Source organism: Centruroides vittatus, unplaced genomic scaffold (genome assembly GCF_030686945.1).
Source record: "Centruroides vittatus isolate TY-2023 unplaced genomic scaffold, ASM3068694v2 contig_2, whole genome shotgun sequence".
In the NCBI taxonomy this organism is placed as follows: domain Eukaryota; kingdom Metazoa; phylum Arthropoda; class Arachnida; order Scorpiones; family Buthidae; genus Centruroides; species Centruroides vittatus.
The window spans coordinates 3,806-147,984 of NW_027121233.1; the positions used below are offsets into that span (position 1 = coordinate 3,806).

Below are 144,179 nucleotides of genomic sequence, written 5' to 3' on the forward strand. Positions count from 1 at the left end.
GACCAAATCCGTAATTTCAATTCCAACTTTCTCCAGTACTGAGTTTGATGAGATTATGACTAGCTTACTTCAACTGTTGTCAGGAGGAAAACGATAAACAAAAGCAAGATAGTACTACTATGCAGACTAGATGTCGAAAACTAACGGGACCAGATTATGTATATAAAACTTTCAGTGTGAACCAAAAGTCACGTGATTTTTTAAAATTAAAAGATGATTAAAATTTCCAGCCCTGCTTTGTGACCATGTCACGATAACTAATTTGCTCGTTAAAAAAAAATTATACAAGTTTTTTTTCTTAAATTTATTTTAAATATTTTATTTATTATTAAAGGTAATACTATTTGGCTAAATCGAATATTTTACTCTGATAAATGGCTATAAAATTTGTATAAATTATTTTTTCTTAAAGAATGAAGAATTCACTAAAGAATATCACTCTTGGAATTCTCCCTTTTGAGGTATATTATTGATATATTACACGAATTAAGTTTGTCTTTTCGTTTAACAATACAAATAAATTTAAAACTTTATTCATTAATTTTAAAAATAATGAATTTCTGATATATATAACAAATATAAACCGGTAAATATTATGTGTTGTAATAAAGAACCCTGTGTTAACCACATCGCTCGCGAGAATTCTCATATTTACACACGGGTAGCTAATAATAGTAAAAATAGAATGTTGTGAAAAACATATTTATTATTTATCTATACTACTTCATAGTAAATTTTTTTTGTTTTATTGTAAAGTTTCAGGGATCTGTTCAGTTAGATGAATCTAAACAGAAGTTTGTAAATGAAGGATTTATATCAAGACTATTTCTCCTTCTTGTCGAATATCTCGGATTCAAGTAAGATATTTTATGTAAATTCTAGAGAAATAAAATACTTATCATTTAAAATATTAATAATTTTATAGCCTCTTTAGTACTTAATTTATAATAAATATTTTCATTATAGTTATAAAATTAAAAAGGGAAGATGGAGAGATATTGAATACCTTTTCAAAAATAAAGTATGATATATAGTTTATTCATGATAGTATCATTGTATTTTAAATTTCTCACACTATCTTTTTGCATTATCGTTTAGTCAATTGACATTTTGGTGGCGTGTGTTCAAACATTTGAAAAGTTGGAATACATGGATTTTTCTAATATTATCAATGTAGACCCAATGAAATTTGTTGTTGGTAAACCAGCAGAACTAACAAAATTAACAGCAGTCATTTGTCCATTTTCTTTTCAGGTAATTATAGTATTTTGTATTCTAGAAAAAGTAATTATGTAATATAGAATATAATTTTAACAAATATTTTGATATCCTAATATAGAATATAAATGATTCTAAATAAAATTCTGCTCGAAGAAATGACAGATAATATTTCTTGAAATACATTAAAATGTTGTGATAAACTTTCATAATTTTACAAATCTTTTGTATGTAATAATAATTTTAAAACATCGATATGTTTTAAGCTGTAAAATGAAATAATCTAAATAATTTCTGGACTTTTTAGGGATATTACATATATCATAAAACTTTATTATTTTGGGATATAGGCCTAGTGTGAAATCTGGAAGTTATACGGATTTTTTTTCTTCTGATTAATTTCCCTTTTCCTAACGAACAGGGAACGATATTGCTAAGAAATGTTAACCTCCTTTTCTAATAATGTAAACATTCGCCTATCTCGACACTTTTTCCCACACAACAAGACTTAAAGTTGATAGTTACCATCCGATTTCGTCACTTTATTTAGATCCTAAGGACAACTACTACCTTAACCTACACACACACCTTTACCTTCCAGATCATTAATCACGTGACAATTTTACCACCGCGAAATTATAAAAGCCGCTTTTCTCCCCCCTCAGAGGAGACGATCATCGGACGATCATCGAGTCATTGTGGATATCAAATTTGACTTTTGTGCCTTGCCTGGTGCCCACGGATTTTATAAAAATTTATACGGATTATCAAAGAGGTATGGAACCAACCTTTCTGAACTCTCTCTTTCTCTCCCGTCGCGTATTAGGGATTAATAAATCCCCTCAATGTTAGATTTTGTGTAACGTTTCATTAGTTATCCAATAAACCGTTGTTTCCTTGTTAATTGGTGTCTATTGGCCCGAATATCGTCTGTCGCCTTACCGACGACCCCACCTCTCTCCTTCCACTCGACCTGACGTAAATCAGTCCCGTCCCCTCGGGACCTCAATCGTAAACTTAGCCATCTTGACAAGTGAGTAGGTCAACGACCTGTTGCCGGAAAGAGAGGGGACGACTTCCACCTTCTCCCGGCGGTTCACTATAGCAGGGGTGGCCAACAAGTCGATCGCGATCGACCGGTCGATCGCCAAGCCAATTTTGGTCGATCGCTAGCGATGTCTTGACTTAATGTATTATATTTGTAACCGAACGCAACTGTATGCATGCAGTTATGACTCGACTCATAAGCAGTGAGTGCACTTCGTACTGAAACACAGTGTATAAACATAGTATGTATTTCACACTCCCCCTCCCCACTTAGACTATGCCTATGACAACAAGTCGATCGCGACACATTTTTACGATAAAAAGTAGATCTTATGTGCACAAAAGTTGGCCACCCCTGCACTATAGTATTGTTATCAGAACAAAGTATTTGTTTTCTTTTTCTAGAAATTCTAATTGTTATTTAATAACTGAGATTCCGATGCTGTTCATACACTGTCTTATTAAATTATACAGTCACATTATTAACTCTCTAGTATTATTATTTCGAAAATATTTTAAAACATTAAAAATATTATTCTGTAAGCGATGATTTAAATAAATATATGCAGGCTTATACTGTTTTTAAATAATTTTTAGTATAATTGCTTTCTTTTAATTTCCTTAGCATATTATTTAAATCATTATTTGTAATTTTAACTAAGGTTTTTTGAATCAAATTGCGTAATATTCTTCCAAATTATTTTAAATGTATAAGCCAGTTTTCTCTAATTATAAGTCATTTATTACATTCGGGATCTCTCAGCAACCAAAACACGCTCGGGCCCATAAGCTTTTCAGGTACCCATTACAAAAAATTCAAATCAGACTAAAAACTTTTATTTTTTTAGTTATAAAATTTGAACAAAAAAGTCTTTTCTGAACATACAAGAAGTGCAAAGGAATGAATAATTTTTAAGAAATGTTTTTGAGGCACCAGCCAAACAGTTTTCCTTGTCACTTTGGCCATTAAGCATGTTTAAAATATTTGATTGGGCTACAAATATGAAAATGTAGACATATAAATTCCCACTGTAGTCTGTCAGTTGTCCCACTTTCCTTCCTTAATCTCGAGAACAGATGAATTGAAAGACGAGACCACAAATGGAATGCTATGGGGCAGGAGGCTCCGATGAACTTCCGATGGAAATCGGAACTCATCGGAATATTTTAATTGAAATATTTTTGCCTGAAAGGAGTTAGTCTTGAGAACAAAGCTAGACAGATGAAAAAGAACAAATTATAAAGATAATGGGCTACAGGCCCGATTAACTATATACGGATTAACTATATTAAGTCTGAATCAAAAGTCACGTAAATTCGATTTAAATTTTCTCCAGCACTAGATAAGGAAAGATTATGGGTCTAAACCAGAATTTACGTGATTCTTTAAAATTAAAAAGGGATTAGAAATTTTATCCCGGCATTGTGATGACGTCACAGTAAATAATCGCTTGTTTATATTAAATTAACCAGGAATCTTACAGGCCTGCATCCTGTAGTTTATTAAAATTTATTCTAACGCATTAAAAACGTTAATTTAACTTTTATGATAAAATAATAGCGAGGTTGAGGCCGAAGCTTTCAACGCGAAAACGTGTACTGCGGACGTTCAACGCCGCTTTCCTGTAAGCCCAGAAGTTTGGTAATAGCCTTTGGAGTGTCGAGAATAATTCCATTGAATTTCCAAACGCCATTGTCAAACTTCTATGCTTACAGGAAAGCGGCGCTGAACGTCCGCACGTACACGTTTTCGCGTTGAAAACTTCGGCCTCAACCTCGCTAATTTAATAAAAATTATACTTGAAAAACTTTAACGTTTTGTTAGCATGTTTCAAAACTAAAACAAAGAAACAAAAAAAACCTATTTAATATTTTAAATACATATATATAACAGGTCTGTATTTATTAAAAAAATAATGAATATTTTTTTTTTTGTTGACTACGAACACAATATAGTGCTTTCGCCGATCACTTGGCTTTTCTTCTCCCTATTATTTAGTTTAAAACCTTCAATTACCGTCGAATGCACTATATTGTGTTCGTAGTCAACAAGAATCAAGCGCAACACGGTTTCACATCATTAATCGAATATTTTTTTTATTTCTTTACAGATGTGGTTAACAACACTTTTTGTATTTATTATTTCTGTGTTTGTATTCACAATAATATTTCGAAAAAATGAAAAATTGCGAAATAGAAGGCATTCGAAAGCATACCATATTGCATGGGCGTTATTTGGATCATTTTCTAATCAAGGTAAAAAAGTTAATATTAATATCGATTCAGATAAATATTATGTAATAATTATGATGTATTATTAATCGCAGGAAATGAGTTATTTTCACCTTCTGGCCACAGCTGCAGACTGATTGTCTCGGGATGGATTTTAGCAATATTTATTATTACCGCTAGTTATAGCGGTGCATTAATGTCTTTCATCACTTTCCCTGGTCGAGAAAATGTGCCCCGAACGTTTTCTGAATTAGTGAAGGCTGCGGAAAAAGGAGAATATACTATAAGTACTCATAAATTTGTTCAGAAAGTCATTCTTGTAAGTATAATATGCATATTTTCAATTTGAAACACAAAATAACACTTCTATAATTTGAAGTTAGAATAGGTAATATGAGGCATTGTTATTCTGATTTATGTTCCATGTACATAAAAATTTTTAAATCATTTGATTTAAAAATAATGGTCACTTCGAAAAGTTTTGCTACTGTTTATTAATTAAATTTTGATTTACTCTACATAACGCCACATAGCGTTTACTTTTGAAGCTAATTTTTCCTGTTAACAAACCACTCACGCTGACAATACTGCCACGCAAACGGCATTTCTTTCCGATAATTATTCCATTTTTAAAAGAATGTTTAAAGTTTTACGGTCTTTTATCCACCCTGTAAAATAGTTTGAAATCATACTTGTATCAGAATTTTAACCAAGTAACAGATCAATTAACCATGTTTCATTCCAAATAAGTTTACTTTGTGTTTAAGAAATCGACAATTACAATGATTAAATTACCCATATTCAGTGTTTTACAGATAGATACTTAGCATTTAGTATGCATTCAAATATAGTCCAGAAACATTTCAGGACACGCTATGCCTTTAATAAAAAATTCGAATTATTATCAGATTCGAAACTCTCTAACAACTCGCGTGCTTTATTTGTTTGATTTCACCACTAAAATATTTTTTTACGGCTACCAGAAGTCTATGGTAAAAATCGGACTGTATAAGTCACTTGTCAAGGTTGATGCGAAAAAAACTGAATTTTTAAATTTTGTTTATGAGATGAGATATTCGACGTTAAAATTTGCTACATAAAATCTTTAATACAATCGATGGTTAAATGCTGGTCGCGCACATGTCAATGAAGTTTACGATAGTTGTCAATTCCCATTAATCACGACAAATTTTAATTTGTTCTTTACGACAAACATTTAAACTGCTTTACATAGAACGTTAGAAGCGTATCACACATTTGTGTTTACGTGTCAGCAGAAACAGTAAAACGCCCGTTACTGAGCTCAGTTTCCTTTTTCCAGAAAATACCTAATATTAAATTTTGTCACTTTATTACTTGTATTAATTTAATGTGCAAAATTTCCTTTCATAAGTGATTACTTTGCAAAACTTCAGCAATTTATCAATTTGAGTCACTGCCAAAAAAGTTTGCTCAATTCGCTTGTTGGGTTTCAATCAATTTTTGATAATTAACTTATTAAAGTAGATTATATTTGACTGATTAAGATGTGTGCTGTTTTTTATGTACTTGAAATGAAATGGATACCTTCGAATTATCTTCGAAAGACTTTCGAAGATAATTCTTTATATCCATATCATAATTCTGATCATAAATTTTAGTAGAACTTTATATAAAAAAATTTGCGAAAAAATAATTCAGATACACAATAGTGATGTTTTAAAGAAATCACAGTGAAATATTTTTAAAAAGGAAAAGGTTCGATTTGGATTCGGAGTCACACATTTCAAATTTACCAGAATGGGAATGTATCATTTGTTAATCGACACCCATCGCTAGTAAAACATGAAAAATCTAGACATCATAAACCCGGAAACTGCCATAATGTAATTAATATTAATCAGTTCAATGGTAATATTGTTGTTGATGTTGATTTTAGGATTACCTGTTTATATTGCTGACTTTCTAAATAAAAAATTTCATGAAATTTATCGTATACCTTTGTGAGAGACCGAACTAAACAAAAATTTTAAATTTTTGTTATTTCATTTATTATTTTTCTTTGTTCTCTATACAAATTTCGACATTGGAAAGAAAAAAGTCAACATTTTTTCTACCGGAAAATGACTGTATTTCCTTTTCCAAAGTTTGTTTCCTCTCCCCGCGGAACTCGAATTTGAGTCAGGGGGGAACTACGGACAAAATTCGCTAATTGGCGAGAAATGTAACGTAACAAGATGAGATAAAAAGAGGGAGCGCGAGGATAGAGGGGTCGTTCGTTGTTCCAGCTTTACGCCAAACCCGAAATCCTCCGAATCCTAAACACGTCCCGCATCCGCCGATAACCCTGTCCTCGATGCTGTCAGCCACCCTCTTTAGGGACCCACTGACGATCATTTCAAAGAGGTATGACGACCAAATTTATGTAAACTGTCTCTCCAGTTAGTAACCCCTTTCATTAGTACGTAGGGCCAATATATTCCTATCGATGTTAGCATTTTTTAAAACTCTTTCCACGCTACGAGCTTCTTTAAGAAGGCCCATTATGGATTCGGCAAGGCCCACAATGGGGCGACCGGGTGGTGAGGATGGGGCCCGACTATATCCGAACGGACCACCCCCCGAAAAATTCCTGGGGATTATTCGACCCGTTCGGATTTGATCCCGGGTCCCCCAGAGCGGTAGGCTGCCACCTTGACCGCTCGGCCATCCGGCCACAAAAAATGTTTGCTTTTGTAACCGTTCTCTTTTGTTTATTAATAAATTCTGTTTGTTGTTTAACTGGTATCATTTATTCGAATATCGCCTCTGTCTTATCGACGAACCGATTCTCCTCCTCCACTCGACCCAACAAACAATTAAGCCCGACATATCGGGACAATTAAACTCCATACCGGAAACTGCAATCCTTGACGTGGGTAGGTCTCACCGACCTGTTAGCCGAGAAAAAGGAGGAACGACTCCATCGACCTCCCAGTACCCACACCTTTATCTTATTATAATAATCATTTTCGCTATTATCCAATGTTTTTATTAATAATTTGTTATTTTATTATATAAAATAATGCTAACTACTAAAATTATTTACAGAATTCTCCAGAATTCGGCATGGGCTTGAAAAAATTAATCAAATCAAATAAATTGGAGAATGAGAGATTCAACGATCGTTTTGCTAATAGAATGATGACAGAAAAAATTGCTTATATAACTTTTGAAATTGTCATAAAGTTGCAACTCATTCCTTTAGGAATTGAAAATTTTCTGATATCTACAGATCAGCTATATGATAATAATTATGCATTTGGTATAGCCAAGAAATTTCCATACAAAAAGGGGATCGACAAAGTGTAAGTTGCCGAAATATTTTACATCTTGCTTCAAGTTTATTTTTAAGCTATATCTTTAATCTCAATTTTAGAATTTTGCGCTTATTTGAAGCTGGAATTATAAGAAAGTTCGAAAATGACGAACTAAAAAAACTCAAAACAGATCGACATTCAAATTCAGAAAACTCCAGAAATAAACATGTTTTAAGTATGAATGATTTAGCTGGACCGTTTTCAATTCTAGTGGTTGGATTTATTTTATCGCTCGTCACATTTTTTATTGAATATTTCACAGTTAAAGTATATCGATATTTTTTTTAATTATTCAAATATTTCTGGTACTCTATGGTAAAGCGCGGAAGATAACACAAATTTTAGAAAATCGTTCTATTTTTAATAATATGAAACGAAGAATGAATTATAGTAGAGCATTCCATTATTGTTAGTCTTTTTAGAAAAAGTGTTATTTTTAAAATTTTAATAACAGAAAAATTAATTATAACAAATATATACTGTATAAGTTACCCTTTTTAGTTATTATTTCTACTAGGGTTGATAACATAACGCATCATGAGTGGGAGATTTGTCGTACGGAAAGATCAATGTTAGTAATATATAAGATGTGTTAAAAGAAACTTTTTTCTATTTATATATACATTTTTTCCATTAATTTTCTTTCTTTCATTTCTATCACACAAAACACAAATGTTTATGTAGAGCAAGCTGTTTTCGTAGAATCGTTTTTGTACATTTTGAACATTTAAACTATTCTGATTTGGACCGAGTGTAAGATAAAAGTTCAACACATTCCGCGTATTCACCTTTATCATTTTTCTCAAAGTGACTATGAGATGGAATAACTATCTCTTATCCTTCGTCTGATAATGATAATTATATTTCCAATCGTCTTTTATATTTTTGCTGTTTATTGGCTTTGTTAGGCTATATTCTATACCTATAGATTATAGAATTGGAATAGTATTGGACTATATACTCTATATATTAAAATATATATGAAATCAACGTCAATTTCTCATACATTTATGCAATTCATCTCTCTTGAATAGAGAGGAGAGATATTGCGCATTGTCTTTTCAGCACAAACGTTGAGAAACAATACAAAACTTTCCATATATGATTAGAAGTTTAACTGTTATTCACCATTTAATATTACTTAGTTTTGTAAATACGCTTATTAAAAATGTCATAATGACTGCATAAAAGTTCAGAGAATTTAAAAACGTCAGCCATCTAAATAACTTTTGTCTAAAATTTCGAAAAGTGTAGATTTCTTATAGAATTAGCAATCTGTTTGGTTTTTAGTTTTCATTGTCTACTAAGACAAATAGTGCCACCTCTTTTAATATTTGCAAAATAAAAATTTATGGTCTATTTCCTAGAACTTTTTACAACAATTTTGTCGATAGTCCTGTTTCAATTGCTGCTTGCTGCTTTTGCTGAATGATCTTGTTTATTATTTTCTTAAGTGTTAATGTAAAATAACCAAATACAGTAATTATTATTTCTTGATGTAGAAAGTTTTTAATATCCCTACCAGCTGAGATATTTAACTTTCTGCTTGTTAATCAACGTATTGACAGTTTTATTATAAACTGCATATATGAATCGATTTATACGTGATGTTCTCCTCGTTGTAAGCAATTGCTACTCGAATAATGCAGAGTTTTGCTGAATAAATTGCACATGAACTTGCTAATTTGTATTTTTCTAACAAATGCAACTCAAACATTGCGCATTAGACACATTATTCTGTCTGAACGATCGTACATTGCAAATACAGTAAATTGGCTTAAATTGTAGACGATAATTATCGTTTATCAGATAAATTTATTGCACTCAAAATTATTATTGAGACTGATTAATTTAGCATGAAATTATTTTACTTGAAAATATTGTAAAAATCATATAAAGATTAATTAATTTATTGAAATTATCATATTAAAAAAGATGTCGACAATAAAAGATTGTTCATATTTCCCTCCTGTTGCAACATGACATTCTATGAAAAAGCAGCATTTTAAAAAAGATTATGTTTACTTATATTACAGATATTTTTGTTATGTATAAATCACGATATACAGATTTTTAAGGGGAACTACTTTAGCCAATTTTAATCATAACAATTAGTTTGATTCAATAAACGGTGTTTTATATATACGTATAGTATTACAGCTTCTGTGAGTTTAAAACCATATAAGAATCTCTTCTATCAGTATTATTAAGGGGCTTAAATCAGTAAATGAATGCGAATATTTTACCATTTTAAAAAATGTTCAAGAGCTTTTCGAACACCTCTTATAACTCATTGAGAAACATTTTTATCTCTCTTTGAATTGGATATTGATAATTAAACTGTAAAAAATCATGCTGTGTTATGAATAATCCAATCAACACTAAGTCGGTATTCCAATCACTTCACTAATCTGTATTATGTAAAATGCAAGTAACAAACGCGATGACTATGTTGACATCAACTTGAGTTAAGAAATTAATGATATTGCAAACTTCGAACGATTTTATTTTGCAAGTTGTACTTTTTAGAATGGAATTCAATATATCTTTACTGATCTATACTAAACTTTCTGATGTCAGTAATATCCTCTTTTGAATTTTTCCTGATATTAATATTTATTATATATATGTTTTTCTCTCTGTATATTAATATATAGTGTTTTTGAAATTTATATAAATAGAAACCGTAATTTATATACTATATGATTTTGTATAAATAATTACTCTTACGTAAAGATATCATTTGTAATTATTTTATTGTATGTACGAGTTTGTTAATTTTATAATTATTTTATGGTACTTGTTACAAATAATAATATAAAAGTATTTTTATAAATATCTGTGTTTCACAATAAAGTAATGATTTAAGGCTTCGACTGTTGATACACTTTATTCAGTACCGTATACTGTATACATCGTTATTTTTATTCTAAAGTATTCAATTAAAAGTAGGTCTATTAGGTATCTTATTTTAATACCTTATACTTAATATAATGTAGTTTACTTTTATTGAATAATACTAAATGAATTATATAAAATTCACTTTTTTTCTATTAAAGATATTACATAGCGATTCGGAGAAGACGGTTATACTTTGTTTACATACGATTAACTACCTCAGATTTATATTTTAAAAACCATGACCACGCACATAAGATACGTTCGACAGGGGTGCCTTAAAGTTAAACATTGTTTTCATCTATTACGTTAATTTACTGGAAGAAAATTATTCAAATACAGGTACGTGAATTACCATCTTTAACCATATGTTGGGGGAAGATGATCAAAGAAAAACTCAATGGGTAAACATGATTATACATATCTTTATAATATAAACTACATTAAGTTACAAATATGTAGCTCATTTATATTAAAAATATAAACAAACAAATTAACTAATTATTCTCAAACTCGGAAGACTCATCTGGATTCCCTGTATTTGTTGTTCAGTCATCAGCAGATTCAATCTCATCGCACTTGAGGCAGAAGTTTGCGGACAGTGTAGGTGTCATGCATCCACCTTACGTATTCTGTACAATCGCAGGACTCGCCACATTTAGCATAGTAATAGCTGCGACAGACGCAACAGTAATCAGCATTATTGAAAAAGGCTGATGTATCTTTTTTCGACTTCCTTTGAGGAGTTCGTTTCTTTGTTCACTTCCGAGAAGATTTATTGAACTAACTTTCCTTTTCTTAATCCCGATTTTTTTTGTGTTCGTTTTCGTTTTCTAAACTCCGGCAAAGCTAACTCTTTTGCACATTGTTTTTCTTGCAAGTGGTTCGCTTCCAGTGCTTATGCGTGGTATTGGGCGCAATTGTTCGAAACTTGCCGAAGTTAAGTTCTTGATAAATTTGCTAATGTTCCTAGTGTAATGGGAGAAAGAAAATGGGATTCAAGTTGTAATGGTCCAGGTGACTGCTCGGTGTAGGAAGACACGATATTCTGAATATCTCGGTTCATCGACAGACAGCAAAGATGGGATATTAGAATCGGTCAATAGGCAGTCATCTTTAATGCATAAGTACGCATTTCTCGAACCCATTTACAGCATTGCTGACTTTGAATCAAATGTTCCAGGTTTCTCCTAGCAGTTCTCTGTGTTAAGTCATTGTGGAAATATTATTTTCGACACCAGAAAGATAATTCGTTACACTGTCTATAGTAATACAGATGCACAATTTTTATATCAAATTTATTTCACGGCAAAACCAGACTCACTGAATAACACGCACATGAGTGAGATGAGAAAATATTATGAGAACTATCTTTCTTCATATTTTGGGATAAGACGACTAACACTATCTTCTCTCATCCTATAGGATAAAACGGTTTTTCACCTGATTCACAATTGAGCGTAGCTGCCTTGTTGTTTCACGAACACACACTTAACATGTGCTCTATTTTCATTATTGCGAGAGAAAATACCGATGGTTTTAGGTTTACGCCGATAAATAGCATTCAAGAATAAACATGAAATAATGTTGTAGATGCTTTTTTCTAGCCTATAAATTTTTCAATTGTTATAAACTGAAAAGTACTTATAGAAAAATGCTAAAAGTTAAAATGCAGAAGGCTTTGATCAGAGTTTTGAATGTCGTGGTAATAAAAACATGTCGAAAAACTCATAAACTTTGATGTCATAAGCAACCTACCCCGAGTTACCTTATAGTATTGTTTACCGAAAACTAGATGAATGAAACGGTTTAAAATTCACATTCGAACAAAAACATTTGAGATGTAAAAACATTTCTGCAAGTAAAAACTTGGCAATTTAAATGACAGTCAAAATTTTTCTTAGCAGTTCTTTTTTCATTGGAACAGACAAACTTGGAGCTTAAAGGCAAAATATACGGTAAAAACTGTATTTACCTTAAAAACTTGTAGGCACCACTTCCAAGCGCCAAACTTATCTTCACCGAAGAAAATCTGCTAAGAAAAATTTTGATTGTTGTCCAAATTAACATAAATTTTTTTCTTGGCGAAATTGTTTTTATATCTTAAATGTTTTTGCTTGGATATAAATTGTTTTTTTTTGTTTAATAATTGTGTTATTACGTTAAAACATAAGATCGCTGCCATTGCTGCGCCGCGTTGCTGCGCCAAACGCTTTCATATTCATTTTAGTTTGTGCTGATCAAACACGTCCCCGCCGCTAGTCGAACGCTCTGCCGACCGATGATTTTGATACGCCGTTTATAAAAATCTTTATGGAAAGTTTTATTTGCATTAATTGAAGCTTTTGTAATTTTGAATAGCATTTTTAATAAAATTCATTTGTTACTATGCAATTTAATCTTTATATGCATCAAATTAAGCCGTAAAACTGAATTAGATCTATGGGGAAACCCCGTGAACTTTGACTTATTGACCCAGAAGTTTCGCCGGAACCTTACTAATAACGGAAAAGGCTTAACATTAAAATTTCAGCTATATACACCCATTAGTTTCTTCTCTAGCAGCGTCTGCACTGCCGGATGAAGAAGAAAAGAAAGAAACAGCTTTTTTTGGAATTTTGCACTTACAAATTGCTTAGGTTTATATTTCGGCAACCTCATTACAAAAAATCTTCGAATTTTGCAGACTACTTAAAAAACAATTTTCTTTCCAACGAGGTATTTCGAATTAATTCTGATGTTTGGGAGAGGAAAAATCGACCTCCAATAATCGGCAACTCTGATTCCCATACTGTATATATATACAGTCAGTGACATTTCACTAGGTGTGAGGTCACTGCCGTGACTTCTGATTAAGATTTTATACATATTATTATTTAGTGTTTCTGTATATTATTGATTTATAATTTTTAATATCCATCACTAATATGTGTTTAGTTTTATCAGTTTTAATTAATTATAATTTAATATCATTTAAATATTGTATTCACTTTCATTTTATGTTTATATACTTTAATTTTATTTCGTTTATTTAATTTATTTCTTAATATTATATTTTGAAGTTTTATTTTGATGTATTTAACAATTTAAAAGCATTATCTCGGTGTCTGACTAGTCCTAAATTTATCAGCAAAATGAGAGAAGAACTAAACTTTGCCATTGACTAAAAATGGAGACATCATTTGATCCCCTATATCTGGTATTTCAGAGCAAGTTTTAGTATTCGGTTTTGTTGCTACATGCCATATTAATTCATTATTGTGGTAAATTTGTTTCAAATATGCCAAGTATATCTTCGCGAACTTTCAGCTATTTATTTGTCGCTGACAAGAAATCTTTCTCGCTTCAATGAATCTGGAAGTGTTATTCAGATTTGTTACCGAATGTTATCAGAATGAGTCAGAATTTTTCAAAAAATCTTTTAAATATTACATGGGCAATTCTTAATCTTTTCTTTTCGTGTGACCAAAATGATACTTATTCTCTTTCTGGGCCTACTTTCAAATGTTTAGTTGTAGAATATTAAAATATTTCTTTTGTCGTATGCCGAAAGTTCAGAAGTAAGGAGCAGTAAGGTTTAAGTGAAGTGGCTGCAGGATGTGGCGAAGAAGGTATAGTTAATGACGGAACTATGTTTAAATGTAATTTCTGTGATGTGAACATCGAAGTTAACGAAAAGCACATTCAAAATCAGTATAAATCATATTTTATCGGAAAATACGAAAGCGGAAAGGAAATAAAAAGGAAAGAAAAAGCGAACTGTTATTTCAAAATTATTGGCAGAAAATGGTAAAAGAGCTACTTAGAAAACGAATTTTTACCGCTACAGCATTCTAAAATTTCTCTTAGTAAAGTCTGCCATCCAAATTTGAAAAATGTTTAGAGAGATGAACTAGCAAAATCTTTCCTAACGAAAGTAACTCATACTTAAGAAATTGTTGAGTTACTGGCATATGGAAAAACATTCAGTAACATTTAATATATTATTGTAGAATCCGTATTGAAGAAACAAAACAACGGATGACAAGACACTGTTAGTTTCGATTATATTAGTGTCAGCAGGCATTACGCTGATATAGTGCTCTTAAATATAAGCTATTGAAGCTCCAAATGTGTAATGATGCCCATGAAATACAGGCATTTAATGATGTCTGCATGTAGCTGTTCCCGAATGGCATGAAATACTAAAACTTCTGACTGTCCTAACACACCAAGAAACATACATACTCTTAGCTTTCAGGAATTTAATCCCAATGTTTTTTTTAACTTGAATCACATTTCATGCATAGTACATGCTTTTAATTTGGTGTGTGAAGCAGTACGCGTTAAATATCCTAAAAAAGCATGTTTATCTCAGACACGAGAAAAGTTATAAAGAAAACTCCTGGAATAGTCGATCTTTGCATAAAGGATCGATTATTGTATACCACACTTTGTGATGAACAAATCAGGTGGCATCTTTTCGTGCCACCTGTTTCGGTCATCACAAAGTGGAGAACACAGAACAGGCTGGTATTTTCTATTACCGAAGTTTTGACAAAATTAATGAATTTGCTCTGCATGTTGAGTGTTCTGGATATGCTGCAGTTGGCCATGTTACAAAAACTTAGTTTCGGATGCAAGATATCAATAAGAACCGTCTGCTGAACTGTATCTATTGTTGATGCAATCACCGAATTTGAAAGGAAGCATCGTAAAATGAAAAGCATGACAACTGTTTTTCTCAATAAGAGATAAGTTTGATGTATCAGCAAACCAAAAACCTAGGTAGAATCTAGGTAGAAAAATCCAGACATAAAAATTGTGAAATGCAGTGATTTAGAATTTCGAGTCAAGACCAAGATGTGAACCAGCCGTTAACGTCTGTAGATGTTGAATGATCTTTATGCACATACGAAGATATTTTTCTATGTTATCGCAGGAACTTACATTTGAAAATTCAGAAAATATTATCATTATCTCAATTAATTTATTCGTTTTAAAAAATAACTGTTTCAAGCGACAGTAGTGTGAAAGTATAGTGTAAAAATGAATGAAATGAAAGTAATATGTAAAAATGAGATGTGAAAAATATACTGTACCCTGCAATTTATTTAGTGATACTTAATTATAAGTATCACTAAATAAAAAGTACTTTGAGAAAGATTAGGAATACTTATAAGCAGTATATTTGCTATCATTATACCAAATAGCTATATTAAACTGCTATAAAGATAGAAAGATAAATAGTTTAGTGAGGACTGTACTGTAATGAAACTTTAATGACTGTAAAATAAACAATGTCTTATTGAAAAATGACCTGTAATAATTATAACTATAACTGTAATAACCATATCAATAATTGTGATTTATACTTTATAAATATATAATAAATTACGTACAAGATAATTCGTATTAACTTCTTTTAAAAATTAATACGAGTTTTTTAGAATATAATTTTGTTACATTTAAATTAATAATTATAATGGGACTTCTTTTATACATTTACGAATGATATTTTTTGTATAATATTAGTATTGTCGTTAAAAACTATAGAAATGCTATTAATTAAATTAAAAATCACACATGGTATTATTTTCATTTTGTAATTTATCTAATGCAGTGTACGAAAGTGAACATCAGGAAGGTATAAAAAATATAAAATTATAAACAACTATTTGTATAAACTTCGATATAAATACTTTTTTTAAATCAAATTATATAAATAGTTATCTCTTCGTGACAACGTTTGACGATGATGGATTCAAATAAATAAAGCATAAAAATAAAATTATTTCAAATGTTTAATTTTCTTAATTGTATCGCTGTAATTATTAAATATTGTTCCAAAATTTCACGAGAAATTTATTTTCAGTCTATAGATCTTTTAATTACACAAGGATAATAAACTTTTTTGTAAATTGATTCGAATACTTGAATTTTTTCATAGGTACTGTGCATAAATCATTCTCTGATAAAATAAGTAGAAACGGTTACCTAAATTGTAATGATCAATGCAAAGCATATTCTTTTTTGAATTTTACATATACTACACACTTAATTTAAATTAATTTAGGCATTTAAAAATATTTCTTCAACATATTTTTATAAAATGAACTATGAAACAGATACATGGAAAATCCTTAATATTATTTCTTTTGTTCTTATTAGTTAATATAATTTCGGTAATATTTTTATTTTCTACGTCCTACTAAATTATCGGGGTACATAAAGGTTAAATTAATAACTAGATACGATATAATTGACGCTTTTAAATTTTTATGGTATAAGTTTGATGAATTGGGAAATAGACGGAGTCGCATGTTATATCTGGAATGGGGTTGAACTTAATATCACTTACAATTTTTATAAGACTCGTTCTTTTCTTCAAAATTAAACATTTTGCCCTTTTATGATAATTGATTAAATAAAACAGTTTTTTAAATAAAATATCATAACAGATGGCGCAGTATTAAATGTTTTTGCTAGGAAGTTAAGCAATTCGTTGGTGGATTTTTTTAATTAATGTGATCGTGCTAGAGGAGTTGTTTCGTTACGTTACAAGAAACAAAAATATATTATATAGTATATTACCTCTACTTATAAATTAAATATTTACAAATGTTAATAGAATGGAAACTGAAAATTGAAATAATTGTCGAGAACAGAATGATTAACGTAAACAGTATTATACACTAAAATTTCTGAATTCTAGTTTATCGTTATTTTAATTAACAATTCTATATTCCACAAAATTAATTTTTTATTTACTGTCGACCGCTGAATGGGTAATCTAACACCATTTTTTACTATTTTTTACTAATGGGCGTATAAAATGTAAAATATCAAAGATCTTGCACTTTACCTATGTTCAGTGTTATAATTTGGCTGAATAGTTCAATCATTACTGTTTTACGTGTGCGTATATAATAATTCCTATTTTCTGAAAAAAAGTAAAACAGTAAAACATTTATCAAGATTGTCTCTGAATAGTTAATTCTGACAATTACAAATCTGATAATTACAATAAATATCGTGATGGAACTACGGATATATTTAAAAACAAAATAATATAAATCGAGTTTTACGGGAAATGGAGAAGACACTAGAGACAATCTTACACTATGATAAAAAAATTTTCCCTATTACATTTTTTCTAACAAAACAAATATACTAGTAGTGAGATAAACTACTCGACTTTTCACAAATTACTTACACGATTATAATTGGTAATAGTCGAATGAAAATGGCAATAAAAACCGACAAAATTTACGAAAGAATTGATTAATTATTAATACATGTGGAATAGCAACAGTTCCAGAAAATACAGAATAACTACAGTCGGAATATGCAATGTATCGCATGATCTTAAGCTAAGATATTCATCCGCAAATTTCATTTTTATTTTCTCACGAGCAAGCAAAATTATTTATACATAGAAATTTCTTAACCATAATATGTTGATTATGTGCGATATTGACCCTGGTAAGATTGAAAATAGCACTACTGGAAAAAAAACAAACGAATCAAGTAATGGATAGAGATAATTCTAAAGCCTCACGGTGAAAAAGTGCAATATCGAGCATTGCTAAGTTAAGAATTTATTGATGACATTTTTTATATGAAAAGGATTCATTATGAATTTTTTTCTGACTGTCGAACAATCAATCGATATATTTAACTTTGCATTTTACGCGAGTAAGCAAAGTAATTTTTCTAAAACAGTTTCGGATAAACAAGTCGATAAATACCGTATTTTACGGACTGTAAGACGCAACGGACTATAAGACGCATCTAAATTTTGGTAACAATTTTTCGAAGAAAAAAGTGCATCTTATAGTCCGTAAAATACGGTATTCTTTTTAACAGAAAAACAAGTTGTGAGTGAAAAAAGTATTTATGAATTTTTTTCCTTTAACACTTCTTAAAGACTTTTTATTGCTTTTCGTTAAAGTATTATTAATAAAATAACCTTTACAATGTAAGTAATTTATGGTGTGAAATACAAATTAATTTAATATCAAAGGTTGGGTGTATTTTACCTAATATCATAAATTTAATTAAATGTGTTTGCCGAATGTTTCTAAACAAAATCATTGTTATTAACCAAATTACATTACAATATAAGCTTGTTGTTTTTCGCAATCAATTATCAATAGTTGCTACGTTAAGATAACATTTACATTTCTTTATTTACGTTTTCGTGAGAATTGATAGATATTTGTCGTTTCGTGTGCACGATCATCCTAGGGATGACTCGCAAATTTGCTTTTGTTCCAAAAGCTGAATAATTTAAGAAACTAAAGGGTTTCAATAATTTTAAATTTAAATTTAGAATTCTTGATTATGTTATATAAAATTTAAAACTATACTAAATTGATGTTTGTGTTGTATTAACGTTTATAAAACCACCAAAACTTTTTATCGATTTGATAAAGCTTACGTTTGCTGAATATATTTTTTCTTAAAGTACATTACATTTCCATTAATAAAATTTATATTTCAACCTACAGCGCACAGTTTGCATGATGACTACTTTTTAATTTTACAGATCAAAAATATCTTCGTAAAATGGTTGCAGTTAAAAGATTGCAGTCATATTAAAAACAGGTATTTTGCTTGAATAATTAAGGTGTAATAATTATTACTTTATTTCAATTTAGTACTTATTATTTAATAATACTTTAAATTTTAAAAATAAAATTTTAATTACTTTTATTTTATGAAAATTAATTTATTTATTTATATCGTCATGTTTTGCGGCCTAGTTGAGAATAAACTTGTTGATATGTAAATATTTTTATCCTTTTAAACTATTCCTTTATTAAAATATAAAGAAATTATTTATTTAATGTGAAACGAAAATTAACATTTGTATGACAGTAATGAATAATTATGTTTAATATTTATAATGATTTTATTCAAAGTATGAAATGATATTCTTATTGTCGATTGGGTTGCAATTTCAAAAATTGTAGATCTATAAATTCTTATTGTTGTTCGTCCGTCGTTCCTTAATCACTAGAAAACAGGAGGAAACATAAAAGATGGAACTACGGATGAAAACAACATCGTTAAGAGGACCCGATTAAGTATATATAAACTTCTAATGCCAACAGAAAGTCGTATTATTTTAATTTAGAACATTTAACCTGAAAGATGTTAGATAGATGACAGGTACAACTTTATTGTTAAAGGAAAAGTATGATGTACCGGGGTAAGCCACTACTAATTTGAAGTGGAGAGCATATATTTTAAATTAAATTAATTAAAAATATGATTAAAAATTGCATCCTGGCATTGTGATAATGTCACGATAAATAAATAATTGCTCGTCAAAATTATGTTTGTAATTAAATCGATAATGATTAGTCAGAAATTTTTGTAGGAGTCAACATTTTTAGAGTTTACATCTCATAACTTTTCTCGATCCTAAAAATTTTTTATAAAAGTAACTGATTAATCGTTTAATAGCATTATTTAAGGCAAGACGAATTTAAGCAATATATTTTTGATTTTTAAATAATACTTCTATAAGGATAAGAAGTATATATTTCTGCTTAATGCTCAACGTTTAACTTTGATCAGAGTATAAATTTCATGTGAAATTGATTAACGATTTAATTTATTAAATTAATTTTACCCATCATTCTAGTAGCTTTATAAATTAAGATAAAAATTTTTAAATATTTTCGTATCAAATTGCATTAAAACTAGATTTCCATTTATTAATATTATAAAATATTTTATTTTTTAAATATTCACCATATGCGTTCTTCACTTATACATTTGCATTAAGAATTTTACTGCATTGCTTAATACTATAACGAAAGATAATAATAATAACAATAATAACAATAGTGAAGATAGCTCATTTCTTTATGGTAAAGATAAAATAACAATTAATTATAAAAGAAGTAATAAATTTCCGGGAAAGTTACATAAAGTAAACATTGTACAGTAAATCATACTTTTTCTTTTACAATAGACTTGTGCTGTTCATCTATTTAACACCATCTAGGGCAAAATATTCGAAATTAAATGACATATCTTCTCGCTTGCGTGGCAACTTTTTAAATAGTTGGAATAGTTAACTAGTGGGCGACAGTGAAAATTTATACGTCTACAATTTTTTCAAATGGCAGTTTAATGAAATTAATTCTTAACAGGTTTGTGAGATTAACATTTAGAACTTTTTTTCAAGAATCAACCAAATAACAAGTGTGAATCGAAAAATAAACAAAAAGAGCTCTGTAATTAGTGGTTACTAAAGGAAGAAACAATACTACATTATTTATAATAAGGATAACTTATTTAAATAATGAAGCATGAAAAAATTTAACGATAATAAACAAATAAAGATATTAAATGTCGAAAAATAATTTGCTTGACAGTTTTTACAAATTGCTAGGAAAATTTCACTTTTTTAGTCATGTTAAAAAAGTTAAATTCGTTTTAAATTTTAAGAACGTATTAAAAAATTTTTTCTTTAGCTTAATTTTAGAGCCTTTTAAAACTTTTTCTTCAGATTGAAAATGCTATCCACAAATTTGACGAAATATTCAATTAATTTAATAAGCAAAAGTTCATTTATACCCTAAAATATGAAATTAACACTCAGTAACATATGATAACTCTATATTTTATAGATTTTTATATTCCAGTCAAAGTTAATTAATTGATTTTGATAAAGCATTAAACATTTGGTCTTGGTAAATACATTTTGAGTATATCATTTATCATTAATAATTTTTCGCTAAAACTTTGTTTAATCTAATAAATGTTTATAAAAATTTATATAAATTATTGTTTTTGAAGAATGAAGAATTCCTTAAAGAACATTACTTTATCGATTTTCACTTTTGAGGTAATGATGTATTACTTAAATTCAGATTTTTTAATTTAACGACAAAATTAATTTAAAATTTTTATAAATTTATTCGTCAATTTTTAAAAATAATGAATTTCTGACATGAATTATTAATATAAGTTAAATTATACGAGTTTTTCTAATTTTATCTGTGTTAATCCCATTGTCGCTCTCTAGAATTCTTATATACGAGTAGGCAGATATAAAATTAATAAATAATGAGTATTTTTACTAAGACATGTTTTTGTTTTATTGAACAGTATTTTGGAGTTGTTTACTTAGATGAAACTAAAAAGAAGTTTGTAAATGAAGGATTTATGTCAAAGATCTTTCTCGTTCTTGTCGAATATCTCGGATTCAAGTATGATAGTCCATGCGAATTGCACATAAGAAAATATCTTTTATCTAAAATATAAATAATTTCATTAATTTGTAAATGTTTTTATTACAGTTATGATATTAAAACGGAAGATATAAACAATATTGAACATTTCTTCAAAAATAAAGTATGTTACATATAGTTTATTTGATGTTTTGCGTTTATACTTTAAATTTACATTTTATTCATACTGAATTTATTTTTCTTTAGTCAGTTCAAATGTTTCTGCCAATTTCTCAAACTCTCAGTGGTTATAAATACATGGATTTTTCTGCTATTACTAATGTAGATGCGATGAGATTCGTTGTTGGAAAACCAGCAGAACTATCAAAATTAACCGCCATAATTCGTCCATTTTGTCTTCAGGTAATTCTAATATTATTTATTCCAGAAAAATTATTTTAATAATATTGAATATAATTTCAATTAATATTTTGGAATTAGAATACAGAATACAATTGATTTAAAATAAAATACTTCTCAACACAAATGATGAATAAAATTTCTTGAAATACACATTGTTTTTGAGAAGATATTATAGTTTGATAAATTGAACACATTTTAAACTGTAAAATGAAAAAATCTACATAATTTCTTAATATAATTTCAACTATGTTTAAAATTTATAATATTGTTTTATCATAACAACGAACTTTTTCTCTTTTTCTAGAAAATCGAAATGTACTGTCATTTTTTGTTATCATTTTTCTAATTTAATTATGACATAAATGTTTTAAAACATTTGGAAAAATTTTGTTCTTCAAACAGATATTTGAATAAACTCATGTAGCTTCTCTCTCTTTACTTTTAAAATGTGGAGAGAGAAGGGAATGATAATTTCTTTTATTATTGCTATATGAAATTACTTAACATATTAAATCATCATATAAAATTTCAGTCTATCGATTTTGATACAAATTGAGTGATTTACTTTTAAATAATTGTTAAGTTTATAAAATGTTTTAGTAACAAGAGTAACAAAACACTGTTTTGTTCTTTGTGATTGTACAGTAGAGTACCTGACGGAGAAGTGTAGATGTCTTGTTTTTTCCAAGTATTTATTCATTAACAGTGTGACAGAATTCAAAATTAATTTGAAAATTATTTGTAACAATTGAGAACTTTCGTGGAGGATGGCAGTGAGAAATTTTATATGGTTTGAGACACACTCTGTATTCTCTTTCATTACATTATTTATTTCCATAGGTATTATGAAATGTTATCATTAAATATTTAGGCGATTAAACCAGTTAGCTGTGATTTATATTATATATCATCCTGAAACAGGTAGCAAATCTGCAGACAATGTACGTTATTAAAATTAATTCTAATGCATGAAAATCAGTAATATAATTTATGTGAAGAAATATTCCAAAAACAATATGCCCAAAGAACTACTATAATGTGACAGCTTACTTCAAAGCTAAAAGAACGAAAACAATAAAAACTTTGAACATAAAATTAATATATTTAAATAACTGAATTCGTATTTCTGTAATAATTACGAACTTTTTTGTTATTTATTTACAGATGTGGTTAATAATAGTTTTTATATTTATCATCTGTGTGATTTTATTTACAATAATATTTCGAAAAAATGAAGAATTACAAAACAGAAAACATTCAAAAGCATACGATATTGCTTGGGCGTTATTTGGATCGTTTTTCAATCAAGGTTGTATAAAAATATATTTATTAATGATTCAGTTAAACGAATAAAACCTAATATTAATGTATTATTAATAACAGGAAATGAAATATTTTCACGTTCTGGCCACAGCTGCAGACTGATTGTCTCGGGATGGATTTTTGCACTATTTATTATTACTGCTAGCTACAGCAGTGCCTTAATGTCTTTCATCACATTTCCTGGTCATGAAAATGCGCCCAGAACGTTTACTGAATTAGTGAAAGCTACTGAAAATGCAGAATATACTATTGAAACTTATTCAAAAGTGAAAAACGACATTACTGTAAGTATTTTATGCATATACTGCATTTAATTTGAAAGAAAACTAAATAATTTTATAACTCGAATTGAAGAGAAACACGTTGTTGCACCGTTATTTTAGTTCATCAGCTATGTACAGGTACTACACAATTTTCATGTCATTTAATGTTTCAGTTCATTCTATAATTTTTACCACTACTTATTAATTAATCAATCTTTTACTCTGGTTTTTTTACGCGAAGAATGTTATGAGTAGAAATTTTAACTGCAGCGCAGAAAACGAAACGAGTAAGTTTCCTTGGCAGCAATTCAAATGGAAAAATCACTGAACGACGTTTTGCAAAGTAATGAATCGTCCGATTTAAAAGAAAATTTTGAAAAAAATAGGACAAGTGAAACGGTTGTCGTGACAAAGACCAAATTCTAACATTGTCTTTCAACAGAAAATATCGGGGTAAAATGTCATTCTTATGATAAGTTAATGGGAAAGGTTTGTTCTTCTGTAATCTTACTGTCTTCATTAAATATTTAGAACTTGTCATAAACTAATGATAAGGATTTGAAATTGTTAGTTATTAAAATTAAACTTCAAGAAACAAATTAAATAAACAAAATAGAATTAAAATATATAAATAGAAAAGCAGTATAAAACCAGAAAATAAGGTTCTGAATGATAACGTATTACAATTAGTTAAAGGGGATAAAACTAGACAAACAAATAATAACGAATATTGAAATTTTTAATTCGATAGTAGACAGGGGTGACGAAACTACGGCACGCGAACTCAAGGTGGCACGTACGGAGAAATCATCCGGCATTTAATATAAACGATTTTCATTTTATTAACTGTTTTTCAATCATCTTTTTGTTTTATCACCCGATTATCCTTTTTCAATCAGCTTTCTTACATTTATTCTAATTAAAGCATATTTGTTTAATTTATTTAAATATCGTTAAGTCTAAAACTTTGGCACGCATAAACATCTTTAATGCTAAGCATGTTTACCATATGGCATGAAGGCGCAAAAAGGCTTAAATATATTTTGCCAAAAATTTATCATTTTGAAGAAAATAACACCCTGATAGTTGACGACGTTAAATAATAATATACACGAAAAACTTAATTTTAAAAATTATAAAAAAAACATCGATCACTAGATTATCATTAATATAATATTCAATGGATGTCGTTAATTCAATGCTCAAAAGATATATTATAGTCATTTGTAGGTATACGCAAATACCACAGTGTAGGGGATCGTGATACTTGCTTTATGATATTGCTGGAATATTCATAAAGTTTCTGATGTATACACGTATTAAATTATGTTATAATTTTAAAATCGTTGGGCTGAAATTTCAAAAACTTTAGACCTATAAATTTCCACTGTCGTCCCTCTGCCTATCTGTTTATTGTCTATCCTTCCTTTCGAAGACGGTTTTAGATAGATGAAAGTAGAGAAAAAATAGAAATCTTAGCGGAAGGAGACCCAATTAACCATATACCAGGTTGTTTTACATCAAAGATGTGAATTCGCTGTTTATGAAGAGTTAAATTTAGCATCTCATAATAATCTAACGCATGTAAACATTATATTACATGCGACACATCATTTTTTCGAATTTGAATATTATCCAGATCTGTAATAATCGAATACTTCGAACACGTAGTTACATGGGACTATTGTATAATTCTTGTGGGTTTTAATATTTTCTACTTACAGTGCTAAGTCTATTACTGAAAAATTTCGTAGAATTTATATTGTGCATGTTAATTTTATTATAATCACGTACCAATATTCACCGTTTTTATGTATTATTTAATGGCGTATTATAACAATTAATACTAACTTGTATAAATAATTACAGAATTCGTTTGAAAGTACAGGCATAGCTTTGAAAAAATTAATCGAATCAAATAAATTGACACAAGGGCGTTTCGACGGACGATTTGCTATTAGAATGATGAAAGAAAAAGTTGCTTTTATAACATATGAAGTTCTCATGAAATTATTTCTTCCGCCTTTCGGAACTGAAAATTTTCTAATATCTACAGATCAACTATATACTACAAATTATGGAATTGGTATAGCCAAAGAGTTTCCACACAAGGAAAAAATAGACGAAATGTAAGTTTCATTAACATACTATATACTGTTTAGCTTCAAGTTTATTTTTAACGTATTTATTCTTTTAAATCAATTTTAGAATTATGTACTTATTTGAAAGTGGAATTATAAGCAAGTTTGAGAGTGATGAATTCAGAAAATTAAGCAAAAATCGTCCGTCAAGTTCACAAAACGAAAGTAAAGATGTTTTGAATATGAATGATTTAGCTGGACCGTTTTTAATTCTAGTGGTTGGATACATTTTATCATTCGTCGCTTTCTTTATTGAATACTTCACAGTTAAAATACATCAATATTTTTCTAAATTATTCTAATATTACTCGTATAGTAGTTTCAAAATTTTGTGTGTTTGCAATGCAGATATGTAAGCAAAATTTAAAATTAATACTGAAATATGCAAAGTTAGATAACTTTTTGGCCGAATTTATTATTTAAGACAACGCATTTTTTTGAAATTATGTTACACTAAATTGCTAAATATAACATAAATATTCACGCTTTACAAATTTCGGCAAAACGAAAAAAAAATTAAAATTAAGAGTGTAAAATGCGAATTTTAATTACAGAATATGTAAAGAAGTGGATCAGTGCTCTTAACAGTTAGGTACCTCATTTTGCCGAACGTTTTTCCAACTAAATCTTTGTTTTAGTTAACGTTGTTTACAAAGATTTCCACTTTTCTCTACACTCGTTTAATATTTACTCTCACCGAAGTTGATAAAGTTAACTAGAAACACACAGTTTTAAGAAAATTATTTCAGTGAATTAATTATTTATTGTTCATTAATTGATCTGGTCAAGTATAGTTTATCTCCCCAGAGACAAATTTTTAGAGTACTTGTTCCCTATGATAAGTAACTTTTTTCATTTATTGATCCGAATAAGAATAAATCAATATAAATCGAAACGAACAACCAGTGAATAACATCATACCGCATAACATCAAATAATACAATTTTAAAAACTTCACCGTAATTTACCATATTTACAGCATATAAGGACACTTACAATTTCAGCATACAATATTTCCAGAAAAGTATTTAACAGTTACAACATTTATTGTACAAGGAAAGTACAACTGTTATATACGATAGATGAAACTTTTTCGATTGCAAATTAAGCAGCATAGATTTGTTACTCTAACACGAAAGAAATGTTTTCAGAATCGAAAAGGAAGCAGAAATTTTTGATCCTCAACTCAAATCTTCCAGAAAATTTTCATTAAATTCATTAAAAATGCTCTACATATCGAATTTTAACTCATCTTGAATGTAATGTATAATACATCAGATTCAAAATAATAATATCGAAATTCCTAGCTTTCCTAATTATTATAAAAGTGATCAAAGCAAATACGATCGTACTGTAGCTGAAGGGTACTGAACTTTTGCTGGAATTTGACAACCTGTGACGCAGCAGTGTGTGTAACTAAATTTAAAACCAAAGCTGGCTGGGCTATTGAATGAAATGTAATTACCCGATTTCATTTTGACCTTACTGAAAGAATATTTGCCAAAGCTACTTAAAACGAGGCGAACTTAACTGATTAAATACAATTGAAATAAGCTTTGAGATATGATTTCATTGGATTACAACTATATCTGGTATTCGAATTCGACTATGTTGTGTTATCTATCCAATGAAGCTTTGAGTAGAAAAGTTCTGTAGACATCGAGCGGCTGTGAGAGTAATGTGGGCTTAGCGGGGCAGTATTTAATTCGAACAGACTCGGGTGATGCATCTCATAACGCTACACCTACAATTTCTTCCCTGAATGTCTAAAAAGTATTTTTATTCATTAAACCACTCTTGGTTGCATCGATGACTATGTTGGGTGGCTTGAAAAGCGATGTTGATACACGGGGACCAATCTTACCACTTTGCTCTTGCAAAGTAGGCCTAAGTTTCTCTCCACTGACATTAAAGAAGAAGTCGTGTACTGTGTTTAAATGCTTGTTTTGATTCAACTGTTGTTTTAAGAATTTTTTGTTGCCAAACAGTTTCAAGAGATCTATTATCATGCAACTTATATTAAAATCCACATTGATGTGCTTTGATGCTAAATCAAGTACAGGTACGCCTCCTACAACGCGGTAGATACGTTCCTTGAAAATACCGCGTTGTGGGAAATCGCATTATAGGAAACACTAACTTAATGCAAAAACTAGGATTCAGTTCTAAAAAAAGATAAACTGCCTTATATGGTGTAACATTTTCATCATTTTTTAAATTTATGTACAGTACATAAAAAGCTTAAATAAAATTCAATATCATATAAAAACTAAAAAGATTATGATTTCAAGTCAAAATTAAAAAGAAACATAATGTTATGCTCAAATTCACTCCTCATCGTCACTTTCTATAGTTGTTCGAGAATGTTTGACTGGCTTTATTTCAAGATCTGAGCTTGTTCTATCAAGTTCCACTGCACTTATGTGATCCGTTGCGATTTTTCTGTTATGTACAAGATAATACGTTTTTAAATACCCTAAACCGCGTTGCAAAAGTACCGCGTTGTAAGAAAATTTCTGCATTTTTTTAACCGCGTTGGAGCGAAAACGCGTTGTGAAGGTACCGCGTTGTAGGAGGCCTACCTGTATATATATGAGGTAGTCTACATAATTTCTGATTTTTCCACAAAATTTATCTGCTAGTGACTGATGCTGGTTGGTACCATCATATGCCGTAAACTTCTTATTATTTTCCCTTTTAAAACTTTATACTCATTGGTGTGAATAAGAAAATTTAAATTGTGAAACCAAATTGAGAAAAGTTTTACATGCCCATATCTGTATCACCATAAATAGTAAAACCAGCAGCTTCGGTTTCTTTAAAATCAGCTATTATCATTTCATCATTTCATTTACTTTTTCATCATGGCCCCCGCAATTTCCTACTGTGTTCATGTTGTGTCGATATTTTACAAAGCCATTAAAATCATATTGCTTTGTTCTTATTTCTTTGTTCTCCACGTAAAGTCAACCACTATAGGTAAGTTTTTGTCAGCAACTTTCTGTTTGTTAAAAAAACATGTTCACTTTATACAATACACTTCTGCTTGATAAACTACACATTGTCATGCTAACTTAGATTTATCTAACAAATGACATATCTAATAAATAACATTCTGCATTTAAAACATTATGCAGTCAATGTGATCATACATGGAAAATAATTTTTTTTTAATTATAGATATTACAGATTTCTAGATTAATAAATTACCCATTTATTGTATGCCAGATTATAACTGGGATTAAATAATTTACCTTGAAAATGGTTTATCTAAATATACAATATTATAAAAATTTAAAGATTAGTAAGAATGTTCAATATTACAAAGAAAATTAACCAATATTCCGATCATAAATATAATTGATACTAATTTAATGTCGAATAATGATTTTAAACTAAAACGCAGTATTTAAAAGGTTCGTCTTTACTTATATTTCAAATTACAGGTATTTTTGTTACTTGGAAAACTGGGTAAACAAAATAGTTTTACCAAAAACTGGTTTATATAGAGTATATGATATTGCTTAGTTTGTTTGTGTAAAAGCTCTTTCATAGATATATAAGCTCTATTTCTATGCGTACTGAGTGTTTCATTACTAATATTTTCAGTATCAACGAATAATGCATTCCCCATTTATTGTATTCCAGAGTATTACTTGAGTTGAATAATTTAGCTTGAAAATGATATACCTGAAAATAAAATATTAGAAAAATTTAAAAATTAGTAAGAATGTAAAACGGTCCTTAACGGTCCAAATTTGGCTAATTTACTGGAAAACTCTAGAGGTGAGTTTAGTTAATAACGTACTAGATTCCCTGCTATCATTATCATTAAAAAGTTTATTCTAGAAAATGGACGAGCGTATCTTGCCATTTTACACTATTCAGAAACGGTTTAGAATGACTCATATCGGATTTAAAAAACACTTTAAAACTTTAAATTTCTATTTACTGTACACTTAAACTTCAAAGCCTTCATGTAATATGAATAATCCAATATACACTAATTCTCTATTTTATTTACTTCAATACCAATCAGTGTAACTTAAAATCCAATCAACTCATGTTTTGCTACGTTGAAATCAACTTGAATTAGAAAATTAATACATTTGTAACTTTGAATTATTTTATATGTTAAGAAATACGATTTCCGAATAAAATTTAGTATATCTTTAATATGTTTCACTAAACGGTCTTTAACAGTGTTAGTAACAATTTCTAATGAATTTTCACAGATATTCATATTTGTTGCATATTGTATTTTTATTTATTAAATAATAAAAAACATTTTTTGAAATTTACATTAATACAAATTGTGATTTTTATACTTTACGACTTTGTGTAAATAACTACTATGTTAATTTGAAGATGGGGTTTTAATAATTTATATTTTATATATGAATTTGTTGATTTTATGATGATTTGTTGAATATAATACGAGAAAATTGTTTGGTGCTTTTGTAAATTAATGTTATTTTTGTTTGAAGATACAATAGGCATACTAATAAATGTGTAATTTTTATATTTATTAATTAATATTAAATAAAAATTATAAAAATCATTTTCACTATTAGACGCATTTGATAATATTTAAAACAGTTGATATGTACTGTACAGTATATTGTGTATGTAAATTTCCGGGGCTCCAGTTGCCACCCGCCGCACGGATTTGACGGCAGTTTTTTATTTTAAAGATTAGATGAATCTTTCAAAGTCAGGATTCCTGACACTACCAAGTCCATTACACGGACTGGAACGCGAATGGGATTTTTAAAACTGATTTTCAGAATTTATTGGACGGTACGCATGTGAATGACAATAAAATTGGGCCAAAAATTTATCAAACATACTCGTTATCTGAATAAGATTAAAAGTTATTAACACAGAGAAGATCTCCGTGAAGATCTAGTGATGTTGTTTCCCAAACTCCGTCTCGTTGAGATGGGTTCCGTATGTGTCACGATCCGATAGTTTATTCAGGTTCGATGAAAGTACACCTCCACACTCAATTCAGTGATTATTTACAGTTTATTTACAAAAGAAAGTATTTCAGAATATACAAGATTAACAACATTACATACAGAGGACAACAAAGTGTGGTGTCTCACGTAACAGCTTTAACTTCGAGAACTACAGTATTATACTCTGGGGAAGCTTCGGTCAGTTTGTGGAGTTCGCTCAACTATACGGTCTGTCCAGTCTCCACACTTGCCTGTCCCTGAGATCGTTATCAGAGGAGAACACACTCTCTACACTCAGCGGGCAGCCCAAGTGCCCGAGACTACCGTATTATCAGTCTCTTGCCCTTGTCACCTTCCCCCTCGTCCCTGTTACTATTTAAAGAGCTTCTGGACAACAACTTCCGACCAATCAGGATTCTTTCTTTCATCGGAAGCTTTCCAAAACGTCGGCTTTTCTCCTGACAAAACGGCTTACCATAGCATCTGTCACTTGTTTTCACCTCGGGGTGTCTGGTGGGGTCTCAGAGGCCCGATTTATTTTTAAAAGTTCACAACTATTTCAATATTCGCGTTAGCGACTTAAGGTTATTAGTAGCTTCGGTTCTCTTCATGCGCTAGCGATTTCCACCAAATTTTTAGCGAATCGCGCGATTTCGTGCGAACAAGATGTGTTTGCGTGAGCGCCGGGCCTCACAGACCCCACCAGGCTCGCTGCGTTCCAAAATTGTAAGTAATACTTTTTGTGTAAAATTCGTATTTTTTGTGTTTGTATGATTTTGTACACATTTATGGCATCAGTAGATAAATGTTTAGGAAGCTGCTAGGTGTCTGTAAATTCAGATTCATTTGTATAGAACATGCGAAATTACTATGTGAAAAATGCCTTAATTCTCGATTTCAAATTTCAACTGAAGATTAATTTTTATGCCTTAAAAAATATTTATATTATGTCCCATTAAAATGAATTCAAAATACTTAGGTTATGATAAGATTACATCATGATTTCCAAAGAAAAATGTTTTTATTTTTGTTAAAACAGAAAAAGTTAATGTTTTTATTGTGTAGTCGTGTGAATAAGTATTTCACGTAAATCAATGATTGTTTTATTTTAAATACTTTTTAATAAACCTATTATATATATATACTGACATAATACTCAAATTTTCTTTACAGGCCATATAATGTAGGTGTTTTATTTCGGGACCGTTGGGACCCTACCAAGCTCCCGGCGCAATTTTCTTCACCAGGCACCCCGAGGGTTACATTTTTTTCTGGTAAGCTAACATGTGGCAAACACATTGGCAGCCCACATACAAGTCCCACAAACAAAGACGATATTCCCTTTGTTTCCCCCACTGGTTTTACAAATATAACACCAGGTGAGACCAATTAACAAGGTCGTTTCGCTTTTGTCCCTAGTCTGTTAAAAGCGATCCTTTACAAACACTAAACAAAAATTTACAAACCGAGATGGACATTAATGCTAATGAACAAACTATAAATCGAAATCACTGACAATAAAACTAAGTTTAGTGTATTTGAGAAGGACTAAGACTGAAACATATCCTTGAACGTAATTTTTAACTAATAAGAAAGAGTTTACAATATTAAAATTCATACCTCTTATATTTCTTTAAACGTTCTTTCTATTGGCAATGTTTCTTATCTTTTTTGAGCCTCTAAAGTTGACGTTAGACTGCGGGAAACAACTAGGAAAAAAAAGTGTTTATACTCCAGCTACTTCAACTGGGTTTTCGCGCGTTTTCTATCTTGATGGGTCCTATCTATTTCACTTTAATTGTCAAATCACCGAGAACAATTCAGGTCATCTGAAAAGGAAAACAACAAGGATATTTCATGTTAAATTCATATCAAAGTCAACATCTCTCCTCAGAAATGACAAGAAATTCCTTCAAAAACGAATGGACGTTCTGCCTTGATTAACAAGTGGTACCAGCACTAATACTTTTATATGTAAAATTAATAAAAATAATGTTAAAATTTTATACAAAGATAAAAATTTGTTAAAAAGAAGAATTATTGAACATTACTGTACAAAAGGTTATGCAAATGTAATTAATTTAAATACAAGCATGATCGTAGATGCATGCTGGGACGATATAGTAGATTATAAAGGAATAACACTTGCAAATGACTATCACAAACCGCTTTGCTTAATAATGTCTGTAACTTCCCAAATTTCTAAGAATTGCAGGTGGAATTCTTGCACTGAAAATTCGATGGTTCGAATTATCACTTCTAAAGCCAAGTTGTATCTATATATTTTTATCAATTCTTCAAAGGATTGTTGTTTCTGGTATAAGATGTGAATTTGTTGTCGATTGTTTTTGCTTATGTGCAGAGTATCATTCAGAAGAGTGGCTTGAGAACGAAGTAGATGAATAGTTTTTTCATTGATTTGTCACGGGGTGCATTTGTATCCCAGCCATTTCTAAATGCGTGAATTTTTTAATCTATTAAGAATGTCAGTCAACATGTTTACTTTTTTGAATTATCAAGTATATTACATGGACTTACTTCGTTTTATTTATTTTATATTTTATTTGTTAATATAATCGGTTTACTATTTGCACTTTTTGTTACATTATAGGTAAATGTATTAGCCTATACAGTATATTAATTCTATTTATAAAAAATAAAAATCCAGTAGCCAATTGCTCAACTTTCCTGGCAACATTTGGTGGCGTTATCTGTTGTCATATTTTATTTAAAATTTTTTATACTTTTAACTAGTATAAAATGGCAAAAAGTGAATTTTGAGGGTGGGTTTTATAAAACGTTGTATATGCAAATAACGAGTAAAATCGTCATTAAGTTTTACTGTACTGTAGATACACACAACCCTATTTTACCTCTCCTCCCACATACACTAACATTCGTACATACTGAAAACTACTACTCAATGTTTGTTGCATTTCTTTTGGGTTTCAAGGTATCCTAAAAGTCTTGGGTAGAATTAACAAATAAATTTTTTAAATCAATCGCCGTTCTTTTCTCCTGTTATATATTAATTACAACAGTCAGAAAAGTGAGATAAATATTACAAAAGTTGACAGAATGATAACTGAAAATTGAAATAGTATAAAAACTCTTCAGAATAGAATTATTAAATATATATATAAACTAGCGAATGGGCCCGGCGTTGCTCGGACAAAAGTAACAATACCGAAGATTAAGATTATTACCTTACTCGTTTTCACAGTATGCTAGAATTAGGTCCCCCTGTTTCCAGACTAATTAGAGAATTTTTAGATGAGCCTAAAAATATGTTTGATTTCCTGCAAAAACGAAAAAACTGCATCTGCGTCTTGCACGTCGCTTTCTCTTAACAATCCCGTTGTTGAAAATTCCATTGTTACTTAGCACTTTCATTGTTACGAAACACTTCCATCGTTGATGGAAGTGTTAAGACTTAATCCTGTCCCTCTCCCCCGTGCGGAGGAAATTCGAAAAATCTCTTCTTAGTGTGCGTTCTCGTGACGTACCATAACTGAGTACCAAATTTCAACTATCAACTCCTAACCGTTTGGGCTTTGCGCTAATTATTTATTATTATTATTATTCAACTCGTCTCGATCATATATAGATGTGAAGACCCGAATATAAGAATAACGAGATTCGATTTAAATCTTTTATTATTAAAATTTTTTGTGAATTCGTCCGGGAGGACGAATTCACAAAATACAAACAGCAATGGTAGGCACAGAGAATTTAAACCGCGAGTAGGAGTAAGGAATAGTGGCCAAAAACTTTGGACCTAGCTTATGTTGTTCAATCAATGACTACCCGGCTCGACTGGCCATAGACACAGGTCCCACGGTAACCCTTTTATCTCGATCCTTCGCTCAACGAGCGACTAAACTCAAATTCGAACAGAGGGAAAGAAAGGTACTATTTCAAAGCGTCACAGGACACGGAATCAGAACATGTGGAGCTATGGAGTTCCGCTTCTTAATAGGACCCTTACATTTTTCGTACTCATGTTACGTAGTAGAAGATCAAATACCTTATGCGTTCGATGGCCTGTTGGGACGAGACATAATCAAAGCTCGAGGCCTCATTATAGATTTGGCACGGGAAAAAATACTATTTCGAGGAGGAGAGGAAATCGATTTCCGGAAGGCAGGCGTAGAATAACGCCAAACCGGAAAAGCGAAAAACGAAATCACAGAGGTAAACCAATCCAAGTTGTTTCTAAACCACCCACACAAAATGAGAAAACAACACCTCCCGTTTTAACGAACCCCATCAAAGAGGGACTAATCTGACAAATATTATTAGTGACAGATCGTAATATTCCTCCCAGATCAGAGATTTTCGTTACAGCAAGGATTTCCGGAATAAAACGGAAGGTTGAGATAAGAATTATAGAAGCAGAAATAAATAATCGAGAATATGTAGTAGGAGTAGATTCTGTAGTTAAAATGACAAGGGACGGTCGAGCCCCAGTTCGAATAGCAAACTTATTTACTCAACCTAAAAAATTATCTAAAGGCGACTGCATTGGAACTTTTCATGAAGCAGTAGAAGAAACAGAACCTCCGAACATCAACCAATCACTAACGCCCAACTCTCAACTACAATTCTAAACAAACAAGAATTTGGACAGTTATTCGATTGGTCCAACATAGGAAAGGACAAAAAGAAACCTTTATTAGACTTATTATATAAATATAAACATGTATTTGCCGTCAACGACTATGACTTGGGATACTGCCCGATCGTGGAACACGAAATACGCACTGGAGACGCTACACCAATATATCAGCCACCTTATCGAATTCCTTATGCTCAACGGGAACAAATGAATAAGATCATCGACGGACTTTTAGACCAAGGTATAATTGAACATTCGAAATAACCTTGATCAGCTCCCGCTCTTTTAGTGAAAAACCGTGATCAAACATGGCGTCTCGTTGTAGACTATAGGAAATTAAATAAAATAACAAAGACAGATCCCTATCCCTTTCCACTCGTGCAAGAAGCACTTAGCCTAATCGGGCAAGCGAAATACTTTTCCACCATGGATACCCTGTCAGGTTTCTGGCAGTTGGGGTTACGAGACAGAAAAATTCGCCTTCTCAACACCGGATGGTCATTACCAATGGAATCGTATGGCAATGGGACTTTCCGGAACCCCCGCGTCTTGGCAACGGGCTGCCGATTTTATACTACACGGTCTGAAAGGGTAAATTTTTTTGGTTTATATGGATGACATTCTGACCTTCAGTCCAGATTTCCAAACTCACTTGATTCGTCTAGAACAAATTTTCCAGAGACTCGCAGATGCAGGACTAAAACTAAAACCGAAAAAGTATCACTTCCTTCAGCGACAAATAAAATTCCTCGGACACGATGTCTCGGAGGAAGGGATCAGACCAGATCTAGATAAAATCAAATGCGTTTTACAATATTCCCGTCCAACAAATGAACACGACATTAAGTCTTTCCTAGGATAAACGGGATATTATAGACGACATATCGATTCATACGCTAAAATAGCAAAACCACTGACTGATCTACTAAAGAAGGATACCAAGTTTCAATGGGGAGAAGAACAGGAACGTAGTTTCGAAAGACTAAAGGAAATAGTCACTTCAGCTCCGCTTTTAAAATCGCCTGATTTTGCGACTCCATTCATACTTTCGATAGATGCTTCGAACGAAGCGATAGGGGCAGTTTTATCCCAGGAGGATGAAAATGGAGAAAAACCTATAGCCTATATTAGTAGGATACTTCGGAAACCAGAAAAGAATTACAGCACGACTGAGAAAGAGTGCTTAACTGCAGTTTGGGCTACAAAATACTTCAAACCATACCTATATGGGAGAAAGTTTACAATAGTTACAGATCATCGACCATTGAGATGGTTAATTAGCAACAAGGACTCTTCAACAAACTCGCGAGCAGCCCGAAGGATCATTTTCTTACAAGAATTTAATTTCGATATTAAACATAAGGCAGGAAGTTGTCATAAAAACGCAGACGCGTTAAGCAGAATCCCCGTCCGACATATTTCTACAGTCAACGATGTTGACCCCATTTATTCAAAATCACAAATCGGGGAATTCCAAAGACGAGAGGAGAAATGGAAATTTATTATCCAACGTCTAGAAGACAGAGATGATGCAAAAGACATAGAACGCTATTTCCTCGACGAAGAAGAAGTGTTACATCATGAATTTCCTTCCCCACAAGGAAGATTCGTAAATCAATTAGTCATCCCATCTATACTGATCCCTTACATTCTACATATCCATCACTATACACCTATAGGAGGTCATTTAGGATCTCAGAAGATGCAACAAAAACTCCAGTCATTGTTTTACTGGCCTACTATGAAACAAGATATCAAAAATTATTGTCAAAGTTGTCAACGTTGCGCTATACAAAAAAGAAAGGACAAGCGACAAGAGGCAGGAATTACAATTATTTCCTCCTTTAACACGATTATTTGAACGAACTGCTATGGATATCATAGGTCCTTTATCTATTACTACCATAGGTAACAAATATACACTCGTTTTTATAGACCATTTTAGCCGTTATGCCAAAGCTATACCTTTAGCAGATACCTGAAGCCAGACTATAGCCAAGGCTTTCGTTACACATATCGTCTTAAGACACTCAACTTCCGTTCAACTACTTACTGATCGAGCACCTAATTTGATCTCTAAAATGTTTAAAGAGGTGTGCGAATTGTTACAAATCAAACGACTTCTCACTACAGCATATCACCCTGCATGCAATGGAGCAGTAGAAATATTCAATAAGACCTTAATCGACATCCTCGCCCATTATGTCGCTAAGGATCAGAGAAACTGGGATGAATGGATCCCCTATGCCCTTTTTGCCTATAACACAACCGTACATGCTTTTACGAACGACAGTCCTTTTTTTATTATATGGGAGAGATCCAACCTATCCCTTTGATCTTGTAACCAGCCCCACTCGAACGAAATATGACGTCACAGACAACTACGCATCAGAACTTAGATGCCGAATGGCTGAAGCTCATCAGGTAGCACAGAAACATGCCGAGCAAGCTGCTCAAGAAAGACAAATACACTATCGACAAACTCACAAAATACCCACATATCATGTGGGCGACCGAGTATTTCTCAACGAGGTTACCATACCTATTGGATTAAAACGTAAATTAGCACCTAGGTGGTCAGGACCATTTCGAATTGTGACTGAATTGAGTCCTGTCAATTTTATCATTACCAGAGAGAAAGAGTAATTAACAACGAATTGTCAACAACGTTATCGCGACGTGTCAATAACTTCCGACATAACAGGAAATAATACTGTAACGCGGTACAACAAAAAATATATATATAGAGCCGGAACAACTTCGTTAACTCATCCGTTTCATAAAAATCCAGCTTGCTCGTCAAGAGTAAGCTTGATTTTAGAAAGTCTGCGGTGATGTGAAGACCCGAATATAAGAATACCGAGATTCGATTTTCGATTTTTTATTTTATTTGCCAACCGATTTTCGAAAGTTAGGGTTAAATCAAACACAGAAACAAAACACTGAAAAACACCCGACAAATTTTCTCGTAAAAATTAATTATAAACCTTCATTCCCACGTTAATACTTCCTTGTAGAAGATGAGTTAACTGTTGAAAAATAATTATATCATGTAATTCATCATTGGTCAAAAGGAACTTACACCCTTGACGTGCATTGTGAAATCTCGATCCCGAGATCCCGAAAAAAAAGAAAAACGAACGATGACGCAACTGAGGAAAAAGGTCTCGACAACTGTCCAGTGATTGTGTGTGTGCCGTGGACTATCATCTCCCGCCATTGAAGCCGTCCATCCCATCTAACTTCAGTCCATTTCACTCTTATATTCAAGCGAACTCTTGTTCTTTGGACTTTGTCAACAAATCTCAGGATTACTAAAGTATTTATCCTACTCGCGATGTTTTGTAAACTCTCTCTGTCCAGTCAATCGAGACACGGTTTACTAATTCGATTCGATAATATAAATAATACTTTCAAATATGTTACTTGATGTATTTCATATCAATCCCAAAATGAACGGGTATTTTTATTTAACTATAGAAGAGTGTGCGTTTCTTCCTCCATTATCATCATCTGGCATCCCACGATTCCGAAAATGACACGTATCTATTCGCGAGAAATTTGATAGATTGGTGTCAGTTCCTGACGTGAACAGGATCCTACGATCCTCGTCCATAAATAAACATTGACCGCTCGATCCCTAGTCATCCTTTTGACAAACGAGGTCGGACCTCAAGGTCTTGTGCCGTTAAGAGGTACAGAAGGGAAGAATCATCTTCCATCACCGACCCTCGTTTAACCTCACATATAGATATGTATTTAATGTTGTACGAATATATATATATATATATATATATATATAAGTGAAGATCCTTCTTACTCGTCTCGTGATCTTTACAAATGTTCTGTCCCGAGTCGTTCTTTACGCCTCGAGATTGTCCGTTTGATGGTCCGTTGAAAGTCACACCTCCACACTCGATAATTAGTTATATACAGTTTATTTACAAATATTTACAAAGATATACACTATGTAATAGCATTACGTACACTACAGTATCGAAGCTGTGATGCAGCACGTCGACTTAGCTGGCCTGGGAACACGAGTCACTCTTCCGGAGATGGCTTAACCTCGTGGCCGTCCGTCTCTACAACAACCTTTCTCCAGAGGACTTTCTAAGAGGAGAACACTCTCTCCATCCGCCTCAAAGGTCTGCCTGTTGTTAGAGACCGCCACGTACCAGGTCTCTCGCCCTTTCTCCTCGCTTTTTTGCCACCCTTCCAATTTAAGGGATTCTGGCACTGCCTCCTGCGACCAATCACTTCCTTCCCCTTCTTAGAGCCTTCCAAGACGTCCGCCCTATCTCCCGCCGACGTAGCTCACATTTGCGTCCGTGCTTTATTTATTCTTGTTTTCTCAAGCTGGCCGGCACGTGGCCAACACATTGTCCCTTAAGTGGAGACGCTCCACCTTTGATCCTTCCGGCCGTTTATGGCCCCGACCCCAGGTGGGAGCAATTACCTCAGTCGGGCGGTTTCTTTGACACAGGCCACCAAAGGCGACCTTTACAATATATATATATATATATATATACACACACACACAGGTATACCTCACCGTAGGTCGGTAATGCGTTGCAGGAGAGGCGACGTAAGTCGAATTAACTTGTCATTAGGTTAAATCCCAAATTACCATTACCAGTTCTGTATTTTATTTATAAATGCAGTTTAAATAATATATGGTTAATAGGAAGCTATTTTAAGTTTACAAATAAATAAATTTTAGTTTTTAGTATAGTACAGAAAAAAGTAATATAAATTTACAAATACATGTGCAGTACGTACAGTACAGTACATAGTTGTAAATCTACATGTTTCCAATTTGATGATGTTTACAGTACATCGCGGGCTCTTTATTTGTAAAATGTGATTTCTCTAAGACATTATAAAATAAGATGATTTTTAATAATAAATAACAGATACAGTTATTAAAATTATTTTGCGATAGTAGAAAATTAACTAATTTACGTCAAATTTACAATTAAAGACTGCCAAATAAGACGACAACACAGAAACACAAATGTTTTCATGTTTTGTTCTCTTGGATTTATAATGATTATGTTAGCATTTGCTGTACATTTACAGCAAATGCACATATTTTAATATAATTGTATGTGCTTTTAACGCTTTTCTAGTGATATTATAACCTCAATATTTGTAGGGGAGAGACGTGAATAGGGATTGCAATTGCTGGATCCCTCATCCAGCAATCCAGCTGGATCCAGCGCATTCTTCGGCCTGCTGGATCCAGCACTTGGTGCTGGATCCAGCGCTGCGGATCCGCAAATACTCAATTAACTTTCTAAATAATTGCGCAAAAGTCTACGTTGTCGCGTTGCCGCTTTGCTAACTACTAGACTGCTACTAATTACTTACTAGTTATTTACTCACTACTTTACTAACACTAATAATTAAATTACTTATAAATAAACTATACCTTAATCAATCCAGCAAAATTTAATAAAATAAAACGTATTCAATCGCTTTTAATGATCTTCCTCAGTTACAAAAAAATACAACATTAACTATAGAACATAAAACGTGTTTCAAAAAAATATAAACAGAATAGTGCTGTAAAGTACTATTTTTAGTATCTTAGGAAACCGACACTAACTGCGGTCGGTAAAACTTCCGTTAACCTAACGGGTACTTTACGCGGATTCGAGATTAGTTTGCCAGGCCTGGGCTTTTAAGCGTGCACCGAAAAATTAGTAATAATAACGATAAATATCAAGTCAAATCAAAAGTTCAAATATATTTAATTAGCAACTAGAATGTACTACGTACAAATGTCAATAATCCAAACAAAATTTATTAACGAAAATCAACAAGTCAACCCGACAATAAACTCAGCTACTTAGCTTAACTTAATAGTAATTCCCCTTTGAAAATTCGACAAATCAAATACTTAGAAACTATGAACAAAATCTCTTACTAATTAAACGTCTATCTGTCACCTCACTATACGAATAACTATTTCCTCAATCCTTTCGATATCGTCAAATCGTCAATCGAACTCCTCTTTAACACCTTGGATCGTCCAATTATCAATCTGGACTTCTATCAGAAAATACTTCGCTTTCGAATTTACCTCGCTCTCAGTCGCCTCGATTTGAAATTCACCTCCTCTCCTTCGGTTAACGTACGGGTTTTATACTGTGAGGTAACGTCACACTTCAGCTGAGTTACTCCCCTTATTTACATACTTAGTTGCTAACATTAATTTTTTTTCTGGCAGCTTTAAGTTTCCGACAAAGCTTATAAACCGTTTACAAAGTATTTATCATAATTTTCTGGGATATTAAGACGGTTTATCAAGTATTTCTTTACTAGTGATTGTGGGGACTCCCCCTCCATTTTTTTCTGCGGACTGTTACTTCCGCCGGGCAGCGCAAGTGCGCTAGATTTTTCCTACGGCGCTTATTTTTTCCGCGAGTTGTATTATCTTCATTTTTCATTACTAACAAGAGAGTGGTGGGGAACCTTCGTCCTAAATAAACATAAGCCCCAAACAAAAGATAATAAAACGGAAATAATAATAAAATAAAAATAACGTTCCTTACAGTGCTTAATTACATCCCATTTTTTTAAAACAAGATACATAGATGTACTGCCAGGTCTGATAATTTTCGTATTGTATACCGACGTAATCCCACTGTTTTCAAACTTTTAAGAAACGATAAAAAGAAAGAGGATCGGAATTCAATAACGGGTATATATTCGGTGCCTTTACACAACCAACGTTTCAATTCCAAGCTTGTTTATGTGGGTGCAACGATGCGCAGTTTAAAACAAAGGCTCAAGAGCACAAATATACAATCAGTAAGAACCTTGACAACACTGCGCTGACATCATACGCAAGACAGAAGGATGTTAACGTCCAATGGGATCAAGCGGCAATTATAAAAACGACGACGAACAGGCAAACGGTCAAACATCTTGAGAGATTGGAAATCTGCAAGGCGCACATGACAACTGGTTGTATAAACCATAGAGATGCGGACTCATTGTCTACCATGTGGAGATCCTTTTACATTAATTAATGTTATTAACGGACAATGCTGGTTTCGTTGTTATATCTTATATACAGTAATACCCCGAACTTACGCGATAGGTGGGACCGAGCGATAACAGCGTAAGTCGAATTCGCGTAAGTCGGGGTATAACTTCGCATATAAATACATACAAATTATTTTTAATTAGGGCCGGAGACTAAAGAAAACAATAATTTAGAAAAAAACGTTTAATAAAATCTTAGATAATACATATGTATAACAAATTATATTAATTAAATCGTATATCGAAGTTATTTTGTTACAGAAGGCTTCCTAAGATCTAACAAATTCGTCTGACGGCTCAAAGATTTTTTTTCCCGCAAAATTTCCTCGTAGCATGCTAATAATTTTTTTATTTCTCGTTTTGTAGAAGAAATGCGCTCTTCGTTGGAGTCTATATTTTCTAAAATTTGTAACCTCTTTTTAATTAAACTGAGGCCTTCTGTCAAGTTTCCAACCGTCATTCAATCATCTGATTGAACTGGGTCTAAAGGATCAAGTTTTGCCAATTTACAAATTTTCATTTTTGTATCGAAGTCTTTGGAATGTAAAGTTAACATTATTAAAGATGGAGTTTTTCTTTTCTTGTTTGATGCAGAAGAATCAGTTCTACTTCGTTTGGATGACACAGTAGAGTCTCAAGTCTCCGTAGATATAACAAACACAGAAATAAATAAGACAAAATAAATTGTAGCTATGCGTCGATTCCGCGCGACACGTCCGAACCTGTAAGCTGAACAATAGTTTGGGGGGAGTGAGTGATCAAGGGTTGCGTGGCGCTCAAACAAAAGACGAATCGTCGAGATTTGAAAATTGCGTAACTCCGGGTTCGCGTAAGTCGAGGTATTACTGTACAAGGTGTTTTTTTTTTAACTGACAGTACTCAGAGACATCTGTAGAGCAATCTAACAGCCGGACTGTCGCCAAATTTGGGAGAGTGACTAAGGATGACATGGGAAAGAGATTCCGCGAAGAAAAAAGTAGTACCCAAATTTGCCGGTAGAGGTGGATTTGGCGCTGTTGTAGCGAAACAGCTAAGAATCTGCATAAAATCCAGCTGCAATTAACAAACACACGAATGAATAATCAGACAGAGGTTTCAGTGTAATAACGAAAGTTTAATTAATCAGCAAATAACCTTCTCCCTTCTTCAATGTGATCACCGTCCTGCTGGACAACTCATTGCATCCTGAACACCGTGTTCTCTATGGCTGAACGTAACATGTCCGCAGGAATGTTCATCACAGTTCGAGAAATGTCCTTCAAAGTCATCAAGTTTGAGACACTACCAAGATAGACCTTAGACTTTAAGTAACCCCACAGGAAAAAGTACCATGGGGCTAATTAGATCCGGGATCGAGGCGGCCATGCAAGTGGAAAAAAGCGACTGATGACCCTTTCTTCAGTGAAGTGCTGGTAACTTTTTCGCTACAACAGCGCCAAATCCTCCTCTACCGGCGAATTTAGGTATTACTTTTTTCTTCGCGGACTCTCTTTTCCATGTCGTCCTTAGTCACTCTCTCAAATTTGGCGACAGTCCGGCTGTTAGATTGCTCTACAGATGTTTCTGAGTACCGTCAGTTTAAAAAAAACACCCTGTATATATTTTTTCCGCTATTTATTTTGTTTATTTATCTATATTTTGTCCGTTTGGGCGTTTTCCGTTAATTTTTATATTTATTCCGAACACATTTTATGTTCTATATTTAATGTTCTATTTTTTTTGTAACCGAGGAAGATCGTTAAAAACGATTGAAAACGTTATTATTTTATTAAATTTTGCTGGATTAATAAAGGTGTAGTTTATTTAACTTATTCTACTTCCAGTACATAGTTTTATATACTTATAAATAACTACAGACTAATATGTAGAGCCTATATATGAAAACTGGTAAGACTGATAGCCACTTAGCCACTGATTATCCGTCCTTACATTATTATAATATATTAATATAAATTAATCAGTAGAATTATCCTTTGCTATTATTTAACTTAAAGATTACATTATAATTATAATCTAACTAAACATTTAAAGTTAATTATCTCTATCTCAAGTGTTAAACCGAACCAAAGTTAAGTTTACTATCTAAATGTGTAAGAAGTTTTACTGATTTATAGTGACCAGTCTAAATAATAAAAGCTTCTTAAGTATTTTTTAAAAATGTTTTATTTCATTAAAAAAAACATAAATTGCAGGATAGATAGATAGACAGATAACACCATTGCACCAAAAATACATCCACCCTGGATCCGCACTAGATCCAGCTGGAATGATTTCAATCCAGCAAAAATCCAGCTGGATTCAAAACACTGCTGGATTGCAATCCCTAGACGTGAAGTCGAATAAAATGACTTAAACTTGATTTTTACTTTTCCATATACTTTTTTTGACAAAGGACGTATAAATCAACAACGACTAACTCGAAACGACGTAACTCAAGGTGTATATATATATATATATACCCTGTATATATACAACCTGTATATATATATAGTTTATATATATTCAGTTTATGAAGATTACTATCTCACATGTGTGTAACAATTGCAATTTTCTAAATTAACTTCCTAAGGATTTCTTTTTTCTGATTACGGTTGACAAATTAAATTTAAAAACTATAGTAAATCGATGTTTATATATTCCAATGTATAAAACTTCACTAAAGTATTTTTTATCGATCTGGAAAAATATATATAGCAAATGTAAATTTGAATTAAAGTGCATAAAATTTCCATTACTAAAATTAATATTTCAAGTTTGCATGATGACTGCTATTTTAACTTCACAGATCAATAGACATCATCAAATGCTGCCTAGTTGGAAGATTGCAGTCATATTGAAAACAGGTACTCTGCTTTGATAAGTAAGGTCTAACAATTATTAATTTATTTCAATTTAAATCATTATTATTTAATTATTAAGAATTTTTCGAACACTAAAAGCTCTAGATAAAAGTGTAATTACTTTTCCTTTTATAAAACTTATTTTATATATTATATTTGTATATTATATATATATGTATATTGTATATAATATAGTATTATATAATATATAATATATTGTATATATTATATATTATATATTATATTGTATGTATGTACTTATTGTATATATTTTATGCTTTAAGATATTTTATGCTGTTTTGCGGCGAAATTGAGCGTAAACTATTTTATACGTAAAGTTTTTTTTTATATTACTTTTAAAATGTAAAGTCAATATTGATAAAATAATTAAATTTTACCATTTTATTTACAGTATATTTACACTTTTGTAATAGTAAATTGATTAAATTGTTATAATAGTAATGAAAAGTTACATTTAACTAACATACTAACAGAAAAATGAAATATTTGCATATTGATTCACATTGAAACGAAATTTTTATTTTTTAGAAACATTAATGTTATGGAATATTTTCTAAAAAACTATTTGGGTGTTCTTCAATAATGTGTTCATTAAACATTTTACAATGATTTGTTTTATTATTTTAAATGGGGAATAATAATATTGGATCTTATGAGTGGTTACTTGATTTTCCGTAGTTCTAGAAAATTGAAATCCGAATAGCTCTGTACCAAAATCACTTTGTTTACGAATTAATAAAGAAGAGACAAAGTGTTGAATCTTATTATTAACTTTCCTCATCATAAAGATAAAATAAGCATTAAAATTCAAAAAAGCTAGTAAATTTTTGAAATAGACAAAGCACAATTTTTGCCTGTTGCATTTACGAAGACTCATTAAAAAAAAAACAAATATTGAAATGAATTTACATTTAAACGTTACTTTTAACTTAGTTATAATTAAATATGTTGTGAAGAGTATAAAATGTTTTTAACAAACTTTAGTAGTTTTATATTAGTATTAAACTGCTTTTATGCAAAGAGTTGATGCATTTTTATTAAAAAATCTTTAAGTATTTAATATAATTGTAATGCCTAATGATTATATTAGAGAGGAGAATCCTCATGTCAGAATAAAATGCTTCTGAAAATCATCAATTTTGTTCATAACAAGTTTTCTCCACTCAAATTATTTCGGCAATATTCTTAATGTAATAATTATATTTTGAGAAATATTCTTCTTATCTTCTATAATTTGATGCAGAATTTTTCGAAACAGAAATATCCTCTTATAAGAAAAACTAAACGATAATTAGAATTTTTATTATATTTGCTATGCTTACATTATGTTATTTTCAATTGAAATTATAAGTAAATAAGTTATTTAAGCTAGTTACTCGAGTATTATAAATAATCGAACATTTGATGTTTGATTAACATTCGAATTCCATACGCCTCTATTTAATCTATATATTAATTTGGCAAGCTTAAATACTGCGCAGCTTCGTTTGAGAGAAAGCCTAAGGTTACAAATATTACAAGGTTACAACAGGTACGAAATTAAAGATCTTACACTGTGCATGATAGCGCAGAAGAGAGATTTGAGAAAGATGCAATTGTTCAGATGTGTCGGAGTGGCAATTATACAATATTGAGCCCGTGGATAATAATATGCCCGGCACTCGCGCATCATCTAGGAATTAATTTGTTTTAATCCTTAGAACAAACCATTGCCCTATCTCCGATTCTAAATTTTGCTTTTCTCTAATTACGCATTAATTAAAGTCCTTTGACTTTTTGTGTTAGCTTTCTAATATTAATAAATTTTAACACAGCTATCTACTTAGGTAATAAAATAAAATTGAACCTCACATTTAATTTTAAACTACGCTATTTTAATTGTAAAAAAAGTTAATGTTACATGTTAGTAATGTAAACGCATAAGTTCATTGATTTTAATTTAATTGAACAAAATCATAGATTTCGATGGATTCCTGCTAGTAAATAGTAAAAGCATCAAATGAGTTTATAAACTAAAATCGTACTGTACACAGTGTTTGTCAACGAGGACTAGCTTTTCGATGGAAGAGAAACCGATTTGGTTTTGTTCTTGGCTTGATATGTTATACAGGAAAAGTCAATATTCATCATGCTCAATTAATGAAATTAATCAGGGATCCTAGAGAGGACAGACTGCAAGAGAACTGCTGGACCTTGTCCGAATTTGCCAACGTCCAGACACTAAATCCTGTAGAAAGAAGAAAGCAGATGAAAGGGTCTCATTCCTCCTCAAATGTAAGGATAGAAAAGGCATGCTGCTCGAACTATCGTATCACTATGTGTGTTTTTTGTGTGTATTTTGTAAATAGATGTAAGTGATGGAATGCAACGAATTTCTAACGGTGTATTTTCCGAATAATAAAACGTAAAAAAGGAAAGAAGAAAATTGAAGTCACTCTTAAATATACTTGTTACATTTTCTACATCAGTAATTTTTAAAAAGTTATCGGTATTTCAGCTTACAAATCTACATCCCGAATAAAAGCTAATAGGCGTTTCTTCCATAAGAAATTATACAATAGTATTGGAAAATATTAAAAATCTTGTGAAATAGGTTATAATTCATTCTTCCAGAAAGTAATTTGTAAAAATTGTGTTATTATTTTTATTTATTAGTGCTAAAACATTTTGAATACCACGTTGCTAAGTGAGCCTTATTTTAGAAAAATAAAATTGTATGGAACATCGTCCGTATGAAGTGTGTCAATTTATAATAACGAAATAGAAAAATAGCTTCTAATCGTTTTTTTTAATTTTAAATTCTTGTAATTTTATAAAATTTTTTCAATTAAAGAACAAAAACACGTAATATTTATATGACAATTTAATATAAAACGCCATTTGTAAAACATTGCATAGATTTTGGTGATATTTTTGTAATTCTTTTAAATCTGTGGGCATTATAATGGCCTTTTTACAAGTCCATTATGGCTTGTACCCGGTTTGCAGCGAAGTCAACGAATGGTGAGAAACAAAGACATTTTAATAATATAACATTTCATACAAACAAAACAACAATGCATTTGGAAAATGTTAATTGTGAACAAAAAAAAAAAAAATATTTATTCTGTGATTGATGTTTTAATACTGTTGAGCGATAGTTTGTAATGACAAATTGAGACTGATTTCAGTGCAAGATGACAGTGCTTTTGCTTATCTTGTATGTATAAAAAGTTGCTTCTCAGATATGTTGAGTTCCAACATGAACTACCCTGCTGTATAATGGAGGGTGTGGGCAATTCATATGAATTAAAGACAGGTTTACTTAGTGTCTTCTGTACTGAGTCCAAAGAAATCATTGCTGCGTACAACTTTAGTTATAATCAGTGATTTTCAAGTTAGAAGCTAAAACCTGCATATTGTGGCAAGCCGAATATTAGTTTACATGATACAGCGGCTCACGTCGGGATTAGGGCCAATCATTTCATAATTTCAAGTAATACATGTCATTTTGTGTAAGTCGTATTCTGTTTTCGTGGGCCATACCATGACAGCTTATAGCCGAATTAAATTTATGAGTTGAATAAGAGTTTTGTGAAATTTAATATAGTTGAAAGTTACACAACACTTCTATGCTGTTTACTAGTTTTTTTTTTTTTTTTTTGTTTTTACAAATGGAATATAGCATACAGTTTATTAAAACAAGAAACAGTCATGAGCAAATGGTCCATTGAAAAATTCCTGATGTCCTGATGGGTCAGTTTGCTAATGGCGGATGCTTGCCTGCATTAATCCCAGAACCTCAGAGAGATAGGACAACCCATCTTGAGGTCGTCATATACCCCTTTGCTTGATCTGTACGAAATTTTCATATTTATTCTCAAAGACCCTGATAAAAAAAAATTATATATATATAGACTACCACAAAAACCTCGAAACCTCACCCTGCCCGATTTAATCCTACTTCTTAACTTGTAAACTCAGTTTGATCTGCAAAGATTTTACTTACTTATTATCTGGGATATTGAGAAAAATTAAAGGCTATCAGATGACTGTTACAAAAATATAGAGTTAACACAAAATCCATTTTTTATGAAGTTGTTAATAACCAAAAAAGTAATTAAAATCCCATTAAAATAAAACTGGTGAAACCAGGTTCAAAAAGTACAACTCAGCAATAACATATAAACAAAGGAAACACGAAAGTTGTGACAGAATATTTCTTATCAATATGAGAAATAGGTGTAATAAAATGCTAATAAGATAAAAAAAGGAAATACTTTAAGAACGACTGAATATGAAATATTAATGACACTATAATAAACAATGTGTGGTTAAAAAATATCCAGTAATAAGATATATACTAAGGTTTGTTAGTGTGAGGTCCCGAAAACAGGTTGACATTAAACATTTATAATAGAACATTGTTAAAACAAAACCAGAAAAAAAACTTTTCATAGTTAGAAACCGATCAAAGATCGAATTATTTATGCAAATCATATGAAACCGCAACAACAACAAAAATAGATAAATAAATAAATAAAAATGATATTGATATAAAACCGTACGCAATAATTGTAAATGATTAATAATTGTAAAGGAGACTCTTCCAGTAGAGATGAATCTTTGACATGGTACTCGTATACAAATAGTTAGAACATAGAAATTTTGAAAAGGGGAAATGTTAACGACAAAAAGAAACATCGCGTCGGTCGTTAAAATTATAAAACGTCAGAGACTAGACAACAATGGGAAAAAATATGAGCGTACGTTCCAAAGTTCTATCAACACCATCTATTCAGAGTTAATGGATGGTATGAAGTAGATTCTTCGAAGCGACTCGAACAGGGGTCGTTTTTCGCTTAAGAACAAAGGTGGGACCAATAGGGGAGCGGGAAAGAAGGATATAGAACCAATCAGGTAGACAAAAAGGGAGAAAACTGAGATTTACAAGGCCGATTTTGAACGACACGACATAGGACTCTCCGAGAAGTTTCAGGAGCGACAAGACGTGTGCCGATGCAACCTCCGTGCCAACGCACGGAAGTTACCGTACTTCTGTCCATCGACAGAGCTGCCGACACCAATCAACGAATCTCCCCACTTGCCTTAAGAAATGATTAACACCACTTCCCCTTGGCTACCTTCGATCGACGAACCACGAAACTACATGGACGCTGAGGACTTCCGAATAGGCGATTGTGTTTAAAAACGTTTTTGTTTCATAATGTAAGTTACTTTATGTTTAAATAAACGGGATTTTGTGAGATACTTGTCATCTGTGTCTCTTCCGCCACACTCACACGCGAACGACCCTAGCCATGCAGTCACGGGATTAACGATTCCCCTTAGAAGTTGGCGTACTACACTGGTGTCCGAAAATAAAATTTTAAATACCCAATCAATACCAGGTCAGCGAACTTATATTAGTTATTATTTATAAATTTATATAAAGTAATATAGATTGTGTGTAATATCGAACTAATTTGAAAATTAATTTAAGTTATTTTTAATTTCATAGTAGTTAAAAGTAGTGATGCAACATTTTTTTATACATTTTATACATTTAATAATGACAATTTATGTAAAATATTGGTAATTATAAAATACAGAGCTATTAACTAAATCAAAAATAAACCTTTCAAAATATTATTTTTATTTTATGGATGATCTAGTCCACAATAGCAAACTTAATGTCACGAAGTTATAATATAATATTTTTTACAACTATTTTTAATCCTCTAAATCAAAATCAAATTATATTAATGGACATCTCTTTGTCAGAACGACTTTTTATAACCTGTAATGCATGAGTATAGAAAAATTTCAAATGTTATGTTTACTTAATTATATCGCGGAATATTTAAAATTTTTTTAACATTTTACGAATAAACAATTCTCAATTTCCATATTATTCAATAAAACAAAGATTGTAAATTCTATTCGATTGGCTTATCTAATCGAATTTCTAAATAACTATTCAATTTGGCCTTTCTGATCAAACTAAATAGTTATTTAGAATAGTTATTTCATGCTTGTAAATAGTAAAGAGTACATTAATATATAAATATATATTGTATAGTTTAGGCCTACTGTACAAACCAATTTAGTATGTAATATACAATATTTGATGCGGTAAAAATTTAAATTGATGTCAATTGTAACATGCTTTTGTTTACAGTACTGTTATAAAAAGAAAATAGTATTAGTGACATTAGTCAGAGTAATTTAAAATATCGAACGTGAAACTAACAATAGAATTAATTTATATTAAATTTTCTTTAGTAGCTGTATTTTATGTTTATCAAGTTGCAGTCTCTTTAATCCGATTAACGGTAGACTGTCTCACAGCTAAACAGGTTTTATAACTCCTTTATTGGCTTTTTTACATATGCATTTCGGATCAGTGTTCTCACTCCTGATCCCTCCTCAGTGCTTTAAGTTCTTCATATACTCCCCAACACCCACACAGCACTCTCCGAGTTCTGTTTACATATCCGTTTGACAATATTGTTTTTTTTCCCCTTTCACCAGTGTACCAACAGTAATATGGCCTTTTTTAAAATTATTCCACACCTTTTTCAAAATAGTTTTATAAACACACTTTTAAAATAATCCAACAAGCACTACCTTTTACAATTTTAGAACTGATTGGTTCTAGAATTGTAAAAGGTGGTGCTTGTTGGATTATTTTAAAAGTGTGTTTATAAAACTATTTTGAAAAAGGTGTGGAATAATTTTAAAAAAGGCCATATTACTGTTGGTACACTGGTGAAAGGGGAAAAAAAACAATATTGTCAAACGGATATGTAAACAGAACTCGGAGAGTGCTGTGTGGGTGTTGGGGAGTATATGAAGAACTTAAAGCACTGAGGAGGGATCAGGAGTGAGAACACTGATCCGAAATGCATATGTAAAAAAGCCAATAAAGGAGTTATAAAACCTGTTTAGCTGTGAGACAGTCTACCGTTAATCGGATTAAAGAGACTACAACTTGATAAGAATTAATTTATATATGGTTTGAAAAAAACATTTAGAATTTTGGCAAGTTCATCAAAAATCTATGAAATTTGAACTCAAAACGAAACAGTGAAAGTCTACAGTATTTGGTTACTGTATAATAAAAGCGTAAACGTTGCAACATTATCCTTATTTGGAATGTTAAAATACGATAAACTGAAACGATGTAATTAATAAAGAGAAAATTGTTACAAGTTTTGAAAAAATACCATGTTCGACAGTTTCTACAGATAGTTTTGAAAGACAAAATCACTTCTCCCTAAGTTATATACTTTAAAAAATTAAATTATCTTTAAAAATAAGATTTTAAAAATCGCTTACGTTTAGAGTTCAAATTTTAGAACCTTTTCAAAATATAAGAATTTTCTGATAATTACTTTTTCAATATTTTTTGATTCAGTAAATAAAATTTCATATAAATGTCCAATATTTAAATATGAGCAAAATATTGATATAAAATATTCCAGTTCTTTCGTTGTTAAATTAATTTTGAGCATATTATTTATTCTTACAAAGAATATATTTTTGCAACTTTACACAGTTTGACATAAAACATGTTTATAAAAATTAATATGAATTATTTTTTTCTTAAGATATGAAGAATTTGCTAAAGAACGTAACTCTTGCAGTTCTTACATTAGAGGTATTGATATATTACTTAAACTTACTTCGTGTTGTTTTAACGATACACTTAATTTTAGAACTTTATAACATTTTTGGTCAAATTATAAAAGTAACGCGTTTGAGATATAACTTATACTGTTTTAGGGTAAATGAGGATAGATGGTGAACACATGTAATTACTCCATGAAACATAGCGCTATGTATTGTTATATTGTGTTAGTTGAAAACCGCTCTTGCTCTAGAAATAAGTGAAAAACTAGAATGTTTTGTTTCTGACATGCAAATGTATTACACATGTTTATATTTACTGTAACTTCGAATATATTAACATGATGGACAAATTTAATTTGTATATAACAATTTATAAGATTGAATAATAAATCTAACGTAATCGGTCAAAAATAATAGTGTAGAAAGCTCATTTATATACAGTTCCACAACTAACCTAAATTTGTAACGGTTAAATAATGATTGAGCGGAAAATTATACTGTCTTTTTGACAAGACTATGGTCTTGTTTATAAAATCGTACTGCCGTTTTTATTACCAGCTTAGAGGTATGAAGGAGTACTTGTCAAGAGTTGATATTTGGCACAGAGTATTAGGTGTCCAAATCATTTGCAGATAAAAATAGCCAGACTTGTTGGTAGTCAGGGGACCGAGAACCGAGTCAAAATAAAATACAAAATGGCGACCTTTTTCTACAAACAGGCAAAGCAGGTACCTCGCCCTACCGAAGTGAGGTGGGGAGAGTACGACCCACAGTCATTCTAAGAAGTGAACTCCGACCTTAGGACTGAACACGTAGTATCTTCTATGTTAAATAAAATTTGTAAGCTAATTTTGTAAATTTGGGAGTGCTTTAAACGTCACGTTAAAACAGGGTTATATGTCGTTACAAGTAAGTTTTTTCTAACATTATCTAGTATAGAAAAATCGTGGGACCGATTAAAATTTGACATTAGGACAGAGGGCGCCACCGCGTGACTTTCTTCCTTTGACTTCACTTTTCTCCTAAACTTTAACGAGGAGAGGCCTCATTTTACTTCATTTAGTTAACCTTTCGATTCGACAGCCGTTCCGATCTTGGATTTATATTATATCTTGAAACTATTGTAAATATCGCGTAGACGATACAAATTATTATTTTCTCAGTTAATTTTTACCGGCAGAAGGAAAGACGCAGAACACGTGGTCGATGTCAACAGACAAGGTAGGACACAACCCACTATTGTTTGTGCAAACTCAAAAAATACTTTTGGACAATACAATACCCACGATTATTTTTTCCAAAAAGGAAAAATTTTCGTAAGGAAATGACAAAAATCTAACCAAGCCGACACGCAACGGAAAGAAATTTCTACATTGGATAGATTAATTTCACCGAAAATGCATCGCGGACGACCTCGTGGTCGTGGTAGGCGAAGTTTGAACGATCGCGCTCAAAACCAGCGATACCAAAGAAGATTGGAGAATGAGAACGAGATCTGGCTTGAGCGTCAAACTGATGCAAGACTATGTCTCGGACACTCACTACAGTCTCCGAGAAATAGTCTTGTCCCGAATATGGCTTTGCCGTTTTACTTGTTTACATCTATTATCGGAAACCACTACTAATTTGCTTGTTATTTTGTTAATTAGTGCAATAAGAAAATATTAGTTTAGTCAGTTTTTTAGAATATAATTTATTTTCATACTCACATTTTTCAGAACTTTTCTTCACCATCTAACCGTAATTTACTTTAAAAATATGAAAAGTTAAATATTATACGTGTTTTACTAATAGAATTTGAATAAATCATGTAACTTACATCGCTCTCCAGAATTATCATTCTTAAATACGTATTGGTAAATAGTGAAAATACAAAATTGTAGAAAAAAAATACCGACTATTTTCTAATGTCATAATAAATTTTTTGTTTTATTTATAAGTTTCCCGGAATTGTTCAAGTTGATGAAAATAAAGAGAAGTATGTAAATGCAGGATTTATGTCAAGAACTTTTCTCGTTCTTGTCGATTATCTCGGATTCAAGTAAGATAGTCCATGCATATCGTAGAAAAATACAATATTTATTATCTAAAATATATGTAAAATTATAAATCGCTATTTCATTAATTTGTAATAAATATTTTTATTACAGTTATAAAATTAACAAAGGAAATTGGAAGGACATAAAATACTTTTTCGGAAATAAAGTATAATATATATGTTACTTCATCATACTGTATTAACTTGGTATTAAACATTTTAATCATTGTCTTTCTATATTGTCGTTTAGTCAGTTGACATTGCCATACCAAAGAGTCAAACTTTTCAACAATATAAATACATGGATTATTCAAATATTATTAATGTAGACCCGGTGAAATTCGTTATTGGTAAACCAGCACAACTATCAAAATTAACTGCAGTAATTCGTCCGTTTTCTTTTCAGGTAAATACTAATCATGTCTTCCAGGAAAATTATTTATGTAGTATAGAATATAATTTTAATTTATATTTTGACATGCTAGTACAGAATACAAATGCTTCAAAATAAAATCTAGTTGACATATATGATGGATAATATGTCTTGTAATACAAAATATCTCATAATGAGTATTACAGTCAAATCTGTTTTTGTGCGGTCTTTTTCTGTGTGATTGTTATTTGTGCGACTTGTTCTGTGCGATTATTTTTATTTGTGCGATTTGTTTTGTGCGATTTTTTTGTGCGGTATATGAAAATTTCAATCAAATTGGAACATAATTGACTCCTGTAAAATTTTTTAAAACTTTATTGGATGTTTTCTAAGACATAAGCAGGTTTTTTTATTTTTTATTCAGTAAAATTTTTTTCTCATACGTTTTTTATTTTAATAGCATAAAAATCATAAATATTATGTTATATTTGAACAGATGAGGTAAGTTAGCTTCCCTCCAGCTTAAGACTGCAGGTGTGAAATTTCACGCCTTGTTAAATGAAATAACACTTCCTGCACCTATATTTATAAAATAAAATCATTTTTTAACGATTATTTTTAACTTGTTAATGTTAGATTTGTATATAAGTGGAAATAATTAATTAATATAAAAAATAAAATTCTTAGAGGATTCTTTTCCCATTAGGGATTGCAGAAAAAGGCCCAAGGAGTTAAAAAAGCAATTCCTAGTTATTTCGTGCGGTTTTGAGTTATTTTCTACGTGAAACTTTTTTTATGCGGTCCTTATTCACCGCACAAAAAAATATTTTTTTAATTGTGTTGCGAAAATTATTTTTTATAGCCACTGTTGAAGTTTCGTGCGATTTTTTTATGCGTTTTCTTTTATGCGGTCCCTATCCACCGCATAAAAACAGGTTTGACTGTACAGTTTTACAAAATTTTAGTACAGAATTTTTATAATTTCAAGATTATAAAAATAAAAAAATTTAAATAATTTTCGAATATTCGTTTCAACTTAAATTTTCATTATTATATTTTTTATAATGAGAAAATGCTCATTTTTTTCTAGAAATTTTAATCGTAATATAATGACTAAGATTCCACTTCTGTACATGCACTGTCTTATTTGATTATGGAATTACTTTTAATAAAATTTTTAATTCTATTATTTCAAAAGTATTTTAAAAGTATAATCAATTTAATTTTAGCTTTAGCTTTCTCACGTACTTGTTATAGTAAATTGAATATCAGAGTGAAGAATTATATTATATTTTTTAAGTAATAAACTGTAAATAAAATGCCGTTTTTGTGTGCAGTAGATATCCACAATTAAATTTTTAAACAGTAATGAATAATTTATAAGAAATTGTTTTGTGGTATCCTCTGAAACTCTTCTACATATTATTCTCATTCGGACTCGCAAAAAATATTAAATTCGTAGTATACATATAAAGTACTGCTTTCGAAGTTTTCAGTCAAACGTGATATAGTGAAAATATTGTTTATACAAATATTCAGTAATTTATTTAGTCACTAAACAGTCAGTCGTCTGCACGAACAACACACTATTTTTTGCTAATGTTATATACGATCCTACATACTAAATTTTCAGGGTTTACCAAAATTATGTTTAAACATCAGAAGTTAAGGTTAAATTTGAAGTAGGAAAATTTTAAAATCTATGTTATTCCACAATTTCAGTTGTAAGAAATTTTGATTTTATACAACGTGTTGATAATAGAGCCTCACGTTTATACATGGGTGTGTGAACACATTTGCATTATAAAAAAAATTTTCGTTTGTTGGTTATGACAATAAAGAATAAATGCTTAGAGACAGAATATGTTTTTTCTTCATTATTCTATTTTTTCCATATGTATGATGTAATCTAATAACGAAATATGCAGATTTTTCAGTCTGTTTCCTGTGAGTCATATTATTTTTGCGTTGCAGTAATATAGTAATCCTGCAGGCAATATAGTCTATAAAAAATTTTTCTAACTTATTATAAACGTCAGTTTATTGTTATAAAGAGATAATGTAATGAACATTATGCCCAAACAACTGCTATTTTATGACTAGGGTTTTTTTCAGTTCCCTTCTGCTTGGCCCAGGATTCCGGAAAATAAGTGAACTGTTCCCCTAATTACCGGAAAATCCCGGGATATAATTAATTATTTTTAAGATATAAAATAAAACTTAAAATCGAATGATATAAATATTTTTTATTTTTGCGTAACTTAATATGTCCTGCAACCTGCAAAATAATATACTATTTAATGATGCTGTTTAAAATATGTATAAACAAGTAAAACAGCAAAGCCGTACATGAAACAAGACTATGTCTCTGAGACTCGCTGCTAAGCGGGATCACTTCGACGCTCACAGCAGGTTTCGTTGTCATTCTCCAATTTTCTTTAATATCGCTGGTTTTGAGAGCGATCTTTGAAACTACGTAGGCCTCAACGACGAGGCATGTTCGGTGAAATTACCGTATCGAATTTCGAAATTTTTCTCTGTTCCGGGATGAATTTTTGCCGATGCATAACGAAAATTTCCCGTTTTTGAAAAAAATAATCGTGGCTATTGTATCGTTCGAAATTATTTTATTATTCTGCAAAAACAATGTACAGGTATACCTTGCCTTACGTCGGTAATTGGTTCCAGGAGAGGCGACGTAATTCGAATTTACTTCTGCAGTTACGACGTAAGTCGAAACTACGGTGGAAAACGCCAATAATGAGCACTTAAAGACCGCTAAATAAGACGATAGCACAGAAATACAAATGTTTTCATGTTTCGTTCTGTAGGATTTATGATGATTATATTAATATTTACTGTAACTGTACATATTTTAGTATGATTTTATGTGCTTTTATCGCTTTTCTAGTGATATTAAGACTTCAATATTTGTGGCGGACGGTATAAAGTCGAATAAAGTGACTTAAAGTTGATTTTTATTTTTTATATGCTTTTTTGACAAACGACGTACAATCGAGAACAACGTAACTCGAAACGACGTAACTCGAGGTATACCTGTATATATTAATAAATGCAATTCTGACAACAATTATGCCTTTAAATCAAGTTGAAAATTTAAAGAAATAATGAATATAGGTCAAATTTCTAACTTAGCAGATAATTTTTGTTATTTAAATAGTACATAATACAAAATATAATTGTAAATTTTTATATTAGGATTTTAAAAATCAAAGATGGTCAATACACCGATCACTCAATTTGATTCTTATTTTAATAAAGAAAAGTTCTGCTAACCGAGAATGCTTTTTCGATTCAATTGATGTGGGTAGAATCGTATTTAATGCATTTAAGAGAATCCTGATAGATTGCTAGTTCGTTTACGATATGCGTTACAGTACTTCTTTTGCCGTCTAGTATTCTTGATTTGTCTACCTCGGCTGCTTTAATAGTGGTCAAGCCTATAGCCCGATAATTCGGCAATTCGTTTGGCTTTAGTAATTAGGTTTATGAAAAAAAACTTCATATTAGCATACTTCTTACTCGGGTGTATCCTCGTCCAATTTGTAGAACTTAGTATAATGCAGTTATTGAAGCTACTGGGCATGTTTAAAAATTAAGGCAGCATAAGCACTATTATTCCAGATATTACAAGTAAGAAATTTTCAGAGTCCTGTCACAAACAAGGTACATATTAATTATAGACAATATGTGACATGCCATAATAAGCAAAAATTTAAAAAAACTAATAAGCAAACTTAAAATTAATAAATACAAATGTGTTCTGACGGTTTATGAGTTAATTATACTTTTAGTTTTCAATAGTTTTTCAACTTTAACACAAAATCAGAAAAAAGTAAATTTTTTAGAAATTTGCGAGGATGTTCCGGGATATTTCTCAAATTACATAACATACATACAAGAAAGACATCGGCCGTACACAAAGTATTTAGAAGGCAGAAAAGAAGGTATAGGAAAGTGGCGTAAAAAAGAAGGAGGGAGAGAAGACGGACAGTAGAGAAAGGTAGGATCCCTCTGAACGGTGTACATATGGCTACAGTACCATCTACATTTGATGTTGACGTGCAGTTTTTAGGCTGCAAGGCCGTAGTCTCCCGAAGGGTCTAAAAGAAAACCTGAGTGTAGCGAACACCAATAATTAAGTGCCGCTTCGAATAGCGAAGTGTAGAATTTAGTGCCAAGTGGCTGAGTAGAAAAATTTATATCTACTTAATTGTAATAAAACTGAACTCGAATCTGAATACTACTTAACAGCTAGATAGACAGCGCGATAAGCAAAAGAACGCAATGACAAACTAGACAAGACGAATGGACAGCGTATTTCAAAACTAGAAAAAACATGAATTAAAGATAACACTACCTTTATATACCTGCCTTTGTACTTATGTAATAATTACGAATACTTTTGCTATTTATTTACAGATGTGGATATTAACGATTTTCATATTTATCATCTGTGTAATTTTATTTACAATTATATTTCGAAAATACGAAGAATTGCATAAGAGAAAACATCCAAAAGCATACGATATTGCTTGGGCGTTATTTGGATCATTTTGTGATCAAGGTTGTATGAAAACTAATATTATTAACAAATTTAGTTTTAAAAATATTATGTTATAATAATGTATTATTAAACGTAGGAAATCAATTATTTTCACCTTCTGGCAACAGTTGCAGAATGATTGTGTCAGGATGGATGTTTGCAATATTTATTTTTACTGCTAGTTATAGCGGTGCATTAATGTCTTTCATCACATTTCCTGGTCATGAAAAAGTTCCCAGAACATTTACTGAATTAGTGAAGTCTGCAGAAAATGGGGATTATACTATCAGCATTGATCGTCACACTTCAATTTATAGAGTCATTCTTGTAAGTATAATGTGCATATTTTTAATTTGAAACTGAAACAAAATATATTTTTTATCTCAAAGACAGAATTAGCATGCCGTGTGGCATCATTATTTTAAATTTAAAACATTAGCAATTTTAGAACAAATACGCATATATCTATGTTAGCTATAGGTATACAATAATTTTCACATCATTTGATCCAGAAAAATAAATAATAGCCATCCATCTAATTTTTTTACCGCTGTTCAAGAATTGATTAAATTTTGATTAATTTTACGTTTTGTTACATCAAAATTTTTATGAGTATAAATTTTAGTATGTTATTTAAGTAGGAGAATAGAAACTTAAAAATTATACTTATGCAAAATTTTAAGTAGATAATTTTAATTCAGACAAATTAAGTTTAGCCTATATTTGAAAAAACCGACAAGGAAAATTAAAGTATTCTTATTTAACTCTGAGTACAGAGGTATGTACAGGTATACTTCGAGTTACGTCGCGTCTCCTGGAACCAATTAGCAACGTAAGCGAGGTATGCCGGTACAAACCAAATGCAACCAAATCTTCCATGTTGTATAAATCTACAGATAATTTTCTTTGCAATAGATTATTAAATTCAGGAGTGATATATTTGTATAAAATTGAAACTCAATTTTTTCAAACACTCCATTCTAGTGTATAAGTTGATAAGTTTAAGTGGATTATTAGTACGTTGTTTTAATATTAAGTTTATATATTTGTTTACCAGTTTTGAATTACTGCTAAAAGATAATCATTTAAGAAATAAATAATAATTATATGATATATTTTTTTGTCTTTTTGATAGTTGTACTGCTGACATTTCTGATACGTCTTAAAGGAGTTTTTCTGTATGTAATTGGGAATATGAGAGTAAAAATATATATCATTTTTGATATCGCAACTTTCTACAGTGTTTTGAACCACTAAAATATTATCTAATCTGTTCAATAATGTATCCATCTAAAAACACTTGTTTTTGTAATTTATTACTTTCTAATGAGAACTAGATTTGCTTGTCTGCTTTATTTAGAAAATGTCATACATCATACTCATTATTTATGGTGTTATTAAAACATATCAAACAATTATCATCATAACTGAAAATTCTCCCACTCCTTTAATATCTACCATGTTATTTTCAATAGCTCTCATACTTAATTCAGCCAATTTTGGTCCAATACATTTATTCTAATTAATGCATATTCGCTTCACTTCTTTTGATATCCTTATTCCAAGTCTAAAACTCTCGCTTGCAAAAGTATTTTTAAAATAACTATGCTTTCTATATAGAAAGAGATTGAAATAGTGCCGAATTTATGTTTTTTATGGCTGTAAGCTAACAAAAAATTGAGGCTCCTTTCCCATTTTTTAATTATATGGATAAGACAGATATGTCTATTTACACAGGTCAATACACGGGAAAGTCTTAATTAAATTATTTTACTTTAAGACGTGTACAACATAAATGAAACAAACTGTGATATAAAATAAAAATTTTGAGGCCCCTTCAAAGCTGACGCCGCAAGCTTCAGCTTAATTAGCTTAATAGTAAATCCGAAACTGGATTAAAGACAGTAGAAATTCATAAAAATATTAGAATGATGTCGTTAGATATAAAGAATATGTATAGATCTATAATAACACATAATAAATGTAATGACTTCTTAAAACATAAACTGTTCAATTATGTGAACTGTTTTTCAATATTGCTTGCTTATATTGCCAACTCTATTATTCGAAAATTTGAATGAATTTATATTGTACACGAATAATATAGAAATTATATAATCATATAATTTCTATATGATTCACTGATTACTATAAATTCAATTCCATATTATATAAATTAATTGAAAGTATTAAAATTATTTACAGCGATCAACTGAGGGCACAGGCCTGGCCTTGAGAAAATTAATCGAATCAAATAAATTCACATATTCCCAATTTGACGAAAGTTTTGCAAATAGAATAATGACAGAACGTATTGGTCATATAACGTATGATGTTGTCATGAAATTAAATCTCAGTCCATTGGGAATTGAAAATTTTCTGATATCTACAGATCAACTGTATTCTAATAGTGTTGGATTAGGTATAGTCAAGAAATTTCCATTCAAGAAAAACATCGACAAAGTGTAAGATATAGAAATATTTTGTGTAGTCTTTTGCTTTAAATTTATGTTTAACGAATATATTTTTAAAATTAATTTTAGAATTTTACGCTTATTTGAAACCGGAATTATAATGAAGTTCGAGAATGATGAAGTAAGGAAAAACAGCATAAATCGTCTAACACATTTAGAAAACTCCGAAACAAAAAATGTTTTAAATATGAAAGATTTAGTTGGACCGTTTTTAATTATAATAGTTGGATATACTTTATCACTCGTTATTTTATTTCTTGAATGCTTCACAGTTAAAGTATATCGACATTATTTTTAAACATTTAAATGTTTTACAGGAAATAGGTTGAAAATTTTGTGTTTACGCAATAATTTAGACTTAGTATTAAAATATGCATGTTTTAAATATTATAAGAAAACTTTTCATTTAATTAATACTTGTATTCATATGTTTTTGCTAGAGGTACAGGTACATTACACTATATTGAGGTATGCAAGTGTAAGTGTATTCGTTAAGTTCTATGAAATTTTCTAAAATAATATATTGATATCAATTCTATATAATGCAAAGTTTTACTATGGAGCAGTGGTGAAGATTTTATAACAGCGGTTCTAAAAATCACTACACTTTTGAATGTGTAGTGATTTTTACGACCGTTGTTCCAAATCTTTACGCAGCTGCCGCAAATATTGAAAAGTCGCAAGTCCGAGCTGACAGGAAGACAAGTGATATTAGATATTGTGTGATATTAGATTATATAGTGATATTAGACAAAGTTAAATATATAGGATTATAGAGTAATAAATTATGACTTAACAGGTATAGCTGCATTTAAAGGTAATGGAACTCACAATAATCGTATAGTGTAATTTTCGTATGCGAGTACATATTTTCTATTATCAGGAATAATTAGACTGGCTTTACAGAAACTGTAACACAGTTTCACAGATCAGAAATTTGTTTTATTTAATATACCTGGACACATACATAATATTGCGTTTCGGACTCGTTCGTCCCTTCTCAGGGGGTATTTATGTTGTACATTTATTTCCAAGCTATTTCCTTCGTTCTTATTTTCACTTTGACGTACTCCACCTAAGGAGGAGTACGTCAAAGTGAACAAGAAGAGATGTTCAGATTTACAGTATTATTGTTATTAATATTTGATAGCGTACATCTGGTGAAAATAAGAACGAAGGGAAAAAGCTTGAAAATAACTGTAGAACAGAAATACCTGCTGAGGAACGACGAACGAGTCCGAAAGGCAATATTATGTATGTGTTGCAGGTATATTAAATAAAACGAATTTCTAATCTGTGAAACTGTGTTGCAGTATCTGTAAAGCCAGTCTAATAAGTCCTGATAATAGAAAATACGTACTAGTAGACGAAAATTATATTAACATAAGGACATTAAGGCACATAAATTTCACAAATATAGTATTTACTTTAAAGCATCGAGTTCAGTTTTATGTTGAAAAATTTTAATTCACTTACTCATGCATTGTGTGTAAGGAAAAATTCTGAAAATTCAGTATTTCATATTTCATTCGGAAAACTAATAGTGCTCTCGATTAAAAAATTAAGTATGCAAACCATTTCACAATTATAGGTATAGTTTACATTGAAGAACTTGTAAGTGAGGTTTATTTCATTACTGATGGCTGAATGGCATTGCACAACCTATTATATATACAGATTTAACATACATTTACTAAATGTTTTTCATCAACTTTTCTCGGATAGAAAAACGAGAAAGAACAAGTGCTCTCATCTTATAATCCAAGTACTTTTTGTTTATCTTCTTTGCTTTAACCGTATAAACAGATCACACCCAGATGATTTGTTCAGTCTTTGTTTTAGAGAAATGTTGCGTCTTATATGCAGAAAAATAGTATAATTGGACTGCAATTTTGAAACTGTAGACCTATCAGTTTCCACAGTCATCCCGCTTGTCTGTACTCTTGCTTGTCGTTCCTTAATCTCGAGAACTGAGTTAGGTATATGAAAACGAAGATTAGATGTAGAAAAATTTAGGACAGAGGCCAATCAATTATACATTAATTTCTGTATATGAATATAATTATACATGAATAACTCACGAATAGTTTAAAAAATGCAGCCCGTAATGTGAAGCTATCACAATAAATAAACGACTTTTAAAGACTAAATTTTTGGTAAAAATTACGATTTTCAAAGAAATTATTGCAAACCACGTGGCTAATTGATGCGTTCTGACGAAGCACATAACCAAAGTTAAAGTCTATTACATTTTCCTCTGTTCAAACACTATATAGTGCAACAACTTGACCACTTAGCATTTTTTATCATTTAATTTTTACTCAGTTGAATAGAATATCAACTGAATAAAAATTAAAAGATAAAAAATGCGAAGTGGTCAAATGGTTGCATTATATAGTGTTTGAAAAAAGGAAAATATGCCGACACGGTTTCAAGAATATTAATATAGATTTTATAAGTACATTGCTGATGATACGACGCAATATATAACTTGTACAATTATAATATTAGTAGTTACAGCTTCTATTTAAATACAATATTTTCAATTATACAAGAAATCCTTTATGACTAGTCCATCCTTTATAACTAATCCATCCTTTATAACTAATCCACCCTTTATAACTAATCCTTTATGATACGAACTGACTGATATAATCAAGCGAAACCAAAACTTTTTTATTTATTCGCAAATTATTGTGAAAAATCAAAACAAATTTTTCTGTCTTTAGTCATTTTTATGTACTTTCTGTGTATCACCATAAACTGCTTTTATGACAATAATTCTTATAATTATTATTGAGATAGTTTTATTTGAATTTTATGGCTGTTACTTTTGCTAATGAATCTGAATTACCATTTTCTTCAGTGTTATTGTAAAATAACCAAATGCTATAATTAATATTGCTTATGTCGAAAGTTGTTATTATATTTAAATAGCTTATCAAATATAGTTGTAATATTAAAAGTCCTTCCTCTCTGTATTATGTATAGGCCTAATCAACACAGTTCTACTCACATCAACATTAAGTAGTATGACATATAACATAAGCAACACATGTCACGACCGTCCAACATCAACTTGAATTACAAAAATGTATTAGAAAGGTTGTATAATTTTACATTTTAAGTAATATATGTTTAGTGTAGAATAAAATAGTCTATATGTCGAAGGTCTAATAAACATTTTTACTGTTAGTTACAATCTCTAATAAATTTTTCCTGATTATAATAATTGTTGCATTAATCATTTACTCAGTAAAATCATGAATGATATTTTTATAATATACATACTGTAAGCAGAAATTGATTTTTATACGTTATGACTTTGCTAGAAAAATAATTAGGCCTATTTGAAAATGGGGCAGTAATTATTTTTGTTTTATATCTAAATTTGTTGATTTTATGATGATTTGCAACAAATAATATAGTATAAAAATTTTTCATTGCATTTGTAAATTTCTATTAACTTTCTTACAAGTCTGTCATTTTAAGTAGGCCTACGTCTACTGTAATTTCTATACTTAATAATACTTAAATAAAAGACATAAAAATAGTTTTTTACTGTTCATTATATTGTACGATATTATTTATCAAATGGTAAATGGCCAAGTTTGTTTGAAAAATTAGCTTACCACTCAGCGGGGAGTGAAATCGAATCTGCAGAAACAGCCCTCTAGGAAAAAAATTCCTAGAAAGCTTCGGTCCATCTCAATCTAGCTTCTGTATTTGGGTCTAGTGAATCAACGATTGAAATGGAAAAAAAGCTTTAAAGGAGAGAAATATATATATATGTTGTATGTTACAAGTTAAATAGCGAAAATTACCTTCTAAGTTAGAAGTTTGATCGAAATTCATGTTTTTCTTTAAATTTCAACTCGATTCAAAGGCAGTTTTTGTAAACAGTTTCCAACAAACTTTACTAAAGTTTAAAGTTTTTCTATTTCTGTAAATTTATATATAGTTCAAAAGAAAGTTTTTATTTATATTTTACACATATTATATCATTATTGGAAAAAATAGAATGTATTATATAACTTATAAGGATTATAAAGACGATTATATTTTATATTGTTTCGATCATACTCCCGATCGTTCTGCATCAGAATCACATAAATGTGTCGATCAAATTTAAATTGATGACCGCATTATTAGAAACTGTAAATGTTATTTTTTTACTCGAATACAATAATACTCTGGAAATTGATCATTGAAGAACAGTATTTGTAGATTATTAATGAATACTATTAAGTTATGGAGACTGACATCCAGTGATTCAAAAATAAAAGAAAACTTTTGGAGGAGTTTTTGCATCCGATGACTTTCCTACATGCATCGCTAAGTATAAATAATTTATAATTAACCTGTCAGCTGCGCATCTCGATAATCCGAAACAACACCGCTGCTGCGCGACATTTTCTCGTTTTTATAGTAATTTTTTAATTTGCAATATCTCGCTTAAAAATTGTTGTAGATCTGATCTGCTTTTCGTTTTTTTATTTCGCACATATCTGACTTTACGATTGTTTACTTTAAAATATTATGTACGTTTAAAAAATTTAATAAAATTTAAGGTTTTAAAATATTTTAAAAAATTGGTCTTTTATAAATATTCTATTAATTCGGTATGTATGATATTTAGATATGTCTATATTCTGTCAAATAAGAAAAAGTGCAACGTTATAAATTGATATAAAGCAGTAATACGACCTACAGGAAATATTACACATCGTTTCGGGGGTATTTCCGTTTTAAAAATTTAGGTCAAAACCGTTTCTGCTCAGGGAGTGGTTACTTCTTGAAAATTTAGATCAGAACATTTCTCGTTACATATATTTTGTATTACGTAGTATTTACATATCATTTTAGCAAAACGGATATTTCATACATTTATTCACTGATAAAAATGATATAAAACCATAAAAGTATAAAAATACTGCAATGAATAGAAAGCAATAAACACACTAGTATATAATATATATCGAAACTGTAATTACTCATAGAAAACTTTGAAGACAATTGTAAGTATCTATACAAAACATTTCATTTTTAAGTGTAAATACTAATAAAACCGTCCATCTAAGTTGTAAGCATCTGTGCAAAACACAGGATACAATAGCAATTACTAATTGAAACGTCCATCAAAACTAAGCATTTATACAAAATCTTTGAGCAATAGTAATTATTAATTGAAACATAGAAGTAGTAAGCATTTACGCAAAACACTTGTTACAATGATAATTACCATTTAACGAAAAACACGACAACATTTTGTCATGTTTTCGTTTTAAAATTGTTTTTTAAAGCTAGCCTACAAATGGTAGCTTTCTAGCACGACAGTGATTCGTGCAGAGAAACCACCCCGTTGCCCCTGTGAGCCCCTGTAAAGTTGGTTATCTAAAGGGTAAGGTGCCATTTAGGAACCAATTTTGCAAAATTGAAAGAAATCGAGTGAAACTTTTTCCCCAATAAAATCGATGTTTACTTTTAAATAATAATGAAAGATTTTTTCATCTAAAGTCATTTTTTTAAATAATTAGTACTTCAAGAAGTTCATAGTATACAAAGGAAAATGTACTTATGTAATACACAGTATTTGTAGTAAAACTTATCCATGTTTAAAACAAGCATTTACTAAAGCGGCATCATTAAAATTACCAAACGATAAAACATACGAATGTAAATTTTTCGTAACAAATGAAAAAATAATATTACCGACATTCAACAGCTATTTTATAAATTGTAATTGTACGAAATGTAATAATTAAGTATTTTATTTTCTAGAATTTGTGTATTTTAAAAAATTATCTGAAACTGCTAAAATTTCGAAAAAAGCTTCTACGGTGGCAGCTGGATATGATATATTTTGTATTAATGGCTTTGAAATAAACTCAATTGAAAAAAGTAATATTTATAGGTCTGGCTGTTACGGCTAATAGAAATCTTAACCGGGCACAAGTTCGGGTGGTCGACACTCAACAGTACCCCAAGGTTCAAATCTATTTTGGGTATATGTTCCTTCTTCTTGCTTTGCACTCGCCGATGTCCTAGCAACAAGTGATCAAGTAACAAAGTGTATGAACCTGTGGTCCCTCTCGTACCGCGCAGGATTACTATTGCAAACACTTCCGTTGCCACAGATAGGGGTCTTCTGCCTTAGGGGCTTTTAGTCATAATCCAACGAACAATAGCTTTGAGCCACCAGCCCCTCGAACAAGTAGATGTACTAAGTGTCCGTTACACTAGCCGTAGAAATGCTTAATAATAACTTATGTTAGAACAGCTCCAAAATTTTCTTTATCTCTAAATAACATTATAAGAAATACAGGAGTTATCGACTACGATTATCGTGGAAACATTGGAGTCATGATGTATAATTTTGAACCAGAAATTATTATTTTTTAACCTGGATCTGCAATAGCCCAAATAATTTTTGAAAAAAATCATTCATGCAACTTTTTTAGAAACAGATTCATTAAGTAACACTGACAGAGGTGAATAAGGCTTCGGTGACTGTACCTTTTCTCAAAAAGAAGGTTTTGGAGACTGTAACGAAATTCTCTTTTCTGTTTCTGATACTGAAGACTATAACAAAATTACCTTATCCCAAAAAGTAGTTTTTGAAGATTTTAACGGAATTACTTTTTCTAAAAAAGAAAGTTGTAACAAAAATTAATTTTTTCTCCAAATATTATTACTTTATCTCAAAAAGATGGTTTTGGTGACTGTAACAAAAATTATTTTGTAATATACTAAATTATTATGTACTCAATTATTATTTTATATGAACTTAAATACCCAATTCTCATTTTGTACTCATTTATTATAATATATATACTCAACTATTATTTGCATGTATACTCTTATATGTACTGTACATCAAATGTTAATGACAAAAATAAACCTTGCATTATTTAAAATCATTTGTAGTAGTAAATATATGAATATTTGTTAGTTATAATTTATAAATACAGTCAAACCTGTTTTTATGCGCTCTTTTTATGTGCGATTTTTATTTGTGCGATTTTTTTAATGCGAAATTTTAATTTGTGCGGTATAGTTGGCGACTAGTCTCGTGCGATTCGTCATGTCTTACGTTGACTTATTATAGCTAAATAAACTTATTATAGCATAAATGCACTTATTATAGTAATATTATTGCATGAATATGCGAAAAATGAAATAATTTACTTTTTAAGTCAACAAAACACCACCTGGACAAAAATATGTAAAACAGACGATAGACTAGACGATGCAGTCAAGTGCTGACATCTGTTGTCAATAAATTCTATTTCGTACGGTTTTGAGTTATTTTTTATGTGAGACTTTTTTTATGCGGTCCCTGTTGACCGCATAAAAAAAATATTTTTTAATTGTGTCGCGAAAACTATTATTTACAGCCATTCGTGAAGTTTCGTGAGATTTTCTTTTATGCGTTTTTTTTAATGCGGTCCCTATCCCCCGCATAAAACAGGTTTGACTGTATATATAATATGTGTGTATGTTTTAAATCGATAACTTCTTTTAAAAGTAATTTGAGTTCTTTTCAATTTAATTTAATTTTATAATTTAAATGGAATTGACTTTATACAATTGATAATGACAATTTTAGTAAAGTATTGGTACTGTTGTTAAAAATTATAGCAGTGCTATTAACTAAATTAAAATGTTACATGTTATTATTTTTATTTTTATAAATAATCCAATCCATTATATCAAAGTTAATGTCACAAAGTTGTAAAAAATATAAAATTTTATTCAGCTACTCATAAAAACTTTTATGTAAACAATTTTGTTAATCGATGTATATAAATGTTTACTTCCACGTGGCAACGCGTGTAGATTATATATTCAGATAATAAAGCATTAAAATAAAACAATTTCAAATGTTCAATTTATATAATTGCCCTTGAATATTATTGTAACGTTTTATTGTAAAATATTTCTAATTTTCTCATCATCTAATTAACCGAAAATTATAAACTCTCTTCGAATTGTTTCATATAATTTAACTTATAATGACACAAATTATTGACTGATAAATTAAATGAAAATGGTAACTTACATAGCAATGATCAATGACAAGCGAACACTTCAATGAATTTTAAATATATTAAACGTTTATCTATTCAAATAGTATTTTCAATATTTAATAATGTCAGTTCAACATGTTTCTTTCTTATAGATTTATGAACTAGTTTATAACAATGAGAACTAAAAATTGAAATATTTTAAAATTTTGTCGAGAGCAGACATAGCCTATACATATTAGTAAATTGTAATTTATCGTTATATTTACTAAAAATTCTAGTTATCCAAAACTTTTTATTTGTTTTCAACCGCTGAACTAGTAATCTAATATGAAAATCAAAACAATGTCAAGAGATATTTAAACAAACTTTTCAGAGAGCCCACAGCAAAACAAACAGAAGAAATAAATTTTAAGTTGTAATTCAATATTTTTTTATGAATGACTAATAAACGAAAAATATCAGATATTTGTTTTGTTATTTACATGTCATCACTTTTACCTGTTCAATCTTTACTATTTCATGTTTGCGGATGTAATAAATAGTTATGTCTAAATACAGAATAACATACTAAAACATTTTTTGACATGCCTAAGAAAATTTAGTGAAATGAGAATATTCTTTGAACTTTGGGTTAAATTAAAAAGACACATGAAAAAATTATATATTATGATATAAAAAACCTTCCCGGAACAGAAGCTCTAATAAAATCAACATGTTGTCGTTGGCTGAAAGAATTCTAATCTAAAAAAATTGTTTTAACCGATTTTTAGTGTGGAAAAATACTGAAATTCACAAAAATAACCAAAAAATAACCGTTGATATTTTAAAATTTTTTTAATATCAAACTTGTATATGTATCGCCTAATAAAATTATCTGAAAGAATTTGAAATTCCGGGATATTATTCCAATCAAGATATTATGAAAAGTTGGTTAAGAATGAATCGTCTAACTCCTGATTCTCACAAATTAAATCCCATTAGCATATTTAATATGTATTTCGATAAATGAAGTATCGAATAGATAGTTTTTCCATAAGGTTTCCCAATTTAACTTATTAGCAAATTCAGAAATGAATGTGAGAGATAAATCGTTTCGTTGACTGATGATATCCCAGTCAATATAATTTTTTAAATGACGAATATTATTTCCTTCTAATGGTGAAAATGGAAAATTCAACCAATCAATTAGCAGTTGAATATTGTTAATTAATTAAATAAATACTTCCTAAGAAAAAAACAATTTTGTTTCTTTGTTAGGAAATATTAATTTAATTAGTTACATAATAGGATACATTATTCATATTAATAACATTTTATTATATGAATTGCGAGAGGATGTAAAGTAGTCTCAATCATGCGCCTGGATCTAGCCGGAAAAATGAGAAAAGCATCGTCGGCATAAGCAAAAACTCGACACTGATGCCCAAGGTCCAAATTAGTTCTACTGTATTATCAACTCGTCTCGATTATATATATAGGTTATTATAAATATATATATTTATAATAAAAAACAAAGAATAAAATAAAAAATAAAAATAAACTCATAAATAAAATAGTACTAGATATAAGTATCAACTAATACTATTTAGAATAATAAAATTAACGTGTAAGTTGAGTTCCTGGCAGACTTTTTAACAATATATTTCCAGGCCAATGGAAGGCCTTCCGCGTCTCTCGCATTTATACTTGTGTCTTCTAGTTTGCTCTTATAAATCTCTCTTTTCTTAGCAGTCTTAGCTAATATTGGGGATTTCACGGGTTTGATAATGTCTGCTGCATCCCATTTAACAACCAATCTTTCGGCCTGCGCCATCTGTGGTAGTACCGTCGCGTTAGAACATTTTCTGACGTTATACTTGTACTCTTTGAGTTTTACACTCAAATTCCTTGTAACTCCGATATAATCTTTCCTAATTCCCAGCTGGGCATTTTTGTATGGTATCCTATGGACACCTGCTTTTTCTTCCTACTTAATGCTATCCTTGTCATTTCATAAAATTTTATACAGGTTTGAGGTTTTTGACACCTTGCGGTCCGCTATTTCTTTATAATGTCGTTTGCATATCTGTTATAAGTAAATTTTGTTATTTTACCGAGACCTTGTTTTGAACCCTTTGTTATGCTCTTCTGGCATCTTCTAACAATTCCTGTTAATGTGTCTTTCTTGCACCCTAAGGCTTCGGCTACTTGTAGAATTCTGTCAATTTCCTTTCCTCTGTCCATAACGTTGTCACAATATAGAATGCGGCCATCTTATAATGATATAGATGATTTAATTGCGAGGGGATGTAAAGGGGACTGTGCGTTGGTTTAACGTAAACACTGGTTGATAAACGTCCTTTTTTGAATTGGCTTGAATTTTTTGGACATCAACATCCAATTCAAAAGAGGGCATTTATCAATCAGTGTTTACGTTAAACTAACGCACAGTCTCCTTTAGATCCTCTCGCAATTCATATAATAAAATGTTATTAATATGAATAATGTATCCTATTATGTAATTAATTGAATGAATATTTCCTAACAAAGTAACAAAATTGTTTTTTTTTGTTTGGAAATATTTATTTAATTAATTAACAATACTCAACTGCTAATTGATTGGGTGAATTTTCCATTTTCACCATTAGAAGGAAATAATATTCGTCATTTAAAAATTTATATTGACTGGGATATCATCAGTCAAAGAAACGATTTATCTCTCACATTCATTTCTGAATTTGCTAATAAGTTAAATTGGGAAACCCTATGGAAAAACTATCTATTCGATACTTCATTTTCGAAATACATATTAAATATGCTAATGGGATTTAATTTGTGAGTATCAGGTGTTAGACGATTCATTCTTAACCAACTTTTCATAATATCTTGATTGGAATAATATCGCCGAATTTCAAATTCTTTCAGATAATTTTATTAGGCGATATATACACAAGTTTGGTATTAAAAAATTTTAAAATACCAACGTATAACAACTATCACTTTACGCGTATTAAAAGATTATCTAAACTGGAATTATGTCTCTCGTTACCAAATATTTGACCGTCAATTTATTATTGACGACTTCCAAAATGAACTTTGTTGGTGTTACATTATGAAATATCAGAAAATAGACCGTGAATATATAGTCAACAATCAACGAAATTTATTACTCCAGATACTTGTAGAAATGTGTCATGTTTAGGATAAAGTGAATGAGAAAACTGGAACAGCTTAAATAAAATAAACTAATTTAATTATTAATGTAAAAATTAAAAAATTTGAAAAATAATTTTGTTTTGGTGTTATATTGTTTCATACAATTGTTGTTTTAATTTTCTCGGATATTAAAACATTGAACAATTAATACAGAAACTTTGTCTAATTGTTAAAAAAAGTAATTTAATTCAAATTTATATTTAGAAAATTAATTTTGTGATCAGTATGGCCAAATCACTACTACTAACATATTAATATTTAACATCTTGGAATAAGATTTAATTCATTTGATATTCCAATAATTCCTTTTAAATTAATTATGGAAGATCGTGCTTTTCAAGCAGAGAATTTGTCGGCTTCTATGCTCTTCATACAGATAACTTAATATTTATCTCGTAAAAAAATTAATTTCATATTTGTATGGATTATTACTATGTCACATTGAATTCAATTGTTTGTACTAAGAATCCAAACTCCTCAATAGGCGCAATAGAAAAATTAACAACCAGAACTGTAATGCCGATTCCTCAAAAACACTTTTTGAAGTTATTTATTCCATTACATTACTTGTATGTTTAGAAAATAGTTTTTGATCCCAATTTTTTTACAAAATATATATATATATATATATATATATATATATATATATATATAATAAAATTTATCAGTCTGGTTTTAGTTTACTGTAATAAATCATGTACCTAAAACACCTAAAAGGCTAGAGTTAGTTTCGATCTATGAGAGACACTAAATTTATATAAGAAATAATTATTAGCACTTCCATTGTTACGTAACACTTCCATTGTTGACACTTCCATTGTACTTAACACTTCCTTTGTTATGTAACACTTTCATTGTTGATGGATGTGTTAAGCCTTAATCCTGTCTATCTCCCCCGTGGGGAGGAATTTCGAAAAATCCCTTCTTAGTGTGCATTCTCGTGACGTACCCTAACTGTGTACCAAATTTCAACTTTCAACTATTAACCGTTTGGGCTCTGCGCTGATTATTATTACGGGTTAAGTGAGATGTACTCGGTTAACACCGGTGGCAGTGTACTATGCCGGACCAAAGTCAAGGCATAGTAACTAAAACAAAAATTAAAGAAATGTATCAGTATGTGTGTCTGTATTCAGAAATTTCCGAACAATATGGCATGTATTCAATATAGTGGCCTTCTGTAGTTTGATGTATGTATTTCTATTCAATTGTAATGTTCCCAAGCTTTTGTGTAGTGTGTGTAGTATGACACCTGTAGAGAAGAGAATGACAGGTAGAATAAGCACTCTATCCATCCTCCACAGATGCCTTATTTCCTGGGCGAGTTCTGTGTACTTGCTGATTTTTCCAATGAATGTGTTTTGTACATTGTGAGTGTTTGAAATGGTCTATAATGTATGTGATTTTATTGTGTTTGTCAATGAGTGTGATGTCTGGTCTGTTGTGGTAAATTATTTTCTCTGTGATTATGGCTCTGTCGTAGTACATTTTGTGTGTGTTGTTTTCCAATACTGTCTATGGAATATATTTGTAGTATGGTTCGTGGATGTCTAATAATTCGTGTTTTTTTGCGTTATAATAAATTTTTTTGTGTTAAAAAAATTCGGAATTCATACCAGATTCGAAAAAGATCCCACATTTACATAGAGATTCAAGACCTGACTTTGTGAAAGACTACCTTTTGTAAAGAAAAGACAACTTATTATGTCATTTTATAAATAATTTTACGTTATGATAAACAGGAAACATATGAAATTATATAACAAAAATAGGTTATTTTAAAACTTCTTCTATTTTATTATAAAAGGAAACACTATTGACTATTGAAATATTGATTACATAATTTTTTTAAATAGAATAAATTTTCTCTTTTCTTTAAGATTTCAGTGCTTTCTGGAAGTTTTGAAATTTATAAAGTAAAATAACAGTGTAACAAAACTTTAAATTAACTTCAAAATTGAATAAATATTTGAGAAAAATTTTACTTCGTTACTGATGCCAATAAAAGTAGCATATATCATTAGAAAAAGAATCCATTTTCTCTTTCATTATATTATTCCTTTCAATACGTGTTATGCAATGGTATGATTAAATATGAAGGAAATTCAGTCAGTTTCATTTGCTTTGTATCATATTAATCTCTCAGTCATATAGTAACCACGCAGAAAATGTTGTTTTTAACATTTATTAAAAACATAACATGAACGTATTAATACATTAAAAACATAAATCTAATTTTTATGAAGAAATAATCTAATAAACTTATGCCGGAAGAACTGCTACGTTTGTTAGCATGTTTCGGAGAAAAAACAAAACAAAATATTACAGCTGAACACTCTCTAACATAATAATACAATATATATTATATGCCTTTGTATTTATGTAATAATAAGGAATACTATTCTTTTTCATTTACAGATGTGGCTCATAACGTTTTTCGTATTTATTATCTCTGTAATTTTATTCACAATAATATTTCCAAAAAGTGAAGAATTAAATAATAGAAAATCTTCAAAAGCATACGATATTGCTTGGACGTTATTTGAATCATTTTGCGATAAAGGTATGAAAACTAATATAACTAACGATTGAATTGAACAATATTATCTGATAATAACTATATAATAATGTATTATGAATCGCAGGAAATGAGCTATTTACACCTTCCTGCCACAGTTGTAGAGTAATTGTCTTGGGATGGATTTTTGCAACATTTATTATTACCGCTAGTTATAGCGGTGCATTAATGTCTTTTATCACTTTCCCTGGTAGAGAAAGTGCGCCCAGAACGTTTACTGAATTACTGAAAGCTGCCGAAAATAGAGAATACGCTATATGTTCCGGGAATAATACCAAAAACATGATTATTGTAAGAATAATGTGAATATTTTAAATTTGAAATTAAAACTAAATAGTACTACAAATTTTAGATAAAATTCAAAATATGTGATGTCGTCATTTTGATTTGTTCGTCAAATACATTCGTTTGTATGTATCTCGAATCTTACGGGAATGAGAAAAAAATTCGAAATAGAGAAGTTTCGACATGCAGAGGTTTCTAGGCACTATAATAGTAATAGGTTAGATTTGAGATATGAAATGTTATGAACATGATAGCATGTACAGTACATACCTGTATTACTTAAAAATAAAATTTTGCTTTTGATATCCGGTAACAGAGAAAATTGGTGAATAATTTCTGATATCGGATTTTTTTGGAATGTTTGCATTCTGATAATCTTCCTGGCATCGAAGGAAAGTTCTCAACATTACAATTGCTTTTTCTGCTTTTGTTGTAGTAATAACGTCTGGTGAATCCATCTTATCCTCTAGTTTGTCTTTGTCGTCTGAAACTCCTATAACATTTTTCACGATCTCCGTGTCTGTCGACATTCCGCGTATTAGCAGAGAATCGTGTAAGTCTAAAAACTTCTTAAGTAAAGCCTGTAGATTGAGTTGTTCTTATTCACTCTTTCGAATTTATTTCTTTGCTCTCTATGTCTTTCACCCTGTCAATGGTGTTTTGATATTATTTCTCTGACAAGTTTTTTCGTTGCTTAAACCCTGGTTTTACAAAACTGTTGTTGATTGTTTTTTTGTAACATTTTCTTCCAACTATAGTCTCTCATTCTCATAGCGTCCGAAATATTGACAGTGGTAAGGTGATGTCGTCAGCTTACATGTGGTAATTTTTGGAAAAACCTTATAGTGATGTGTTTTTAGATTAAAGAGATGATAATGTGCGTTGCAGTAATCGATGGAAAGCAGAATTTTTTTTTAAAACTCATAAGATTGTCGTTTCTTTCAGTCAGTCATTGAAGATTTCACTTGACATCCATGTTTTCTGGTTTGATATACAGTCAAACCTGTTTTTATGCGGTCCCTATTCACAGCATAAAAAAAGTCTCACGTAGAAAATAACTCGTAACCGTACGAAATAACTAGGAATTGCTTTTTTAACTTCTTGGGCCTTTTTCTGCAACACCTAATGGGGAAAAATCCTCTAAGAATTTTAATTTTATATTAATTAATTATTTCAACTTAAATACGAATCTAACATTAAAAAGTTAAAAATAATCGTTAAATAATGATTTTATTTGATAAATATAGCTGCAGGAAGTGTTATTTCATTTAACAAGGCGTGAAATTTCACACCTGCAGTCTAAAGCTGGAGGGAAGCTAACTTACCGCATCTGTTCAAATATAACATAATATGTATGGTTTTTATGCTATTAAAATAAGAGGGGGCCGAAAAAAACGTGAGAAAAAAATTTTACTGAATAAAAAATGAAAAAAACCTGCTGATGTCATCGAAAACATCCAATAGAGTTTTAAAAAATTTTACAGGAGTCAATTATGTTCCAATTTGATTGAAATTTTCATATACCGCACAAATAAAAATATCGCACAAAACCAGTCGCACAAATAAAAATCGCACAGAAAAAGACCGCACAAAAACAGGTTTGACTGTATATGTTATTAAAACGATTTCACTTCTAAGAAATATCTGACATTTGCGGAACGACCAATCTTCAATCTTGAAAGTTTTTCACGTCCAGTTTGATTAACTGCTAAGAGTAAAGTACAGCAACATGTACATTACTATGTTTCCCACCTTGGCACTCTTTTCTCTTGATATCCTGTTCAGTCGGGGAGATATTGGCCAAAGGCTTGTTTCAGCTGCGATGAAGACATACACTGGCTCGTAGCCTCGAACACGAGAAAAGAGCTCTTTGATCCACTCTTTGCAAACATTTTGAGACGCAGACACACTTTCGCCACAAAATTTTTTGAAGACAATGCGATGTCTAATTTTAGTCTAAGTTCTGCAGTCACTCGTTGCTAACTTTAAATTTGATATTGCCATGACTTTTGGCAAAATCCTCAGCTTTTCTTCGTAAAATCATTTTGAGGAACTTCTTTATCACAACATTGCACAAACCATTTTCTTACACATTCTTCTACTTCTGTAAAAATAAATTTTCGAGTTTTTCACTTTCTTGTTCTTTTTGAAATTCTTTTTCTACTGAATCTCTGTTATTTATTACTGTTGAAAGAATACTTGAAGAAATATCAAATATGCTCGCAACATTATTCTTTTTCTTCTGAGGACTTCTGTCCAAATATGTTAAGATTTCCTTTTTTCATCAATAGAAAGGATATTCAATTTCTTTTAATACCAGTCATTTTTTTTCTCTTGAGGCACAATCACAAACTTAAATGATGTAAAAAAACCCGTTCATCAAGGAAAGTTTCTAAAAACCATTATATCACGTCGCCTCAAGTTATAACGATCAGGAGCAAGTCAAACTGTAGCCAAACTGACAAGCAGCGCTGGAGAAAGACAGGATCCATTGAAGCCTATATGCAGAAGATTAATGAGCAACGGTCAATTAATGAGCAACGGTAATAATTTTTACGAATGACGTTCGATAAGGTTTTACCGCTGTTCATTAATTGATTAAACTTTTTTCATTTTACATACATTTACTTGAAAACGCTTATAAGAGAAATTGTAATATGGGCAAATTTAAATTTCGAAATTACACTGATATCGAAATTTTAACTATTTTTCAAGCATAATAACTTTAATCTGCGTTTTAAAAATAACGGAAATCGTAATTATTAATGCTTTCTGATGTAAACCGATGTTAGCTAATTGCACAGATTTATCAGAGATCTGGTAGGCAAATAGCTTATACGTCGTAATAAACTATTTTTGGTAGGTTAAGTGATGAAATGAAGTCAGAGATCAACTTCCAAAGTATACGCTTTATTAGAATTGGAAATGCATTTCAGATTAATTTTCCCTTATCAATTCAAATCCAAACAGGAAGCATACAGTGCATGACTAAATTATTAATATTACAGATAATTATTTTTCAGTTACATAATCTTTTGAATTATTAATCTCACATTTAAACCGTACGTATAAGCAAAACTTTTGAAGTATATATATATATATATATATAACGTGATAATCTTGCTCTCAACCAAATCGTTAATTGAAGACTGTACATTTACCCATTCACTTTATTTACAATTTATATTTAGATAGATTACAATCAACCAACTTCGGACTACGTTAGGAAATTTCCTTTATTTCCACTAATTGGAAGTTTGAGCTAATTAAATAATATTAGCCATTTAAATGGCAACATTGTTCTTGATATTGTTTTGGCTTTGCGTTGTTGTTAATCTTACTTCTATTCAGAATGTCTAGCTTTTTAATTTACGTTCCTGGCTGTTATATTTAACAGAAGGAAAGTGCAGAGATCGATAAAAAAAAAAAAAAAAAAACATGACTTCCAAGAACTTACATTTTTTAACTCGGGATTTTGAAATTTCGAAAAATCGATAAAAAGGTTTAGGTTTCTTTCTGAATATATGGATGTAAATGTGTGCGTGTGTGTCTCACGAATTTCTTCACCCGTATTGAAACTTAAAAACTCCTGATCTTCGAAAATATCTGAAATTTTGCAGGGAGGTTTATGTATTAAAAAGATTGATACTGTTAAATTTTGATGGTGAAATGTCGCAGAGTGGAGAGATAGATGGTTTTGTGTGATAGATCTTGTGTAGAGTCAGAGTTAATGGAAAATTTTAGTCGTTGGTAGGTTTTACAATGTTTTTGTGAAACTCGTCTTTATCCACAAATTTAAGATTCTTATTATTTAATCAAATTAATTATATAAAAATTTATAATAGATAGGGCCACAGGCATTTTGACGGGAATGTTATGTAACTCGTTGCTACATTTTATAAAATTAAATGAAAATTGATTGAGAAGTTGTTTATATTTTTATAATGGACACAAAATGGTTTTTTCCATATGCTGATTAATTTTAAAATTTTTATTTTTCAAATCGTGATCAGTGTATGTTTTATTCAATTATAATGATTTTTTCAATTATATTTCGAATCATTATAAGTATGCCTACATTTTTTTTTGAGAAGCACGATCTTTATGTTAGAACAGCTAAAGTCAAATATTAATTTTTTTTACTTATATGAACCTGTTGTTTAAGTTTTTGTTGTTTTTATATTGTCTACTTGGGCCTTGTTTATAAATAGAACGTTTTACTGGTGTATTTTTTAACTAACAAAGAGAAGAAGTCTTAGTCAAAAATTAAAACAATTATATGGTTTGTTTTGACTTTTGACTATGACTTCCTCTCTTTACTAATCAGTAGCTATACCAGTATAATAAGTCTTATTCATAAACACGGTCGAAGTAGACAATATAGAAACAAAAAATTTGAATTTTATGTATGTGTATTGTACCTTACAATACTTAAAATGCTGATTTACATAAATATTTGAACATATGGATGAAGTTAAGTTCTAATTATTCCTAATTGTTGATGCTTTATTATGTATTGAAGTAAATGAAACACGTTAAATAACGAGTATGAAAAATTATTTTAACTGAATGAGATAAATAATTCACTTAAGTATATTCAGTACTTGTCGGGATAGAAATGAGTGATTATCATTTTTCTCGACTTCGAATATTATTCAAATCACAAACTTTATGAACTTAATTAAATAGGCTTACTCTCTAAATCGTTTTCATTTTTATATTGCCTGCTTATATTGCCTAGTCTTTTACTTAAAAATTTCATGAAATTTATATTGTTCACGTTTACTTTATTATTTTCACTGAATTTTACTGCTTTTATTTATAATTTAATTTTATATTTTATATATAATGCTGGCTATTAAAATTCTTTTACAGCATTCATCTAAATGCAATAGTAAGGCTTTCAAAAAAATAATGGAATTAAATAAATTCAAAGAAACGAGATTCAACGAAAGTTCTGGTATTATAATGATGAAAGAAAAAGTTGCTTTTATAACTTTTGAGCTTATTATGAAAGTAAAACTCATTCCTTTGGGAATAGAAAATTTTTTGATATCTACAGATCAACTAAATTCTAATAATATTGCATTTGGTATAGCGAAGAATTTTCCATACAAGAAGAAAATGGACAAAGTGTAAGTTACAGGAATATCGAACATAAACGTACTCAGCAAAAAACATAAACTCCAATAACCATCACCTTATAAGTTGCTGAGGGAATTTTTAATTAAGAAAACGAACGTTTTCGGTCTATTCAATAGACCATCATCAGGTTAGAACATACGAAAATGGAATACATTATAAATGGAACATCACGTATAAAATTCAAAAATACCAAAAGATCGTTAACATCCGAACCAATCAAAATAAAAATTAAAACGTAAATGGTACATAAGTGTAAAAATAAAATAACATACTACATTGGCTAAACATTAATTAATAACCAATAACATTAATAAAATAATTGATACATTATAAAAGAAACAACAAGTGTAAAATAAGAACTTATTACTCGTACTCATGTACTAATATTACCTATCCTAACCGGATGGTAACTGTTCCAACTAATTAAAATTAGAATTAAAGGGCAAAAAATACCCAAACGTAAATTAACAAACACATAACAATATTAAAGTTATTAGTACACGCTAAAAATCATTTAACAGATAATAAAATATTAAGGATCTCCAAATACGAAACACATCGCAAATCATGAGCCATTTGTAAGTCTCTTAATTGCAAATTTTCAAGCTGACGGTAATCCCTCAACGTCCCTGGCGTTAATGCATCTATTCTCGAGTATACTCTTGTAAATTTCTATTTTTTCCGCCGTCTTTGCTAAAGTTGGAGAATATATTTGTTTGACGATTTCCGCCTCTTCCCATCCAACGACGGATCCTTCGGCCTGGGCCATCTGGGCCAGAACAGTTGCGTTAGAACTTTTCCTTACATCATATTTATGCTCTTTGATTCTAACACCTAGGTTCCTTGTTGTAACCCCTATATACTCCTGTTTTAGTCCTAATTGCTGATTTTCATAAGGGATCCTATAGACCCCAGCTCTATCCTCTTTCTTAATCTTCCCTTTATCAGTTCTCAGAATTTTGTAGAGGTTCGGGGCTCGTTTGAAGATCAATGTTGATTTTTTAATGTCCGCTATCTCCTTCATAATGCCCCGTACATTTTTGTTGAAAGTAAACTTGGTATATCCACTAGGTCTTTGTTTAGAGGTTCTTGTGTCACTCTTTTCAAACTTCCTCACGATACCATTAATTACGCTTCTTCTGTAGCCCAAGCTCTCTGCTATTCGCATGATCCTGTCGATCTCGTTAACCAGGTCCATAACGTTATCGCAATAAGTAAAAGCACTCCTGACTAAGGTGCGAAAGGCTGCCAATTTATAACGAAATGGATCATTTGACTGTGGCGGGATGTAGAGTGGGCTATGTGTGGGTTTAGTATACACTTTAGTGGATAGATGCCCTCTCTTAAAAGTGATATTGATGTCTAAGAAGTGTAACTCCACTGAACTTTTTTGCTCTAGTTTCAGACGTAGGCCGTCTTCGTTATCGTTAATTCTTTCTATAAAGGTACTAATTCCTCGATTACTTCTCCAAATTATAAGGATATCGTCAACATATCTCTTGTAGTAAACTATATCGTTTCTGAAGCTGTGCAGAAACTTTACTACAAGAGATATGTTGACGATATCCTTATAATTTGGAGAAGTAATCGAGGAATTAGTACCTTTATAGAAAGAATTAACGATAACGAAGACGGCCTACGTCTGAAACTAGAGCAAAAAAGTTCAGTGGAGTTACACTTCTTAGACATCAATATCACTTTTAAGAGAGGGCATCTATCCACTAAAGTGTATACTAAACCCACACATAGCCCACTCTACATCCCGCCACAGTCAAATGATCCATTTCGTTATAAATTGGCAGCCTTTCGCACCTTAGTCAGGAGTGCTTTTACTTATTGCGATAACGTTATGGACCTGGTTAACGAGATCGACAGGATCATGCGAATAGCAGAGAGCTTGGGCTACAGAAGAAGCGTAATTAATGGTATCGTGAGGAAGTTTGAAAAGAGTGACACAAGAACCTCTAAACAAAGACCTAGTGGATATACCAAGTTTACTTTCAACAAAAATGTACGGGGCATTATGAAGGAGATAGCGGACATTAAAAAATCAACATTGATCTTCAAACGAGCCCCGAACCTCTACAAAATTCTGAGAACTGATAAAGGGAAGATTAAGAAAGAGGATAGAGCTGGGGTCTATAGGATCCCTTATGAAAATCAGCAATTAGGATTAAAACAGGAGTATATAGGGGTTACAACAAGGAACCTAGGTGTTAGAATCAAAGAGCATAAATATGATGTAAGGAAAAGTTCTAACGCAACTGTTCTGGCCCAGATGGCCCAGGCCGAAGGATCCGTCCTTGGATGGGAAGAGGCGGAAATCGTCAAACAAATATATTCTCCAACTTTAGCAAAGACGGCGGAAAAAATAGAAATTTACAAGAGTATACTCGAGAATAGATGCATTAACGCCAGGGACGTTGAGGGATTACCGTCAGCTTGAAAATTTGCAATTAAGAGACTTACAAATGGCTCATGATTTGCGATGTGTTTCGTATTTGGAGATCCTTAATATTTTATTATCTGTTAAATGATTTTTAGCGTGTACTAATAACTTTAATATTGTTATGTGTTTGTTAATTTACGTTTGGGTATTTTTTGCCCTTTAATTCTAATTTTAATTAGTTGGAACAGTTACCATCCGGTTAGGATAGGTAATATTAGTACATGAGTACGAGTAATAAGTTCTTATTTTACACTTGTTGTTTCTTTTATAATGTATCAATTATTTTATTAATGTTATTGGTTATTAATTAATGTTTAGCCAATGTAGTATGTTATTTTATTTTTACACTTATGTACCATTTACGTTTTAATTTTTATTCTGATTGGTTCGGATGTTAACGATTTTTTGGTATTTTTGAATTTTATACGTGATGTTCCATTTATAATGTATTCCATTTTCGTATGTTCTAACCTGATGATGGTCTATTGAATAGACCGAAAACGTTCGTTTTCTTAATTAAAAATTCCCTCAGCAACTTATAAGGTGGTGGTTATTGGAGTTTACAGGAATATCTTTTGCGTTTTGTTTGTAGTAAATTTTTAAATTATATGTGAGATTGGGGTTGGTTACACCTTGCCACTACGTGGGATGACTATATTTTTATTCTTTAATGAAGATTGAAACATTGTAAAATCTGCGGTCTCCCGTCTGGTCCTGATACTAGGTATGGTTATTCTTACTTCGCGCACTAACTCGCGATTTTTAATGTTTGTTTTCTCTTTAAACCGAATGTGAATTGTTGATTTGGAGTGTATAAAGAGGGTTGTATATTGTATTCGAGTGGCGGAGGTTTAGTGCCGATTCGCGAGATGGAGAGAAGACAAATCTACTATATAAACTAACTGTTTATCGATGTAAGATATAATCTGGATTTAACATATAAATATATACACAGCATAACGAGGTCTTACTAGACTTCATATTACCTGGAGCTTTGTGAAAAAGTCAATATCTTCTTCCTTTGCGAGACCTTTACATCTTATTCAGGCGGGACGATTATGGTATGGCTCTACTTGGCTTACTTTGGTTGCTCAAAACAGCTTCTGGTCTAGGGGCTGTCCCCCTAATTTAAAAAATATGTCGTCTAATAATGTTTGCTACCGACACAGTCATATTTTGAGTAAACTTCCATTCAACAGGACTTAATCATTTGCTGAATCAGAGGAAGTCGAAACAAGATGCACAAATTAATAAATTTTTATTTATTTTTTACCAGATGTTTTAAAATATTAACTAAAATATTACTTTAAAATATTCATTTCTTTTTAAATTGAAACTTTTCCTAAATCCCAGGTTCTCACAAATATATTTTTAACTCAATTTTAGAATTTTGCGCTTGTATGAAAGTGGAATTATAACCCAGTTCCAGAATGATGAACTAAGAAAGCTGAACAAAAATCGACCATCAAATTCAGAAAACACCGTGACTGGAGATGTTTTAAATATAAACGATTTATCTGGGCCGTTTTCAATTCTAATGGTTGGGTTTATTTTATCACTTGTCACTTTCTTTCTTGAATATTTCACAGTAAAAGTATATCGATATTTTTATTAATTATATAATTATTTTTACTTTACTTGTGCTATGATAAAGCGAGAGAAAAGGACAGGTTTCAGAAAATCGTTCTATTTCCATCACTATGAAACAAATTATAAAATGAATTATAGCGAGGCTGGTATGTTATTCTCTTTAAAAAATGTTATTTTTAAAATCGTGATAATACATAATTAAAACAAATATATCTAAAATATTTTTTAGTCAGCTGTCCAACAAGGTTTAGAAAGATGACGCAGTATCACTGGGAGTGTTCTCATGGCTTTTTTTAAATCACTTTTGTACATATCACACATCAAGAAGACAATAATAAATCAGAAGGAATTAATAGTTTTATTCCTGATAGAAATGAAAAAACATTTAATATATATATACATAATAAAATAAATCATATATTGTTTGAAACATAAGAATTACACTTCAGTTTTTTTATGTTTTTTTTCATTTTTACCACACAAAGAAGAAGAATTTATATAAATAATTCAGGTTCGTATAATTTGTTTTTACATGTTAAATATTCAAGCTAGTCTGATTTGGACGAGTACGAAAACAAAATTCAACATATTTACCTTTATTATATGCTTCAGGTTGACAATGAGATGAAATAGGTAACTCTTATCCTTCATTTCATAGTGACGATAATGACTATAATTTCAATCGTTTTTCTCATCGTTTGTGTTAATTTGTTTTGTTCATTAATTCACTGTGTAAAAGTTTTGTTTACTTTTTCACACTATATATTTTAGCATGTTTTTTTGTCCTAGTTCAATATTCGCTTATAATTGTCTTTCTCTTACGCAAATTTCATTAGTGACGTTACAAGCAGATTGTTTTGTTTTCGAAGTGAATGGATGAAGATAAAAAGAAATGTGCCATAAGGGAGTTAAGGTTTAGTGGTTTCCGATTGTGTCATCTTTATAGAAAAAACTATGATATTTTGCTACTCTAAAATATGCTTTACAAGTTTCTTCGCTCTTCTTCTTAATTGTGAAAAAATTCAATATTGCTATTAATGAAGTAACTATTTTTATCTCTAGTTCTTAAAGTAGTTACTGGAATGTAAAATTGTCTATTTTCTGCTTGTAAAGAGAATATATATGTTTTAAAACAGCCATACCTGCACTTTTTAAATCATCTCAATTCCAATGTCATTATATATTGGCATAATTATATATTTTATACCTGTAAAGTACGCAATTAGAACACTATATTTTATAGGTATATAATTGGAGTAGGTACTCTCCTTATATTAAAATATAGCTTAGGGAACGTCACCGTTATCTCTCCTCTCTTCATGTAGGCTTTCTCTTCTAAATACGTCACACTCTGTCTTTTTGGTACAAACTTGGCAAAACAATACACAATATGGCTATAACTATCATCAACCATTTTATAATATAAGTTTTATAAAGAAGCTTATTAAAAATACTAGAATGACTAATAAAAATTCACACACTTAAAAACGTTAGTCTAAAAAATAACTCCTTCTTTAAAATGCCAAAACTCTAGATATAATAACGAATTTTACAACGCGTTTTTCTTCCTCACCATTTAATGTCTACTAAAAGAACTAGTGCCACCTTGCTGCAAAGTAAAAATAAATCCTGTGTGTGTTTCAACCCCTGTTCTCTTTTTTTTTCTTTATCATAAAGCTTATGGAGTATACTTTGTTTTCTTAATGCATGATGTAAATTGAATTTAATATTAATACTAAAATAAGCAAATTTAAAAAGTTTTTAAGCTTTTCATTTAAGACAATGCTTAATCTCTATGTATTGTACTACTATTTACACAGTAAATTACAATATATAAATTAAATTTCTCCACTATACTAAACTCTTCAATATAACAGGTCGGTATAGAGAATATTAATTGCGAATTTCACTATAGAAAAGTGGTAAAGAACTGGAACAGCACACTTAATACTCATCGTACGATATTCAATGTAATTTGAGCAGTCTGTTGCAAATATTTCCAAATAAACCTCGTTGGTTTTATTTAACACAGAATAATATGAGAAAACATCAAAAAATTAACCACATGCTCTTCTAAAAATGCTCTTTCATTAAACATATACTTGCATAACGTGGATATTAAAGAAAATTGTTACTGTAAAATACCAAGTTTAATTTTAAGTTGATATTAAGCATTTCCTAGTTAAAAACAAAAATTCTGAAAACATGTTTATAGTACGTTTGAGAAACTTAATCGAAAAATTAAACATTTAAATATATAAAGCACTTCACAATTATATATATAATATACTTTATACAACTTTAAAATTAGAGTTGTTTAATTACTAATGGCTAATATGCAATGCACAAACATCATAAAATCACTAAATGATATTTACTATCAAGTTTTCGTAGAGATCACAACACGGGGTAGAAATTGCTTTCTCTTGAGTTTTCACGAATGTTTTTATTTTTGTTTTCTGCTTTTTATTGAATAACAATTTTACAATCGAATAGAATTTCTGTAAGAAAGCATTTATTTTAATAGTCGATACATTAAATTAACTGTATGCTCTCTTTAAACTATATACAAGCTCTGTCTGCACTATTTAAAAGTTTTAAGCTTTTACGGAAGTTTGAGTTTTAATATATTTCCAGTATTTTTATCTATACATTATTTGCTTTTATTTCCGTCTCACTCATACAAAAAACATCTATCTTACTGTTAGTCATTTCCTGTATCACTTTATTCAAATTCTCGTTTCTCTTACATTTCACCCACTCAATTTACATTTACCCTTACGTTTTCTTTTTCTCATATGTTAGGTTGTTAGGTTACCTTTAAGTATCTCTTAATGGTTATTAATGCATTAATGTAACTTTTTCATTTCTTAGCACATAAAAATTTTAAGGTTAAAATAATAACATTTTAAATTTTAAGTGCTGTGAGTAAATTATGTTTCTACTTTATTTTATAGTAAACTGGAAATAAATACAAGTCTTTCTTGAACCTGTGAATGAAAATTAATAATTTCTCAGAAGTAGCCGCTACAACACTGAAATTAACGTTCAAAACATGGCATGAACAAGAACAGAAAAAACGTTCTAAGAAGGATAAAGGATTTAAAATTCTTCTTTGGTCACCTGGTCACCGGAATTAGCATCTTTCATACTTGCTCTATTATCACAGCCCTATCATATTTTAAATTGTTATGTCTAACGATTCAAATTCTTGAAATATTAATTCAGTCAAACCAGATACAGTAGTCAATTTTAAAAACAGAAACGTCATAAAATATTCTATCGTTAAATATCCAGAATCTTACTCCTAAGAAACAAATCAAATAATCAGTGACATTCACTCGATTCTGATAGTATAAAATTATACTATTTATATAATATTTGAAATCATTAATTAATTATATCAACAATGGTCTTTCGAACCTATCTCTTATTAGGCAAATAAAAACGTTTTGTTCATGTTTACTTAGGTAATGCACGTTGAGAGAACATTCCAAATACCTTCTAAAATGTTCACTTGTAACTCCAAAATTTAAAAATAAATTATCGTTGTATTTAAATTTCCTCTCAATGATGACAGCTGTGAAGACCATAACTGTTTAACTGGAATTATTTTCATCAATATTTTTGACGGAAATTCAGTGCACGAGATTTTCTAGGTTACATATTTTGTTAATAATTATGGATACAATTCTCCACTAGAATTTAAATAATTTGCCAAACTTCATGAGAATTATTTTCCTCCTCCAATGCTAAAAGGTTTAATTTATCATGTACTCCAAGTCTAGCCTATATATTGTAGAAAATCACTCAATTTACTACTGTTCGTAATCGAAATTTACTACTGTTCTTTATTTTATACTAACCTATGTGCTATTGTGCGTAATAATTTCAATTTAACTGCTGAAAAAGAGATGTATTTCTTATTTTGTGACAAATATATGCTATATAACATTGGTAAAATTTATTTGTAGATTTATTTTTATTGTTTTTTTAATAAATTTATTATTATAAGAAACCAATAATTAATTCACTTCATTGTTTTGTAATATTCTTTTCAAACACACAGACAGCGGAAAAATGACTGTGCATCTGACAAAATGACAGGAAATAAGGCGCCAATTTAAGTAATTGGGTTAAGGAGTGACTGATTAAAATTTAATTATGAAGCTCTGTATTCATCCAGTAGTAGCATTAAAATACTGTGTCTTCATGGGCATCGGTTGCACAACGAACTTGTTTTTCCTTAATAATATTACTATTTTAAAGTGACTATTATTTTGGAACATACTGTAATTTCTGAAAATTATGTTTAATAGTCGTTCAATTGTCTGACAACCAGCATTCTGTCGATATACAATACGTGGCGAAATATAGTATAACCTAGAACATAGGTCAGTCCATAGATCGAATTTAAAAATTTTAACTTCGAAATGACATCGACCTTTTTTAAGTTGTACAAACTTGGAAAACATGGTGTTTAATGGTTGTGCAGTTGCTTTGACCTTTTTTTTTTTTTAATCACAGACAAAGCACATTCTGACATACGAAAAACTCCAATCAAATATTTAGTAAAAACTATCAATATTGTAAGTTTATGAAATAAAATCAATTATTTACTGTTTGAACATTAGCCCGTTACAAATGAGGTAGAAGCTTAAGTTAGTACAACAACACAAATAAATGTAATAGATTAATAAAGTTTATACAAAACTAGCAGATGAGTTCGGCGCTGCTTGAAAAAATAACAACAGCGAAAATTAAGAATGTTATATTATTTCGTACTTCCAATCCTTCTACTATAGTACATCATAGTATTTGATATATATTTACACAGGTTTTCTTACATAAAAGTGTCCAATCTGATATATTTATCACACCAAGTTTTCAATATAACACATCTTGAAATTTCTTTGAACTGTGTACAGTAGAAAAATAAAAAATCTTTATAATGTGTTACATTGGTCGTTCGATATGATAAACCGTTACATGAGATAAACTTTCTAGTTATATAACCGTTCTTAACCGTTTTCGCCGGCTACAAGGATTAGGTTCCCCCTCTTCCGAGGCGAATTAGAGAATTTTTAGATCTCTAAAAATATGTTTGATTTCCCTCGAAAACAAACAAACAAAAAAAAAAACCGCATCTCAAACAGTACAGCATAAGTCGACTTCTTCGGGGTAATTCATAATAGTTTTCGATGAAATGAGGATCTTGAGACAACATATGCAGTGCCGGATTAAATCTCTAGCAGACCCTAAACCAAATTTAAATTGGAGCCCTATTTATATGACTTGCTTCTGACGAAATCTGAAATAATTTAACTTAAAATATTTACTATTAATACAAACACTAATACCATGATAATTGTATAAAAAATGAGTTCTAGTATAACGAATAATTTTTACTTTTTTCTGTACTGTAGTCGAGCTCCTCCGATTTATGGGCCTAGATATTTCTATCATTTGTTTATCGGTTAAAATGGACTGACCATAGGAAAGAGTAACTGTGTCGATCTAGCAAAATTCTCAACGCCAAACGCTAAATATATTAATAATTATATATTGTTGAACACAACTTATAAAGTGAGTTTTACGGTACTTTAATATAACTTTATCATCCAATTTCAAAAGTCTAATCTAAAAACAACTACAGTAGAGCATCGATAATCCGACTCAATTGGGGACTGGGGTTGGTCGGATAACTGAAAAACGGATAACCGAAACGTATGAAAAAAAAAAAAAAAACATTATTAGTACCGTATATCTCGGCGTATAAGACCATAGTTAAACCATAAAAATAGCCCCGAAAATTCGGGGTCGTCTTTTAGGATAGATACAAAAAAATTAGATTGAAATTTATATAAATTAAAACCATTATAAAAAGACAGACAAACCGTAATTATTTACTAGAAGAGAGTAGGGTATGTTTTTGTGAATAGTCATGGTCATTACCCGAATGCGCGAATTAGTGCGAATGTTTGCAAAAATCGCCAGATGCAAGAAAATAAAATTTGTTCATTCGAAAAATTACAAATAGGGCATAATTCCATATACGCTGTACAGTATTATTATTCAGATAATGATTGTTGATCTAAACTAAATTCATAGGCCGTTGATAGTTTGAGGGTCGTCTTATAAGACATATATGCTAAAACTATAAAACTTCGGCGAAAATTTATACATCGTCTTATCCGCGAAGATATACGATATATCCCATGTAATTAGTATATTAGTATATCGCTATTAATCTACTTCGCGTTGAATTTTCATCGATGTTAAGCCTAACAAATGTTTTTTTAAAATAATAATCGTCGGTATTGTATCGTTAAAAATTATTTCTTTATTTTGCACAAAATAAATACAGTACTGTACTGTATATTGAAAAATATAAAACAAATATATATATATATATATATATATATTCGGGTTACATATTTCATATAAAGTAGACCTATACATTAGAAAAAGAAATCTAAAATTTTCTTTTCATTCACAGCTGACAGTCGTTTTATGCCGCAAAATCTCGCACACGTTTTAAAAACAGCAATTGGATAGCGTCGTTAAATAAAATTAAGCTTCCTTTAAATACTGGCCTCCCTTTCATGGTCGAGCCAGTGTTTCCAGCTAAAACACGCAAAAATTTAACAAATATAATATTAAAGTAGCCAAGATATAGCCAAATCTTGTAGCGCCACGTCACTAGCGGACATTTGAATTTGCAGACTAGAACGTGGTTGGTTAACCGATGTGACAGTTGGTCGGATAATCGATGCCTTTCTGTATTGCTTTCATCATTGTGAAAATTCAGAGCTCATAATTTACTTTTCTATAAAACTTTTTTATATTGTTGTATTTATTTGATATTTTATTCGAATAATTTTTTAAATTACACAAAGCTAAAGGAACTTTCTTTTTTTTATATATTTATAAAAACTTTGTATATAAACATTTTATTAAAACATTTTTATAAAAACTTTGTATATAAAAAATATATTGTATTGTTTATTAGTTTTTTAAAAAACTTTATAATTACTTGTAGTATTACTGTTGGTACACTGGTGAAAGGGGAAAAAAACAATATTGTCAAACGGACATGTAGACAGAACTCGGAGAGTGCTGTATGGGTGTTGGGGAGTATATGAAGAACTTAAAAGTACTAGAGAAGGTTTTTTAGGAGTTTTATTGTTTCTTACTCGCGTCAGTTGTCTTTATATAAAACTTTTGTTTTTGTAGCAATGAGGAGGGATCAGGAGTGAGAACACTGATCCGAAATGCATATGTAAAAAAGCCAATAAAAACGTTATAAAACCTGTTTAGCTGTGAGACAGTCTACCGTTAATGGGATTAAAAAGACTACAACTTGATAAACATAAAATACAGCTACTAAAGAAAATTTAATAAGAACTACATACTGTTTTTTTTTAAAGTTGCTGCCTCGACTTATCACGGACTGTTCTGGATTCTGATAGTGTATGTGATTATACATATATTCCTCTTAAGATATAATATCAAGAATCTCGTCACGCTTGCATATCCATACGTTCCTTATCACACCTCAAGCAATTTACTCGTACACTCATCTCAATCTTACAATAAGGAATTCTTCACGACGCATCGATATTTCTATGCAAACTGAGAATCTGAATATTATTGATCAACTGTTTATATTTATCTACTCTGCTATTAATGGCTCTAAGCCTATATAACATAATGGCCTAACTGCTGCTGTAACTTGGTAGTTCTCCTGAGCTGGCACCTATGATACAGTTTTACAGTTATATTCTTAGATGATTTCAGCTCTCCCGGTGCAATCAACAAATGGTTTATCGTGTAAAATATATATCCCACCAGAAAGTAATCAATGATACCAAAGGTAATCTTGAAAGGACTTCTGCAGCAAGGAATAGTAGTAACATTAAAGATTTGTTTTAAAATTTTCGCTCAGAAACTGAACCATTCATCTCTAAGTTACTAAAGATATCCTATGAGCAATGGACAACTCGCTGATCTGAAGACTGCCATATACATGGTAATGAATTCGTTGTGCACCACGATGATAACATTATTATCAATGATTGGCATCAGTCTCTTAGAAAGGACTCATACACTTCACAGTTAACAATGGCGTTTCTCCGTTTAATATCGAAAAGATTGATTATATATTGCTGGTAATTATTTTGTAAATATTTTTTCTAAGAGATAGCGCTACGTGTAAAGCCAGCAATGGAATGCAGACAGGAGTTAATAGATTAATTAGACAGAAATTAAATTGAAATCCAATCGATAATTTAGTGCGGAATGTAGGTTATGATCTAAGTTAGGAGTAAGTGCGGAGTTTTGTAGCAATTGGTCGAACTGTCTAGGAATGTATACCGGACAAAAAAAACACACTCATTTATACAGATATAGATAAACAAAATGATAATATCCGGCGAGGAGGGGCGTTGGCCGAAATTTCTACATTGTAGTGGCATACGAGATTACGTTACAATAAACATATTTTAATTGGAAATGGTGTGTTCTTATTCTTCAGTATAAGAGATCTGAGTTTTATGAAAGTGGACACAAGTATAATATAAGAAATTAAGGACAAGAAGCACGTATCAACATAATAATCTTAATTATTGCTGTTATTTCTTGCTGGAGCAACGCAGTACTCATCTGCTAGTCTACAAATAAATAACATATTTAGAATGGTTTTGATATACAATTGTTGAAGAAAACTTGCAGGTTAGAAAAATATGCAATTCGATCAAAACCATGTACGGTAGAAATGAAGCTAGCATTAATATATTCTCAATATGTTAAAATATTCATTCAGTACATAATGTCAGACTTTTCCGTTATAACAATATGGATATATATACTAATAATGAGATATAATGTTAAAAACGAAAACTGCTAAATGTTCTTGTCGAATTCGTATCGTAACTGTGATGTTTTGTATTATGACCATTCCTGTAATATCACGAGAACAAAACGAAGAGCGGCGTAGGAAGAGTGCAAAAATCCTTTTTAACCTCTTAACAGTGAGGGACGTAAATAGACGTCCAAGGCGATCGAGTGGCAGTGGTGAGGGACGTCAATAGACGTTAAAAAATTCTTATAAAATACCTGGACCATTTCGTGAAGTCGTAGAATTTTCACGAGTAGTTGGGTCTTCCAACTTTGTTTTGGAATATCCTTTAGTTCTCGAGAAATTACAATAAAATAAAGAAAATTAAAATAAATATGAAATTTTAGACAGCCATCTATCGACATAAATCGAATTTAAATCTCCCGCCGTCATCTGATTGGTTAAAAAAATTAATATTCCTAATTGGCTCGCGTCAGAAAAAAGTAGGTGTGACTTCTGTAAATGACGCTATCGGGAGTGCACCGATGCAACCGGAAAAAGTAAACAGCCTACGTCATTAGTCTAACGGTCCTTGTCTGACCTACTTTTCGTAGAATCAACATTGGAGTAAGCTGTAGTAAAACGTAGTAGTTTATAGTAAAATGGTCTTCTCTAATATTCATAGTACTTTGTAAAGCTCGGATTTCAATTTAATAAGTATTATTTAGTTCAGAAACATTATAAATACATCATTAACCACTTAACTGTAACTGTAATTACAAATATAATTGTAATTACAAATATAATTACTGTAATTACAAATTACACTGTAATTACAAATATAACTGAAATACTGAAACTAAATATTACTGAAATATAACTGAAACTAAATATTACACATTAACTGTAATTACAAATATAACTGAAAAATATTTTCGACATAAACCCTAGGCAATAATTACCAAAAGAAAATTCTTCAAGTATAAATTTTTCTGATCGAGTAATATGTAATAATAGTTTTATCTATTAGTCTTCCCACATTCTATTTTCTATGTTCACATCCATTTAGTTTCATGTAATTACACTTTAAATGTAAAAAAATCTACCGACAAATTAATTTGCTAATAAAGGGACTACTTGCTAATTAAAGTTTGTATTCTTCTTTGACGTAGTTCTACGTTTTAGCACAAAATTGGTAGACATGTCTAAATAACACGCTTATAAACACTAAAAACCATAAATGTCTCGAAACTAGAACTACAAAATTATATGCACAAATAAATTAGTAAACCTATAATACATGCCTTTATTTACATCCAAACAAAGATCAGTTCTCGCAAATTGTCAAAAAATAAATTATTTTCAACTTTTCTTTCTGTAAAGTAGCATATTCTGAAAAACAAATTCTATATTCAGAGTAAAATTTCCACCTTTTATCCGTTAAAAACAACGCAAAATCTATGAATCCACGTAATAAAAATTTATGGCAGTAAACTTCGAAAAAACGAGAAACACCAAACCGCACGCTATTAAATTTTCCCGCCAATTGATTAATATAGTGATGCTCCTGTTAAAATTTTATCACATGATGAATAGTTTTAGAATAAATGCTAAAAGTTTTAAAAAATTATTTCATGAAATTCGATGAATTTAATTAATACACAATAACTAAATCTGTTTAATAAAGGTTAATAATTTACCACTATAATTATGCAAATTAGATATAAAAAAGATTGCTGCGCAAATTCTCCCGCCACCTATACGTCATGGAAAAACTTACGATGTCAATGCGATTGAAGCTTTCCCACTAAACACTGACAATTTTATATAATTATTCAATTAATCCAGTCAAATTTAAATAATATAAAATGTCTAGATCTGTTTAATAAAGATTATCACAAATATTATTACAAATATGCAAATTAGATATGAGATAGGTCACTAGGAAATCTCCTGCCAAGATAAAAATAGCTTTCGGTCACGTTTTCACCAAGAAATATGTTTAAAATTTAATTTTTCAGCTTACATAAACCGTACAATAAATGAGTATTTCTTCGAAAGAAGTCGATATACACGAATAAATAATAATTATTTAATACTGCTTTTATCCATTTTAAATTGATATTGTAAAAATTAAGCCATTTAATCTGTGTGGCTTTTATAATTTAGAGTTTCCGAGTATTTTACTGTGAAATTCAATTTAGTAAACAGAAACAAAGACAAGCTATTAACTATAAACAGGACAATAGAGTGATTTTTACGTAAATTGAGTGTAAATACAGAAAAAAATCGAATTATATCAAAGATGGGAGAAACAAACTTACATCCCCAGAACAGAGTCTATAATTCGTTGTTATTTTCAGCCTGTTTCTACTTCGACTGTTTTTTGTTGGTAAAAAGTTAATGTTTTAAGATGTTCTTAGTGAAGAAACATAAAAGTATCGAAATATAATATTCACACACACAAAAATATTCATGTATGTCGACATTAGAAATTTGAAATCAATTATAGAATGTTCTGGATAGAGATATCGTGTGATTGTCTGTTTCTTCTGTCTTATTATGTTTTTCTACGTGAAAATAAGATATCTTTTATAACTATTGATAATATAAACATTTTGTTTCTTTATATATTACCTTCAATTACAGCTGCAAACTTTAACACATGGAGCATGTGAGAAAGTATTATTGTATAGATTATTACATTTTTATGAATACACCTAAGACTCGTGACAATATAGGTCTATATTAACCTACTTTAAGTGTCAATATTTTATTTAGAATCATTTTAAACGTTATTATTACATCAAATTATGAAATGGAATGTTCTAAGTATAGGAGTAAGAGGGAGGGGAAAGAAGCCATGCGTGGGGAAAAAATGAGTTTTTATCTAAATTATAATAAAATTTACTTATATTTACGATAAATATCGATAATTTTCTTTTGGAGAAATGTATCTTGATAAAATTAATCATCTATATGAATGAAACTTTCAATAATACATTAGTTACAATGACTGACGTTCCTTTTTTACCCTTTCTGTAGTATGTCTTATTATTAAACATAGTTTCCTAGATTATAGCATAATAATGTGTAAAAAAAAAGGAAAATTCTGTTAATTTGTAAACGCAGATACTATCACATAACAAGCATACTGTATCCTCTGTATATTTAAAGTCAGTTATTCGCGATTGAATTTTTCTAGATAAGCCTGTTTAATCCGTAATTTATTTGACAGAAAGAAATTGTTTATGGCCGTATTTCATTTATATAATGTTTTTTTCGTGATATTATTTCTAATATTGGAAAAAAGTATACATTGCTAATATGGACATACATCAATATTTTTAATTCTGAATATTATATTTCGATACTTTTATCTTTTTTCACTGACAGCAAAGTAATTTTATTTTAAAAAAATAAGTTTTTACAAACATAAAACAGTCAAAGTAGGAACAGGCTGAAATTGACAACAAATTATAAGCTTTGTTCTAGGGATGTAAGCTTGTTTGTCCCCATCTTTGATATAATTCGTTTTTTTCTGTATTTTCACTCAATTTACGTAAAAATTATTTCATTGTCCTGTTTATAACTAATAGCTTGTCCTTGTTTTTGTTTACTAAATGGAATTTCATTGTAAAATATTTGGAAACTTAATTATATAAGCCAAACAAATTAAATAGCTTAATTTTTACAATATCCACTTAAAATGGATAAAAGCATTATTGTATATTTATTATTTATTCGTGCATATCGACGTCTTTCGAAGAAATAATCATTTATTGTAGAGTTTTTATAAGCTGAAAATTATTCTGTTGTCTTTGATGAAATTTGTTACAATTTACTAATTTTTACAGAAACATTAAATTTTAAACGATGACATTAGTTAAAATGTATTAATTTGTACACAAACAATAAATTTAAGGCATATTTCTTCGGATTTCTTGGTGATTACGTGACCAAAAGCTATTTTTATTTCGGTGGGAATTTTCCCACAGTGATCTTTGTCATATCTAATTTCCATATTAATGATAGTACATTACTAATCTTTATTAAACAGATCTAGACATTTTATATTATTTAAATTTGACTGGATTAGTAAAATAATTATATAAAAATTTTCAGTATTTTGCAGGAAACTTCAATCCAGATGACGTAAGAGTCATCCATGGTTCGCGGGAGAATTTGCGCGATGATCTTTTTTATATCTAATTTGCATAATTATAATAGAAAATTATTAATCTTTATTAAACAGATTTAGTTATTGTGTATTAATTAAATTCATCAGATTATATGAAAGAATTTTTAAAAACTTTTAGCTTTTATTCAAAAACTTTTCGTCATGTGATGAAATTATTCACAGGTGCATTAAAATATGAATCAGTTCGTGGCAAAATTTTGTAAAGTGCAGTCTGGTGTATCTGTGTTTCTGGTTTTTTCGAAGTTCACTGCGATAATTTTTTATTACGTGGATTCGTACATTTTGCGTTGTTTTTAACGGATAAAAGGTGGAAATTTTACGCTGAATATAGAACTTGTTTTTCAGAATATGCTACTTTACAAAAAGAAAAGTTGAAAATAATTTATTTTTCAACAATTTGGGAGAAACTGACTTTTGGATATAACATATGGATTTACATGAAAGTATGTATTATTGGGCTACTAATTTATTTAGGTTTATGTGTATTGTTGTACTGTAACTTATTTTGTTTTACTATGTTAGAGAAAGTAGGTCACACATTGGATTTCTGACATAAAACTGTCGGCTTTTTCAGAGTGAAGCAGATTTTTTCTATGAAGTGTGTTTTAGGAAAGTTGTGTATTTTTTTTCTGATGCATGCCAATGATGAAAATTGTTTTTAAAATTAAATATCGGTCAATGACGATAACATATGTTATAAATGTGAAGATGAATATAAAAATATTTCTACATTTTTTTATTGTTTTGTTGTTTCTTAAAGATTAATTTATTTAAATTTATTATATGTCAAGTAAGTTTATTTACAAAATGCTAATATTTTAATCCGCTTTAATATTTTGGTGTAAATTTGAACTACGAATTTTAAAATTTTAAATAAACGATATACTAAAATTTTCTTTTATTTACAATGATTACGTCACTTCTACAGAAAGTAGAACACGAGACGACCTTCACCCACATTTCAGTCTGGGGGGAAAGGCCGCCAGGCGTCATAGTTGTGAACGTAACAACTTTTACGTCATCTATTGTTGTGGATGAAATTCGTTAACTGACAGTTACATTTTCTTGAATTTGATTCGAAGGTTGAAAAAAATTGTCATGACTTAAATGCCTAAAACTTTAAAAAATTATATAAAATTTAAAATAAATTCAAAAGTTTTGAAAAAATCCTATCAGATAGAAAATCAAAAAAGAATTTAATATAAATTTGAAAAAAAAATTTAGCAAAAAATTACCGCGAAAAAAATTCATATATAAAAAAATTATGTGACAATAAAGAACGATTTTTTCTTTACAAGACGTAACTGTTTTAAATTTTTTTTTCCTAAACGGAAACGAGAAAAACGCGTGGGAAAATTCTTAAAAATTTTCCCACGGTTTACCTCCACAACTAACTGGTAGCGCGGCGTCCAACTGTTCCACTGTTAAGAGGTTAATAGACCTACTTATTTTTTCAGGTTTAAAAATGTTTGGAAGCTATTCAAATAGCTTCAAAACATTTTTAGGTTTTTCATCTTTACTTTATTTTATCTTCCTCATAGGCTTGCGCATTGGGCTAGTAATAACTATTAGTAAATTAATATTTTGAGCAGTTGCTGAATAGCTAGGGATACTTTTTGATTATTTTTAAATATTAAAATACATTGAATTTAGGCATTTCTCTCTTACAGAAAAGAAAAATTCAAAAGTTTAGAGAAATAGACTATTGAATGGCACACATTTATTCAATGTAGGAGACCTCAGTGCAATCGTCACAAGTAGTTAAAACATTGAACGATCTACACCTATAAAATTGGCATAACTAATGTGGGTGCACCAAGAGGTGGACGGAGTCTCGTTCCTTTTTTTTTTGGCTCACAGGTAAGTGAGACCTGCCCACGTCAAGATGGCGGTTCGGATGGGTTACGCGTTACGCGAGTGGAGGATGTGGATGGGTTCGACGGTAGAGCGGCGGCAGCGATATTCGAATAAAGGACATTACAACTTATAATAACAACAACAACGATTTATTAACGGTAAATCTACAGATATAGTTAGAGCGAACTACTCTTGCCTACGTTCGGATACGCAAAGAGAGAGTTTACATGACTTTGGGAAATCATACCTCGTAATCCTTGCGTTTTTGAGATGGGGTTGAGATATCCTTAAAGTCCTTTCTTAGACGTTGGGACGCGAACACACTAGCCAAAGGACACTACGTAACCAACCCCTTTTCCCGCTCTTGTCGCCCTTTTATCGTCTCGGTCACGTTTCGACGTTTTACCAACCAGCATTATTTGAATGTTGTTCCTCCTGATTCATATTTTTTCCGTGGGAACCAAGCAATAAAATATTTTATTATTAACTGTTTAGTTCCGGCGGGTTCGAATTTTCACGCTAAGTTTATTTATTTTTTTTACCCCACTGAAAAATATACGGATATGGTTATTATATTTGATGCTTTCTTGATTTTTTAAAACAAGAATAACCTTTTTATATAGATTCGTAGGTCTTTTTTTAATCTAGCCTCTAGTACTATGTATTCTTGTAACGTATGTGATCAATAGTAATTACACGTTAATCTATGACTGCTTTCCACCATAGCAGCTGTATTATTTCATCACGTAGGGCTTCAAATTTATTGTTATGGGAGCTGTTAAGAAACATTATTAAAACGAATTTTGTTGATTTTCATTTCTATGCAGTCGATACAAATTTTGAGGTGTATTACTACTTCCCACTGGCTTTATTTTATTTTATTTATTTTGTAATCTTCGGAAAAGTTTGTTTGATGGGCATCATGGGATATTTTGGAATGAGACAATATATGGATATTTCTTAAAATATTGTTGTTGCGGCTAGATTATTCAAATAACCAATTAAAAACCTATTATCTTTGTAAGAAAGTTACATAATTGATACCTTCTGCTGACGTATTGGCTAAAGGTTCTTGTGTATTTACTATATTGGTCGTAAGGTTTCACATCTTCTGGTCTTTTGCTTGTCCCGGGATTCTGGGAAAAAAGTGAACTGACTCCCGAGATACCGGAAAATCCTAACATATAATTAATTTTAAGTAAAAATTACAAAAAACGTGGCCGGCGTTTTTACATTTAATAATATAAAAAATATAATACGACTTTACAAAGTAAACTTTGTCTTTTGCCCTTCTTTTCCCCGTTCGTACCATCCGCAGTCCTCAAGGCTTTACAATCCTCCGGAGACAAAGATCCTCTTCTTTAGAGGCTACTGCCTCCGTGAAAAAATGCAAAGTAGGTAAAGCGTCCTCTGGTTTTTTTGCCACAATAAAAATATTACATTTTAAGTAAAAGTTACAAAAAACGTGGCCGGCGTTATTACATTTAATAATATAAAAAATATAATACGACTTTACATCTTTGCATCTTTTCACGGAGGCAGTAGCCTCTAAAGAAAGGTCGTCTCCGGAGAATTGTGAAGCCTTGAGGACTGCGGATGGTACGAACGGTGAAAAGAAGGACAAAAGACAAAGTTTACTTTGTAAAGTCGTATTATATTTTTTATATTATTAAATGTAATAACGCCGGCCACGTTTTTTGTAATTTTTACTTAAAATGTAATATTTTTATTGTGGCAAAAAAACCAGAGGACGCTTTACCTACTTTGCATCTTTTCACGGAGGCAGTAGCCTCTAAATAAAGGTCGTCTCCAGAGGATTGTGAAGCCTTGAGGACTGCGGATGATACGAACGGCGAAAAGAAGGACAAAAGACAATGTTTACTTTGTAAAGTCGTATTATATTTTTTATATTATTAAATATAATTTATTATTTTTAAAATATAAAATAAATCTTAAAATCGAATGATATAATTATTTTTCATTTTTAAGTAACTTAATACATCCTGCAACCTCCATAATAATAATATTAATAATGCTGTCTAAAATATGTATTAAAAGATACTCTTGAGTTACGTAGAAATTTTCACAAATAGAAAAAGTTTATTAAAGTTTGTTGCTAGGTTGTCGGATGCATTAATAACGGTATCGAGCTTATAGCCCAATAATTTAGCATTTCGTTTGTCTATAACAATCATGTTTATGAAAAAATTTCATACTTACATACTTCATACTCCTTTCTGTCCTTGCTTATCACGTAGGACGAAGACCTACGGGTGTTCGATGGAAGAGAGATGTGGCAAGGCTGCTGGCCAGAGAAGAATGTGAATTCTGTTCAGACTAGTGAGAATTCGCCTTACGACGAGCTATCAGGCTTTGTCTTGCTGGAACACCGTGTGAGGTGCAACCTACATCATAGAAATTTGAGTGATTTTCTGGGATATTTCCCGGGTTAAATGACAGCCGGGATCCCGTTGGAAAAACATTAATTGCTTTCTTTTCATTTTTGCACTAAAAAACTGCGAGCCTGCCTGTTGGGCTTTTGCAATGTTTTCGTAAAATTTCATTTAACATTGACGAAAAACTATTTGAAAAAAGGGAGACCGAATTTTGAATGTCCGCTATTGCGTGTCTGTTTGCTTACTTTTTACAATTTATAATTTTTCATTGCTTTAATCTTTGTCTCTTCAAATATAAGTATACCATATTATTCGTTAAACTCGCCTTTTTGCTTAAATATTTTTCGACTGGAAATACACCAATAATAAGGCTTGTAAATTGTAATGTTGTTAATTTTAATAACAAATATAAATCTTACGATTTAATATATCGCTGTACTCATTTAAAAAAAGACGAAATTTCGAGTCTCTCATTAACCTGATTGGCAAAATGTATTGGTAAATATTGTACTGAAAAAATTTAAACGTTAGTTTTTTACTAACAGAAATACTGTCAACTAATTTTGAAAATTTAAAACATGATATGGAACGTTCTTCAGATAACATCTTTCCTTACATTTTTTACAAATTCCAACTTTAGCATAGAGCCAATTTAATTTTCTACCCGACACTATGTTTAACATATTTGAAATTGAACAATATATGAAAATTGAATATATGCGATTTTAGAATTACTTGTATAACATAACATAACATAATACGTGTATACATCACGAACTTTATGAATATTCATTAGATACCGTAAAGCAAATGCTATCATATCCGGACATTGTAGTATTTGCATACATGTAGAAACGAATAAAACATTATCTATTATATATTGTGTTAATGACATTTATTTAGTATTACATTAATGATCACTCTGATGCCAATCTTTTCAACATTTTAAAAATATTAGAACTTATAATGTTAATTTTTAAGAAAATCATTTTATTTTGCTTATCACCACATGAAAACCAATTTACACATATATTGAGACTTGTATTACAACTGAGCTAATTTTCTTCTAGAATTTTCATGATTTTGACGTATTTGTAGAATTTACCTTTTATTATTTGTCAATAAGTTTTAGTGATCTTTGAATCGTTATTTATGTTAAAATTGCCGTAAATTAATTACAATCATTAGCTACTGTTAATGATTGCAATTTTTTTCAGGTGATATAAACATGCTCGTAAACTTTGCCGTTTCACCTACACAATATTTCATACATGTGCAATCAAGTTTATATATTACATTATCCTTTTGAAAATAAAATAACGAAACTTGCAGATGGTTAGGACCTCAACGGTTGTGAGTTTTTTCGACATTACAACCGAATTAATAACACTGTTCATTAAAGCTCTCCTGTGCGTTTTCTTGCACCCGTTTTTTTTGTAAGTGTTTTTCAATTTATAACAGTTTAAAATTTTGTTAACAGGAAAATAGCGTTTGAAATTATTCACACTTGTTCTAGAATGCTATTCAATGGCAAAAACATAAGAGAATCGGTATTTTCTCCAGAAATAATGAAAATAGAACTCCTGTTAAATGTATCTGTAATTGAAACATCAAAGCAGCCACGTTGAATTGTGAATATCGTGAAATACCATCTTTCCCGATAAGTTGCGTAAAATGGCATTAATCATTTTAACTGTGTCCGTGCTGGCGAATGAAGGTCTGGTTTGTCGTGAAATAAATCTGACGTATGTAATCATTTGTGCATCTAGAAACTATAACTTGCATAACCAATCGTCTTTCTGTTGTAAAAATAACATTTCCACTGTAGTATAATATGGAGAACTGCTAGAATAAACCTGGAAAGTTTGCGCCAAAATGAGCAATGCTACGAATGGATTCAAGGAAAGCGGAATCTATCAATTTAATTAATCACAATCGGAATTAAGTCGATAGTTTCCGAATCGTGCGTATTTTCACATTTAAGCAGACCCCGTACAGACCCCGGAAGCCTCCAGTGTCTTTGAAATCGATCGATAAAACCAGGACCTTCAAAATGCCGTTTGTTTTCTCCTACCGATCAGTCACCTGGCCATCACAATTTAAACCTCATTTTTCCACTGCCACTACACCAGGATAATCAGCAATTTCGTCGGGAGACTAACACCACAATTTTCCTAGAATTGCGCCCAATTCCACGCATAACCGTTGGAAGCAAACTATTGTGAGATCCGGAAATTCCCCTGAACGTAAAATTATAATAATTGTTCCATATATTAAAGTGAGAATTTTCTTATTATAAACATCCTGTCTAAAAAAGGTCCTGGACGAGAAAATATGCGTCCCCGGCCGTATAACTATCAACTATCCATTGTTTTTAAGCTGTGTACAGATCATCTTGCAACTTAAGTTTATGGTTAACGTCCGAATTCGTCATATATTTTTGGTCCCGGGAACACCTATGACCCAAATCGCCATCACCCTATCGATCACGTGACCACTTTTCCCAGCCTAAATCTATAAAAGCACCTTCTTTTCCCCCTTTCAGGGGAGTCTCTTATCATCTGCCGGACCAACGCCATCGCAGGTCGTCACCGCTCTGGACTTAAGTTCCCGCGTTACCGCGCTCAGTCGTGACTTTATAAAACTGTGCCATTTTCGGATACCGATTTCCACTTTCAGGAATTCAAGTGCTAACTCTCTAAGGAAACTAATAATGAGGTATGAACTGAACCTGTAAGCTCTCTCTCGAACCCTACGCGAATTAGGGAATTTAGTCAATTTTTGTAATTGTGTCCTTTGGTTAATTCCAATAAATCTTGTTTAAATTGTTAAATGGTGTCCTCTTTGACTCGAATATCGCTTTCGCCTTATCGTCGACCCCATCTCACCTCCTATCCACTCGCCCGACAAGAAGAGAACCTACTCTCGGGACAGAAATCGAAACTTTAGCCATCTTGACAAGTGAAAGGTCAACGACCTGTTACCAGAAAGGGGAGATACGACTTCCTCCTACCTCCCTCGATCTCACACTATATTCAAAAAATAAAGTGCCAAACATCTGGCTTCACCGAAGTTTACAAGCCGAAAATAAACACAAAAAGATAATCTGGTTTAAACAACGGAAAAATATCTAATAAATATTCTCGGAAAAGAATAAAGAAACAAACTCCTTGAACAGATTTGAGTAGTGAAGATAGATCATCTTTATTCAATAACGCTGATTACTGTTGTGTCTGTCAGAGCAATTATTACACTACACGTAGCAAGTCCTGCGACTAGAATTGATGTGTAAGGTGCTGGAGCTTGATAAATGAGACCTAAGCTGAGTATAAAACCTTCTGCACCAAGTGAGACAAAATTGAATTTTGTCATGATGAGTTTTCCGAGTTATAGAGAACAATAACGTAGTTCACTTTGTTTATGTTTTTGATAGATATATACTCCTCAAAAGTGAAATCACACTACTGCAAAGGAATGCGCATAGCCACATGCATATCGCAAGACAGGTAGAAGTGACAGAGATATGGAAATCATTAAAAGAACAAATAAACATATGCAACAGACATGTGTTTATATAGTAACGACTATGGCCCCCATGGCAAGCTATACAGCAGTTATATCAACGAGGCGATTAACGCTCGCCTGAGGTACAGAGAACCGCCACCAAAGTAGACAAGCTTGATTCTTAACAAGCTGCGACCGTTTGGGCGTGCACATTGTCTAAAGTATGTGGTTCTCAGTGCACATCACGTAGGACAGGACCCAGGTGTTCGATGGAAGAGAGATGTGGCAAGGCTGCTGGCCAGAGAAGAATGTGAATTCTGTTCAGGCTAGTGAGAGTTCGCTTTACGACGAGCTATCAGGCTTTGTCTTGCTGGAACACTGTGTGGGGTGCAACCTACATCTATGGCCGAACCAAATGTTTTACAATTCGTGTGACGGGCTGGTCTGCCGTCAAAGTATTAGAAATGTGCTTACGAAAAGGCCTGACACGTAGCGTTTTTCAGGATACTGCCACATCCCTACATTATTTCTCCACGAACAGAAACAAGATTCACCCGTAAGCAATTCCCAATACTATTCAGCTGTGTTATTGTGGTGACGATTATACCACACCAGCTGTGCAACCTTGTTTTAAGGGTGTGCAACCTTAATAACTCCTGTGCCTTCTGTGGAAACTTTCTAAACTTTTGAACGAAGATTTATATATTAGGAGGCTTGATGCTATTAAATTTTGTTGGTTAAACATGAACCGAATGGGGAAATAAATAACATCGTCATATCTAGAATAGGGTCACACTTGATTGTTTTACTCGTTATCAGCATTCAGAAATTTTTATAAAACCCATCTTTATTCTCAGAAGTAAGCTTTTTGTAATTTATAATAATTAAAAATTTAAAAAGATTTTTGAAATAAAATATCATAACAGATGCCAACCCACGCAATTTAAATCTTTCAGAAAATTTAAGAAACTTCATTGTTGAATAATTTGCTACAGCTAAGCACTTTAGCAGTTGTTTATGTAGAATATTTTCATGAAACTTTAAATGTAATGACTCGTATTAAACTTTTTTTTTGGTGTTCAATACGTGAAGAAAACTCGAAAATCTGATCATATCCAGCTCATTTCTGAAACGGAAAGTCGTGATGCAGGAGTTTTATCTGCTTGGCCAGTGGTAGGCCATATTAGTTGGTAGGAGAAAAAAATTTTTCCCAAGTATAATTAAACTGCTAATAACATAGAATTGTGATGTTATCATAACAACTGTACTTACTCTACATGGAAGTTTAATGACTGTAAAATAGATAATGCGTTACTGAAAACCATTTCTAGTAATAAATATGTAAATATTTGTTAGTTATAATTTATAAAAATATATAATATATATGAATGTTTTAAATCGATAACTTCTTTTAAAAGTAATTTGAGTTATTTATTTAATTTTTTATTTAATTTAAGTTTATAATTTTAATTGAATTGATTTTATTCAATTGATAATGGCAATTGTAGAAAAATATTGGTACTGTTGTTAAAAATTATAGCAGTGCTATTAACTAAATTAATATCTTACGTGTTATTGTATAAATAATCCAATCCATGTATCAAAGTTAACGTCACGAAGTTATAAAAAATATAAACTTTTATATAAATACTTTTGTAAATCAATGTATATAAATGTTTACCTCCTCGTGACAATGCGTGTCGATTATATATTCAGGTAAATAAAGCATGAAAATAAAACAATTTTAAATGTTCAATTTATTTAATTGTTGTAAATCTTGAATATTGTTCAAATATTTTAGGGCAAAATAATTTTTAATTTACACATCATCGAATTATTTGAAAATTATAAATTTTCTTCAAATTGTTTTATGCAATTTAACTTATATAATTACACTAATTATTGATTAATAAATTATATAGAAATAATAACTTATATAGTAATGAACAACGAAAAGCGAATACTTCTATACATTTTAATTATATTCAACTTTTAATCTATTCAAATAGTATTTTTAATATTTAAAAATTTCAGTTCAACATGTTTCTTAAAGATTTATGAAATGGTTTATAAAAATATGAACTAAAAATTGAAATATTTTCATAATTTTTCGTCGAGAACAGACAAACCTATTCATATTATTAAATTGTAATTTATCGTTACATATGCCAAAAACTCTAGTCTTAAAAAATTTTATTTTTTTAATTTCACCACTGATTTAGTAATCTAACATGATCAAAATCAAGTGAAGAAATATTTAAATAAACTTTTGAAAGGGCACAAAGCAAATGAAATAGAAAAAATAAATTTTAAGGTATAATTGAATATTTTTTATGGATAACTACAAAACGAAAAATATCTTATATTAATTTTCGTAATTTTCGAGTAATCATTTTTACCTGTTCAATCATTACTCTTTCATGTTTGCGGATGTAATAAGTAGTATTGTCTAAACACAGAATAAAATAGTATAACATTTTTTGAACTTGCGTGAGAAAGTTTAGAGAAACAGAGAATATTCAAACTTTGCATTAAATTAAGAAGACACACGAAAGAATTATTTATTATGATATAATAAATATGATCTTCCTGAAACAGATCTAATAAAATCAACATGTTGTTATTGGCTGAAAAAATTCTAATCTAGAGAAATTGTTTTAACCGTTTTTCAGTGTGGCAAAAGACTGCATTTCACAAGAATAACCGGAATTCAAATGTTGCTAAGAATACAGAAAAACTGGATGGTGTCTGAAAAACGCGCCATGATATCGTATTTTAAGCTAACACGTACACCGTCAAAGTTTGAATCCCATTTTCATCACAAACAAGCAGAATATGTTGACTATGTTGGATACTGACCTTACTGTTAATGAAAATATCATTTCAGGCGATGAAATGTAAAAGAGCGACTTTGACTATGAAGCTATAGAAAATGAAACAAGTGACTGGAAAGAGATCAGACTACAGGCTTAAATTGAAAAAGAGCATCTTCGTGAATTGAAAAATTAAATTTTTATTGATGGCATTTTTGATAAGAATCAACTCGATTCTTATGTACTGATATTTATTTTAAAAAATTAAAGAATAAATCAATATTTTTAGAAATTTTTACATGAGGTTTAGCAAAGTAATCGTCTTACAATTTCTTCAGATAAACAAGTTTATGAATGTTTAAAAGATACAAACTATGAACGTCTTCATTACGACTTTTCCTACTCCATAGAAATAAAACTGTATTTTACCGGTTAAGCCAAACTTTTATTACACAAATTATATGCAAAGAAAAAAAAACAAATTAAAAACATTCTAAAATGATGACGTAGGAAAATAACGAAATTAAGTCGAAAAATATTGTTCTTATCTGAAAAGGGAAATTTTCAGCAATAAGAAATATTTTCGAATTTGTTTCTTTCAACACTACTAAAAACATTATATTGGTTTTCATTAATATAGTATTAATATTACAACATTCGTAATGTAAGAAATTTATGGCGTAAAATACCTAAATTAGTTTTTCATCCGAGGTTAATTACCGTATTTTACGGACTATAAGACGCACCTTAATTTTTAAGCAATTTAAAAAAAAAATACCTATAACACGCAATGGACTATAAGACGCACCTGAATTTTGGAGGCAATTTTTCGAAGAAAAAGTGCGTGTTATAGTCCGTAAAAAACGGTATATTCTACTTTTCATCATACTTTTAAATGCATTTTGAAAATCATTCTAAAAAAGTTTATTCCTTTCAATCAAATCACGAAATAAGCGATTTGCGTTCCACAGTCAATCGTCGATTGTTGCTAAATTAAGAGAAACACTTATGTTTATTGGTTAATCTTTTTTCTACTGTATTGCAGTTTAGTTCCATTCCATAAATTGACTAAAAACACATAAACGAAAAAAGTAAATTATGTTTAGAAATTAACTTATTTGCAACAATTTTTAATTTCAAATTTTATACAGTATACTTTAATTATTTTCTCTTAATAAAGCCAAATTTAAATATATATACGTACTTAACACCTTACACTTGCCGAGAAAAAATATATTTATTTGCAACACACACGCAAACGTTTTCAGCCTGATTTACAGGCCATCTTCAGGCTTGGAATACATTTGAAATTAAAATTCCATCCATGGAATACAAAAATTCAAATTCAAAATTAAATAAGGAACAATCAAAATAAAACATTGAATAACTAACATAAAGCAAAAAATAACAAAAAATATATAAAAATGTAACAAATGAATACGTAAGCATTAATAAATGCAAACTTCTAAGACATACAATAAATGCAAACTTCTAAGACATAGCAAATTTAAAACTATATAAATTTAATATTTATATATTCTATTTATAATATTACGTACTTTATTTTATCGATCTAATTAAATTTATTCAGCAAACATAAACTTTATTTAAAGTGCATTAAATTTCCATTACTAAAATTCATATTTTAAGTTTGCATGATGACTATTTTTTTAATTTCACAGATCGATAAATATCTTCGTAAGTGCTGCACAGATGAAAGTTGCAGTCGTATTGTAAACTGGTATTTTGCATCAATACATAAGGTATAACTACTAATAATTTATTTTAATTTAATTGTTATTGTTTAATAGCACTTTTTCAAACTTTAAAATAAAAGATAATTTTTGATTATATTTCATTTTAGAAAACTGAATTTATATTTTAGTACGTAATGTGATTTTGTTTTTTAGGTAGTTTGAGTTTAAAATATTTTATATGTAAAGTATTTTTATTTTTAAAATATTGATGTTAAAATGTAGAGAATTTATTTTTATAATGGCTAACAGAAGGTAAACATGTTTATTATAATTAAAAGCTGTGTTTAATTTTTATATAATAATAATACAGAAGACAGGAAATAATACTCTTATTATCAATTAAAATAATTTGTCTAATAAAATTGAGAAATGATTAAACAGAAATCTTTATATAAATTAATTAAATTGTTTATTAAACATTTTTGCAATTCATATCCTTGTCGTTCCAAAAACTATATATATATATATATTTAATAAAAAATAAGTGAAAATATTTGCGCATTGAATGAAATTTAAACTATATTTTCATTTTTAAAAACAATAATATTAGAAAAATTACTTGTTTTAAGATTTATGTGTACTTAAATGATGTTTTCAATATTTTAAATAAAATATAATAATAATGGTTAACACTTTATAGTAAAGATAAAATAAGCATCTTTTATCATAGCAATTGATATATTTCTGGAAAAGTTACCTGTTAAAATGTAACATTTCCAGAAATTTACTAACTGTTTTCAAGTAGAATTTTTACATTAGCATTTACCAAATTGCGATAAAAAACGAAATATTGAAATTAATTTATTTTTAAATGTGATTTTTATCTTCATTATAATGTAATATATTTTGATGAAAACGAAATATAGCCAATTCAATTGCTTTACTTCATAGACTTCTTTGCATTTTGATAAAAAGATTTTTATGGTTTGTGAGCTCTAAGGTTGGCTTTACTTTACCGCTAGACTTATTACACCACCACAGGACATCAAATTAGACTTAGAAAAACACTATCTTATTCTCAGAATGCATTTCGGACGTGGAGTCCCTCATCAGCTTTTTTGCTACAAAATTAAATAATAGGAGGTTAACAATTTTTAAAACCAAACTGTAATTGACAGGAATAAAAAAAAGCCGTAGACTTACATTTAACATGTCGATTAAATGTTTTGAATATTAAAATATTAAACACGAGAGAAAACCAAATTCTCTCACAATGAGGTTAGTACTGATACAATAACACAATAATAAATAGATGTACTGGTCAAACAGTAAAGTAATGAAAATATACATTATTAAAACAAAATAATATACACAGTAACACGAATAGAGTAACGAGATGATTCGAAGTAAATTCCAGAATAGCCGTCATCCTCTCCCCTATCCGTTTTCACACTTCTCGCCTCTCCCCCATGCCTCGTCTGGACGAGTAGTTACAACGTATATCAGAATGGAAAACTACTGTGCAAAAAATCTGAAAATCATATAGTGTTCACACTAACTTGTAACATTTTTCCTATAATATTATTTCGGTGGTATTTTAAAATTGATAATCAGATTTTCATAAACATCGCTATTATTTTCATTAACTGGAATTTTGTAAAAGAAAAAATCACCATTTTATAAAAACTCAAATGTTATGAGAATTTCAAGATACATTTTACTACATTTTATTAGTTACAGTTTAAATAAATTGTACAGTAAGCTATTTTTATGGATCTTCATACACTGGTTGCAAAGATAATAGAGGGCTGTCCTTCATCCTAGCAAAGGACTTAGCCCTGAGTTAGAAGCGGAAAGAAGACGGAGGAGTTAGGGGATTAGATGGAAGAGGAAATAAAGAAAGATAGGAAGTTGGAAAAAAAAGCAACCTTGAGGCTCCCATGAAACTTATGGGCGCCTGCGTCTCCGAATCCGAAATACCAAGGGTACAGTAATATTATTGTCTTACAAAGTAACAAAAAATACAATTGTATAGTAATTGTGGAAGGACTTATTCCACTTTCGCAAACAAAACATATTTACAATATTTACAATATGATACCCGGCTTGGGTTTCTGAGAGATCAGTCAGTCGTCGGTTCCAACAATTGGACTTACAATGGGGCAGTTTGGAGACAGTCGACCAAGCAATTGATGTGAGTTATAAGTGTACTTGACACACTTGTTTATAGCAGAATTACTAGTATCATTTATTCTTCTTTTCGTTGTTTTATTGGGCAGACTACGTGGGGCGGGTTCCTTTTAGTCGCTGTCCTCAGTTGTCGAGTTTGTGCTATGTTCTGCTTCCTCGTCTTTGCTTGTATCTTGTTCGGTTTCACGAGTATCATTCTGTGTCCGAATCTTCTGTCGATGATATGGCCGTATGAGAGTTTCTGTGTCTCGAATGTATTGTTCGAGTGCTCTAAACAAGGTTTTATTGTTCACAATTTCTGTTTCCTTTGGAGGCCAGTTGAATCCTGCATATAGGCACTTCATTTGGAATTGTTCCCGTTCTTTCTCGTATTTTTTGCATTCGTATAAGTAGTGGTACACGTTGTCTTCTTTATCCTCGTCTGTTTCGCAGTACATATTGTCAATTTTCCGAAATCGGAAGAGATAGGAACCAAAGTTCCCGTGTTGTGTGAGGCACTGAGTTATTCCAAAGGATGGATTGAAGTGCTTGTTTTTAATTCTGTCCGTGATGTTTGGGAAAAATTTGTAGCACTGTCTACCCGTTTGTGAGTGGGTCCACTCCTCTTGCCAAAGACTGGTCGTGATGGTTTGAATTTTCCGTTTTATTTCTTTGTGCGGGAGCCTTTTGTAACCCGTTTCTGTGTCTGATGTTGTAGCCCGTTTGGCTAGTTTATCGGCCAATTCGTTATATTCGTTACCTCGGTGGGCTCGAATCCAATTGAAGTTAATCTTTTGGTGTTCGTTCAAAAGATCCGCTAGGTTAATTAGTTCGTTTGCCAGTTTGGAGTTTCTTCGTTTTTCTTCTAGTATATGTAGAGTTGCCTTACTATCCGTGTATAACGCAATCGGATTCTTGTACTGGTTTTTATTTTGTTGTATGTGTTTAAGGGCCTTGAATATGGCAAACATCTCAGCTTGCATAATTGTGCAGTGCCTCTCGAGCCGGATTGATGCTTGGTATCTGGTTTTGTTATTGTTATCTTTTATTACTATTCCACTCCCAACTCCTGAGGGTGTAGAAGACCTGTCCGTGAATATCTTCCAGTGTGTGTTGTTTCTGGTTTCCTGATTGCCGAGACTTATCTCGTATGTTTCGATTTGTGCAGGATTCACTATCGCTTTCGTTTTCTCAACTTCCTCTGTATCATAGTTGATGATATTGTCAATCAGTTGTTTGTCATTGGGGAGAGCGCCATTTTTGATTCGGTTTTGTTTTTCTTCCTCTGATAACCTAATTAGATTGCTTGTTTTGAGGTTCCATTCCCAAATTAATTCTTTTGCCTTCCAGTGAATTGGTTTGATATTTGCCAAGATTAATAAGGCATCTGTTGGGGCGGTTCTGTAAGCTCTGCAACATCTGATGGCTGCTCTCCTTTGTATGGCTAGAAGGCGACGTTTGTTATGAATTTTCTCTATTGCTTCCCCCCACACTTGGACGCCGTATAAAATCGCCGGCTCGATCACCCCCTTGTAGATGAGCTTCGTGCTTTTGGTATTCATCCCCCATGTGTTTCTATTTAGGTGTTCTAACCAGTTGGCTCTCTCGATTATTTTTTTGTAGGTTTCTTCTATATGGGTCTTCCAGCTCAACGCCCTATCGAAGTAAATTCCCAAATATTTCATATTTTGAACATTCTTGATGTTGTTGTTTCCTATTTTTATGCCAATTGACTTTTTTAATTGTGTTCTCTTATTTTTCCGTGTGCAGACAATGGCTTCACTTTTGTGATGGTTAATAGGTTGTTTATTACGTTGACTCCATTCGTTAATTTTGTCTAATATTTTGTTCGCTTCCTCTTTGAGTCTGTCGCAGTTTTGGTGTGCCACCATAACCAGCAGGTCATCCGCAAATGCCTGAATTCGTGTGTTATCAGTGTCAGGGTTTTCGTCCAATAATGTATCAAAAGCAAGGTTCCAGAGGCCTGGTCCGGCTCTGGAGCCCTGTGGGCAACCTCTTTCAATTTGTCTAGTGATGCTAAAGCTTTTGGTATGGTAATCTGCTCGACGGTCGTCTAGGTAATCTTGTATTATGGCCTTTATATTTTGTGGGCATTGCGTTTCGTTAAGTCTTTTGAAAACCGAAGGCCACCAGAGGTAGTCAAACGCCTTCTTGAAATCGATTTTTATTAGTAGTGCGTGCTGGCCTTTTCCCCATGCCCTGAGAACGAATTCTTTTACTTTTGTTGCAGCTTGTATTGTTGAATTTCCTTGTCTAAAGCCATATTGGTTTTTGTTCATGTGTCCATTTTTATAGAGGTGCCAGTTTATTCTTTTAATTAAGAGCCCGTCAAGAATTTTCCCCATCACCGGTAGTAGGCTGATGGGGCGATAGTCGTCTGGTTTATTGGGGTTTTCAGTTTTCGGAATCAATTTTATGTTTGCCTGTTTCCATTTTGTGGGAAAAACTCCCAACCTGAGGCATTCATTAAATAAATGTACCATTGCAATAGGAATTTTCTTATGTACTTCCTTGATAGTTTCTGCCGTAATATCATCTAAGCCCGGCGATTTGTTGTTTGCTAGGGATTTAATTGCTTGTTGTACCTCTTTGAAGGTGAAGGGTCTATCATTGTTGTTTGAAGATGGTTGTAGGGATTGTTTTCTTATTTCCGTGTGAATAGTTGTTTCCGTTGTCATGTCATCCTTCGGGAAGTGGTGATCTAGAATTCTTTGGATATTTTCCTTTATTGTTATTTCGTTGTCGTCGTTTGTAATTATATCTGGGATAAATGTCTTTTTTCGTTTTTTGAATATAATTTGGTAAGGTTCGGTCCATGGGTCGTTTTTGTTAATTTTCCCGCAGAAATCTCTCCATGCTGTTGTTCTTTGTTTATTTATCTCTTTCTTGTACTTTCGCAGCTTTCTGTTGTATTCTTTTCTGAGATTTTCTCTGTCGATTTCGTTTGCGCTTTTTATTAGTTTTTTCCTTGTCGCTCTAATTTCTTTCTTGTAATTAGTTAGTTCTATTGTCCACCAGATTGTTCTTTTTTTATTTATTTTCTTGGTGGTGGTTGCCTCAGCTTTTGCATTTTTAATTATTGTCGTTATATCATCCACGTACTTCTCTAGTTCCTGTTTGTTGTTTACCCTGTAAGGTTGGTATGCTCTCCATTGTATTGCAAAGTTTTCCTTAAATAAGTCCCAATTTGTTATTTTACTGTAGTTGTTGTTGTTGCTGGTATTTGTTGAAGTTAAGTGGATTTCGGTTAGTATATATCTATGATCGCTTGCTGATGTTTTTAGTAATGTTTCGCAGTTTTCGATTTTATGGCTGAGATTTCCTGTGTTTAGCACAATGTCAGTCCAGCCTTCAGCAAAGCCGGTATAGAAAGTTGGGTGAGTTGTCATATTGGATGAAACCATATCTAGTTCGTCCATTAGGTTGTTTAGCAGTCTTCCTCTCTTATCCTCTTTCTGGTGAAACCATGTTGCCGACTTTGCGTTGGCATCTCCCATTACTATTATGTGTTGTCCTTTTAGTTGTTTCAGTATATTTTCCAGGTCGGTTATACATTTCTTGTCTTTCTCATATGGTGAAAAGTAGATACTAAGGAGGAAAATGGGTTCCTCTTGTTGGATTATTGTTGTCGTTATGTTTTCATTGCTGAGGTGTAGGATGAGTGCAATATCGATGTTTTCTTTTCGAGCTATTATTCCACTCTTTTGCCTGCCGTGTTTGTTGTTGGCCATCACTCTCCAACTATTGAATCTTACGATTTTATTGTTTACGGTGTACGGTTCTTGGATGGTTATTAAGTCTATGTCCATATCATTTGCTGTTTTTATAACTAGAGAGCTTGCTGCTTTGCTTTTTTGTACATTAATTTGAAGTATTTTGATTATTCCAGTTTGTTCTTCTTGTTGAGGCTGTGTTGGGTAAGTTGTCAGAGTGTTACATTGGTTGCAGTTATAATCCATAATCTGTTTTCCTGATGGCTGCTATCTTTGTTCTTCTTGTATACGGGCAGTTCGGGTGTAATGCCCCATGGTTGGTAGGATGTTTTTTGTTGTATGGCAGTTCTTTATTATTTTTGTAACAATTGATGCATCGTGGCGGTTCCTGTTTCCTGTCGCATTCTGTGTATCTGTGGTCACTGCCACAATGAGTGCAATGTTGTTGCCCTGTACAGTTTTTTGCCATATGGCCCACACCGCAACATCGGTAGCAACGTAAAATTGGGACAAAGTCATCGACTTTGATGGTGGCCCAGCTGATGGAGATGTATCTTTCCCGTATGAAGACGTTCCTTAACTTAGGTGTCACTGACAATACCACATGTCTGCAGTTCTCATTAGTTTTTCCCCTCGTTATGACCGTTCGTATTTGGCATTCCTCTCTGAAGGTGTCTTTGTCTGTGTTTTCCCATAGGTCATTTTGCTCATATATGTATGGCACTATGTTGTCTTCTGTAACAGATTCTGGCACGTTCAACAGTATAATTCTAGGTTTTTTTCGTTCGTATTGTTTACAAGAAACTTTTTGATCTAAATTGGGGATTTCTTTGATGGCTTTTTCTAGTCTTTCACTCTCTTTTCTGTTCCCCACTCGAATACATATTCCTCTGTTTTTGACTTCTCTTACAGTTTTAACCTTTATTTTTAAACGATGTGGTTCGATGTGTTTTTTAATGTCTTCTGTTACTTTCTTCATGTCAGTCGATACGCCCTCCTCTTGTTCTTTAGGGTATATCAATACTGCATGCGATCCTTCTGCTCCTTCTGAGTTTATTGTTTTGTCGATTGATTGTTGAATATTTTTTGTTGTAGTACTTTGTAATATGTTTCTTCTGGTTATTTTGCTGTATGATGGTTTGCTGGTTATAGATTGTGTTGTTCTGGTATTTTCTCGAATTCCTTCTATTATTCCGAACATTTGGTTGAGATATCCGTACATTGTTGTTACATGTTTTCTGATTTCTGCTCTATGCTGAACCCTAAGGTGCTATTTGCATGCTCCGGGCATAGGTTCATTATCTTTCCTAATAAGTCGCCTGCCTCTCTTATTAATTTGGTTTCCAGGGTCTCCTTTCCAGTTATATTTTCCAGGATTGTCCTTGTGGCGTCTTCCTCCTCATGAGGTACAAGAGTGACCCTTGGTTCCCCAATTGTGTCGTCCATAATCAAATTGTGAAAAGGTACCCCACTACTTGTGTATACCTAGAGCCCCAAAGCTGAAGGGTGTGTTGGACAGATGAACTTAGGTTCCAATTACTCTGTACTGCCAGACCTGTAGCCCAACCGCACAGAGGGAAGAGGATAGAACTATAACTAACTTAATCTAGACTTAAAATTATACAATTGGCACTTGGCCAGGCAGAAGTAAAGATAGCATAAGTTTACTTAATGCTACTTGAAGTTACTAATCTGTTACAATATTTCACAGTTGACACATAAGCACAGTTCACGATATTTAGGTAGATCCTCAGTGCACCAAAAAGTCACAAAATCCAAAAAAAAACACGAAATAGCGATTCAATTAGCTTCCCTCTGAAGAAAATGGACCGATCCGTGAGTAGTATGTCCGTTGGGCTAACGGTTAACGGCGGTAGCCATGGTAACAAGACCGTTTCGTTAGTTCAACCGATACTTGAAATTTTTAAATCGCTGTAATTTAAATTCTATTAATCCTATATTAACTAAATTTACACAATAAGTTACTAAAGTAGTCCGCTATCAAGCACTGTCAAAATTAATTTCGGATACAGTAGATTAGGTACGATGCAAGCCGCCTAAGTCCAACGTTATGAATTTTTAAAACAGTATTCACTATTTAACTAGTGGTCCTAGACCCCCCGAATCTTGAAACAAAACTTACATAAAGTCACACAATAAGATTCCGGTGTTGTTTCGGTTGGGGGAACCTCGTCTTCTGGATGATAGATCCCGAAAAAGTCGCTTACTCTTTCGGTCATAACTCCCGACATTTTGAAGATGGTTCCTAAGTGTTGACACCGTTCGACTCCACTCGTCGAGACCAATCCGACGATATATAAAATACCAGTGAACTTACAAGAATTACCGAAATAACACAAGTTAAACAGGAGCTGAAATTTGCACTACTTGTCCAACTCGCGACTCTGGAGATATTCGGTCTTCATACACTATAAGAAATATTAAAAATTTCTCTAAAAATACACATTTCAATTGATCTAACATGTGGTAAAATAGCCAAAACAAAAAATGTAAACTCACAAAAATAAAATTCTTATTTTGTCCTTTCTCATTCCTCAGGAAAAAACAGAGTCAACAGAGTCGGCAATTTTTTAAACTTGTGTTATCCCCAGTGGAGAGATTTATAACGTTTGCATGTTGAGGCAGACGAATTGTCTGTAAATAAAGGTCGAATCCATAAGACTGTTGTATCCTTATGGGCGAGAAAGGACATTAAAAGACTATACAATAATAGTCTTTTACTTTTGTAAATTCATGTAACATAATTTTTCTACTATATTCTAATGTATACAAGGTGTCCCAAAAGTCTCCATACGGTGACACAAAATCAAGCCCACCAATGGCCGAATAAATAAAACCATTGAAAACTGGCAGTTGATCATTGGTTTGTGCCTGACCAATGGGCTGGCCACTATGCAGGTTCTGGGATTTCTTTATGTGTCTAACACCTAAACAGAATGCAGTTTCCACATAGGAAGTTCTGCTAGAAGTTACACCAATGGCAGTTCACCCATGTGTTCTGTTGTCTTACTTCGTCAATTTTAATGCTGACATTTTAATGTTTTGTGAATAAAGTTAAATTTCACCTTTGTAAGTATGGAAACTTTTGGGACACCCTGTGGAATACTTGTATACAAGAATACTTACAAGGGAACTGTCGGAGTGTCATCTAATAGATTTTAATAAAATTTAGTTAATAATTACGTTAAAACTATACAAACTCTATGACAAATTTCTAGTATTCACTAAACGTGTTAATCAGAGTTATTAGCAATCAAATGTCGTACTATTTTATAGTACTTAAACACAAATATGAAAATTTTTAGAAGTGAAAGGGTTGCGGAGGAAGACGGCGATATTACATTTAGAATAAATTCTGGAATTTTCGAAAATGGGAGAAGAATTAATAAAATTTAGTTTAATTACGTTAAAAGTATACAAACTCTATATTAAATTTGTAATGTTTACTAAAAGTGTTAACACAAATATGCAAATTTTTAGTAGTGAAGAGGTCGCGGAGGAAGACAGCGCTATTACATTTATGAATGAATTCTAGTTTTCGAAAATGGGAGAATTAAATGTAAATATTCAAAACATTATAGCAGAATTTAAACGTTTATATGATAATGTTTGGCCTACAGAAAATATTTGTAGGCCTAATATTTCAGACGTTGATAAACAGGTAGCCAAACTGCTTTTTAATGCATTTAGCGATATTTTAAGTAGTTATGTAAGTAGAGATGACGAAGAGTTTTGTCAGATGGAAAATAATAATTTGATTATAGATAGGCCTATTTCAGATAATAAAATAACACGTCTGCTTCTAGAGAAAGAAACTGATAACGCAGACACTGACTGTGAATCGGGATATTCAGATGATGAAAAATTCGATAAGAATATAATCTCAAGAAAACGAAAAGAAGAAATTCTTAACTTGCATAAGAAACACCCAAAATGGAAATTACACGCATTACAGTGGAAAGGAGCTAAATAATTAAAACGTTTTAGTGATTTATATAAATGGGAAAAACAATTTAAATCTCGAAAGCATAGAATTGAAACGTTAAAAATCATTAAAGAACATACTAAACAAATGTTTGACGAAGCTCGAGGCAGCTATAAAATTGTTAAAGGAAATCAATTAAAAATGTGGGCATTACAGAAATTTCTTCAACTGAATAGTTCAATTAAGTTTACCGCTAGTGATTCTTGGGTTGCAAAATTTAAAAAAGAATATAGATTAGTATCTCGAAAGATTACAAAACTTGTAAATAAAACAGAAATAGTGAACGAAAAGGATATTTTAGTAAAAGCTGCGCAATTTCAAACAACAGTAAAAAATTTATTGCCGTCTTATTCACGTAACTTCATATTCAATACGGATCAGTGTGGTTTTTCATACGAAATGATTTCACCAAGAACACTTTCATATAAAGGAGAAAAAAACACTATTGGATTTGCACATTCTCCAAGTAATAAAGTAACGCATTCCTACACTGTTCAATATTTAATTAATGCTAACGGACAAGTTGTAGGTAATGTATTTATTTGCTTACAAGAGGCTCATGGAACCTTTGGACGTAGAGTTCAAGCGTCGCTGTTCAATGCCCCAAACATAACTGTTACAGCTAGCTCATCTGGCAAATTATCTACAGCAATTATTACAAACTATGTAAAAGACGTATTATCTCCAAATATAACAGAAAACTCTTTATTAATAATTGACTCGTGGAGTGGACAAACAAATATTAATATTTATAATACAGTATTTCAAACATCTACAAATCAAAATTCATGCGAAATATTAATTATTCCACGAAAGTGTACGTCTATATGCCAACCTTTAGATGTCGGATTTCATAGACAATTAAAACTTTTAGCTAAAGAAATTTTAAATGCTATACAATTATTCTGTAATGATTCTTCGATGAAATTGTTTTGGACAACTAGAAATGGCATTATAAAATTACATTCGATTCTTCATCATCAATTATCTGCGCCAATATTTAATAATTTGATTAAACATGCATGGTTCGCTTCTGGACTCATAAATGAAAAGTGTCAATTCTTAAATGTAAAACAAGTTTGTTTTTCTTTTTTAAACACTGACAGTTTAAATTGTGTCGAGAGTAATTGCGAAAATCTTCGATTTGTTAAATGTGCACGATGCCAACAGATTCTTTGTTTATTTTGCTTTGTTGAAAAATATCATGTAAATAGTTGTCCATCTAATAATTTGTGAATATAATAACTTTTAAATATATCTATTAAAATGTATTTATTTATTACGTTTCGATTGTTTTCTTTATATTTATTCTATCAATACTTTTATATTAAATTTCATTGTTAAACTAGTATATATATCTAATCTTTTATAATATTTATTTGAGTTATTTCTTCTTCTACTCTGTAAATGTAATACAGTAATACCTCTGTTTTCGTAGTGTTTAATACTAAAAAAATTAAGAAATTAATATAAAATGAGTATAAAAAACTAATACAATGGTCTCCGAAACAGAATCGCCATCTAACTGTTTTTGATTGATCGAAATTAATAATAACTGTTCGGCCTCTTCAATTGTTTGCGGTCTCTGTTTCATTAGCACATTTACGCCTTTCGCTACATTAGCCTCCTTTTTGCTTCCTTTTTCGCCACAACGAAACTTATCGTGGATGATGACTTCCCGAAAAGTACAGTACATGCGACCGATTTCAGCAATTTTAATGCCAGTCACGTATTTTTTAATGATTTCCTTCAACTCGATCGTGTTCCTGGCTTTGTTCGAAGGGCTACTGGCTCTGAAAACTTTCTTTGGTCCCACGATGGAACTAAAAAGAATGGAAGCAATGGAATTGTTTGGCTAGACGCGCGGAGTAATGCTCGTACAGCAAAAAACACCGCCACGAGGACTTGTGAGCAGAAAAATGCGTGGGTCGCTCTTTGTTTTCGCAAAATTAGCAACGAGATCATGTGGCACGCCGACGAAATCCGAGGCAAATTTTTTGCAAAAAATCGACGAAAACCAAAGTCAACGAAAATCGAGGTATTACTGTATCTTCCTCCGCGACCCTTTCACTACTAAAAATTTTCATATTTGTGTTAAACTACTATAAAATAGTACGACATTTGATTGCTATTAATCCTGATTAACACTTTTAGTAAACATTACAAATTTAATATAGAGTTTGTATACTTTTAACGTAATTAAACTAAATTTTATTAATTCTTCTCCCATTTTCGAAAATTCCAGAATTTATTCTAAATGTAATATCGCCGTCTTCCTCCGCGACCCTTTCACTTCTAAAAATTTGCATATTTGTGTTTAAGTACTATAAAATAGTACGACATTTGATTGCTAATAACTCTGATTAACACTTTTAGTGAATACTAGAAATTTGTCATAGAGTTTGTATACTTTCAACGTAATTATTAACTAAATTTTATTAAAATCTATTAGATGACACTCCGACAGTTCCCTTGTTAGTGAACTTAATTACCTTATACTTGATAAACCGTTGCAAACTAATTTATTTAGCATAATTTACGATTAAAATATCAATTTTAATTAATTATTTCAGGAGATATTTTATCCAACATTTATTGTTGTTATTATAGTTGTTTGCAACATGACTTTAAGTTTGTTATTTCAACTACGGAAACAACCGTTGTTCTGATATATATGCTTCTGCTATTCAAAATACTTAAATTAAAGCAGTGCATATTTATAAATAAAGAAAAATATCGCCTTACGAAAGCAATATCACTGGAATGACTGCGAAGTTCAAAGGAAAAAGACTTGCGTTCTAGCAATGATTTGTTCGATACTTCCAAGTAACCACAGAGTTTGAAATATACCCAGGTATCAGAAACTGTGGGAAGAGTCCGTTCTTATAATGGATGAAGTAAGTTGGCATGAAAACTTCAGAGTATCTAAAGAAATATTTGCGTTTTACTGCAATGCATTACGTGATATGAATTACCTGAAAAACAATACCCATCACAGGCAATGTATTTCTGTAGAATAAAAAGCAGCAATAGTTGTATATTCTTATGACGACGACAATATTGAATCTATATTCACATTGTCGTTGTCATAAGAATATAGAACTATTTCACATTTATTTGGAATAGGAACTGTACCGTTTGTAACATTGTCATTAAATTTTTCAATGCAGTTATAAAAAATTTAATGTCTACGTTTATTCAATTTCCAGAAACGAGGAATGAAGTTTATTGAAAAATTAACGATTTTCCTGAGTATTGGGATTAATTGACAGAACACATATTCCTATTTTTTCACCTAAACAGAATCTGTTGATTACTATAACTATAAAGGGTGATATTCTATAGTTTTTCTTACATTTGTATATGCCAAATACATGTCTACTTATATCGATGTTAGAACACAAGGTAGTGATAATGACGCATATATTATATAAAATTCTCATTTACTTTTAACCTGCTTACAGAATCTATCATCCTTTAAAATGGGAAGAAATACGCGGGGGAAAATATTCCACCTTTTCTCATTGGTGATCGTGTTTTTCCTTTATTGTTAAATTTACTGAAATCATTTTTAAGTAATACGCAAACTGAAATGAAGAGAGTGTTCAATTTTAATTCATCCAAAGCCCAGCGTATAATGAAAAATGCATTTTGAAGATTAAATGCACACTTAACCTGCTAGAAACGTAATATTACGTACTTTTATATATTAAGTTATTTCTAGCGTTAAAACGTAACATTACGTTTTCACCAATGAAAATACGATTTCGTTGTGTTTTATAGTGTGTCTGTTAATAAATAGTGGGCATTATTTATTTAGACATTTGAAATATAAACGATTTTGTACAACCACGATCATCATCTAATTCGGAGTTTCGTCGCCATATTTTGCAAACAAATATCGAGTCGTTTTATTCTTCATACACAAGTTAAGTTTAGATATGGAGAATTAACGTACTAACCAATAATTGTTCAAATTCATTAATAAAAAATGTACAAAAATAGTGCCGATTATATTGATTTATCTCACAAAAAATATCGCGATTATGATTTAGGTCTATTTGAGATCGAAAAAATACAAATAAGCCACATAATTTCGTTATTATTTTAATTAAACCTGTATAGTTTATATGATATTACATAATTTTATACTGTTTAGATATTATCAGTACAAAAGTAAAATTTCTATATTTCTGATAGTGCTAATGCCATCTTATGTACATTTGCCGAACCGACGAAATTACAAAAATACAGCTACAGTCAGAAAAAAGTCTGCTAATAATTGTGAGAGTCAGGAATTTTAGAGAAAATATTTTAGAAAATTAGTAGCAATTTAATATAATAAATCGATGTTTTTTTTGTCAAGTTAAAAATCAAAGAGAACAAGGAACAAATGTTTCCTTTGTTTAACAGTCAGTTCCTGAGAGAGATCTTTATCTCCCATGACTAAAAGGGTGACTAAATCTGAAAGGCACATCAACCACACCCAGTCAGATTATGATTAAACTCGATCGCCATTGGAGGAGATCTGGAGAAATTAAAAAGTATAAATAGGGGACTTTTTCCCGCCATCGGGGTAGTCTCATACAGGGAAGAATTCTACATGTAAGGTAGCCCTTCCAACGAACTACCATAGAAGATTCTTCGTAATAAGATAGCCATAAAATGTTGCATAGTTCCTAACCCGACTGGTCATATACAATACGAAGACCATTAGCGATCTTTCCTTCTGATATAACGAAAGAAACGAAGAGAAGAAAAGTACTATATTGTTAGAATCGATGTAAACTCTCTCTCCGCGAGATAGCTTTTTATATATAACTGACATGTGCAAATGCGGCTCTTTTTGAGTTACATGCGGCTCTTGCTGAAAGTGTTAATTTCTGTTTATTATTATTATTTTTACAATTTTATTTTTATAATTTTGTGAAAATATGTTTATTAAAATAATTCGATATTTGTTTTATATTATATTTATATTATATAATAAAATCGCGCGCCTTACCATACTATCCGCCACGACAGTACAGAACTGCGGCTCCCATTCATTTTGCAAAACTTACATTTCGGCTCCCACTGAACTCTTGCTTGCCCACCCCTGATATATAAGATAGATAGTTTGGTATCTCCACGAGATAAGTCTCGAATATATCGTTGTAATTCCATTAATCTGTATATCATTTGTATTTACTTGTATTCATTCATTTAGTTTAGTTTTATTAAATATTTTGTTATTGTGTTAACATGATCTCATTAATTGAGCTATGAAGATTTACCACTCACGTAACGCTCCACTTGTCAAATTAACACTCCTATGATATAATACGGACGTTGTCACTCGGACGTCACAGATATCTCTAAATAACTTAACGAGTGATAGCCCGCAAAATTGACTATCTGGTGTCCAGAGCCCGACGTTAGGAGAAAGGTGATTATGCGATCGCCAATCTCCGCAATTTTCACTCATACAAAAGCCATCCCGGAGGACCAGTCTTGCTGACTGCGCTGCCGATTAAGCGGTACATAAGTACTTTTCCAACTTTGTATCCCTGGCTAGACCCTCACATGATATTGATATTAATATTGATCATTATTATGAATAAATTCATCGATAAACTATATATTTCATATATAAAAATACAAATTTTAGAGCTAAATTAAGTTTTTAATTTTTGCATTTTATTTTTATATCTAAAACATGTACTGTACAAATAAAATTAAAGCATAATATATAAAAATAAAGCCCGCAAACATCAAAATTGAGTAATGTACAGTACAGATAAATATTCTCAATTTCAGAAACTGTTTTTACTTCTTACCTAGCTTTAGTCAATCGTTTTTATTGTTATTGATTTATTTTCAGTAGAAAATACTGTAAAATCGCTTAAATCAGTCAGCAGACAGGTAAGGAACTAAGTCAACTGGACCAGCAGGGTAAGTGTTAAAAGCAAGTATTCGAAGACTTAAATGAAAAATGAATAACAATATTGAAGTATCAAATTTAATTGTAAGATCTTGTTGGTTGTGTACTGCCTAATTTGTGTAAGAACAGAGATGATCCAGTAGATGAAACCTGGTGAAACAGATCAGACTGATAACACATTAAAGAGAGAAATTGCATCATAGGAAGAAACAACAACAAACCAATTTTAATCAAAATAGCTAGTAGTATTACTCAAGATTATATTTATAAGAATATTATGCTATTTGCAAATATTCATGGTAATTTTTTACTATGTTAATGCAATTTTTTCATTACTTTAAATGTATATATATTAAATTGAGGAATATAAATGACCCTATACAATAAAAATAATTTTTATTTTAAAGCAATTAATTACACATTTTCTTCATTATAGATAATAATTCCTTTTCTAATTGTACACTCTCTCTTTGTGATTGCAGTCCTTCCTCGGCGATCAATATTGATTTCCTTTCTAAGTCCTCAGAAACACCATTACTTCGTTTAATTTCAGTCAGTAATTTATTTATTTGCTTTTCCAATGGCTGTTTCGTCTTCTTTGATGAAATTGTCACCTATATTTCAGTATCAGGAGGTAGATCTTCAATTAATGCAGTGCAAGTTACACTATATTCATTGTTCTCTAAAACATACAAGCACAATTATTTAACAATATACACTACTTTATTTAAATACATAAAAAAAGTACTTATATGAAACTTACATGAAAACATTACTAGAGTAAATGATAATTACATATTTTGTATCAAACATAAAATTATCACCAAGAATTAAATGCTTAATTCAACAAAACTATATGTAAAATGTAATTTCTGAATGTGCTTAAATATTTTACAATGTTAATACAATCAAATGATTTCTAACAACTTTTAAACTTAACTCGAATTTTATAGTTCTTGCAGTTATATATGCTAAATAATAATAAAAGAAGAAACGTATAATTTTAATAATAAATTTCAGAATGTTATGTTATATTTAAAAGTGGCAGGGTATTATGAGAAGTTAACTTATAACCGTCAAAAATATTTACTATTATAGGTAACAGACATTGATTTAATAAGACAGATCTGATAATAGTTTACGTAAATACAATTTAGGTTACTGTAAATTTCTACCATCACTGTGCTGCAATTCTCTTCCATTCACTATACATTCTGAGTTGGCTGATGCCTTATAATTGATTGAACTACCTGGCAATATTACCAGGTAAATGAGCCGCCTCTCGAATGTCCAATTTTTGATACTTCTTCTGTAGTTAATAGAATAAAAAAAATTACGTTGTTTCAAGTAGGATTAATTTTTCTCTTTTAAAATTTAATATTAGTAATTAATTTGATTTTTCCATCATTTACGATTATCGTACGAGTGAGAAGAAACACGATTTTCGTCGTTTAGTGTCAACGTTCAAAATATAACTGTTTTAAGAATTCTTCATTAAATATTAAACGTTAGTTAATTAAACGATCACGTATTTTCTTAATTTAGCTTACCTGTATTTCGCAGTTAAATTTTAAATTTTCGTTCTTATTTCAGACCACGTTCTGACTCTGGGTGTTGGCCTTCGAAAACGAAATTCTGCCGCCGTTGATTTGTATATCGATTTGTTCCGTTTGGCTCGATATATATCATCGACATTTTCCTACCATATATCAATTAACAGGGACATTTTCTCCTCCGACCAATATTTGTTTCGTTTTTTATCGTTTTGATCGCACATTTGTACATCTGTTTCCGCCAATTTTTGACACCTCGGGAAAAGATCAATGCGACTTAAGCTCGTTTGGGGAAATGATTTAAGTTGAGCTAGATGCAGGTAGTTAAACCGGTTTAGCCGTTAGTCAGTTTCGTTCATATTGCGTAACTTAAGCTGACAGTTTGTTAAGCCGGTTTAAAAATTACACAGTGAAAGGATTATAAGGAATAGTCACCGAGCAAATGGCCTATCGAGAATTTCCCAGTGCCAGTTGCTCGTCCAGATTCAAAGTCAGATCCTCACATTGGGAGAATGACACCTTAATCGTCTTTACTATGCGGTCGACTATTTCAGGCTAATTAGTAAAAAATAGTATAATTTATTAAACATATAAAAATTATATATGTATAATAAATGTAAATAACGTTATTCTATTGTTTATGTAAATATATGTAACGTAGGCCTATATTGTATATTGTATAATACAGTAGTTTATTTTACATAATATTATGCTATTTAAAATATTGCATCTATAAACCTCCAATGTAATTGTGAATTTTAACTTTCTCCTTATATAGAAGAAAATATTCAATTAAGAAATTTCTAAGCAAATGGAAATAATAAAATGAACTATAATTTATAATTAAAGTGATATCTTACGTTAATACGTTTCAACAGAAATATTTTATTCTGCCTAAACATTCTGTAAAATATTAAACGTTAATTTTTAACAGACGTGAAAAAATATCTATGATGTTAAAAAGTTTACTATACAAAAATCAACCAGATAATAAATATGAACCGAAACTACAGTAAATACAGAATATCTAGGCTTGTTAAAAAAACAAAACAATATTATTAATAAAAATCATTAAGTTAGTGTGAGAACTATATTACAATTCAGGCTGCAATTTTTAAACATATATTAACTTAGAAAATTACGTGACTTCCAGTCTAAACCAGAAGTTTTTATATAGTTAGTCCGGGCCTCCAGCAATAAGATTTCTATAACCTGATCTCAATTTTCATCTGTCAAACTCCGTTTTCGAGATTAAGGGAGGATAGACAGACAACAGTGGGAATTTATAGGTGTATAATTTGAAACTTGCAGTCCAATAAAAGAAAACTTTTGAAATAACGAAACATGATGGAAGTTAGCATTGGTAAACAAAAGCGATATCAAGTTTTCAAAACATATTACTCCTGACAGTTTTTAAATATACTTTGTAATAATATAAATAAACATTTTACTTTAAGTTATTTGTGTTAAAACACATAAATTAACTTTAAAATTAAAAATATTATAAAAATCGCCTGCTACTAGATTTAAATTTTAGAATATTTCCCACGAATAAGAATTTTCTGCAATTATCTTTTTCACAATTTTTTTAATAATGAATATTTTTATTTTTAAGGTTAAAAAATTCTATTTATAAATTCAAACGAAATACGCAATAAAATTAATGAGTAAAGGTGTATAGAGTTTAACCCATTTATAACGTCATCCATGGGACCAGCAATTTTTTGACGTTATAACCGAGTGACGTTATCTGCTGGGTCATAATTTCAGTCCGATAAAACGTACCAAGTGTGTTTAAGAATCTATTATAAACTCCATTCTAATTTTACATTGTATGTTTTACCGTAAAATTATTTCTTAATGGTAATACAGTATACTGTATCTATTATGATAGTAATAATTTATTATATTATCGTATATATAACAATGCAAACTACATGTTTAAATAAAATTTATTTACATCGATGTAATTAAAAATGTCAAAAATTACCTTTTATAAGAAATTTCTATTTGTCTTAAGTTTCAATAATGGCGGAACTTCCGGTTTTGAGAATAATGTTGAATCAAAAGGCAACAAAAGGTTAAATTAATGTATGACAATTAAAAATAATTCAATTATTTCTTTATAAACTATTTCATAAAATATGTTATATTGAAAACAATAAAATATTTAACAATTTAGCATAAAGTAACTTAAAAATAAGCACGTAATAACCGATCGTCACGTCGTTTAAAAGTAGCGAATTTCACCCGACCGAAGTCAGGTGGAAAAAGCACCACCCACAATCGTTCTAGGAAAGTGTACGCTGACCCTAGGACTGATCACGTAGTATTTTTTTTTTTTTTTTTTTTTTTTGTTAAATAAAATTTGGGAGTGCTTCAAACATGACGTTAAAACAGGGTTTTATGTCGTTACAAGTGGGTTTTCGTAACATTATCTAGTATAGTAAAATCGTGGGACCGATAAAAATTCGATATTATATTAGGGTTGTCGTTATATCTGATGACGTTATAATCGAATTAAACTGTATTTTAAACCCTGAAATATCAAATTAACTTTTAGAAACCTATAATAACATTAATTTTATAGATTTTATCCTTACATTTCTGTTTAATTTAGATAATTATTTCTAAGAAATGATTCAAATACAGTCAAACCTGTTTTTATGCAATCTTTTCTTGTGCAATTTTTTATTTGTGCGGTATCGTTGGCGACTAGTCTCGTGCGATGTGTCATGTCTCACGTTGACTTATTATAGCTAAATAAACTTATTATAGCATAAATGAACTTATTATAGTAATATTCTTGCATGAATATGCGAAAAATGAAATAATTTATTTTTCAAGTCAACAAAACACCACCTGGACAAAAATATGTAAAACAGACGATAGACGAGACGAAGCAGTCAAGTGCTGACATCTGTTGTCAATAAATTCTATTTCGTACGGTTTTGAGTTATTTTCTATGTGAGACTTTTTTATGCGGTCCCTATTGACCGCATAAAAAAATTTTTTTAAATTGTGTTGCGAAAACTATTTTTTATAGCTACTCGTGAAATTTCGTGCGATTTTTTAATGCGGTTTCTATCCACCGCATAAAAACAGGTTTGACTGTACAATTATATATCATTAAAAAATAATATTTTGCTAAAAAACATATTTTAATCTAATGAATATGTCTAAAAATGCATATAAATTAATTTTTCTAAAAGAATGAAGAACTCGCTAAAGAATATAACTCTTGGAATTTTTACTTATGAGGTAAAGATATATAACTTAAATTCGGGTTTTTATTTAAAAAATAAAATTAATTTTAAAACTTTATACTGTATATTTATTTGATAATTTTAAAAACAATAGCTTATGATATATGAAAAGTTAAATTTTATAACCGTATTTCTCACGTATTTTCTGTTTATTATCTCGTCATTCTTCTGAATTCTCGTCTTTATTCAAGTCGGTAAATTCTTACAATACTGCATAGCAAAAAAACATACTTATTATTTTTCAATATAATAATAGAATAATTCTGTGTTATTCAAAAGTTTCCCGGAGTTGTTGAATTGGATGAAAGTAAAGAGAGATTTGTAAATGAAGGATTAATGTCAAGAATATTTCTCATTCTTGTCGAGTATCTGGGATTCAAGTAAGATATTCCATGTAAAATCTAAAAAGATGAATTATTTATCATTTAAAATATCAATAATTTATATTTTCTTAGTACTTAATTTATAATAAATATTTTCATTATAGTTATGAAATAAAAAAGGCAAATTGGAATGATGTTGAATATCTTTTCGAAAATAAAGTATGGTATATAGTTTACTTTATGATAGAATCGTTATATATTACATTTTTTCACAGTCTCCTTATATTATTGTTTAGTCTGTTCATCTTAATGTGGTAACACTTCAATCACTTAGAAGATACAAATATATGGATTTTTCTTATATTGTCAATGTAGATGCTATAAAATTCGTTGTGGGTAAACCAGCACAACTATCAAAAATAACTGCGGTAATTCGTCCATATTCTTTTCAGGTAAAATTAGGTATTCTAGAAAAATTACTTATATATTATTGAACTTAACTTTATTTGACATTTTGATCCTGTAATACATAGTAAAAATAATTTTAAAAAATTCCACTTGACACAATATTTTTTAAAATACAAAGGTGTTATGATAAAATATTATAGTTTTAAAAACACTATGTACAGAATTATAGTGGATTACATGTATATTTTGAGGCTGTAAAATAAAAACTCGAAATAGATTCGAATATTCTTTAGACTTACATCTATATATATAATCGAGATGGGTTAAAAATAATAATAATAATAATAACTCTCACCACTGATAGTGGGGGAGAGCCCAGTAATTTTACTAATCCATGGAACAATGCAAGCTGGAGCACAAACTCCTGGTAGAGACACCGATGTCAGTAAGGTCTATGGGGAGCAATGAAGCTAAGAGTGACCACACCCACATTCTGTGAAGATATTTATCATGGTAGTAACCAGATCTAAGTTTGATACCAGCTCGGGCGTTTCCTGGGTTAACAAGGTCCGCGTGCATGGGTTAGGCAGAAGCTCACATTCGAAAAATATGCTATAGTCTCCTTTGATTATCGGTGGCAAAGCAGCGCCGGCTCAAGCATGGCTACTGCAATATCCTCAACAGATGTGAGGAACCAATCCAGCGTTGGTGTTTTTGTGGCAATGCATCCACAGACCACAAAGGCTAAAAAACCACGCCAACAGATGAGATGGACGATAGAAATGAATGAGTTTATCATCTGTACGTACTACGCCATCACAAAACTCGAAACAAACATGACAGCATACAGACAACTACTACACCATAGATTCACACAACAGCATCCTCATCTCACTGCCACCGAACAAAGGGTTGTTGATCAAAAAAGAACAATTATACACAACAACCTTATTCTGCAAACAACACTTGAACTTATCAAACAACAGGTTGCTGATCAAATACATCAACAGACAGAAACATCTAACATTAATGAACATCATGTAACCTGTCAGGATAATCCAGCAACAAGCATTGATAATAACACACTTCTTCATCCATCACTGATAACATAGACATGGATTTAGTTAATACGCTCTCACTTATATTTTAGGAAACATTCACTAAATATACAGGTACAGATCCCACACAACAACCACGAATACCAAAAATCAACACGTCAAAAAAAGTAGGAAAAACACTAAATTATGTAAACACTCACTACCACACTACATTCATTCAAATCCTACACTCTCAGACATTCATACAATAGTTTATGCTGGGGCAGTCACAGTTGTGACACACTATGGACTAAAAGTACAATCACAGACAAATATACAGAAAACACAATTCTATCACAAGCCTGCCTAGCAGAGAAGAGTAGAAACACAAATAAATGACATTAGACAGCAATTAGGCAGACTGACACAATACATTAAAAACAATATAACATCCAAATCAAATAAACAGCTCAAAAACATCTTCAAGAAAATAAAAACACACAGAAAGCATGAAAATCACAACACACACATTACAGAATACATTGATACACTAAAACAAAAACTTGCAGGCAAAGCACGTAGACACAAACGATACAAAACACGTAAACTACGAAAACAAAAAAAATAAATTATTTACAAACAATGTAAAAGTCTTTTACAGACAAATTGCTAACAAAACAAACAACGATACACAGCACAGTTGAACACCAAAAGAAGTAAGAACTCACAACATATTACTCCTCTCTTTGGTCCACTGCTGTCACACACAATGCTGATGCAGGCTGGATAGAGGAGAACAAATACTTGCACAACATACCAACTATCCCCTGTGCTAAAGTACAAATACACGACTTCTGCTACACTGTAAACGTACACGCAACTGGAAGACACCTGGAATAGACAACATTCACAATTTCTGGTAGAAAAAATTTACAACAGTGCACTAAGAACTAGCTAAAAACCTAACACACATCATCGTCAATCCACAAGACATCACCTATATCAAACCTAAATACAACAATACCACAGAACCCACACAATACAGACCAATTACATATCTCTTGACACTCTACATATTATCCTGTATCGCAAACAAAATATACAACTACGTTCAAGAACATGACATTCTTACAAAACAACAAACAGTTTGCTGTAGAAATTAGAGGGGATGCAAAGAACAGTTACTCATAGATTCAGTCATTCCATGGCAAGCACACAAACAACACAGAAACATACACACGGCATATATAGACTACAGAAAAGAATTCGACAGCATTCCACACAGTTGGCTGCTACATATTCTACACATGTACAAAATACAACCATTACTCATTGCATTCTTCCAAAACACTATGCAGCATAGGAGAACAACGCTACATCTCAGGGTTCATAACACTTTCACACGAACAAACCAAATATTTATTAGGCGAAGAATTTTTCAAGGAGATTCATTGAGTCCACTCTGGTTCTGCTTAGCCTTGAACCCATTAGTCAACATCTTAAACAACATACGATATGAATACAATATTAGACACGAGAAAAACAACAGAATTTAAACTGTCACATCTCATGTACATGGATGACATAAAACTTTATGCATCCACACAAAAAAAACTTCATCAACTCCTAGAAATCACACATTCATACACCAAGGACATACAAATCGAATTTGGCCTAGATAAATGCAATACACTTCTCATAGATAAAGGAATCCTGAAGAAAGATTCCGCACTTCGATATGAAGACGTTGTTGAATCCAGGAAGTGAGTTCTAGAAATATTTAGGATTCCAACATGCAAAATAACAGAACATACACAAATAAAGCAAAGATTAACTATAGAATACCAAAGTAGGTTAATTGCTATTCTCAGAACATAGTTAGGTTCAAAACACACAGTTAAAGCAATAAACACGCATGTCATCCCAGTGCTCACTTATTGTTTCACAGTTCTACATTGGACACACAGATTTTGAGCAACTCCAAAGGAAAACAAGTACAACACTCACTAAGCAAAAACAACATCATTCTAAATCTGCCATAGAAAGACTAACCCTTTCACGTAAAGATGGCGGACGTGGACTGATTGATATAGTTAAGCTTCACTACAAACAATTACAGTCACTGCTAGAGTTTTTCTACAGAAAACAAGAAATATCACAGTTACATAAAGCAGTAACTCTAGCAGACTCAAATAACAGACAATTGAACATACACTCATGTCGTACAGACAAGACACAACATATAAAAAGCATTGACACCATTAAGCAATCGTGGGTTCGAAAGGCACTCTATGGCAGGCATCTCTATGACCTGGCCCAGGATTTTGTTGACAAAACAGCGTCAAACAGCTGGTTAGCTCGGAGATGCCTCTTTGGGGAGACAGAAGATTTATAATTGCCATACAGAATGAGGTCATAACAAATAAAACGAAAGAAAACACATACAACACTCACAAATAACCCATGCAGAAAATGTCACAATATGTCAGAAACTATACAACACACCACTTCTGGTTGCAAACTCTTGGCACAGACAGATTATTTACACTGACATAATCAACTAGCAAATATAATACACCAAGAGCTTGCAAAGAAATACAAATTATTAGACATCCACGAACTATACTACAAGTATATTCCACAGACAGTATTGGAAAACAACACACACAAAATGTACTACGACAGAAAAAACAATTTACCACAACAGACCAGACATCACACTCATTGACAAACACAATAAAATCACGTACATTATAGACATACCCATTCCAAACACTTACAATGTACAACACACATGAACTGAAAAAATTAGCAAGTACACAGAACTCGCCAAGGAAATAAGGCATCTGTGGAGGATCAATAAAGTGCTTATTGTATCTGTTGTCTTCTCCTCTACAGGTGTGACACCACACACACTACACAAAAGCCTGGGAACATTACAATTGAATACAGTAGAAATAGATACATCGCACTACAGAAGGCCACTACATTGAATACATGCCACATTGTTAGGAAATTCCTGAATACAGACACACACACACACTGATACACTTCTTTAATTTCTGTTTTGGTTACTATGACCTTGGTCCGGCATAGTACACAGCCACCGGTGTTAACCGAGTATATCTCACTTAAACCAACATAATAATAATAATAAGCGCAGATCCCAAACGGTTAGGAGTTGAAAGTTAAAATTTGGTACTCACTTAGGGTACGTCACGAGAACGTACACTAAGAAGGGATTCTTCGAAATTATTCTACCCCACGGGGGAGAAAGAGAGTATTAAGACTTACCCTCAAGAACTCGGCTTCTACTGTACTATTTTGGATGAAATTTTTTTTAAATTCCGTTTTAGTAGGGTACCACACGGGGATGAAACAAGTGTATTCCTCAACAATGGATGTGTTAAGAGAAAGCAGAGTGCAATATTTACAGGAGCAGATGCGGTTTTTTGCGTTTTTGCAGGAAAATTGAACATATTTTTAGACCCATCTAAAAATTGTTTAATTAGTCTGGAAACAGGAGGACCTAATTCTTGCATTCTGTGAAAACTGTCAAGATTAGCTATAACGTAATAATCTTAATTTTCGTTATCTTTACTTTTTGCATGAGAAACGCCAGACTTACCTACTAGTTTAAATATAATAATTATTATTATGACAAAATGTTTGTTGTATTATTGTAGAAATTGTAATTCGAATTTAATAACCGAGATTGCGATAATGTTCATACACTATTTTATTAAACTATATAGTTTTATTATTAACTTTCTGATATTATTATTTTAAGTACATTTTAAAACTTTTAAATAAATTTTTCTCGAATCATGATTTAAATAAAAATAAATACGTACGTTTCTGTTTTAAAATGATCATCATTTCTGATATTATTATTATTATTGTAATTTCCTTAACATATTGTTTAAATAATTCCTTTTAATGTTAAGTTTTTTGCTTTGAAACAAATTGCCTTATATATTTCCGAGTAATTTTTAAGAGTATAGTTATTCAGTATTTCGTAACTAATACTCATTTATTACATAAATTCACAGTCTCTTACAGATCGAAACTGCTCGAGCCTTTTAGGTATTTTAGGAACATGACCTATTATAGTAAACTAAAACCACACTGATAAATTTTATTATATCTTTTGCAAAAAGGTCAAAAAATTTTTTCATAATTTCTTATATTATTAGTATTATTGTAGTTTCCTTAACATATTTTTTTAAAATTATCCCTTGTAATATTAAGTTTTTTGCTTTGAAACAAATTGCGAAAATGGAGAATATACTATACTAGCAAGTAGACCCGGCGTTGCTCGGGCAAAAGTAACGATAGAGATTAAGATTATTACGTTATAGTCACAAAAGAAAAAGAGTAATTTCATCAAAAACTAAGCATTTCTAAAGAAAGGTCGAATTAGAAAATCGAATATTCTAATATTGTTCGATTTTCAAGACGTGTTCTGATTATATCATTTGATTTTCATCGAATGTTCAAAAGAAGAAAGGTCGAGAAAAACCGAACTAATCTGTTTAAATTTGAAAATCGAATATTTTCTAACATGTTACTCTTTTTCTTTTTTGTCTCCAGCGCCATAAATCTTGCACGTCGCTTTCTCTTGTTCTCCATTGTTACTTGACACTTCCATTGTTACTTAACACTACGGTACTTGAATTTGGTACCCCGTGTACCAAATTTCAACTTTCAACTCCTAACCGTTTTAGGAAAAATTAAGATTATTACGTTGTAGTCAACCTTACCCGTTTTCACAGAATGCAAGAATTGAGTCCCTCCTGTTTCCAGACTAATTACAGAATAAAAATTCTGTAGGTTAGACAGGTCTAAAAGTATGTTCGATTTCCAGCAAAAACGGAAAAAACTGCATCTGCGTCTTGCACGTCGCTTTCTCTTAATACTTCCATTGTTACATAACACTTCCATTGTTATGCAACGCTTCCATGGTTGATAGAAGTGTTAAGCCTTAATCCTGTCCCTCTCCCCGTGGGGAGGAATTTCGAAAAAGCCCTTCTTATTGTGCGTTCTTGTGCCATACCCTAACTGTGTACCAAATTTCAACTTTCAACTCCTAACCGTTTGGGCTCTGCGCTGATTATTATTATTATTATTATTATCATCAACTCGTCTCGATTATATATATAGATGCCTTTGTATTTATGTAATAGTAAGGAATATTTTTCTTATTTACAGATGTGGCTCATAACGTTTTTCGTATTTATTATCTCTGTAATTTTATTCACAATAATATTTCAAATATATGAAAGATTAAAAAATAGAAAACCTTCAAAAGCATACGATATCGCTTGGGCGTTATTTGGATCATTTTGCAATAAAGGTATGAAAACTAATATTACTTACAATTAAATTGAACAATATTATGTGATAATAACTGTATAATAATAATGTATTATGAATCGCAGGAAATGAGCTATTTTCACCTTCTGGCCACAGTTGCAGAATAATTGTCTTCGGATGGATTTTTGCAACATTTATTATTACCGCTAGTTATAGCAGTGCATTAATGTCTTTTATCACCTTACCTGGTACAGAAAATGCACCCAGAAAGTTTACTGAATTACTGAAAGCTGCAGAAAATGGAGAATATACTATATTCTCTGATCGTTATACCAAAAAGCGTATTATTGTAAGTATAATGTAAATATTTTTAATTTGAAATTAATAATAAATACGTTTATAACTTTTAGATAAAATTAACACTATGTGATATTGTTATTTTTATATATTAGTTAACAGGGCCATGCCGTGCTATGATGCAGAGAAACGACCGCATCAGGCGGCACCATAAAGGCATAAGCAGCGAAATCAAAATATTTGAACCATTCAATAACTAAAAATTTTACAGAACGCTTTTCTATATTACATTGATCTATGTTATTCCGATATTGATTTATACGATTTATGATTTATCGCACGCCTCTGCCTATGTGCTTTCAGTACCCTTTGATTTCGGTTTATGGTGCTGCTGCATGTTGGCTTGCGTTCTCCAAAGGCTTTTGACGTGACAGCACAAAGCTATTGTATGTTAAAGTGAAGACAATACAATGACATGTTAAGGAAAGGCATTTGTCAAAACAACTGCTAGCTGTCGATTTGATCGATATTCGTTGTCTATTTACTAGCAGATGAGCCCGCGTTGCTCGGGCAAAAATTAACGATAGCGAAGATTAAGATTATGACATTATAGCCGATCTTGCCCGTTTTCATCGAATGAAGAATTAGGTCTCCCCTTTTCGAGATTATTTATTGAATTTTTACATGGTCTGAAAATATGTTCGATTTTCTGCAAAAACGCAAAAAACCGTATTTGAAATAGAACAGTAAAGCCGAGAGCACTTTAAGATAATCCTTAACCCTGTCCCTCTGTCCCTCGGGAGGGAATTTCCAAAAATCCTTTTTTTAGTGGGCATTTTCGTGACGTACGCTGTGTACAAAATTTCAATTTTCAACTCCTAACCGTTTGAGCTCTGCGTTATTATTATTATTATGTTGGGTTAAGTGAGATATACTCGGTTAACACCGGTGGCTGTGTACTATGCCGGACCAAAGTCAAGGCATAGTAACCAAAACAGAAATTAAAGAAGTGTATCAGTGTGTGTGTCTGTATTCAGGAATTTTCTCACAATATGACATGTATTCAATATAGTAGCCTTCTGTAGTGTGATGTATGTGTTTCTATTCAATTGTAATGTGCCCAGGCTTTTGTGTAGTGTGTGTGGTATCACACCTGTAGAGGAGAGAACAACAGGTACAATAAGCACCCTATCCATCCTCCACAGATGCCTTATTTCCTGGGCGAGTTCTGTGTACTTGCTAATTTTTTCAGTGCATGCGTTTTGTATATTGTGAGTGTTTGGAATGGATATGTCTATAATGTATGTGATTTTATTGTGTTTGTCAATGAGTGTGATGTCTGGTCTGTTGTGGTAAATTGTTTTATCTGTGATTATGGCTCTGTCGTAGTACATTTTGTGCGTGTTGTTTTCCAATACTGTCTGTGGAATGTATTTGTAGTATGGTTCATGGATGTCTACTAATTTGTGTTTCTTTGCAAGCTCTTGGTGTATTATATTTGCTACTTGGTTATGTCTGTGTAAATAATCTGTCTGTGCCAAGAGCTTGCAACCAGAGGTGATGTGTTGTATAGTTTCTGGCATGATGTGACATTTTCTGCATGTGTCATTTGTGAGTGTTGCATCTTTGAGTATGTGTTTTCTGTAGTTTTTAGTATTTATGACCTGATCCTGTATGGCAATCATGAATCCTTCCGTCTCCCCAAAGAGGCATCCCTGAGCTAACCAGCTGTTTGACGCAGTTTTGTCAACAAAATCCTGGGCCAGATCATAAGGATGCCTGCCATGGAGTGCCTTTCGAGCCCACGATTGCTTAATGGTGTCTATGCTTTTTATATGTTGCGTTGTGTCCATATGATGTGAGTGTAAGTTTAATGGTGTGTTATTTGAGTCTGCTAGAGTTACTGCTTTATGTAATTGTGATGTTTCTTGTTTTTTGTAGAAAAACTCTCGCAGTGACTGTATTTGTTTGTAGTGAAGGTTAACTATGTCAATCAGGCCACGTCCGCCATCTTTACGTGGAAGGGTTAATCTTTCTGTGGCAGATTTAGGATGATGTTGTTTATGCTTAGTAAGTGTAGTTCTTGTTTTCCTTTGGAGTTGCTCAAGATCTGTGTGAGTCCAATGTATAACTCCAAAAGAATATGTGAGTACTGGAATGACATATGTGTTTATTGCTTTAACTGTGTGTTTTGCATTTAACTGTGTTCTGAGAATAGCATTTAACCTACTTTGGTATTCTTTAATCAATCTTTGCTTTATTTGTGCATGTTCTGTTAGTTTGGCCTGTTGGAATCCTAAATACTTGTAGAGCTCACCCTCTTCCATGGATTCAATAATGTCTCCATTTCCAAGTGCAAAATCTTCTTTCTTCAGGATTCCTTTTTCTATGTGAAGTGTTTTGCATTTATCTAGGCCAAATTTCATTTGTATGTCCTTGGTGTATGAATGTGTGATTTGTAGGAGTTGATGAAGTTGTTTTTGTGTGGATGCATAAAGTTTTATGTCATCCATGTACATGAGATGTGACAGTGTATACTGTGTTGTTTTTTCGTGTCTGATATTGTAACCATATTGCGTGTTGTTTAACATGTTGGATAATGGGTTCAGGGCTAAGCAGAACCAGAGAGGACTCAAGGAATCTCCTTGAAAAATTCCTCGCCTAATAAAAATTTGGTTTGTTTGTATGGAAGTGTTACTAACCCTGAGATGTAGTGTTGTTCTCCAGTGCTGCATAGTGTTTTGAAAGAATGCAATGAGTGATGGATGTATTTTGTACATGTGTAGAATATGTAGCAGCCAACTGTGTGGAACACTGTCGAATGCTTTTCTGTAGTCTATATATGCCATGTGTATGTTTCTGTGTTGTCTGTGTGCTTGCCGTAGAATGACTGAATCTATGAGTAACTGTTCTTTGCATCCCCTGTGGTTTCTACGGCAACCTTTTTGTTGTTCTGTGAGAATGTCGTGTTTTTCAATATGTTTGTATATTTTGTTTGCGATACAGGATGTCAATAATTTGTAGAGTGTTGGAAGACATTGGTCTGTATTGTGTGGGGTCTGTGGTATTGTTGTTTTTAGGTTTCATGTAGGTGATGCCCTGAGTAAGAAAATTTGGCATGTCTTGTGGATTGATGATGATGTGTGTTAGATGTTTAGCTAGTTCCTGGTGCAGTGATGTAAACTTTTTGTACCAGAAATTGTGAATGTTGTCTACACCAGATGTCTTCCAGTTGTGTGTTCTGTTAACAGTGTATTGGAAATCATGTATGTTTATTTCAACACAGGGCATAGTTGGTATGTTGTGCAAGTTTCTGTTCTACTCCTCGATCCAGCCTGCATCAGCATTGTGCGTGACAGCACTGGACCAAAGAGAAGACCAATATGTTGTGAGTTCTTCTTCTGTTGGTGTGCCACTGTGCTGTGTATCAGTGTTTGCTTTGTTATTAATTTGTCTGTAAAAGAGTTTTTCATTGTTTCTAAATAATTTATTTTGTTGTTTTCGTAGTGTACATGTTTTGTATCGTTTGAGTCTACGTGCTTTGGCAGCAAGTTTTTGTTTTAGTGTATCAATGTATTCTGTAATGTGTGTGTTGTGATGTTCATGTTTTGTGTGTGTTTTTATTTTCTTGAAAATGTTTTTGAGCTGTTTCCTTAATTTGGGTGTTATGTTGTTTTTAGTGTATTGTGTTAGCCTGCTTAATTGCTGTCTAATGTCATTTATTTGTGTTTCTATTCTTCTCTGCCAGGCAGGCTTGTGATAGAATTGTGTTTTCTGTGTATTTGTCTGTGATTGTACTTTCAGTCCATGGTGTGTCACTACTGTGACTGCCCCAGCATAAACTAATGTATGAATGTCTGCGAGTGTAGAAATTGAATGAATATAGTGTGGTAGTAAGTGAGTGTTTACATAATTTAGTGTTTTTCCTACTTTCTTTGACGTGTTGATTTTTGGTATTCGTGGTCGTTGTGTGGGATCTGTACCTGTATATTTAGTGAGTGTTTCCTGAAATATAAGTGAGAGCGTATTAACTAAATCCAAGTCTATGTTATCAGTGATGGATGAGGAAGTGTCTGTAGTATCATTAGTGGTAATTGTTGTATGTGTGTTATTATCAATGCTTGTTGCTGGATTATCCTGACAGGTTACATGATCTTCATTAATGTTAGATGTTTCTGTCTGTTGATGTATTTGATCAGCAACCTGTTGTTTGATAAGTTCAAGTGTTGTTTGTGGAATAAGGTTGTTGTGTATAATTGTTCTTTTTTGATCAACAACCCTTTGTTCGGTGACAGTGAGATAAGGATACTGTTGTGTGAATCTATGGTGTAGTTGTTGTCTGTATGCTGTCATGTTTGTTTCGAGTTTTGTGATGGTGTAATAAGTACGGATGATAAACTCATTTATTTCTACTGTCCATTTCATCCGTTGGCGTGGTTTTCCAGCCTTTGTGGTCTGTGGATGCATTGCCACAGAAACACCAAGGCTGGGTTGGTTCCTCACATCTGTTGAGGGCATTGCAGTAGCCATGCTTGGGCCAGTGCTGCTTTCGCCACCGGTAACCAAGGGAGACTGTGACCTATTTTTCGAACGTGAGCCTCTGCCTAACCCACGAACGCGGACCTTGTTAACCCGGGCGACGTCCGAGCCGGTATCACACTTTGATCTAGTTATTACCATGATGAATATCTCCACAGAATGTGGGTGTGTGGTCACTCTTAGCTTCATTTCTCTCCCATAGACCTTACTGGCATGGGTGTCTCTACCAGGAGCTTGTGCTCCAGCCTGCATTGCCCTATGGATAAGTAAAATTACTGGGCTCTTCCCACAACAACCATGTGGTGACCACGGGAGAGTTATTATTATTATGTTGGGTTAAGTTAGATATACTCGGTTAACACCGGTGGCTGTGTACTATGCCGGACCAAAGTCAAGGCATAGTAACCAAAACA

General features: G+C 31.1%; 2 protein-coding genes across 2 annotated transcripts; both read left to right on the forward strand.

Moving 5' to 3' along the window:
* Positions 1-756: 756 nt before the first annotated feature.
* LOC136970515 (ionotropic receptor 93a-like) lies at positions 757-62,935 on the forward strand (the record flags this gene model as incomplete). The annotated part of the gene is made up of 7 exons (XM_067264954.1): positions 757-857; positions 967-1,021; positions 1,099-1,254; positions 4,377-4,521; positions 4,593-4,816; positions 7,567-7,823; positions 62,686-62,935. Coding segments are annotated over 7 exons (1,167 nt in total), but the record flags the coding sequence as incomplete, so codon positions are not given.
* A 20,177-nt stretch (positions 62,936-83,112) lies between these two features.
* Positions 83,113-84,295, forward strand: LOC136970516 (uncharacterized). The gene is made up of 2 exons (XM_067264955.1): positions 83,113-83,137; positions 83,295-84,295. The coding sequence occupies exons 1-2, from the start codon at positions 83,113-83,115 to the stop codon at positions 84,293-84,295; spliced, it is 1,026 nt and encodes a 341-aa protein (XP_067121056.1).
* Positions 84,296-144,179: the final 59,884 nt, after the last annotated feature.

Excerpts from the sequence above, each read along its gene's own strand:
- LOC136970516 (XM_067264955.1), top strand. The coding sequence starts at position 83,113 with ATGGATCATTTGACTGTGGCGGGAT. Across the intron at positions 83,138-83,294 it reads TCATTTGACTGTGGCGGGAT|GTACTAATTCCTCGATTACT; the intron begins GTAGAGTGGGCT and ends CTTTCTATAAAG.